Consider the following 129,484-nt stretch of genomic DNA (forward strand, 5'->3'; position numbering starts at 1 on the left):
TAGAAGGATGGATAGATGGGATACCATTCAAACCTGGGCTGCATGAGGTGAAACAAAGAAATTGTAGATTAAGTGCAAGATGTGAGACTTTAACATGGCACGGTTTGTTGTGAATTAGCCAAAGGTAACACTTCAAGGGAAGATGCTGGCAGACAGCAAAAGTGGAGTGGTCCCGAGTTAGTGATTCCCCATTATGTGAAACTCAATTTTCCCTCCTGCTTCTCTTTTATCTGCTCCCATTATGGAGAACATGTTTGTCTGGTGGCAGGGAAATAGGCCTGCTTTGTTTAGACTAGTGTCAGCTATAATGAAAAAGCACCATCAACTCCGAATAGGGGCTCCGGTATCTATCGCAACACTCAGTAGATAATAACTATTGATTGCTTTCCAGACACGAGAAAAAAAAGACTGATTGGGGGGAGAAAAAAAAAGACCAAAGGAAGATAGACGGGGAAGCATAAGAACGGGGATCGAATATCAACCTCCTCCCCCTCCCCCACCCCTCCTCCTCCTCCCCCTCCCCCCGCCACCAATTACTATATATCTTCGTAGTGAAATAAAATTGCCCTGACAAAGAAACCACGCAAGAAATAATGTAGATTTTAGATAAGCATCATTAACACCCGTAAATCAAATAAACGTAATCTTGCCACTTTTGATATAATTCATTTCAAACCAAAATGAGCAGCAGGGAGCTGACTCCAATCTCTCAAGGCAGGAAATTTATCTCCGTCAGCTTTAACCCAACATTACTTTATTTTCTGCCTCGCCGTATATCTGTGCTCTAACTCCTGCCCTTTCTTTTAGGAGCTGTCAGAATATCGTTTAATATTTCATACCTGGGATAAGAGAGGCACTGTAGGTAGTATTTGTACCCCCTACCGCCTTTGACTTGGCACTGGAAACCACATAAATGTCTCAGCAGAGTAGATAAAGGGGACATTCCGATAACTCATTGCCGTGCGCATCAGAGGTCGACTCTGACTCTTCATTTCATTGACATGACCTCCAGGCAATGACGGCACACCCCCCTGGTACTTGTTCTTCCCCATAATGAATGTTTGCAACCATTGATTTACCGGTCTGACAAAGCTTAGAGCTGCTGTATTGATCTCAGCGCTTTTCATATGCAGATAAACTGGGTGAAGGTGTGTAGTGTTAAACAGGTATGACAGTTGATCTCTGTTGTTGTGATATTTGTAAGCCACCCACGTTGCTTCAACATTACACCTCTTGAAATCAACGGTGTAAGTGTAATCAAGCCATTTTGTGCGACGGTCCAGCTAACTGCAAGCGGTAGGCTTTCAGTGATTGATTAACAGGGTTTGCAGAAGTGACTTTTTCACCCGAATTTTTATTTTTCATTACAGTGTCTTTTATTACAAAGAGTGTAGGTGGTTAACAAGGCATTACCTCAAATAGTTTCAAAAAATCATTTCTTCATTTCAATAGAGCTGTTGTGCTTGTGCTTATTTTGTATTCACAAATATTTGAGCTTAGCTACACCAAAGCTCTAGGTGTTGTTGTGCGTGCATCTGCATTTATTTCACACAGTTCTACGTGGTCTCTCAATCCAGACACCAAATCCTGGAGATTACATGTCACTGCATATACAGCATGATCCTACTTAAACGAGCAGGTTTTGCCTCCCGACATGTCCACTGTGAAATGCATTATCCTCCCCCTGATGAAGATTAAGATAAAGAGGAAGTCCAATTTTGACAAATGCAATAGAGAAGGACACCATTTTCATTAGAGCGGCACTCATTGTGCATACATCTGCCAAGGCCCAACAGTCGTCCAATTATACCTCCATCGCTCAACGATGTCATTTCACAGGTTATTGCCTCGAACATGATTACCCCCATCTATGTGATCAATACTTTATGAGCTTTTGGAGAGAATGGGGTAGTTTCAGAATTTAGTCGCATTGATCGATCCAAAAGAGAAAAAAAAAAAGATTTTTCACAATTCTGAATATGGACTTTAGCTTACCTTATTACCTGGGTGATTGCAATCTGACTTCACACTGGGCCTACATTGCTCACTCATGCATAAAGAACATAATCTCCTTCATACATCCATAACGATTGAAGGTGTGTCAAACCTGTTTGCACCAGCATCATCTTGGCTACATAATGGTGGAGGTTATGTTTCTGTTCCTATGTATGGATATGGATAAAGACTCTTATTCACGATCTGCATGCAGATCACCATGGCCACCGAAATTACTATAGATGTCTTCATTTAATTGTATTTGTAATTTTCATAGAACTGAACATTTATGTATATTTGTATTTTTTACTAAAGGTATTTTTACCGTTCACTGGACTTCACATATACAGTATGGCACAACAGATATGTCCAATACATTCAGAAGTTCTGAACAATCAAGACCAGCTTTCCTTCGCTGCTGACCAGCCGTCCGCTCCGTCCCGATCTGGCAAAGTGCGGTCAGATTATTCACTGTTGACTGAAAGTGGACTGCAGCCACCTTCCACTGTGTCTACGCCATCATGTATTCCTTAATGGGGGTTTCGCACACTGCCAACTGCCATTAGCTCATTGGTTTTTCTACAACGGTGCAGCACTATTGGTCAAATCTGAGCCCTATGAAGTGAAGATAATGGCGTCAAAGTATCCGTATTATAATTACTCAGCAATTCAGATGGGTTTTAACATTTTCCAGTGAATTTGAGCTGTAGACAAATTGCTTCAAATGGATATACAGCATTTTGGATAGAAGCATTTGAAATGTTCCATTATCACAGAGGTTGTCAATGAACTGAATCTGCCTCGTCTGATTCAGTGCGTTTTTTCCCACAGCTGTGTCATCAGCAGTAGCTCGTCCCAGTGGCGTTCTCCTCTGTCCCCTCCTGCCCAGGTGTCTGGCCTGGGGCCAACGTCACGCCAACAGGCTGCCCGCCCTTCTGTTTGGAAACTGCGAATCAGCACAGGGTTCAACAGGGTTAGACCACTTGTTAAGGTGCCATCTGTGCAAAGAAAACTCTTTCCCCTCAATGCAGAATCTGTACCCTTGCCTCTCCTTTGGGCAGTGATGTTAACATGAAGGGAATGCCTGGTGTAGAAAAACTGCTCAGGACGTTTTGTACGGTCACGTCCGTGGCTAAAACATCTTTCAATGGGTGCAGTTCTGCCCCGAGAGTATACCAGGGGATGCTTTCCTGCTTACAGAGCCTCGACCTGACGCAAAGACAAGAGATGTTCCCAATTTTTAAAGACAGCTTGTTATTATCTGGAATCTTCCTGTTCTACTGTCTATGGGTGTACCGTGACCTTAGTATTATGAGGCTCTATCTGCCCCAAGACCTGTTTTGAGATACAGTGCCTTTGCAGTTTTACTGGTCCTTCTCGCTGACTTTTTAAAATATTAAACCCATAAATTTGAAAAATACAAAAACAAGCCCATGAGAACATAAAGCATCCTTCACTGACTGAGTTTATGTGCTTAACTCATTTTCGACCAAAATGCCACACAGAACCTCGTAAAACTAATACTGTTGCATATTTCACCTTTTCATTTATCTGAATCTCTTTCACACACTGTTCTTGGCTATGTCGCAAATCACTATCATGTCTACGTTTACACACATAACAACCCAACTGATGTAGACAAACATTAATGCTGCCCAAATATCAGATTTTCCTAGGACATGCATAATGTTGTGTTTCTGTTCAGCCTCTGAAACTCATTTTTGCAAATTAGGCCACTGTTCCAGATACATAATGAGGATCAAGCCAGAGCAGAGCTACTTGGCCAGAGTGAAAAGTGTGAGCAGTGTGTGTTTGGGTACTTAGAGAGTTTTTGAGCCCTGTGGTTACTTATTGGGCTCCATTTTCATGAATTAATGGCATATGGTCCAAATCCCAGTCAGTGGAGCAAGGCACGGGCACAGGCGGCATGTCAACTGACTCAGTTAATCTTGTGACCAGAGGCATGTTGTGCAGTTGTGGTGTAATTGCAAATTTGGTGTGACCATTGTGCTGTGACCATTTTGTAATGATGAGAACAGCAGGCCTGACACAAAAGCTTTCACAAAACCGATATTCATGTGCGAGTAGTACAAAATTGACATGAATGAATACAAGTCTGTAAAGTGTAGTGTAAGGTTTCAGCCCAGGAGGAGGTAACATGCTGTTTTTTCCTAGGAGATCCATAACACAGTATTAGAAAAGCTTCAGTGATATCAGATGAATAGCTAAAAAGAGACTATGTTAGTGCACAGAACACTGAAGATAGCATCCCTGTGAGGATTCTAAGGTCGGAGAGATAAGCAGACAAGGAAGATTGTATCTTTATTTATTGAAAGTTTATAGGAAAATTGACATTTTCCTCCTGCTCTCTATTGTCTTTCTCTAACTCAAGAGTGTTGCTCAAACAGACTGGGGCCCATTTAGAACTCAATGTACTGAGCTAGATGTTGTAATTTAGTCAAGATAGCTAACAGTGTCAGCAAAATCAATACCAGTCAATATCTACAAAGGGAGTGTATGACACAGAATAAAGTAGCTCGAATGCAAAAATAAAAACCACAGACACATTATCATCATCATCATCTCCTACCCTGCCTGCCTTTCCTTCTGTTCCTCCTTGGCACATATTGCCTTACAGGTAGATAAAAAGCGGAAGTGAGATTGGGTGATGCATGCAATTTTGATGAAAATCAGCGGGGTGCAGGCAACAGTGTTTAGCTGTCACACAGCACACCAGCAGGAGAGAGGGGAGGAAGATAGAAAGGACATGGCAGGAGGGAAGATAATGTTCCATTCAGAATGGTGTGGAAGGAAATGGGTTCCTGACACTTTTAAAGACCATCCATGTATACTGTTGACATAAGGTACTGCTGTTTACGCTCTCATTCCAGGTAAAATACTGAAAATAATACAAGACAAGTATTATACTATATTTATGATTAAATTGCAAGTAAACGCATCACAAATGTTCTACTTCTAATTACCAAACAAGTCAAAATATTAAACTGAACTTGGTCATGATTATACTTGATATTATTGATCGATTGATTGCATGGTGAATTACTGAGGGGGAAAGGAGACAATCAAGCACAGAGACATGAACCTATTTGGTAGAACTGTAAAGAGTACACAAGGTCCGCCATTCTAAAAGAAGAGGATAGAAAAGAAAGGAGGCCAAAAAGAAAGAGACAGAGTGAGTGTGTGACCAGAGTCTCTGCCACAGCCAAAGACACCTTCAAGGCAGTAGAGATGCACCTCTATGCAGCAGTGGAGCACCCCAGAGGCTGCCGAGTGTCTTCAGCACTCTCTTATCATCAAACAATGCCACACTACAATGTGACAGGTTAGAGACCCATGTTGCTGCTTCCTGACAGGGCGCATTGCCAGCAGTGGAGTGAAGCAGTATTCACTCAGCTGGAGCACACAGTCGCCCTGCCATTACTACTGGGGTGAAATGAAATAAAGCAACGTTATGCTCAGAAGATTTGGAGGAAATTAGGTGTTTTCATGTTGTTTTGGAGAGCACTCTTTTTCCACACGTGATTTTTCTCAAACCGTCTCCGTAATCTCAGACGATGCTGATGTTACAGCCTCTCCAAAAGCTACTTAATCAGCAGGGAGTGTGCAGCAGGTCACCAAGTCAGGCAAGAGAAGGCACCTGCTCATGCATGTGTATAATGAGGATACACACACACAACCATACGCACATACAGCATGCAGTAGTTTCCTGCCCGTGCCTGACCAAAAAAACAACTATATCAGTACCAGTACTACCTTTATTTATATATAAATCTATAAATGATAGAGGTAGTACTGGTGCTGGTTTTAAAATACAAGTAGATGTGCAGCGACTATTACTATGATCTACTTCCAAAATACTTACAACTTGTACTAGATGAAGCAGGAGGAATTGTGTGAGTTCTCCTGCTTGAAGTATTGACAATTACGTTCCAGCTGGAAAATTGAAGCCAGGTTGTGTTCAGACCTGTGGAAAGGTTAAAACAGAAAGTGTTGACTGGAGCGCTGTGTTGATGGCGAGAGAGGACTGTTCAGGGTGAGTGAGAGTCAGATTGTCGTTGGAGTAATTGGCTCGTCACCTTCCTGCATTGATTTGCAGCGTTAATGTGAACACCACAGTGATTCCCACACCGTCTGGAAATAACAAGTTTTTTCATTTCAAATTGGAGAAATTTGAGTTTGAGCCTGTACTGCAAACAGCACTTTGGGAAATAAAAACAAGCTTTCTGCAAGGATTCTTCCTAAGAGTGTGTGTGCTTTTTAGCAGCTGTTGTTCCACATATATCTGTATGTGTCATATTCCATCTGAACTAAATGTGACGGTGACATATTGGCTCTATGTCCTTAAATTACATTTTTTTGACTGAAAGTGTTCCTTGTCATTTTCTTCCTTTATTTTGTTATTATTTAGTTTGTAAGTTTGTTTGTTGTTTGTGCCACACTGAGACCGCGGACACTCGGTTATTATGAAGATGCAGCGACAGAATCAGACATGCTTATCGACAGGGTTCATTACTAGTCTTTGAACACCACAAAAATACGAGAGGCTTTTACCCTGAATAAAATATGTCCTCCGTGTTACATTTTTATTATTTCATAGACAACTGAGCGAGTATGGCGGCGTACACTGTCAGCATGCATTTGACTTTCCAATTTCCTCTCCTTTCTCATCGTGGCAATTTCAGCCTCAGGAGAGTTATTTTGAGAAATGGCTAAGCCAAGAACAAATTCTCTCTCATTGTTGTTGTTGACTTATTCAGTTATTCGGCCATGTGGCAAATGGACACAATCTCCACAAATGGAACCTTCAACTCTGAATGATTAATTGACAAAAACCTGGTGGAGAGTTTTTCCTTTTTTAGCTCCGAGGCTTCTTAGCTCTACCTTTGTCACCCACCGAACTGTGTCCAACTGCTAGGATAAATTTGTAAAGCGACGGGAAAAGATGTGCTTTGACTGAATATAATATTACCTTTTAAACAGCATTGATTTAAAAAGAAATAAATAAAGACATAGCACAAAGCCAATCTGCAGTAACAAACAACTTGGCTAAGCGTGGCATTGGCCCTGATTGGAGAAAGAATGTGACTTACATCATAGCTGGCGGCATAATTCTCACAGAACCTTGTTGACTGTGCAGGATATTTATGTATGAATAAAGATAAATCTGAGTAATCCATACAGCCTCACGATCACACACTGTGCTTGCAGTCAAATGTATCTTTAATAATCCAACGTGTTTATGAAGGCCTGAATTAATGAGTTTATTTTTGCTGCTGAATGTGCAGCATCAACAGCACTGCACCATACAAATATTGACCTCCAGTAATGATACACAAATTCAGTATACTGTAGATCCAAATGCATACAAACTGTGCATATCCAACTCCTCTTGCTCATAGATAATCAGCTCTAAAATTCCACCTCAGTAAGAGGTTTGTGATTGCTCCATATACTGCCTATACCCTTGACGCTCTGCATCTCGCAAGGAGCATAGAGAAGATGCCAACACAAAGAGCAACATGTAACATCAAGCACGCCCTCAGCTTTAGATTTAGCCATGAAGATTTTTCAAATTCGAGCAACGTCTGTATTCCAGTTTCCCTGCAGTGCCTCTGCAGCTCTGTCTGACAGCAGTGAATTCGCACTATGGTAAGCGATTTGCACTTTGCTCCCCTCGCTGCCTACATGTGCGCCGCTCTGCGGCGAGTTCAGTGCAAAGACTAGAGCGCCGATGCCAAACCGAGGCCATCCCACTGTAACCTTTAGCTACAAATGTCATCTTCGTGCCTGGAGTAACATTTTAATTACTTCTACTTCTGTCACATACAGCTTGGTTGCTCTGTTTGAAAGCTCACAGGACAGGTCAAATCTGAATGGTTGAACTGTGAAGGTCCAAGTGGCGAGCGTCACTCACCCCTACACTGAATTTAGCACTGGCCATGTGTAGGTAGAGCACATACTGTATGTGGCATTCACTGTCACTCTTGCCTATACTTCATGCCACTGTGTGTGTGTGTGTGTGTGTGTGTGTGTGTGTGTGTGTGTGTGTGTGTGGGTGTGTGTGTGTGTGTGTGTGTGTGCTTTTGTATGTGTTGACCCCTCCACAACAATCCTCAAAGATGTGTGGTGAAATCAGGCTCACGTTGTTGTGACGGGGCTTTAACTTGCTCCGCTGCCATCCACAGTGCTGGGCTGCAGAATTTCCAGCGCCTCAGTCAGTGAGTGGAACCAATGCTGTTGTGATTAGTCTGGCTGGGGGGTAAATGGAAACCATTATCAAGGTTTTCTCTTGGATGCATCCTAATGCAAAGCAGAGGACAGAGGTGATTTGAATTGCTAAAGCTGCAGCAGTGGCGCTTACTTGGTGCTGGACAATCTCGATTGAAGGCTGGCTTACTGCATGCCGATTTCAGAGCAAGCAATTCTGTTTGGTTTGGTTTTGTCATGTGCCTTGGAATGAGCATCATTACCAACTGTGACACTCTCAGTGAGTTGATGTTCCACTGGTTGGGTCCCATTGGGCAACTGAATTTAGGTTAAAGAAAAATACTATAATTTACCATTACCAACAAAAATGTTGGTAATGTGAAAATGCTCTATAGATATTTTTAACATTTAAATTCAGATCAATTCTGTTGCATCTTACTCAGGGCATTTCAGAGGTAAAAATTGGGACGAATGTTCATAAATATCTACTATCGGCAGCACAAGGTCTAGTTTCCAGATTAATTTGGACATTATCTCCAAAAGGTAAAATTTACAGCCCACAATATTACTTTTGCATCCTGGTCTTAATTGGACAATTAATGTCAATTCAATACAACTGGGGTTGCTTGACTCGTTTGTGCTTAAGCCATTGAGGTTTCCAGGGACATTTTCATTATGCACTTATGCGGGTAGCCGTCCCAGTTTGTCACCCTACACTGACCTGTCTGCACCTAAGTGGTGCAGCTGCATGTAGAAGTGCGAAATCGACAATTTGTTTGGGGCAACATAAAAGGAGATCCATCATTAGTCGCACCCATTACAACTCATCTTTTGAGGCAAATGTATTGATCGAGAAATGTGATGCAGACATAAATGGATCCATCTGTGAGACAATTAGGGTTTGTACTCAACCACAAGGTCATACACTGTCCATATTCATGTTTGTGTCTGTTTTGTGCACATTGCCCTTTACAATGTTTGTTTTTTAAGAATGTTGAGACCCTTTGTTTCATTTGAATGTTCATGTTGACTGCTAAAATCTTTTCAGCAGTAAGAGCAGATAGCACAAGCTCCAACAAATAGACTAACCCTATCTCGGATTGCAATCTTAGGCGCGCACACACACACACACACACACACACACACACACACACACACACACAAACACTATCCCTAACTAGATTGCAGCAATTTGACAAGCAACAGTAGGAAAGTGTCTAAGGGCTCAGGAAATGTTAGTCTTTTCCAAATGATATTCTGGCTAATATGTATGGTATGCTCTTTTAATGAGCAGTGAAGCACAGTGTGCAGAGGAAAGGCGTAACAGTGCGAAAGGGAACCATTTAGAATGATTAAAGGATTAATCCTGAAGATGACACATTTCCAAAAGAGAACAAAAGCATGTGCAGGAAGAAGCCCCCTTTGGCATAAATGTTAAGCTATGGTTTGGACTTTGTGCTAAACAGCTTATTGTTAGCAGAAGGGCAAAATGACAAAACTGTAACAATGTCCTGTGAACGATGCAAAATAGGAGAAAAAACTCAACCTTCCAGCTTCAAGCAAATTCCTTGTTTATTTCCCCCTTACGTCTAGCTATACACCTGTTCACCATTTAGTTGTCTTGAAGAGATGTCTTCCTCATATTTTGTTCCCCTCTTATTTCCCTTGCTGTCCTCTAGTCCCGATTTCATGGCAGGGCATCCTCCCATGTATAATTCATAAGTGACATGCTTGTGTAACACACCACGTACCTCCAGCCATGTTGTGCTGTCCTGAAGGGGCCTCCCCTATGCCAGCCTATAATCTGCTTACATACAGAGCAGCCGCCTCACATCCTTCTTCACCAATTACAGCCTATTCTTGGAATGGGTATCGTGCTGACACCAGGTTGTGATCATCATGTCCTTCAAAGAGCAATAGACACAGAGCAGAAACACGGCATACATGTTTGTATCTGACAGGAAGGTAATTGGTTAGAGTACTCAATGTGCAAGGTAGATAAAAGCAGTTCTCTAGATCTGACAGTTTCTCCACTCAAGGTTGGTAGGCCTAAGTAGCAACACACGGACTGAGGTGCTCATACACCAAATTAGAAACTGCTTTTCACCTAAGCGTGCTCACAGTAGACAAACATAATCTTCATAAGCTGTTTGGACGAGAAATATAAATTGGCAAATAGACGCCCACGTGAGCAAACCGTGTAAGGGGGAGAATGCAGAGCTGTGTAGTGGGAAATGAGTGCTGATTGTTTGTGACGGGACTGTAGTAAGGCTGATTTCCCAGCTGAGGAATGGGCGCTTTGAGCACATCACAGGATTGTCAGCAAAAGACAAAAAAATGGGCCCATGGCTTCACAGCTCTTCTGACACAGACAAGCACAACCACTTCACTATGTAACTTTAGATGGCTGGTACAGCTTGAGTGATGATCTGAGTAGTTCAAGTAAATATAAGTAGTAGTAAACATTTTGTCATTTAACACAAGCCTATTTGCATGGAAATTGCATTATTTAAGCCGTAGAAGAAAAAAAACATGGCTGGCATTAACGGGCAGAGTCAATTACTAATGTTCAGACAGTGATTATGCTGGAAACTGCCCGACCCTGAGGCTGAGATATAGTATATATATATATATATAAATACTTCTTTCATTGTGTCTGGGACAAACTTATCAACCTAAAGAGCAAATATTCATTTCTCCTCTGTAAACACCACATGAGGGCTATGTGAGTCTAATTTAGAGCATATTTACACAGAATACGTCAGTAATTTTCAAGGAAAATGCACAGTGCTGAAGTGAAATCAGCTGAATAGTGCACCATTAAGATGTTTCCCTTGTTTTCAATTTTGTTGTTCACTACTTGAATTAATTTCTTTGTGGGGTAATAATTCCCTTGATTTGAGGTTGTATAAAGTTAATGGATTTTGGTTTCTTATATTGCATTACAGCCGAGATTGATATCACGTTTTCATTAGCGGTTTCCTTACTTGATGACACGTAGTCAATAATTCATTGATCCCACCGTGTTTTATTCATAAGTCTTAGAGAGCAGAGGAATCATTAAGGAGACTTTTGTGAGCTTTCGACTTGCACTCAATGGAGGAAAATGATTCCTTCTGAATATGTGATGAGAGCAGCAGTCTGTTGTAGTTAAAATATACATATTGAAATATGACCTGCAAGAAGCCATCGGCCCAAATAGAGTTAGAGACTAATCTAGTCACCGCAAGTCAACACCAATAAAACAATAAATCTCACTTTGTTTGCTTAGTTTATCCAATGAATCTCAAGGACAATGCAAGCTCAACCATGTGTGTGCGTGTGGCCAAGACAAATGCAAAGACAAGGAAGAACCTAATTACAGTGCATCGAGCGCAATCCCATTGACAAAGTGTGTCTTGTTCTAATAATATGCAAGATTAAAGACAAAACCAAAGCTACCAAACTGCATCTCTGATAGTCTGTAGTGGGAAAAATCTCCCTGATTTAAATTTGTTTTTCATCGAGAGTGCTGTATTACTGTAGAGCAGTGGTTCCCAAACTTTTACTGCAGGGGCCCTATATTGTAGATAAGAACTAAAGTTGTATACTGTGTAACTTTTACTGTGTAACAGCATTTCTGCTTTCAACAAATATTCTCTCTTGACCCCTGAACATTCAAATGAACATCCTGTCAACTCCACATGCTAAGATATCAGACGGATAAACACAATTTGAGTTTTCACAATAAATATACAAATTGAAATACTGTTGCAATATGCATCTCCGGTCATGTTCAGCAACTGTTCATTACATTCGTTAAGATGAACTTATGAAGGACAAATAGCTTTCTGCTCCTCTGGAAATCCATCGACAACAAACATCCACATCCTTGTGTACCACACAAAGCTGAATCAGGCAATAAACGACATCACAACGAAGCACTTGCACTTTCATTCATTTGACAGTGTTTAGGGACTTTCCATTTTCCTAGGTGCTACCTGGTGCATCTATAATTTATCCTAACATAGAGAAGAAAAGAAATCAGCGTATGACCAACACTTGAAAGCATAAAGCAGAGGCAACTAAACTGTGCTTTTAAGGCATCGATCACGTTTCAACCATTGTTTAAAACATTATTGCTGTAGAGGCTCATGTGCAAACACCTCATGCTTTCATTTTGTTGCTGTCTGCATCAGCGTTAACAGCCTCAGACGTCATGCCTTGTGTCAGTGTTGCCTGAAGAAGTTTGTTAAACTTCAGGTGTTTTAATCTTGCCACATCCTGTCATGTTGTGCTTTAATTTGAGTGCCTAGAGAGGCCCAGACTCAACTTGGCATTCAGCTTATTGATTTGTCTGAACTATTTAATATCCACCCAGAGGTACAACGTCTGCTTGGTCGGGCTCTGGGAGATCTACACTCTACACTTTAGTGAAGGATCATCACTGGCTCATTCCACAGTGTAAACCATGATGATATGTGTAGAGCCACTACAAGTATCCAAATGACAAATATATTTATGAATCACTGCATGGTAAGTGCCAGGCGGTGATTCAGGGGCCACTGGAAGAGTGTTTTGATGTGTCTTGATGAAGCTCCAGATGCAGATTTGAAATTTTAACGTGCCCTCTTGTTAAAATAAATTTAGAAATTTGTGCAGCCACAAAGCATTAAGCATAATCACTTGACTCACTGACAAGGCAAGTACATGTGAGTTACATTATTCATATGATGGGCTGAATGGGATTGGTTTTCTCTGCAATAAACTGAAGAAATATATAACAGCGAGATGCAATTTATATGGAGAAGCCACTTTATGACTCTGGCATTAAAAACACACAACAGGATGTTGCAGTCCTACCTGCTCTGGTTTTATATTGAGTTTGTTTCTTGGCCAAGCACCTTCCTCTGACCTACAATCATCTGGTTGGTCAGTGACCTTGGCTCCATGCCTGTCTACACTGTCTAATCATCCTTTACCAATGGACTGGCTCCACTCTCCTTTCGTGCTCTCCCCATTGATTTTAGTCATTTTATACCTGAACACATTCATTAATCTGATTATGCCCATGTCTGGGTCCAGTTCATTAGTCTGGCCCAGCTGTAATACAGGCAGATGCCTGTTGGGTCATAAGGATTTATCATAGAACCATTGAGGCCTGAAGAACACGCCATATAGGGCAACACAACACAAACAATGGCTACAGAAAGCGACAGGCAGACAGGGACAATCTGTGCGAGGCTGTTCACAACTCTATGATGGGATGTCGTCAAATCTATCTGTTTGGGAGAGTGTTTTCTAAATTACATAGTTTTGACAGTTGAAAACACTAGATTATTAAAAAAAGAGAAGAAAAAAACAGGGGTTTACCCCTGTGGACAAAGTCTGAGATCCATCCTTCAGCAAAAGTCTGCTTCCCAGCGCCTGAGCCTGGGCAATGTGGTGGCTATACGGAAAAGATAAGGAATATCATCCTTGTCAACCCAGCCTGGTTCACTGTTTCCAATATTGCTGTCTGTAAACTTAACTCCCCAAAAAAACACATCTTCCTTACATCGAGAATAAATCTGCCAGTGAGAGGGACCCGGAATTATCCATCAGTGCCCTAGTTGGGGTTAAAATGTTCCCTCCATCTTCCAACAATAGCTTCTACAAATGTGATTAGTTTTGCAGGACAACAGAGGTAATATAATTTAGTGCACTGCACATCAGTGATTTTAGTGAACGATCTAGACAGCAAGTTCAGTATGTATTGCATTGCTGCTCCTATAAATTATTGAGGGGTTATATTGTCCCTGTCGGGTTTAATAATCAGTTTTTTGTGCTAAGGAATCATTTTAACATTGATCTGGATGGCACAATTGTGAAAAGTACCCCCCTTTGTCCTTGCCCCTGCCCCCTATTGCTCTCAGCCTTTTAGTCAGAGTGGGGAAGGCTTTGTGATTTTTCTGTAGAAATATAATCCTTCTAAATCCCAAGTGTTTTGTATTAAGACTGCTTTCACAGTCATGGTTTACAATTGTTAGTGTTTGGCTCGAATCATTCTTTTAACTAAATTAATTAATTTGATTCATTGAACATTAGTGAATCGATTTCCACTGCATTCATTTGATTTGCCTTTAGATTGCACACTGCACCAACAGGCAATGTTTTTCCCACGTCCCCACATGTTAGGAGGACAAAGGAGCATGATGAGTGAAACACAGGCTCAACACGTTATACTCACATACAATTATTCTGTATCAGTGACATTGTTCAGGTAATATATATTGAAGTGAAATGTATGTGTAAAAGTCAGGTAAGAGAGTGGTCATTATTTGTGCTTGTCTATAGTCTATTTGTTCTGGTCTGAATCAATGTCGTTTTGACATAACTACTTTTATTGTATGTCACCAGAATGCTGAATGTGAACACATTTCAATGCAGCAATGCCAATGCACTTTGTCTACAGTCAATGTGCCACTAAGAGAACTCTGTCAGTTTGTATTGCTGTTGTGACAAGATTGGAGATATTGTAAAATCATATGAAACTCTTCCAGCAGTAATAATGATATTTTTCTTCCTTTGTACAAGACAAATGTATTTTGACACATTTTGGATGGAAAAAGGATGGTCAAAGCTAATAATGCAAACTGGTTTTGACAAGACATTTTCTGTTATATATATATACGACTGTTTCAAGTTATATATATAAATATAACTATATTCATAGTTATATATTTATCTTATACATGGCTACTTACCAAAGAATAGGAGATACTTTCACATGTTGTGAATTACCAGAAGGGAGCAAAGGGGGAGGATTCAAGCGCAGGCCCAACAGGAATGAGGTAAATAGAAAGCTGTCCTTAATAAATTGACATCGTACAAAGCAACAATTCATAAATGTCTGTAAATAAAAATGTCCAAGCAAATAATCATCCATAGAAGAGGAGAATTAAAAAAAAAAATGATGTCAGTGGAATGCTGCAATCTCACCAGTCAGAATTACATATTACATGGAGCAGCGTAATAGCTAGCTTGGGGTATCTCACAGACATGTTGTCAATATGCTGTGCTGTATATGCACATCATGCATCTATATATTAGTGCTCAGAAATCAAACGAAAGGAGAAAGCCTCTGGGGTTCATGGGGCTAAAAAGAAAAGACAGGTATGTATGGAATGGTGAAGACAGAGAGGAGAGTATGAGAGGAGGGACAGGGATGATGAGGGAAGCGTGTTGGGGAAAAGGAATGTGGGATGATGGGAAGGATGGTCGGTTGATGGGTTGACAGAGGCCACCTCAGGAACAGTAAGGCTTGGCTAGATCAGTCAGAAAGGTTCTCCTGGGCTAGGCACCGCAGAAGGAGGCATATTAATCCTGTTTGAATTCACACTCCTGTAATCTTCAAAGGATACAGGTTCATATGAAACAGAAGCACCTCTCCCTCCCTGTCTCTAGATCTCCATCTCTCTGTCTCTATTGCTCTCTTTCTCTCTCTCTGTATCTCTGGTTGCCTCTGGGTTTCTTTTTATTCTTCTTGCCACTCCGTTTCTGTCTTTGTTATTCTCTTTCCGCCCTGGTATCGTTACTGCTCCTGTCAGTCTAGACATTACATATTTTCACCAGTCATTTTGATAGTTGATGGAGGTCATTGCCGGGATTTGTGCATTGTGTTTAGCATCTGTTATCTTTCACAGGTCTTTCCACTGTTTTCACAAATTGTATAACCCAAAAGTGTTATTTTAGATTTCTTAACTGCTTTTCATTCCGTTAATGGGCAGCTTTAAAGATTTTGTGTGTTTTTCTGCAATCTCTTAAATAGCCCTCGGTCTTGCTCCACCTCTTTGTATCCAAGATGGCGGAGTCCATAAATTGGGCATAGTGGTCAAATGATGAGCCCATTTTGAATCAATAGAACACTGCACCCTTGCAACAGCTTTTTCATTTGACATTTTAAAAGGACGTGTTTTCTGGGTGGGCAATAGAATGGTGGCTATTGTTCCTTTGTGGTGCACAGATTGTTTATCGACTAGGTGAGCGCACACCCATAGCCTTCTGTCTGCGTTCGGGTCCTCTGGAGACAACTGCAAACTCCTGTTCATCCGTACATCAATACAAGTGTTGCATCAGAAACCCAAGGGTCAGACAACTTTTTTTCCGGAAATACAAACAAATACATGTACATGGTCTATGCCGGTACAGCACAGAAAACAAACTCTCTCTCTCTCTCTCTCTCTCTCACACACACAGAGACTTATCAGACCTCCAAGGATGGAACAGTCCTCATTTTATGCAGTCAGGTTGTTAACCTGATGCAAGCATAGAGCAAAACATTGCAACTTCTCCGAATACAATTCATATGTGAGTGAACCAAAAAATTATGTTGCATTCAAAAACACACTGAGTATTCTTACACATTCCATTGTCTGTGTTCTAACACCTGAATCCAAATGGAGCTTGATAATGATGTATTATTGGAGGGCTGAAACGTTGGACATACTGTATTTGATTTCGCCTCATTGGTAGTATTGGAACATCTCAGCCAATCACTGAAGTACTGCACTCTCTACTTCTACCTCATACCATCCATAGCTATAGATGGGTGCTGTTCGTTTTATACTGGGGGGAGATGATTAAAATAGATTCCAGACATGAACCCGCTCAGATAATTACATATGAGCTTATATATGCATAAATAAAGCAGTGCATCGATTATTAAATCATACCTCCTACCATGCCTATTCCTCATGCATGTCTTGTGAATTGTTTTCATTTTGTATTCAGTGCCGCATTAGGCAACTTTAAATTAATGCCTGTTAGTTCCCAACTCTAATCCCCAATATCTTGATTAAAATTCCCATGGCTTTTATTCGCCTTATCTCGGTTGCTCCGCGTTCAGATAATATGTGTCTTTACAAATCTGACAAAGTTGCCGTTTGCCATTTGCGGCGTCTCCTCTGATATTTGACGGTTGACATTCAAATGTGGTCGTTTGTACCTGGTCACGGCTGCTTGCCGTTATCTGTTTCAGCAGGGTTGAGCGAGAAAGGTTCATAGGTTGGATGCTGCAGGCGGAGACAGATCTTCGAAACATAATGAGGGTTTGTCAGGGTGCCAGTGTGCGTGGGCCCTTTTTAGAACAAGAGGAGAAAATGCTTTTATTCCTCCTGTCAGGGTACAGAGACCCTTCCTTGGGCTAATGCTCTGTTGTTTGAATATATGCATATCACTTAGTAATTAGAATTTCAAAGGTGTCATTTTGTCACTGTTTTTCACTGGACGTTTCTCTAATGGATTCCTGATGTAGATGCTGTTGTCTAACAGATTTCCAAGTCCTGTCAGATGAGAATAGTTATGGACTGCAAGCGGCATGTTTAAGGTTATACGCCAGGCTACACTCTGGACTTTGGGTGAGAGCGTTTTTGCTGGGAGCTCAGAGTCCTTATCTCTCTCCCTCTCTCCCTCTGCCTCTCCGCCTGTTGGCTCCTATGTTTTAAATTCTTTTTCTCTCAGTGTGGTGGCAGTATGTCTCAGCTAAGGTGAAAAAAGCTGTGATTTCTATAGCTCTGTTGGAGACCAGCACCTCATCACACCTGGTCTCGGCTGGTTGGGCGAGCGAATCAAATCCTGGATAGCAGGACCGAAACGATTTCAGTTTGAGACTGGAGAGACCCTGCCTCAAATCTCAGTCATTCAATTGGATGCATTCGATTCAATTCAGCTCATATATGTGAAGGAAAAGGGAGTGGTAGAAGACAGGCAAGCTTATGAAACAAAACCTTGAGGGTTATGGAATCGTGTGGAATGTAACCTATGGCATCCTCTTTCTGTCTGGTCAAGATGGTTTTGCACATTCAGACACATAATAAAAGGCATCTGCTAAAGTTCTAAACTTGCAACATCTGCTTCATTTGCTCAACAGAATTCTTTGAAAATGTAAAATGCAGAAACAAAGCATCTGCTTACATCATCACAACACATAGCACACATTGAAATTATGATGTAATTCTACAAGTTATGCTGCCGTTATTTACATTTTTTCCCCTCAAAATCTTACTTAAACGGGAACCATTTATGTTTGGTTTTATTTTCTGAGCAGAAGGATTCATCATATGGGTCTTAGAAATGCAGAAATTCCTTGGTGTATGACATCACCTCAGGCTCTTCATATGCATTAGTTTATGCATAATTAATTCAGAGGCTTCTCTCCTCTGAGTGGTTGTGTCGTGAGTTTGGCTTCTGGCCTCTTTGCTTTTTCTTTCAGTATCAATTTAGACTTGGAGGGCTGATGTCATTGCTCTTACATCACTGCTGCATCACTTAACAGCGTCAGCACAGAGAAAACGTCACTACACTTTTACTTTTAAATGACCTTATTCATTCATGCAACTAACATTCTTTAATTTGGAATTTGTTGGACCTCAGATAGACAGTTATAGACATTATCAGCTCAAAATCGTAGTTGATGTTGTCCATGGCAAGTCCATAGAGCTACACAGAGCACAGAGCAATAGCCAATGAGAGCATGAGGGGAGGTAAAAGCTCTCTTTTTGTTTTTCTGTTCTGCAAAAACTTGAAAAGCAACCAACAAATCATCCCTGTGTCTTTTCATGTCTTGCTTTTACTTCTGCTGTGCGATTTAGTGAGTTTTTACTTTTTATGCCAGCGTTCAGGGAATACAATTTTAAGAATACAATTACATTTTAGTTCAGTTTTCCTGCCATGTGAGAGATTTTGTCATTTTTGCACTTTGTCTGCTTAGGGCTCAGCTGTGCAGTTTGTGCACTACAACAGTGATTGATATATGATTACAGGAAAGACTGATATACTGTAATTTGAGCAGTTCTGTGATTTCTGAAGTAGAAATCCTGCGCGTGTCTCAAGGGTATATCAAATGAAATGTAACAGCATAGAGAAAATAAATAGCTATAATGCTCGCTCTAGGTAATGATAAAGTACAGTAAATCCAAACAATAGGACTTCCTCTAAATTGTAGTGCTGAGACTGATTTGTAGTTTGGATAACAGAAAGTGGAGTCAGGCTGACATTGGCCAGTTAGTAAACTACAGTTTCTTTCTCTTCCTCTTCCACTTTCTCTGTCTGTGTGTGTGTGTGTGTGTGTGTGTGTGTGTGTGTGTGTGTGTGTGTGTGTGTGTGTGTGTGTGTGTGTGCGTGTGTGTGTGTTGACCTTTTACTGATTGTGAATTAAGTGTCGGTGGGTGCTTCAGGTCCCTGGCCTTTGAAGGTTATACAGTCTAACTCCCCGATTCTGCTCACCACTGGACCAATAAACAGCAAACACAGTGTAGAGGACAACTCGGATCTCGACCTCTCTCTCTCTCTCTCTCTCTCTCTCTCTCTCTCTCTCTCTCTCTCTCTCTCTCTCTCTCGCTCCTTCTCTTTCTCACTCTCTCTCTCTCTTTTCTGAACATATTCTCACACCCACTCTGTGGGAGAAAGAGGGATGTTGAAAATGAAAAGAAAAACAATTAGTAGCTCTGATGGGCCTGTGCGAGGTAATGAAATTGCGTGTCTCATTGTAGCGTGTAATGGGGAGCAGTTTGAAGTTAATTGAGGGGAGATAGGACACTGGGCCAGTGTCTACCTGAGGATTGTAGCCAGGCGCAGGGTTTATCAGTGGGAGAATCACTGAACCCAGAAAAAAACAATTCCATCTCAGGTTTTACAAATGTGATTTATGCAGCTTTAACAGAATAGATATCCAGATCAATTGTGATTGTAACTAAATTCATATTCTTTTGATCTGTTTCAGACTCATAGATGATTGTGCTGAGCGCCATTCATAGTGTCTCAGCCTGTCCATGTCCAAACAGTACAGTTTGTTTCCCACATACTGTACATCCATTCCACAAACACATAACGAATATTCATTTCAAACGCTTGAAATTTTTGCAGTCGCAGAAAATTAATGACTTCAGTGAGGATTATAAATTTCAGGAATCTTTGCAGTTAGACACCCAGGTGTTTTCAGAAGGAGATAGAGTGCCACCCTCTGGTGGAATGCTCTCATGGCATTGACGTTTGCTCTTTTCCTGTTATTGTCAACATGAATGTGGTTTATTGAAAGTGATAAGCTCCCTTATGGGACAAATCTTCTCAATCTTTTCTCACACTCGCACATTTAACAAATCCATTCAATCAGTCCATACCTATGCACTTTGTTTGAACATTATTGCCACAACAATTATGAGAAATATAGACAAACATTATTCTGTCACATTCTGCCTGCATAACTTAGCATTATATTGAAACAGGCCACAGGATGCACTCAAGAGGACAAAACAAACCCTGGATTGTTTGGATCAACAGAAGAATTAAAATTAAATGCAGTGTGTCCACAGTATTGATGTCTCCCAGGATAGGCAGAGCAGAACCACAGCACCTGTATTCATTTAACAACCTGTTAAGCAACTGGGCAGCGGAAGCAAAAGTCAGGCTCTGTTAATGAAATGAAGTGCCACAGGCCAGAAACACCTGAAGGATTGCAGAGAAACTTTTCAATGGAGTGTAACGGATGGAAAGGAGGACAACTTGGGACCTTGTCTAAAGAAGGAAAACATGCAGAAAGAATGAGGTGAAAGGAGGTGCAAGACCCCAAAACATAACTAAATATGAATTAGTATGTATTAATAGAAGGAACCAGGCACTTATTGCTTTATTGTAATGTTTTGCACTTTTTAGCCTTCAAAATGAAATGTTACCATGAATCACTCCGGCAAGTCAAATGATTAAGGGCTTTGAACCCTCTTTTCATAGACTTTTTTATTATTATTTCAAGGGAGATTAATTTAACCTACACGACACACATCTTTCACAGAAGGTCTTGCACCGCTGTCAACCTTCACTTTGGAAGATTTCATTCTAAAATCCTCATGGAAAATAGGTCATTTTCCTGCATAAAGGCTATAAATGGCAGCCCCTGTAAAATGTGTGCCCATAAGTAGTCAGAGGCTTGAAAATGTAATGTTCCAGACCCACTTATGCAGTTATGGTTGTCCTCAACATTCAGTGCAATTTAGTTATTTAAGTTGAATCATTTTCGTAAGCACTCAGTCGGAGGCATGTTTTGTAAGCCATATATTACAGAATGTTATGTTGATCTTCAATGGGTAGAGAAGAAATATTACATATCATTACATTTAGCTTTTTGAAATGTCTACACGCAAGCTCCAAAGCTGCAAAAGGTATTTATATTCTTTCAAGTGGAGAAATAGGACATGAAAAGAAAAGTACAAGGCTGAGTCATTGTCTGTCTCGCTTTCCCATTGGTCGCCCATCTTTGGTTACCTTGACCCACGTTGAATCTCTGGACATCCCCTCAGACGGCAAAGAGAAGAAGATCCCAGATGTCCTCATTTAATTCCCCTGTCTGAGGGGTACGGAGCGAGTATACGGAAAAAAGGGAGCACAATAAAAAAAAAGAATAAGTACTAAAGCTCTGACATGAGGGAGAGCTCAGCGTCGGCTCTGACTCGCTCAGTGTTATCTATCAACCATGACCTTGACCTGCTGCCAGAGCTCAGGACATCTCAGGAGACCACAGACTGTGAAGACAGAGGAAATGCGTAGAGAAAGGGGAAAGATATTCATATGCCACAGGTTGACCTATTCGCAGATGAAAGGCTGCACTGTGGATTGATTTTCTCTCTCTCTCTCTCTCTCTCTCTCTCTCTCTCTCTCTCTCTCTCTCTCTCTCTCTCTCTCTCTCTCTCTCTCTCTCTCTCTCTCTCTTTCTCTCTCTCTCTCTCAGAAAAGGTGACATTTGGGGTGCAAGTCTGGTATAAAGTGAACTCTGGCAAAGGGTCAAAGGGGGTGTTTTGACAAATGAACTTGGATGTGCAGGCCAGAGGAAGACAAAAAAAACAAATAGACTTAGAAAGATATGGTGAGCGTCGTGACTCAGTGAGCTGGATGCTGTGTGCAGTATGGGTAAGAGTCTGGCACATAAGCTTTTGTCAAATCTACAACCTCCTTTTAGTACTTAATTTCACACACAATGTTACACTTCTATATCTGTTTTATAGGATTTATTTGTGTCCAGCTAATAGCTTTTTATCATTTACAATAATAGTTTGGATAATCATTTTCTTTCTCCTTATTCTTCATGATCTTGAACCAAATACTTTGCTATTAAGTGATTCTTATTCTACTCTTGTATTGTTGCGCTGTAGATTTCTTAAATGTAACATTAGGTAATGCACCTGTTTTTCCATGATGACTTTCCCTTGCCCACTTGGTTGTTCTATTTCTGTCGTAACACACCAAAGCTACAAAGGAGGAGACGTAAAAGCCAAACACTGACTTATTAACTGTTAGTCATGGATCAGGGAATTCATGGTAGCCCAGTAAAAACTCTCTGTATATTGCTTTGTTCTTGGTTTCGGCCCCTTGTTGCCCTTTTCGGCTGCTTCCTGTGGTTATGGTTGATTATTAATGGCTCTTCCATTTCTCTGCAAAAGATGTGAAAGAGGTATAAGGGCAACAGCACCTTCTTGGATTTATATGGATGTGACTGAGTAGCGTTTTAACAATAACGTCATCTTCAATTTTAACATGTTTAGCATAGTTATTTTTTGTTTATCATATCATATCATATCTGTCTTGATCAATTAGTTGCAAAGAAATGGTTGACTATGACGCCTAGTTCCCCACTTTGACAAATGATTTATACCGGCCTGACCTTGTGATCTGCCTTATCAATAGACAGACAACTCCCTTGCTGTCATCATCAGGGAGGTAACTTGTGGCAACTACGTTTAGTACATTTGAGTGACGAAATAATGGAATACTGAATCGGATATTTGTTTCACAGATACAGTGTACTGTATGTGGGGATACATAAATTCTGCTTCCCGTTACAGCGAAACTTCCCTCTCCACAGATTGCCGCAGGTCAGTTTATGAGTAACTTACTTCCTCTGACATGCATCACTCATCTTATGCATACCTGAAGTTGAACCTGGGCAATCTGTTAAGAAATCAGGCAAAGATACGTAGAGATTGTGTAAGATAAGAGCAGCTTCGCCCTTCTTTATTACCAGCAGGCACAAACTCTGCCCCCTCGGCTTCTTACAAAGATCTCCTTCATGGCGTGCAGGTTCTGATATTTGTTTTGGGTCCACCCTCCCTGTTGACACACACTGGATGAGACTCATGCTTCTGAAGTGATTGTTCTCTCTTATCGCTGCTTTTCTGACGCTACCATAAGTGTGTGGGACTTATCTGTGTCCCTTGACCTTGCCTATCAACATTTGCTGCAACTCTTTTGCCCGCTGTCGTCACTTTTGTAACATTTTACACCCATGTCCTTTTCTCCACCCACTGCTCGGGTTACCTGGTCAGGTGTGGGAACTATAAACGGCCCATAACTATTTAGCTCTGAGAAAGTGATAGGAAGCGGACAGCTCTGTGGTGCTTCAACAGAGAGGCTCCACTACAGCTCCTGCTTGTCCACTCTGTAGCTATTTTAAAACAGAACAGGAGGGTGGCCGAGAGGCTTCTGTTGAGGCTTCAGACATGCCTGCAGTGGTGCACAAAGAGATTCTGGTCACATTGGCTCTACTTTTTCTATCTCAGACAGGAATTGAAAGCAGGTCAGTCTCAAGATAAGTTTGTGTTACTGCTGTCTCCAATTTAAGTTATTATTCAAATGGTGTGAATTTGGTGCATCATAAAAATTTGATTTTTGACATGTTTTAAAGTTTTCGTACCATGTATGTAAGTCAATCATAGTATTGATTAATTAGTAAATTGTGGAAAGAATTGTTGACTCTGTTGTTGTTGCTTTTCTTCAGAGCTCTCACAGCTGAAAGCAGAATTCCATCAGTTACTCTACCAGACTGGGGGGATTCAGGTATTCAAAAGTATTAGACTGTACATGCTAAGACAGCTAGTAGTATTGCTCATATAACTCTCATATAGGATATTACTCTCACTATAATAAGCATGATCCTTCTGTTTTCACCCACAGAATATGTGACACAGTGTTTCTACAGCAATGACAACACTCCGTTGTGTGACTGGACAAGGACCCAGCCATCAACAGGAGGTATAGCAGTTGTGATTTATTGTGATAATAGTAAAGTGAAACTTATTGTTTCAATTTAAAAATGGAACCTTAAGTGTTCGTTTTGTCTAGTTATCGAGCCAGTGCGGGTTTATTAAGACCTCATGTGGGAACTAAGAGATTACTTGTCGTGGGACATTTGTCCCACCCTTTTCCGGTATTTCAGCCATGGATCATCGGTCCACAGTTCTGCTGTAATCTGTCAGGCTGTGTCTCTGTCTGTTTCTTACTGCATATCACTAATTGATCTGAAGCAGGCTAATAATGTTTTATAGCCTGGTGAGCTCCCAGGGGCAATCAAAGCAGAGGACCTACACTCGAGGTTGAAATTCTGTTGAAAAACACTCCAGCTATTTTGCATCTAATTATAATTACACCAGAGTAGAATGTACTTGCAGTTTTATTAGAATAACAAAGAGGAGAGAATGGTGTCGTATGTTTGATGTCATAGAAATTATGCTACATTTCTAAGCTCTATTGTAAGAGAGAGAGAATATGTTACCATCTTTATTCTGTAATCAAAACAAACTGAAAGAAAGAGTCGAGCTAATTGAACATTTGCGCTGTAGAAACTACTACATAATCACAGTTTGTGATGTGGATAGAAGCTTCTTCATTCATTACACATTTTATGTCTACCTATCTCCTGAATCTGTCATAGTAAACACTTTGGAGAGCAGTGCACTAGGTCTCCAGGGTGAGGCCTGTCTGGAGTTTTGGTACTTGGCTCCAATTGCTGCTGAGGGATCTGAACTTCGCGTTCTGCTCAAAAGCAGCACAGGACTTATTGAAATCTGGTCCTCACCTGCCCTGGCCGGAGATGCTTGGAGACAAGTGTTTGTCCCTCTGTACCTTACAGAAGAAGGTGCCCAGGTAAAGTGCCACAAAGTGAATATACTGTATATTTAACCTCTAACCTGTAAATTAACTGCATTTGGGATTGTAGTGCTGTGTGCCATGTTGAAGAGGATGTGCTGTTTTTTTATTAGGTTGTATTGGAATTTGTCCAAGCGTCTACGGGAGGACAGGTGATTACTAAGCTGATAGGAGTGAGGAGAGGCCAGTGTGGTAAGTGTTTCCTTAGTTTTCCTTAGTCATATTGTACATGATGTACAGATAAGTATGTACAATGCACATGGCGCTACTTTTTGTAATAAACGTTATCACCACGACTTTCATTTCACCTTCAAAAGATCTTATATCACACGAGCGCATTCCAAAGCTCAAAGATGGAAAAGATAAGATTGTCATCCCATTAAATTGAATGCATTAAGGGGACACTGATCTCTTATAGTTTATATAACATTAGATGGATTGCTGGGCTTACGTTGTGTTAATTCTAAAGGTTGCATGGGGGAGATCTAAGACCATACTTAGAAGTTGAGTGTTGAATTCCCAAAACGTTCAAGAACAGCCTTTAGTTTTCACACTTGTATTCTTGCACCATCAGCGCTAAAATTGTACTTTATAAAAGCCATTAAACAAAAATATTGCCCCTCATGACCAAACTGAGTTTCGTGTGTAGAATTGGTGGATAACTGAACACAATACTTTATTAAAGCTGAACAGACAGACTCTGTTTTGAGGTGGAAAGTGATTGATTTTTTTCCTCCCTGTCACACATCCCCACAGGACAACAGTGTGAATCTGACACAGAATTCTGGACAGATGAATCCACACATTGCCTTTGTTCTGCTGGCCAGCTTTCCTGCTCTTCCTCTCAGTGCCCTGAAGGCCAAATATGTGGCCCACAAAGGAAGAGTTCCTCTGGGATCTCCACCGCAGGGACATGCACTATACACAGTCACACAGACTGCAGCAGTTTTGATGGAGCCCTGTTCCGCTTCATGGCCCCCTGCACCTACGTACTTGCCAAGACCTGCTCATCCTTTGAGGCTCTGCCAGTGTTCAGTGTGGATGTGATCAATGGGCAGAATGGGAACTCATCTGTGTCGACTGTACAACAGGTCAATGTGGGCCTTGGGAATCTCCAAGTGTCCCTGCTGGAGAGGCAGACCCACCGTGCTGTGGTGAGTCAGGAAGGAAGACACCGTACAAAATTGAAATGCACATAAAGTACTGTATGTCATAACTAATGCCTCCACCATCTGCCAGTATGAACAATTGTCCCCAAAGCTAAAATATTGTGCTTTTTACAAGCCAGAAGCCATTCCACTTAAAGGGAGACCAATTTTGATTGATTTTGCTTAACATAATGTCTGCGTCAAAACACCACAAATAAGCCTTATTTTACAGTTTGTTATTATGAAACAGCAAATGTAACCATTCCTCCAGAAACACATTTTTGGCAGCCTTGCATTTAATTTTCAGGTTGAGCTGTGTATCAGTGTGATATCACACATTTAGAGACTATAAGACTATTTTCTATTGGAGACAGTCTGCTAAGGCAGACAACGCTATTCTTATGCACAGATTTAACATATTATATTAAAAAAATGTTCCCATTACAATTTAAATGTATTCCCCTACGACTTTGGTTTAGTTTCACTATAATGAAGGTTAAGCTTTTCTGTGTATCGAGCTGTTCCCATATCTGCAGCCCCCTTCAACTGATAAGCTGAGGTGCACAGCTTAGTTGCATAATTCTAGACGTTTCACAGATCTTATCAGCCTTATTGGAACACCTCTGTTATGTAAACCATCACATACATTGATAATATATGGATGTTTACAGTTTCTAAGGAGTTTTAAATACTTTTCTCAAGGTTAATGGCGTTTGGAGGAAGCTTCCACTGAGACTCAATGGTGGTGCTATGAAGATTCAGAGTAACCGTGCTGCAATTGTACTGCAGACCAGCTTTGGCCTGTCTGTCTCCTATGACAATGCTGGTGCTGTCCATGTCACCCTGCCAAGCAGTTTTTCTGATAAAGTATGCGGCTTGTGTGGCAACTTTAACCATCTTAGGACAGATGACTATCGTACACCAGATGGTACAACTGCTTCGGATGCCACTGCTTTAGCCAAGAGCTGGCAGCTCGGTGAAAGTACCTCTTCCTGTGAAACCATTCTAATTCCTCATCACTGTGACCCACTGGATGAGGCTGCGTACGCCAGTGAGCTGAACTGTGGAGGACTTCTGTCCACAACTGGGCCTTTCTCTGGTTGCCTTTCAGTTCTGGGGTCAGAAAGCTACTTCAGGGGCTGCATGGCCGGCATGTGCTCTTCTAATGGTGATCCAGCAGTGGTGTGTGAGACATTACAGATCTACGCTGATATCTGCCAGGAAGCTGGAGTCGCTGTACCCTCGTGGAGGAACTCAAGCTTTTGCCGTATGTCACTTTATTGTTCCCTACATTGTTTTGTTGTTTAATTATTATTTTGTATTGAGTTAAAAGGGAAATAGTTGCAACTAATAGTGTGATAAAATAACAAATAAACCAATGTACTTCTGTTTTCTCTTGTGTCCCTCTCAGCCCTTCAGTGTGGTGAGAACAGCCACTATAACTCATGTGCTGAGGGCTGTCCTGAGGTGTGCTCCAGTCAGGATCTAGTTGGATCGTGTGGAAGCTGTGAGGAACGATGTGAGTGTGACTCTGGGTTTAAACTCAGTGGTGGTAGATGTGTCCCAGCAGAGCACTGCGGATGCTGGATAAATGGCAAACATTTTGAGGTAAGGGGAGTAGATTACGAACAGGATGTTTTCAGATTCAGTAATGCTAATGTTGTTATGATTACACACATTCCCTTCTGCAGTATTCATAATCTTCATATAGCCTTTTTCCCTTTCAGAGAGGAGCGAGATTCATGGAAGGAGAGTGTTTGCAGCAATGCCAGTGCATGAGTAATAATGTTGTGCATTGCACTGAAACACGCTGTGCCAAGAATGAAGTATGTAAGGTCAAAGATGGGGTCAAAGACTGCTTCCCTTTTGAACCCACCACCTGTATGGTGTATGGTGATCCTCACTATATCACCTTTGACAAGACCGCCTACGACTTTCAAGGGGGCTGCGATTACATCCTGACTACCACATCTGGAGAAGAAAGCTTAGTCCAGTTCACTGTGACCGGACACAACATGTACCCTCCACTTCAGAACTTTAGCCGCTCTAAGCTGGAGGCTGTGGCTCTTCAGGTTGAAGATCTGCACCTGACCCTGAATCAGAGTGGAATGGTCTATGTAAGCATAAAAACACTTTCAGTTGTACTAAATTCTTTGTGTTGCTGTGAAATGACCATTTAAAGGTCTTTGTCAATCTGACCTGATATTACATTTCCTGCTAATTATAGCACTTCTGGTCTGCGTTTTCTCTAATTCAATAATGAAATTGCATAATGATTGCAGTATCAGAGGACACATATCAATTGAGATCCTAAACCGTGTCAGGTCAAAGATAGTCAGCTATGTTTAATCTTTGACTTCAGTAATATACAAGCTAATAATAACTGACCCATTTGACTTTGCACAGACACCATTTTCACTGCCTGATACTATTTATAGCTCAACAGACTTACTGTTGCAGTATTAATAGCAGGAATATGAAAAATAATGCTCATATCTCATTGTCCTCTCTTTAGGTCCATAACAGCCATGTCAATCTTCCCTATTCCACCAATGGCACATATGGCTCACTGTGGGTGTACAAGAGGAATCAGTACATTATCTTAGAGGCGACCTTTGGCCTTAGGATGATAATAGACACGCAGAACAGACTCTTCCTGCAGGTGGATGAGCACTACCTGTATGAGCTGTGGGGGCTGTGTGGCACCTTCTCTGCTTGGCAGGGCGATGACTTCTTATCACCAGATGGGACAAATGCCACAAATGCCTTTGACTTTGGTGACAGCTGGAAGGTTCCAGGGAACAACGAGTGAGTCCTTTCACAACACGTGGAAAGGAGTACAAGAACAAAAATGTCATTTGCATATAAATAGTCTCCTTATGAGTTTGATTACTTGAACAGTAATACCACATATTTTCCATTTTAAAAACATCAAGTCATAATTTTCTTTTGAAGGCATATTGCATCTCGTACTTTAAGACTTTGACTTCAGGTCAGACATTCTTCTTTATATGGCTCACAATTATACAAGGATAACTACCTCCAACTTCGATAGACAAGTGATTACTGGGCACTGATAGATGATTGATTAGTCAATAATGAAGTCAGCAAGTATTCTATCCCTTTTTTCTAGGTGTGTTTCCCGTCCAAATGATCCTAGAACCTGTGACACCTATGAGGAGGAGACTGAAGCCTATGATAAGTGTTCTGCAATCCTGCGGGATGCTTTCAAGCCTTGTCATGCAACCATTCACCCAAGCACCTATATAAATAGTTGTGTGTATGACTATTGTGACACGTTTGGTGACCAGCACACCTTGTGTGAATCTTTGGAGTCATACGTGGCAGCATGTGAAGTTGCAGGGGTGGAGCTCTCCTATTGGCAGAATGACACAGCCTGTGGTGAGTGTCTGATAACAACACAGTGAAGATGATTGAGAATTCTGTGTAAGAGGATCTGTAGACTTGCTACTTATCTAAATTAACTAGTAGATTCATTATTTGCTTTTATTTACATAAGTAAAAATAGAGTGTTTTCTTTTTGCGCCATATTTTTCTATTCGCTTCTATTTGCTGTTTTCAAACATCTCTTCTCTGTTCCAATAATAGTTGACATTTTACTCAACCCTCCTTTCTTTGATTACAGTGAAGTAACGTCTTTTCATGACGTCTGTTTCCGTTTTCTTCTATATTTTGTCTATTCCAGCTGAACCTCCTACCTTTCCAACTCTTCCTCCAACTACAACTTCTAGCTCTTCAACGCCAGATCAGACTTGTAAGAAGAAGTTTTCTGCAAAAATGTTTGCTTTTTCCACAATCAGCGACACCATCCAATAAATAATTCTTAAAGGAAAAATTAACTATCAAATGAGCTTGCTTCTAAATGCTATAGATTGTATACTGTATATTTCAACTAACATTACTGTAATGACCTACAGCAAGTAAGGTCACATTCATTTCCAGATAAGGTCTAAATAGATTTTTTCGTGGATAGTTAAATCTAATTAATTGCAATTCATGAGTTTATATTACTCATTGTGTTTTTTGTGTTCATTTACCTAGTGTGTCCTTTCAATTGCAACTTCGACAAAAATCTGTGTGGATGGGAGCAGCTCATACAGGACAGTTTTGATTGGACAAGACATTCAGGCCCCACCCCGTCAAAACAAACTGGGCCAAACCAAGACCACACTACTGGAGGTAACATGCAATTCTCATCTAAATGAAACACTTACCATGGCATTCGATAATAAGTTGTAAATTGCTTGAGATTGATGATGATTTATATCCTCAATTCTTTTTTTCTCCAGAGGGGTCCTACATGTACATCGAGGGGGACAGTGTTATCCATGGCGACTCAGCCCGTCTGATTAGCTCAAAGTGCCATTACACTGGCCCTCTCTGTCTCCACTTTTGGTATCATATGTATGGTTCAGCAACCGCCATGGGCCTCAATATCTACCTGCTCCAAGAGAATAGAGCCACCAAAGTCTGGTCCAAGAAGAGCAGTCAGGGACCAGAATGGCTTCCAGGATATATTGATGTCACTGGACCATTCCAAGTAAAATTAAAATTGTGTACCGGACCTTAAATATTCTGGTTAAATATTACACACCTTTTCACACTCACATGTACCCTCTTTCAGATCATAGTGGAAGGAGTACGAGGCTCTAACGCTGAATCAGATGTGGCCATTGATGATATTTCCATCCACTTTGGCAAATGCTCAGGTAACACTGAACTCTAACAAAGAAATTTGATTGATTTAAATTTGATTAGAATATAGTTTAAATAATGTCATGGTCTAATAAACAGTCAATAATCACTTCCCATAGGTATTTTCCCTGGACTTGTTAGTGTAACTACTCTTCCTCCCACAACTGCAGAATTCCTCCCTACACAACCCAGTAAGTACAAAGGAAGATTTTATGGGTTAGTTGTTTAATCATAAATGGCCAACCTTTGTCATTAACTGGTTACAAATGAACAAGTATTCCCTATTAAATACTCAATCTGCTAACTTCTAACAGGAAACAAAAGTTATGACCTGAAATTTTTGCAGGCTGTATCATGGCCATAATATTTACTTCATGTTAGAGGTTTTTCTTAATTTGCAAATGTGTCTCTTCTAGTCTGTAATTTCGACTGCAGCTTTGCCAGCAACCTTTGCAGCTGGAATCAGATGGTGACGGATGCTTTCGACTGGACTTGGCAGAGTGGCTCCACCCCCACCCTGATGACAGGGCCCTCTGCTGACCACACTGGAGGTGATAGTAATCTGTGTCTGTGTACTTGTATAAGTTTGCAAAAAAGAAGACACAAATAACTTTTTTGTTTCCCACTTGACCAGATGGCCACTATCTCTACATCGAGGCCAATACTGCGACACATGGAGATACAGCTCGTCTCATCAGCTCTGAGTGTTCTGACCCTGGCCCGCAATGTCTGCAGTTCTGGTACCATATGTACGGCTCAGCCGATACAATGGGCCTGCATGTTTACTTGCTCCAGGGCAGACTAGCTGATGCTGTGTGGTGGAAGAGGAACGATCAAGGAAATGTGTGGCATCTTGCTCAGGTGGACTTCACAACAACTGGAGCTTTCCAGGTGAATTCGCTACAGCAGGAACTAAATTAGTTTTATTTTATTGCAACTATGACCAATCTTTCCAGTATTAATTATTTATTTTTTATTCTTACTCAGATCATCATTGAAGGGCGCATAGGTTCTAATGATCAATCTGATGTGGCCATTGATGATGTAAAGCTTTATCGTGGTCGATGCTCTGGTAGGGACAGTGCGCACATCATCCATGCACAAATACATACTATTAGGTGTTTTGATTGTTTTAATGCTACGTGATAACTTTCAGTGAATATTTTTGCATTCTTGCAGGTCTGGGTGAGGTGACAACCATTCCTCCTCATCCTGATTTAAACTCAACCATTCCTCCTAATCCTGATTTAAACTCAACGGATCCTCCAAGTCCTCCTCTGCCAATGAGTATGCCCAGTGTTACATCTCAACCCCCGATAGTGAATGTCACCTTACCTCCAATAGAGGAAGCAACAACAGATATCATTAGTAATGACAATGTTACTCATGCTGCAGATGGGACTTCCCAAACACCTCCTCACTCAGGTACTGCAGTGGCACTTAAGACTAACAGTTGGTTTACTTAGTCTTCAGAGTTTTTATTTTCGGCACATTTTGCACAATTTCCAGAATTTCTTGGTCAGTCGACTAAGGATGTGTTTCTTTTTCTTGCCAGTTTGCCAACTGCACTGTGATTTTGAACAAGATCTATGTGCGTGGAATCAGATGCCTACTGATGTGTTTGACTGGACATGGCATAGCGGCTCTACTCCTACTATGATGACAGGGCCTTCCTCAGATCACACTACTGGAGGTAATGAACCTTCAGACACAAAGAACCTTCAGACACAATGCCAGGAAAAACCTGTTAACCAACATGCTATAACTGTGTAAAACTGTCTTAAAAAATTTATAGCACGCCCTTTGGTTGATGATTGATTGATTTTGTTCAGCTGTCCAGAATTTAGCATTTAGAATTTAAAAAGTGATTTGTCTGTGTAATTGTATAAGTTTGCAAAAAAGAAGACACAAATAACTTTTTTTTCCTCCCACTTGACCAGATGGCCACTATGTCTACATCGAGGCCAACACTGCGACACATGGAGACACCTCTCGTCTCATCAGCTCTGAGTGTTCTGACCCTGGCCCACAATGTCTGCAGTTCTGGTACCATATGTACGGCTCAGCCGATACAATGGGCCTGCATGTTTACTTGCTCCAGGGCAGACTAGCTGATGCTGTTTGGTGGAAGAGGAACGATCAAGGAAATGTGTGGCATCTTGCTCAGGTGGACTTCACAACAACTGGAGCTTTCCAGGTGAATTCGCTACAGCAGGAACTAAATTAGTTTTATTTTATTGCAACTATGACCAATCTTTCCAGTATTAACTATTTATTTTTTATTCTTACTCAGATCATCATTGAAGGGCGCATAGGTTCTAATGATCAATCTGATGTGGCCATTGATGATGTAAAGCTTTATCGTGGTCGATGCTCTGGTAGGGACAGTGCGCACATCATCCATGCACAAATACATACTATTAGGTGTTTTGATTGTTTTAATGCTACTTAGCGTGATAACTTTCAGTGAATATTTTTGCATTCTTGCAGGTCTGGGTGAGGTGACAACCATTCCTCCTCATCCTGATTTAAACTCAACCATTCCTCCTAATCCTGATTTAAACTCAACCATTCCCCCTAATCCTGATTTAAACTCAACCATTCCCCCTAATCCTGATTTAAACTCAACGGATCCTCCAAGTCCTCCTCTGCCAACGGCTATGCCCAGTGTTACATCTCAACCCCCGATAGTGAATGTCACCTTACCTCCAATAGAGGAAGCAACAACAGATATCATTAGTAATGACAATGTTACTCATGCTCCAGATGGGACACAAACTTCTCAAACACCTCCTCACTCAGGTACTGCAGTGGCACTTAGGACTAACAGTTGGTTTACTTAGTCTTCAGAGTTTAAATTTTTTTGCACATTTTGCACAATTTCCAGAATTTCTTGGTCAGTCGACTAAGGATGTGTTTCTTTTTCTTGCCAGTGTGTCAACTGCACTGTGATTTTGAACAAGATCTATGTGCGTGGAATCAGATGCCTACTGATGTCTTTGACTGGACATTGCATAGTGGCTCTACTCCTACTATGATGACAGGGCCTTCCTCAGATCACACTACTGGAGGTAATGAACCTTCAGACACAATGAACCTTCAGACACAATGAACCTTCAGACACAATGAACCTTCAGACACAATGCCAAGAAAAACCTGTTAACCAACATGCTATAACTGTGTAAAACTGTCTTAAAAAATTTATAGCACGCCCTTTGGTTGATGATTGATTGATTTTATTCAGCTGTCCAGAATTTAAAAAATGATTTTTTATTCTATGCCATACATATCACACTGTCTGTTACTTGAACCCAATCAACATTTATTTCCTTATCCAGATGGCCACTATCTTTACATAGAAGGCAACAGTGCGACACATGGAGATACAGCTCGTCTCATCAGCTCTGAGTGTTCTGACCCTGGCCCGCAGTGTCTGCAGTTCTGGTACCATATGTACGGCTCAGCCGATACAATGGGCCTGCATGTTTACTTGCTCCAGGGCAGACTAGCTGATGCTGTGTGGTGGAAGAGGAACGATCAAGGAAATGTGTGGCATCTTGCTCAGGTGGACTTCACAACAACTGGAGCTTTCCAGGTGAATTCGCTACAGCAGGAACTAAATTAGTTTTATTTTATTGCAACTATGACCAATCTTTCCAGTATTAATTATTTATTTTTTATTCTTACTCAGATCATCATTGAAGGGCGCATAGGTTCTAATGATCAATCTGATGTGGCCATTGATGATGTAAAGCTTCATCGTGGTCGATGCTCTGGTAGGGACAGTGCGCACATCATCCATGCACAAATACATACTATTAGGTGTTTTGATTGTTTTAATGCTACTTAGCGTGATAACTTTCAGTGAATATTTTTGCATTCTTGCAGGTCTGGGTGAGGTGACAACCATTCCTCCTCATCCTGATTTAAACTCAACCATTCCTCCTAATCCTGATTTAAACTCAACCATTCCCCCTAATCCTGATTTAAACTCAACCATTCCCCCTAATCCTGATTTAAACTCAACGGATCCTCCAAGTCCTCCTCTGCCAACGGCTATGCCCAGTGTTACATCTCAACCCCCGATAGTGAATGTCACCTTACCTCCAATAGAGGAAGCAACAACAGATATCATTAGTAATGACAATGTTACTCATGCTCCAGATGGGACACAAACTTCTCAAACACCTCCTCACTCAGGTACTGCAGTGGCACTTAGGACTAACAGTTGGTTTACTTAGTCTTCAGAGTTTAAATTTTTTTGCACATTTTGCACAATTTCCAGAATTTCTTGGTCAGTCGACTAAGGATGTGTTTCTTTTTCTTGCCAGTGTGTCAACTGCACTGTGATTTTGAACAAGATCTATGTGCGTGGAATCAGATGCCTACTGATGTCTTTGACTGGACATTGCATAGTGGCTCTACTCCTACTATGATGACAGGGCCTTCCTCAGATCACACTACTGGAGGTAATGAACCTTCAGACACAATGAACCTTCAGACACAATGAACCTTCAGACACAATGCCAAGAAAAACCTGTTAACCAACATGCTATAACTGTGTAAAACTGTCTTAAAAAATTTATAGCACGCCCTTTGGTTGATGATTGATTGATTTTATTCAGCTGTCCAGAATTTAAAAAATGATTTTTTATTCTATGCCATACATATCACACTGTCTGTTACTTGAACCCAATCAACATTTATTTCCTTATCCAGATGGCCACTATCTTTACATAGAAGGCAACAGTGCGACACATGGAGATACAGCTCGTCTCATCAGCTCTGAGTGTTCTGACCCTGGTCCTCAGTGTCTGCAGTTCTGGTACCATATGTACGGCTCCGCCGATACAATGGGCCTGCATGTTTACTTGCTCCAAGACAGACTAGCTGATGCGGTTTGGTGGAAGAGGAACGATCAAGGAAATGTGTGGCATCTTGCTCAGGTGGACTTCACAACAACTGGAGCTTTTCATGTAAGTCACTTATAAAATCAGAGGTACACTTGCAGGGTAACACTAGTGTTTGCAGCTACAAAGGTCTGTTTAAGCCAAGGGTGGGGAACCTCAGGCCTGCGGGCCGTATATGGTCCATTTGGTCCGGCCCGCGAGCAGATCTGGCAAGCGGAACCGGTGATCCGGCCCGCCCGGCCGCAATGCTGCCCGCCCGATTCGACCCGCCGGGCCGCTCGGCCCCCATTTTGCTGATAGTGTTTGCTGGAACAGGGAAGAAGCTTATGTTTGTGTAAAGGGATGTGACGTGGGCGGCAGTAGCTCAGTCTGCTGGGTCGACAGCTGGGAACTGGAGGGTCGCCAGTTCGAGTACCCTGTGTGGACCAAGCAAGCAGACTGGTAGCTGTTGAGTTGCCAGTTTGCCTCCAGAGCACTGCCGAGGTGCACATGAGCAAGGCACCAAACCCCCACCTGCTCCATGGGCGCAGAAAAATGGCTGCCCTGCACCCCCTCTGAAATCCATGTGTTTGTGTGTGTGGTATGTAAGAGGGGGTGCAAGATAAATTTCAATTGCATGTAATTTGTGTGTGAATTGCATGCAACATGATGAATAAACTTAATCTTAAAAAAAATCTTAAAACGTACAAGCTAAGAATCCTACACTTAGAAATAAATGCTGTACGAGTATTTTCTACATCTGTGTAATCTCTATCCTAAAAAATCTTTATTTTAGGTCATTTTTGAGGGACGCAGAGGTTCAAATGATAAGTCAGATATTGCCATTGATGATATATCACTTCATCGTGGGCGATGTGCAGGTAAGCCTTTGTTTCTATTCACATACATTCATACAATGAAACCTACAATTGATGTAGCTGATTTGACTGTTCAATGTTATAGATCTGGTTAAGCCAACAACTCCTGGACCAGTTACAACAACCAACCCTGATGTTCCTGTAGCAAACACTACAACTACTGCACAACCACTAACATCAACTGCTCCACAGCCGCAATCAACAACAATGCTGACAACAATAGGCACCACAACAACAGAAGCTACAACTGATTGTGACACACAAACAACTGCAACACCATCAACAACCATACTTACAACAACTACAAATCCGGATGTCTCGGGGACCATAGAGCCGGTTACCCCAACAAATCCTAATTCCTCAACACAAAACACAGAGGGGCCATTATCAACAACAACTGGTAGACCACAGCCAACAACAACAAATGGGCCCCAGCCAACAATTACAGGTAGACCACTACCTTCAACCACTGGCAGACCACAGCATACAACCACTGGCAGACCACAGTATACCACCACTGGCAGACCACAGCATACAACAACTGGCAGACCACAGCATACAACCACAGGCAGACCACAGTATACAACCACTGGCAGACCACAGTATACAACCACTGGCAGACCACAGCATACAACCACAGGTGGACCACAGCATACCACCACTGGCAGACCACAGTATACAACCACTGGCAGACCCCAGCATACCACCACTGGCAGACCACAGTATACAACCACTGGCAGACCACAATATACAACCACTGGCAGACCACAGCATACAACCACAGGTGGACCACAGCATACCACCACTGGCAGACCACAGTATACAACCACTGGCAGACCCCAGCATACCACCACTGGCAGACCACAGTATACAACCACTGGCAGACCACAGTATACAACCACTGGCAGACCACAGTATACAACCACTGGCAGACCACAGCATACAACCACAGGTGGACCACAGCATACCACCACTGGCAGACCACAGTATACAACCACTGGCAGACCCCAGCATACCACCACTGGCAGACCACAGTATACAACCACTGGCAGACCCCAGCATACCACCACTGGCAGACCACAGTATTCAACCACTGGCAGACCCCAGTATACAACCACTGGCAGACCACTACCTTCAACCACAGGTAGACCACAACCTACATCCACAGCTGAACCACAACCTACAACCACAGCTGGACCACAACCTACAACCACTAGGCCACAGCCACCCAGTACACCTGTGCCAAGTAAGATAAACATTTTCCTTTTTGAAATATTGTAAGCATGGACATTCATTTGCAGTAATGCAGTGATAAACACAGATAACGTTGAATTGCCTCAGTTCTTACTATATCTATCTTACTATTTCAGTTCTCTATTAAATGCTTGTACAGTATATGCACATAAGTACATTTCCTCTCTTTCCCTGTGTAGCTCCCTCTTGTCCAAGGAACAGTCACTACAGCACTTGTATCTCTGCCTGCACACCAACTTGTAAACACTTGTATGGTCCACCTGGCTGCAATGAAGATGAACCTTGTATCCAGGGATGTAAATGTAATGAAGGCTTTGTGCTAAGACAGAGGGTTTGTGTGCCTATCCAGCAGTGTGGATGTGTGGACAGGAATGGCAACAAATACAATGTAAGTGACATAGTTACAAATATAGAAATGTTTGAGAGCAATTCGAACAGATCAACAAGATAATATGCATTAATGACTTTTATGCTGGAAAGCGCATTATGGTGACTCTACTTCTCTCTACAGTTTAATGAGGTGTGGTACACCAGTCACTGTAGTAAGAAATGTGAATGTGAGAAAGACGATGGCGTGGGAAAGATCGACTGTGATGATGAAGATGAGTGTGATGGAAATTCTGTCTGCCTTCCAAATATGGAGGGCCAGTATTACTGCAAGCCTGCAGGTAAATGTCACAGAATCACTGTCATGTGTCATATCCATGCAACGTGTCCTATTCACTGAACCATTGTGTCTGCTGCTCAACAGATTTCACAGAGTGCACCATTGAAAGAGACCCCGAGTACAGAACCTTTGATAACATGAAGCATGACTTTGAGGGTGAACACTCATATGTGCTTGTTCAGACCACCAACTTGCTCAATAACCTTCCAGAACTGTACATAGAAGGCATCAACACACATATTAAAGATGAAGAAGATGACAGCCATCATGATAAAAGCAGTGAAGAAGATGACAGCCACCAAAACAGCAGAGAACGGCGTGATGATGATGATGATGATGATGATGATGATAGTGATGAGAGTGAATCACACGAGAAACACCACAGATTAAGAGAGCTTAAGATCAGAGTGTACAATCAAACAGTGGAGTTCAAGGAGAATCGAAGACTTTTTGTAAGTATGAGATACTTTATAATATATTGCCTTCCTCACATTCTTTCAGCAGCAAAAACAGCTCACAAACATTTGCTGTTGCACCAAGGGACCTAACCAATGATCCTTCATATTATGTTTGTGTGTGTGTAAGAGAGAGGGAGCGAGAGATAGCACCTTCTACAAAAAGGAAGCAGATGGCTCGTAACCAGATTAAAATATATAACCTTTCATATATTATCCACATTCTGAAGATAACTCGCCATGTGCATAGAGTTCAGTCAAATCAAATAACATTCCAATAACATTATTGTGTAACGCTGTGGGGAGCCAAAGGGTCTTTATAATATAATACACTTCTCCTTTGAAAACCAATATTAATGCATGTACTGGTGTCACTCTTGCCCTTTAGCGGCATGTCCAACTGCCCCTTTTTTGGAAGCTTTTCTCAACCAATTTCACAATTTACTAGGAGAAACTAGAGAGAGAAAGGTTGAGGACTCAGATGCAGGGCACAAAATTAAGTTCAAGAAGCAGTCTCTATTAACTAGTTCAATGGGAGCAACAAAAAAAGGGGGGAAAGCAAATACAAGCAGCTAAAAGTCAAAGCGCATAAATAGTCCAGAACTAAAAATAACCAAGCATACAATAATCAAAAAATCAGGCAGGCAAAAGCAATCCTTACAAAAAGGTAAAACACGAATGAATAGACTTGCATGGCAGAAATACAGAAGTTACACAGCACAAAAGAAGAAAACAGATCAAGGAACAAATGAGGAATAGAGGAACACAATGGGGAATCCAGCAAGGAGACAAGGAGCAAAATGAGAAATGGGATGAATCTCAGGAGCAAAAATGACAAGGAACACCACAGGAAGATAAGAGAACAAGAACGACAACAGACTTGCTACAATACAGAGACATAATACTTCAAGATACGCTGGCAAAGGACATTGGAAAATGGATGCATATACTGTATACTTGAACCAAAGGAAACTAATCAAGGACGGGTGAAACCAATAAGGGAGGGGCAAAGAATCAGGAGATACACAAGGGCAGGAAGTTTACAGAAATGAGAGCACACAGGAGAACAAAATAAAACAGGAAACCAGACGATACCGCAGCATGACAACCAAGATATATCGGTGCCTTAATTAAACACTTTGTATGTTATACATATATTGTGCCCTCATGTCAATTTAGTGGGACATTTGATTGTCATATCTGGTTATTCCAACTCCATTTTTAGTCAGGCCAAATGCCCTGCTTGTTACTGGCTGAGCCATCATGTGCCCTCTACCCAGTGTCTTGTTCTACGTTAATTATTAACTATTAATGTAGAACGCACAAAAGAGTAAATAGAGGCTCTGTATGTTTGACATAATTAATATTTAAACAATATAAATTTCCTCTCTCTCCTTCAAGCTTAATGGGAGAAAAACTAATACTCCTGTCTCACCGACTGGTGGGTTGACCATCCGAGAGCGTTCCTCTCGTATCTACCTGAAGACAGACTTTGGACTCTCAGTGAAGTTTGATGGACGTAGTACAGCAGGTAACTCATTTTTACATTCACACTATAAAGTGTACTTTCAATATTAACAGTAGTCCCAGGACAGGTGAACACGTAGGATTCATGACTTATCATGAAATCTGAATTTTTTTCATTCATTGATGCTGATGAATGAGTTCTAAATGGATGAAGTGACTTTTTTTATGTTTTTCCTGCAGAGATCATTCTACCACACATATATAGAGACAAGGTCAGGGGTCTGTGTGGAAACTTTGACGGTAAACGAAAGAATGACATGATGAAGCCAGATGGTACCCAGGCCAGGAATGTTCAAGAGTTTGGAGATAGCTGGAGAGTGAAAAAGAACCTCTGATCATCGAATGGATGTAAGGATGGAAAACAGATCCATCACCACTTGTTTTAAGTACAGTAGAGAGACTTTAATCACGCTATTTGTTGGGTTTAAATACTGTACAAACAGTAATTGTTAAATTTCTATCTTAGAAGTAGAAATCCTATGCAGTTGTTCTTGCTCCAGTTTATCAGCAGAAAAAATAAAATGTATTAACTTGTGTTTGCTCCTGCATACCGCAGTAAAAGCATTTATTGCAACTACACTATTCCAGGATTTGTTTTTCCTTCAAAAATATGATGTCCACTGTGCATCTGAAACAGCAACTTGACAGTTTTTTGTCTCTGTGTTTTTGAAATCTCTCTATTTTTGTCATGAAATGATTCAACTGTCTATCAATTGTAAAACACAGCACTTATCATACTTCTTCTTTTGTGTCACTGCCATACTACTGCTTTACTATTTATTCATACTCTTGCACACATGATTAGTCACTGTCTATTTTCTAATGACTGCTCTGTAACAACACATAATTTGAATAAATACATACAATTTGGTTGGCAGGTTTTGGAATGGGTCTTCTTTGTACTGATGAATAATTTCCGTTTACTCATTCGACGTTCAGTTTTTTAGGAGTGACGACACATGAGAACACAAGCTAGTATCTTGTCAGAAGAGCAACAGGAGTAAGTGCCATGAAGCTATGTTCTAGTCAGGCAGGACACAGGTGCCAAGAGGTAGTGAATGGAGACAGGTAGAGAATGGAGACAGAGAGATTCTTTAACATATTTTTGTTAAAGATATGTTAAAGTTTGTAGATAGATAATTGTTACACCTGTCAATAGATGTGAAAGTGTTCACAAAAGAGTTGGATCTAACCGGGTTTTTTAAGGACTGAGAGTGACTTAGCAGATCAAAATGGAGTGTGGTGAATCATACCACTACCTATGGATGACAAAGGAGTAGTGTCTGGCCAGACAGCGTTATTGCAGTGGCGGCACCAGGTGTCATTCCAGGTGTCGGCATCAGTGTGTGTTTAAACATTATCTCGTCAATGGAATCCCCAGTGGAGCCACGACAACATAACTTTGTCTATCAGCAATTATCTACCAGAGACAGCAAGCATGACAAATCAGTAATAGGAAGATGTACTGTATAAGAACAAGGAAGCTGACTGTATTTGACAGACAAGGGAGTTGTTCATACCTTGAGTGTGCTTCCGTGGGCATGTGTGTGTCTTTGTGTCTATGATGCTGATGCTTATCTATAAATATGCCTGAGTTAGACTTAGCACTCACATAGAAGCATGGGTTGGTTTATGGAGCATTACTTTGTCCTGATGTGTTTACTACCTGCCTGCAATGGTAAGTGAAGCATCAACACACTTTATATTCAGGTGGCTTTAAACCACAATGTCTTTGGTAATCAATTGAAAAAAACAACTCAACCAAAACAGTGAATAATTAGAGTAGAAGAAACACTTCGAAATTATATCATATTCTGTAACAATAACAAGTTATTTGTTATTGTTCTAGGGACAGCTTACGAAATCAATTTAATTGCCAAGTACTCATATATAAATACTCAAATATTACTATTTTTAATTGTGTAACATTAACACCATTTCCACAGTTACGTAACATTATTATGTAGGATGACCAGGCCTTTCAGAAACAGATTGAGTTATGTTGTCTAAGTGCTAAATTAATTCATTTCAAACTGCGTTATGTTTATTTATTAAGCACATGTACATATCAATTCACATTTTAAAATCGCACAACCTGCATTGATGGATGGGCAGTGTACAATCATTCTTCATCATTTCAAAATAACACTTATACGCAGACAGAAAATAGAAAATAAAGAAGGTGGTTTCACAAAGCCTACATCTAATAAATGCCTAGTCCATCAGACAATTTGGGAGCTAACAAAGTCTTACAACGCAAACCAATTATTGCTCATACCCCATCAAACCAATTATTCCTCTTCGGCGCTCACTATTATCAATCGATTACCAATCAGACATTTATTTCGTACCTTGAACATTAATAGATAGATATTTATATAGAAATATAGAAAGATATTTAGAGCGCTAACACTGACAGAGAATAACATTTTGGCTTGGCATGGATTTAATTTTGGAAAGGTAGACTGAACCAGTATTGAGTTTCAGAACAAGCATTTGTTTTCTTTACTGTGAAATGTCAAACCTGAAATTTTACCATTGTGTGTGTGGAGAGGGTCAACTTTTCTGACATCTATTTGTGTTACATTTGAAAGAAAACATTTTAATTTGATTTACTTTCATTGTTTTTCCTGAACTCATATGAAATTGTATCTCTTCCAGGAGATACCCTTAACACTTCATCTAACATCACCACCACTCCCATTCCATCCAAGGAAGTGCCTTCAAACTTCACCACCACTCCAATTCCATCCACGGAAGTGCCTTCAAACATCACCACCACTCCAATTCCATCCACGGCAATGCCTTCAAACATCACCACCACTCCAATTCCACCCATGGAAATGCCTTCAAACATCACCACCACTTCAATTCCGTCCAGGGAAGTGTCTTCGAACATCACCACCCCTCCCATTCGATCCAGGCCAGAACCTTCAAACATCACCACCACTTCAATTCCATCATTGGCAGTACCTGTTACTACTGTCGGCATTTCACGGAGTAAGTTGCTTGTCATTGATTTTTAAGAAATATTGTGCAATACACAGTGGTGCAGTGGTTAGCAAGAAGGTTGTGGGCAAGAGACCAGGGCCATGTTCTCCTTGTGTCTCCGTGGGCTCTCTCCTGCCTTGGTCCGTAGGTGTGAATGTGAGAGTGAGTGTTGTTTGTGTCTATGTGTGCCCTGCAATGGACTGGCGACCTGTCCAGGGTGTACCCTGCCCTCGCTGTCAGGGTACCCCACGACCACGACCCACTAGTGGATAAGCACTGATACATAATGGATGGATGGATTGTGCAGTACAGTATTGATCTTATAGTTTGAGTCCTACCTCTGCTATGTGTTTTCAAGGCTGTCTGGGTCCGCCATTAGTATGCTGCACTGGTCAAAACAGCAGTTGTTACCGAGGATGTTTCTGTGACATTTCTTGTAACAAGTTCAATGACTGCTGCCCAGACTACATGTCTACTTGCCATCCCAGTAAGTAATGTAATGATGTAAATTTGGGACACACAGTCACAAGCATTCTAAGCAAAGATAATTGTTGTTTTAACCTTTCTTCTTAATGGCAGATATCACCACTGCACCAACATCCAATCCAACAAACAGCAGTAATATACCGGTTGTAAACAACACAACCTCAGAAACAACAGTCTCTGCTTCAGTGACCAATATAACAAGCACAAGGAATACATCTGCACTATTAGATGACAGTGCAACCTCAGCATCCACTATCTCTGCTACAATGCTCTATACGACGAGAGGCAGTAATTCCTCCATGTCAGGAGATAACAGTACAAGCACAGCCCCAACAGTCTCTGTTTCAGTACTCAGTCCTACAACAGCGTACAATACAACAAGCCACAAAACTACAATAATTACAGTAGTTGACAATACAATTTCAAACTCCACAGTTTCTATAACAGCGCTCAATACAACAAGTAGCAGTACTACATCAATGCCAGCAGTTGACAATACAATTACAACAATGCCAGCAGTTGACAATATAACTACATCAATGCCAGGAGTTGACAATATAACTACATCAATGCCAGGAGTTGACAATACAACTTCACCATCCACAATTTCTGCAACAGCGCTCAACACAACATTCAACTGTACTACATCAATCCCAGTGCTTGACAATACAACTTCAACATCTACAGCTCCTACAACAGCTCTCAATACAACAAGCAGCAGTACTACATCAATGCCAGCAGTTGACAAGACAATTACAACAATGCCAGCAGTTGACAATATAACTACATCAATGCCAGGAGTTGACAATATAACTACATCAATGCCAGGAGTTGACAATACAACTTCACCATCCACAATTTCTGCAACAGCGCTCAACACAACGTTCAACTGTACTACATCAATCCCAGTGCTTGACAATACAACTTCAACATCTACAGCTCCTACAACAGCTCTCAATACAACAAGCAGCAGTACTACATCAATGCCAGCAGTTGACAAGACAATTACAACAATGCCAGCAGTTGACAATATAACTACATCAATGCCAGGAGTTGACAATATAACTACATCAATGCCAGGAGTTGACAATACAACTTCACCATCCACAATTTCTGCAACAGCGCTCAACACAACGTTCAACTGTACTACATCAATCCCAGTGCTTGACAATACAACTTCAACATCTACAGCTCCTACAACAGCTCTCAATACAACAAGCAGCAGTACTACATCAATGCCAGCAGTTGACAAGACAACTACATCAATGCTAGCAGTTGACAATACAACTTCACCATCCTCAGTTACTACAACAGCTTTCAATTCAACAATCAACTGTACTACATCTATGCCAGTAGGTGGCAATACAACTACATCAATGCCAGTACTTGAGAATACAACTACAACATTCACAGTTTCTACAACAGCTCTCAACACAACAAGCGATAGTAATACGACAATATCAGTGGTTGACAACACAACTTCAGCCTTCACATTTTCTACAACAGCCATCAATACAACAATCAACAGTGCTACATCAATGGGAGTAGTTGACAATACAACTTCAACATCCACAGTTTCTACAACAGCACTCAACACAACAAGCGGCAGTACTGTATCAATGCCAGTAGTTGACAATACAACTTCAATATCTACGGTTACTACAACAGCACTCAACACAACAATCAACAGTACTTCATCAGCGCCAGTAGTTGACAATACAACTTCAATGTCTGCAGTTTCTACAACAGCGCTAAATACAACAATCAATTGTACTACATCGACTCCAGTGGTTGACAATACAACTTTAAAATCTACAACAGATAACTTCACAACTACTGCATCCACAATCTCTGCCACATATCTCAATGCAACCATCAGCAGTGCCCCAACAAACGTTTATACCAGTACAACATCCACATCCACAGTGTCTGACACCGAGACAACAAGCGACGGTACTACATCTATACCAGCAGATGGCAGCAGAACCCCTGCATCCACTTTTAATACTACTTCTAGTGTTAAAGGCAGCAATAATACATCAATGCCAATAGATGGTAGTACATCTCCAGTATCTACTGCAGTACCCAACACAATAAGCAGTAATACATCTACAATCTCTAATTCAGCTCTCAATACAACCATCGGCAGTACCTCGACACACGTAGATGTTACTTCAACCTCAGTACACGCAGTCTCGGCCTCAGTGCTCAATACCACAAGCAACCATACGACATCTCTGCCAGTAGATGACTCAGCATCCACAGATTCTGTGCTTGACACCACAATCAGCAGCCACACATCTTCCCCTGCAGATGATAGCACAACTTCAGGATCAACGCCTTCTACTACAGTTTACAACACAGCAAGCACCAGTACTATATCTATGCCAGTACTGGACAGTACATCGTCAGCATCTGCAGTCTCCACTTCTATCGGTAATAGTAAAAAAAAATGTGTATTTTAATTACATTTGCCATCATTAAAAAACATGTTGTTACATAATTCATGTATCAGAACTGGGGTCAACAATGGCCTTATTGCTAAGTATGAGCAATAACACATGTTGGTCCTTTTTTCCTTCTTTAACCGCAGTTGATGGCCTCATATTTGTGGACATTTCTTTGTCTTCGGCAGGGACAACTTGGACAGAAACCATTCCAACTTTGGATGGTAGTAGTACCACATCTTCACCAGCAGATAGTAGCATATTCACAGTTTCTGAACAAATGACAGATTCCACCACAGGCATCGGCCCAGATGAAGGTAAAATAAAGTCAATGATATTGGTGAAACACATGACATATATATACAAGTAGTATATATATGTAGTATTCTGTACTTTATTTGTTTATTTTTTTAATGTGTCCAAACAGTGATAGTCCATTTCAAAGTATCTGTTTCATCCAGTCCAGAGGAAAATGAGGAAGCTATTTTGCAGGCTTTATCTAATGTAAGTACAATCTGCAAATATACTTAACAATCTGTCCCACAGAGCCCACAGTGTAACTAAAAACAGCTCACTGTGTGTGCATGTCACATGAAGTCACAGTGTCACAAGAAACCATGATGCATTATACACACATATTTCCATGCCTATTCAGTGAGTGTTTTCTCTCTGTCTTCATAGTTTGTGTCTCAGAATGGAGCCCTCCTCCAACAGGAGCAATGTGACGGCTGCACCCTGAGGATCAGAAGCATCACACGCACATGAGATGTGGTCTGTTTTCCAGCGAGTACACACATAAAATACATTTAGCTGTGACTGTACAGCTATAATATGGGAGACATGATGAATTTAAGATAAAAAATCTTTTTCTGTGCATATGAGCAGTTCATATTCCAGCATTCCATATAAAAATGACTTGAAGCATAAGTTTTGTCAGCAAAAAGCAAGCAGGCATCCCTTCTTGATGTCACAGCAAAGGTGGAAAGAAAAGTACTCTATTAGATACATTTCACAGGTACTTCTACTCTATATTAAAATACTTGTTCAATAGCACAATGCACTTTGAACATTATCAAAAGAGTTTCATTAAAGAAAAGAATTTGGGGAGAATTTTTTTTATTATCTATTTCAAGATCTTTTTTCTAATGGAAAACTACCATGGAGACATAAATTTGGTTACATCCTTGGGCAGAAAACCTTTTATTGCATTCTAATACTAATACTAATAATACTCTGACAAGGATCATTCCACTTTGACTTAAGGAGAATTTATCAAGGTGAAAGAAGAAAACAAAAGGATATCGACTGTGCTCAAATAAGAAATGTTTGTAAAAATGTACCTCGTTACTTTTCCTTGAGATTGGGACTTTGACCAGTTGAGCCCCTGGTGGCCTCTTTTTCATAACTTTTCATAATTACTGAAGCTATTTTACTTGTAATAGAGAATTGATATGGCATGTTTACTTAGTACTTAGGTATAGGATGTTTGCTACTGCCTAGACTAGCATATTGTGTGTTTAGAGCAGGCAGGCAAGGAGCAGCTGAAAAATGGATCAAGGTGGAGTTGTTTGGCCATTGATGTGGTCTACTTCTGGTGACCCCGGCACTTCAAGGCAAGAGGATGAGACAATAATTTAATTATGAGGGAAGAAGAGGAAACAGGTCCAGTGGCCTCAGGGACCGGCACAACCTCTAGGAGCACGGACACTTCAAATTAGACAAGCATTGTCAGTCCTGACCTTTGACCTTAGGGATTAAACTGGGAAGAGGACCTTAATGCAGAATTGTAAATGTGTCACATAAGTCATCTTTGCTTTAATGCATTTTATTTTTACTTTTCTTTCTTTCTTTCTTTCTTTCTTTCTTTCTTTCTTTCTTTCTTTTCTCCTTCTTCCATTCTTGCTTCCTTCCTTCCTACCTTGCTTCCTTCCTTCCTTCCTACCTTCCTTCCTTCCTTCCTTTCTCATTCATGTGGTGGATCCTACCTGTTCACTTGCCAGCCTGCTAATCTGAAGGGTCGTCTCCCTCTCCTTAAGGTAATGTTAGTGCTGCGTGGTGCAAATCAGAAGCGTGTGTTCTGTTTAAGCTCCTCTCCACAATCCTGCTGCTCAATTGAAGTTAATTCTACACACTGAGTCTCGAGTTCACGTTTCACCACAGCTTTGTAAACTCAGATCATTACAGGGTCACCAAGAGGTTGAAGCAGCCCCGTAGCTCCACACTGAGTCTCCAAAGATCAGTTACAATGTAATGTCAAAGGAATGTCGCTCAGTCCTCAACACTGACCAAATGGCTATTGCATGAGGCTTTGGCTCATTATAACCAATTTGAGTTACATTTCAAAATGCATTTTGTTCAAATGTGCTGTTTGCGTGCGTGTTTATTCTGTAATCATATATTGTGGCAACTGTTAAAAATGTCCTGAATGAAGAATCAAGTTACACTGCTACAAAAGCTGTTAAAGATATGACCAGATTCTCACAAAAATAATATTCCAAGTCTAATATAACATCTTGTGAGTTATTTCAGCTTGAATAAAGAAAAGTAATTTAAAAGAATCTCATTGAATTAGATCAGATCAAATTGAACGCAATGGCTGGTCACTACACACACTCTCTCCCCCTCTCTGTCTCACACACACGCACACACGCACACACGCACACACAGTGTCCATGTTGTCTACACCCTCAGTCTGTTGCGGTATCCCTGCTTCCCTGTGGTGTGTGCGATGTCGAAGGCCCCAGTGTTATTGATCCTGATTGGGCCTCACAGGAGGAGATTCCGGCCTGCCATTGACCCACACTTCTTCATGTTTCCACCCTTCTCTCAGATCATCAGAGGCAGCCGTCTCCTCCTGCCTGCATGCCTGCTTGCGTGAGATTTCTGATTGTCAGATGGAAGGGGAAGAGGGGAAAAATGAACTTAGTACAGGTTTTGCAAAATCACTAGCAGGTCTTGCCTGAGCAGTCCGCATTGACGTTTTTCTGGCTTGGTGACTGTCAAAACATCCCCCAGCGTTCAAACCCTCCCTCCTTCCCTGTAGCTCACAGGCTGTACTCCTCTTCAAAGTAAAACGTCTCTGCCATGTGGCCTGTGTTGAATTTTTGTGTCGACGGCAGCTTCGGACTTATGAACTCCTCGTATGGGTCCTTTTTCTCTTCCTTGTTGCGAAGGAAGCAATTGAAAAGTCCCAATGCCAGGAAAGAGTAGAAGACCATGACAAAGAGGATATAGAAGTAAGCATTGTCGTAAGTCTTCCTGGCATCAGAGATGGTGGACACCAGAGTGGCACTGGAGAGAGGGCTCACTGTGGTGTTGTCGTTTTGGTGCCTACTGCTGTTGGTATTAGTGTCCTCCAAAATCATCTGCTGGCATCTGGACAGTAGAGAAAGTAGGAAGGTCTTGTTCATCCCTTCCATATCTAAATCGAAAGACAGAAGAGCTGCAGATGTGGAGAATCTTGACGGAAATAAGAAGCAAACTAAATCCAACGACAACAGAAGAGGGATAAACGTTGCTGAGGAAGGATAGCAGATGGAAAGAGTGAGGGGCAGCCACTAGACCAGTTTAGGAAAGGCACGCTGTAAACCAGCCAGCCACTCGTCATGAGTCTTGATAAGACAGTATTTCTGAGATAAAGGCTCTAAATGCCTTTCCTTTCCTATTGGAACCGAACCAAATGATATCATTGAAGCATTCCATGACATAACAATACAGCATGACCTTCTTTTGAGATTTGTCGTAAAGAATTGTAAGATATTTTGATACATTCTATGAAACAAATTCTCACAAGTGATTTTCTATCAATCATCCAAAATGGAAATCCTCCACAGACATACAGCTCAAACTAAAAGTCACATTTAGCTCTTTCTCTTCTCTAAAAGTATATTTTTCACCCCTCCTCCTCCCTTCGCTTTCTGTCTGGGGGCTTGGAAGCTGCAGAGAAGCTTGGATTGTTGTCAGCTCCAGTCAAGTAGTCTACTCATTTCAAAGAGTGTTGGGGTCAGAGGTTAAGTTGTCTCCAGTGTGTTGCTGCTTGACTGACACTCCATTCTAAAGCAACCCTTGCGTCTTTTCCACTCATTGTATCTTACAAGTCGAGCACTTGTTAAAAAAAAAGGTTTGTGAGGAGCAAAGAAAATAGTGAAAACATAAGATAAACTTTGTAGTGTAAATATAGAAACCCAAATGTTATTATAAATACAAACAATTACACAGAATATAATGAAAACAACGAGTACTTTCACATTTTCATTTTGTACTACTTTCTAATTGTACTTCATAGCACAGTGCATTTTAGTCATCTACATTTTTATTAAAAAGAGGTCTTTTATTGAAGTACTTGTAAATCTACTCCACACATTTTATGATATCATCTAGTCAAATCTCCATAGGTCTATTTCTCATTTTGTGGATTTATTTTCAAAGCTAATAGATATAATTTCATGCCAATGTATTGTGTTTCTTTCCAGCCTCTTCAAAAAATGTTTTGTGATGTCAGTAGCTGCATTAATATACACCAAAATATGTTAATGCATGAAAAATAACAGTTCAGGGATCATTCTGAAGATTAACACCAGTTCATTGCATTGGATTACCTTTTCTTCTCTCTACTTGCTTTTAAATTGGTTTAAATGTTTTTTTTAATTATACCTGAACAGGATTTTATGTCCTTTTTCCACCTGGTTGAACATGAATGACACAGACAGCTGAGCATGTGTACCTGATCCCTCCATCCTCCAAGAAAGGAAAGGAAAAAAGAGAGGGAGTGATAAAAACACACCGCTGATATCTGGAACTTGTGAGCCTACTGGGCGAACAGTGTTTTCATTTCTGTTTGGCACTGAGAGCGAAAGGCCTGTGAACTCTGCACAGCCATGTCAGTGACTGATGTCCCAGTGTGTCTGTGGGCTGCTGTGCTTATATAATTTACAGCAGCTCTGCTTTAGTCATTAAGCAGTGTGAAGGAGACCCCAGGGAGAAGGAATTTGTCCAAACGGGTGTTTATGAAAGGGGATATATTTATGATTTAGGGCCCCTGAGTGTGCATGAGACACATAGCTTAAGGAGAAGTAGGCACTGTCACTGTCCTGCTCATCTGGATTTAGAACCAAGGGTCACCAAAAAAAACTGAGATGGTTCAAAGAAAAAGAATGAAAAGATAAGTATTTTTAATATAGTTTATTATAAATAGTAAATAGTGCTGATTTTACACAAACCTTATTACAACAAAATCATTTTATGCAGATGTAAGTGATAAAATGATTACAAAAAGTCAGATAATGAATATTGAACAAACATTGTGTAAGACTTACTTAAGCACTTAGAACAGACATCCAGAAAAGACAGAACAACACATAAACAAGACTAAATAAATAAGAAATGGAATTAATGTTTGCAAGTTTCCAATAAAATCTAATTAACACATGCAAAAAAAATACAACAACAGAAAAAACGTAATAACTTCATCACTGGCAGAGAATTTTTTTTTTGGCTTCATGACATCACGACTATGTTTTCCGATGCTTGAGGATTTCCCCTGAACACAACCCAAAATTAATGACATTAATTATTTTTTTTTTTTAAAGAAGAAGCAAGGATACTTTTGAGGCTATAATCAGTTATATTTGATCCATGTTCATTTACATCACTTGAGGTATGAATGTATTGCACGTTCTTTGGGTTGAAGGGATTGCGCAATGACGACATGGTTCCTGCTGGTTTCCTGGACGCCAACAATGTCTTACACGGGAATCAAATCAATGTACAGTAAATATTTTCCACCTTAGACATTGTGATGAAGGCTTCCTTACAAACAAGACCAATGTGGCGTGAAAACCATCATAACTCTTGATAAACATCAGCCGTCGGGTCCCTCCCCTTATCAAGGTGGGGCCCCAGGAGCATGGGGCTTACAGAGTCCACTTTAACCCGCATCTCTGCCACTTATTACAAGAATGAAACACAGAATCTTGAATGTATTTACTCCCCCACCCCCTACTTTTCCTCTTCAAGCATGGACACCCAACCATGCGCGATCCTTCTAGCATGACGCGCAGCAAAGACAGCGGCAGGTAACTGGAGAGGCTGCGCCTTTGGTCCTAATTATTCCAGTCAACCCCCAATCCCCTTGTGTTTCCGTCACTTTTCAATTTCTGAAGGAGAACACCTCAACCCCTCCACCCACCCTCACCCGCCTGTGCTGTGCCCAGGACTGGGAAGGTTGGCAGCAGCAGGAGCAGCAGCAACGGGCGGGGTCGTTCTCTGGAGATGAATGTCAGACTGGATGGGGGAATCCTCTTAGTCGGGCCATGTTGGGGCTTCATATAATGAAAGGCACCTGTGAGAGAGAGGAAAAGACAGATGCAGGGTTAAAGCAAATTCAATAAGCTCATGTCTATCCGTATTCCACTACAACAGCTTAAACTCTCCGATGACTGACGGAGCAATGTGTTTGAAATGGGACGATAAAGGAGTCGTGTGGTATTGAGGAGGTGAAAGCAGGTGAAAATAGAGGATCAGCTCCCAGGATTTAGCATAAAACTCAAGAAACAGGTGAGAAAGTTTGTGAATGTCTTGTAACCGCGTGCTGCTGATTAACGTAGCCTGAGCCTGAGCCTGGACCTCTGGCTCTGCTCCACTGATCAATAACAAATCTAGATCTGACCTCCACTGGGACACATGGTTCTAATCCTGGCCTGCCAAGGGCCATAATCGGCCCATGTTAAAAAGTCCCTTACCCCCACTTTACACACACACATATACACACACCTACACACACACACACACGTTACACCAAACCCCCAAAAGCTACATGCGGGTCTCTCCCAGGACTGGCCAAATTAATGATATCAAGATGTTGCCACTGATGGGCCAGTCAACATGTGGTAGTCTACCCCAGATCAGCCCCAACAACACACGGCCCCGACCCACACACACACCCCCGCCCCCCTCCTGTCAAACATGCTTTGGGAAGTGGTTCCTTTCATTTGACCGGCTATCTTTGTTACACAGGGGTCATTACATGGCTAGGTGAGCCGCACCGAGGGTTTGATGGGCAGGCTCATCATGTGGGGTCATGAAAGGACAGTGAGTGAAAGTGTGTGTGTGTGTGTGTGTGTGTGTGTGTGTGTGTGTGTGTGTGCGTGTGTGCGTGAGTGTGTGTGTGTGTGTGTGCATGTGTGTGTGCGCGTGTGTGTGTGTGTGCATGTGTGTGTGTGCCTCTGCATCAGGCCACGTGGATAGTCCAGTGATGGTAATGTAAACTGAGGTAGCTCGGCCACAAGTGCTGCCTAACATATGTATAGTCTTTGCACAGCATGGTGCGATTTGAGAAGGGAGCTCATCAGCGTGGTCTTTGCAATTAACATGGAAAATCTCAACTAGAAAGCACAGCTAGAGGAGTTATAGAGGGACATAACCACCAATCATCAGCAATTACTATCACTACGGGGTCACAGTTAAGATAATCAGCACGTTTTCCAAACCTACCTTGCTCTGACTGTACTGTCCATACTGGTAGGACGGGTGGTGGTCCATAGTGTACGCCGGCGAGGTGTATGTGGGCGGGCAGTAAGACTGGGTGCTGGGCAGGGTGGGCATACTGGTCAGGCCTGGCAGGGCCTCCAGACGCTGGGAGCCGTGACAGCTGGCAGCCATGCTCCCATTGGGCTCCAGACCTCCAGTCAGAGGGGAGAGGGCAAAGTCACTCTGGGGCTGATGCGGCACGCCACCTGGGTTGAGCAAGCCCATCACCTGCAGGTACACACAGAGGAACGCGGGGTTAACAACATAGAACACAACAGCATTACTCCACCTTTTCTTCTCCCCTCAGGTGAGCGAAAACACACTCAGAAATACTTCATTACTGGTTTTGCCAAGACATGTGGTTCTCTTTACTCTGCTTACTAGCGTCACCAAATGGGGAGCTGATGTTGGCGGAGCAGCTCGGTCCCTTGGCCCACTAGCGGTTTCTGCTAGAGTTTCCTTGTCAGATTTATGGAAAAGGAATAAAGGTATTTTTTTCTATTTTAATTTTTCCCCTGTCGCGACAGTTGCGGGATTCTAGCGTTTAGTCACAAATGGAGTAGATGGAAAAGAAATAAATACTCCAAATCTTTCACCGATGTTATTAGGAAATTAATGAGGAAAATGTCTCACTACTTCTCTATGCTCAGTCTCTCCGTTTCTTCTTCTCTCTCTGTGCCAAGAAATCACTGTGTCCTGGCGGGAGCAGCGTGAAGAGGCCAAAGGGTACGTGGGAACAAGACCGGTGTGTGTTTGTATGTCAAAGCTACCTTGCACGTGTGTGAGAGATGTGTGTGTAACAGTAGGTGTGTGTGTGTGTGCATTTTCTTTTTTTTTCCCCTTTATGTCGGGGGGTTTAGGGGTCTCGTTGGTGATACATCGTGAACAGCTGCGCTATGGTTTGCGTGAGAAGCGAAGTCATGAAAATGTCCAACCCAGCAAAAAAAAATGGATGGAGTGAAAGAAAGAGCAAGATGTGGGGAGAGAAAGATTAGAATCCACGAAAGAGGGAAGAGGAAAAGAGAAACACAAAATAAAAGACACACAATGGAAAACAAAGTGTGTTTGAGTCATTCACCCTGATACTGTCAAACATAAAGAACATGATTCCCCATAGTTTTGATGCTAAACGTTGAGCGTTTAAGGAACACACATAGAGGGCTCTGTTGTGTTTGTGTGAGGTATATTACACATCCACAGGCGTCCATAGAATCCATCCCTGTCATCTAAGTCAATACTAAATAAGTTTTATGTTGCTTTTGTGCTTCATTCATTTATCCACATACTGTTTAATTCCGCATGTACAGTGTGTGACTATACACACACACGCACACACACACACACGCAGTAGTCGGTTTAATGCGCCTGTGTGTTTGTGCGAGAGCCCGTGCGACTGAAACAGCAGCAGTTCCCGAGGGTGTGTCTGTTTCGAAGTTGTTCCGGGGATTAGGTCTCAGGGGGGTGCAAATCCCGACCGCTCGCTTCTTTGGTGAGAAAGGATTGCGTTGGTATGCACCAGATCAGCAGTGAGACGCCAGAGACCCCAGCACCTCGGGGAGACCACAGTCCACCGACCAGACTGCTGCTCCCACTGCATGACAAACTATCCCTTATTTAAAATAAACCTTATCCGTATCATAACTTCGCAAAGCTCTAATGTGACCACATGTGGAATTCACCTTGTGTCTCCATTTACGGACACGGGGTTGTATATTGTTTTAATATCTTATGTAGCTTTGTGTAAAAGAAACTAACTGTAAAGTTTTCTAAGGAGAGGTCTTCTTGTATTAGCTACCAATGTCACAGAATTTAATCAATGCTCATTCCCTTCTTCTTATTAAGTTAAAATCAGGAAATTAATTCTATCCTTGTCTCAAATAGAGATAACTATTGCAATATACATTCTTACAGCTGCAGTGGATACATGAATTAAAACAAATTAGCCAACAAAGTGAGTCATTTGCATAAATTACACACTTTGTTACTGGGGGATAGATTACTTCATTCCAATCAATTAAGACACTGGAACATTCTGTGATTGCAATTCCAGACGGAGAAAACATTCCAGGCGGTACGCAAGATGAGCTGTGGGTTCAGTGAGGAGCAGCACACTGAGGTTAATGCTGAAACCAGCCACCAGGCCTCTGCACCTTTGGCCTCTTTATTAGAGTTAAAGACACTCTGTGACCCTGTGGGTATGTGAACTCACACCGCAGATACGCACTCGGTAGCAGAACGGCAGCGACTGGCCAGTTTGAGTCACCACTAGTTAAGATTCACTATTATTGACTTAATTATAAAGACTCAGTCTACACTCATCTTTTCTAGTCTCTTTCTCTCTTTCTGTGCTTTTACCGTTCCATTAAAAGTAAACATTCATACATAGGAAACATGTCCATAAGGTAGCAAATTCTACTCCCTAACTACAGCGCAAATATCAAAACAGTTAATTATACTTCCAGCCAGTGTGGAGCCACCAACACGTCCTGACTGTCCACCATGGCAGATAGAACAAAGATCTCAAAAAACATAGATCCTGAGGCACTTGCATGGAGACAAACCTGCCTCAGGCTGTTTTTTATCTATGCCTGACAGGAGTCTGAGATTCTCTCTCATGGGAATTAGTACCCAGCATGCATTGCATGTGGGCAGACCACCCTTTGTGGCAGTTAAAAGCTCGTTTTCTGCCTGTTAGCCCATCTTCTGGACTGGTAGGGAGCCACTGATGGACACTGATGACTGTGTAATCGACCATAATTGTCTTTTCAGTTTTGATTTGTGTCACCGTCCGACTTCCATATATCCTCCCTCATGTCTGCTCCTTCCTCTCCCCCACACGACTGACACTTGCCACATTTTAAATTCATCAAACAACCCATCAGCATAAACAAAAATTAAATGCTACCGTGTTTTTGAGCCTAACAAGGTTTTCATCAATGTCACTGCAATGTCGCCACATGGGTCACGCAGAGGTGTGTGCGTGTGTGTGTGTCGTTATCCCTCCATCTTATGCATTTTGTGAAGACTATTAAGTCTCCCGTTTCATGGTGTGATTTAAGCATAGGGTGTATGTGTATATGGGTGTGTGGATGTGTCTTTGAAACAGAATCTAGACGTGGTGGGAGGACGTGTGTCTGACCTGAGGGGAGAGGCTGTTGCTTATGGTGGCGTTGACGGCGTTGGAGTGTCCTGTGGGAGCCCCAAAGCTGTCAGAGTAGCCAGAAAAGCCGTGACGTCCGGAGGACAGGCAGTACGCTGAGCCTCCATCCTGGGATGCCGATGATGAGCTGAGCCCACTCTGGTGCACGCTGGTGGGGGGCAGCGGCTGTGGTCTGTGGACTGTCCCGGGCTGCTCAGATACTGCAGAGATAAACACGATGTACTCGTAAAAAAACTGTCGAGGATCATTTTGCTGCTATTGTTGTATTACTCAACTTTGACAAATCATTTGATGTGAGTGTGCGTGTGGTTCTGCCCACCTTGAGCTATGGAGCTGGGAGGGTAGGGGCTGTCGGACAGCTGATAGGGCTGCAGGCCTGACATAGCCGACGGAGGGAAACCGCCGGGGATCAGATGGTTAAACGCCATCAGCTGATTGGCTCCTGCTTGTTTCCTCCACCGGGCTCTCCTGTTGCTGAACCACACCTGAGCGAGGATCAGAGGCCAGCGAGTGAGTGAGTGAGTGTGTGTGAGTGTGTTTTATTTTGCGATTTTACCAAACTACACTGAATTATCTGCTAAACCAACACAGTAAGGAAGACTGAGATGTGTGCAGGCCGTCTGCGGAGTGGAGTGACACCACAGACATTACATCTTTGTGTGCGACATCAATGGGTTAACAGAGGCCAGAAGGCCGTTCCAGCTGTTAGAGGCTGTATTAGTACGCTATCTAAATCAGAGGTCTATTTAAGGATCTTTACATAGCACTTTACAGAGGGTCTGACAAAAATACGCAACTATCCTCGTATGCACACAGTGGGTTCAGTGTATCTGTGTGCTGGTCTTTGTGTGTGTGAGGGCAGCTCGCAGGGTGAAGGGTTGGGGGGTTACATGTCTAATTACTTTAAAGAATGTGTGGCAACATCTTAGGGCAATTTTGCACACCCATCTGAAATGTATCCATGACAGACGGCATATCGCTTCGCTGTAAATGTTATGGTCACTGTTGCTGTAATGTTTCTCTGCGTGTGTCTGTGTGTGTCTGTGTGTGTGTCTGTTTGTGTGTGTGTGTGTGTGTGTGTGTGTGTGTGTGTGTGTGCGTGTTCGTGCGTGTCTAATCCAAGTCCGATGACATTCCTATTCTATTCTATCTTCTATTTAAAGTGCAGCGTCTGGTCACGTCTGAATAATGTGTCCCTTGTGTCTGCGTCTTCATCTCTAACCTGTACTCGGGCCTCTGTGAGTTTGGCGCGCTGGGCCAGCTCCTCTCGCGTGTAGATGTCGGGGTAGTGCGTGCGCTCGAAGGCCCTCTCCAGCTCCTCCAACTGCTCCGCCGTAAAGGTAGTCCGGCTGCGGCGCTGCTTCCTCTTCAGGGGCAGACCCGGTTCCGAGTCCACGTCGGAGGCCTCGTCCGAGTGGCTCGCTGCAAAAGGGCCAAAACCATCAGACTGTGTTACTTTGTGTCTAACAGTGGTCAGACTGTGGAGGTGAATTCCATGAGAACAAAGATGCGATACAATAGTCGGAGCAGAGACAATAGCTGCTGCTGAGTACAACACATGGTACAGAGCCACTTTAGATTGTGTCCTCCTGGTGCTTTAAACTCTTCAGTGATCCCTGTGGGGATCAAAAGCCAGAGGCTGCTTGAACATGGATTAGAGGGGACTAGATCCCTCCAGGGTTTCTATTTCTTGGGCCAGTGTGTCTCTCTTGGTTTTAGCCATGCTGTGCAATATGGAGATATGACCCCATAGCGAGGGGCAGGCGCCCACCCCTTTGCAGGTGCTTCTTAATCTGTTTGTTCAGTTGAGGGACTGGCAAACTGGGAGACATCTATTGGGATCTAATTCAGCAGAAGAAGAGAATCAATGAAGCTCTGGGTGCAGAGATGGAGAACTGCTGCTGCATATGGGGGAAGGTTACCCATCTATTAAATAATGATTAGGCCTCGCAAACTAGCGTGACAGCCTGCCTTTGTCCACCATTACGTGTCCACAATCCCCAATCTCTTTCTCGGTCATACACACTCACAAACATGCATCTGCCGCGTCGGGCCCATGGGCGCTTTCAGACGGCGCTCTCAGCCTGTGACAATGTGTCAAACACAGATGGACACAAAACGGCAAAAGTTGGAATCCACTCCCAAATCCACCCCTGGGTGACCTCTTAAACCTCACCCACCCCTGGGTGAGGTTGGTGGTGGCAGGGTGGGGTGGGGGAGTTCACTGCACCTTTTTGGAACGCTGCGATTATGCAACACACACACACACCTACGCCGTGAGAGAAAAAAGAAGAGAAAGAAAGAAGAGGAGAAGAGACGAAGGCTTTGGCTACAGACTGCTCCTTCTCCCTCTGTCCTCGAGATTTAAAGCTTTAATTAAAAAGTGCCAACTCAGACATGGAGTGGGGGGGGGGCAGGAAGGGGGAGGGCGGGGATCTCCACTTGCCTCTAGAGCCAAGCAGGAAATGTTTGTACCGGTTGCCAGTGTGTGTTTGACCAGGCATTACACACGGATTTGGACCTCGGGAATGCCGCTGTGCTCAGGACCGCCAGCGCAGGAGATTCTGACGCTGAGGAGAGTAGAGCTCTTTATTACGTTTGAACCCAGGCGCCACACTGCCACACAGGCTCAAACTCTCTGAGGTCTCTTAGAGCAGCATTAGATTAAACTCAATATCTTTCAAAGTAATAACTTTTTTTTTACTTTTTTCACAACAACTTTCCTCTCCCTGGACGACTTAAGGAGTAAAGCGCAACTTAATCAGCCCATAAACAAAAGCCACTAAACAAACTGTGGTGCTAAGAAATAAGCGACATCATTACCATTTTAATGACAGAGCAAGAGAGAAAGAAAGAAAAGGAGGAGACTCAATGACGGAGCTGAAACCAAAAGATTCCTCGGGGAAGGAAGGGGAGCTCATAAAACTCCTCGGAGGAGAAAGCTCCCCATTGGCACTGTATCATGTTAACTGCAGGGTGGGGGTGGATCTCTCCTCCTTCGCTCCCTTTCTTTCTCTCTCTCCCTCTCTCTTCCCTCCCTGTTTTTATTATTAGTAACTACAGAGAGAATACCCCGTCACAGGCTCGGCCGTAATGGCAAATGACAGTGTTGCTTTTGTCATCCTCTGGCTTGCTCTTTCTCTTTTCCTCGGTCTCTCTTCCTCTCTCGCCCTCTTTCTTTCTGTCTGTCTTTCTTTCTTTCTTTTTTGGAAGTGATGTGGCCGGGGCCTTTTGTATCTTAGCAGGGAAAAGCCTGTGGCAGGGCTCTATTGGACCGATTACCACGCTCCATCTGTAGGAGCCATCAGGGACGCCCGGGCCCGCATTCAGGGGCCTGTCACCTGCCCAGCAGGGGAGTGCGGGGGGGTGGAAGGGCTGTAGGGTGAGTTGGGGGGGGGCCGCAGGGCCAGGGGCTGAGTTGGGGAATGAAGAGTAGGAGGGGGTGGGGGGGTGGGGGGGTGGGGGGTGGTACAAAGAGGTCCAGAGAAGGGCTACTGGGGGCTGCGGAGGGGCACAGCAGGGGAGCACCCGGTCACCTCCTCCCTCCAGGGCCTGAGGGGCACAGCGGTGGGGGATGGGGTAGCTGACAGGGCTGACATGCAGAGGAGATGGGAAGCTGAGGGCACCTGAAGAAGATGCTGAGGGATGTTGAGGTGCAGAGCGGAGCAGAATGGGCCATTCTTAAAAACACGCCCGTCCCCTCATGTCCATCCCCTTCACTTCACTTCACTTCTCTGTCTCTCTGTCTCTCTGTCTCTCTGTCTCTGTCTGTCTCTCTCTCTCGCTCTCTCTCTCTCTCTCTCTCTCTCTCGCCCCCTTGCTGCATCCACATCTTTACATCTGCGATTTTCAAACAAGCGTCTTAAGGCTGTTGCGGCTGGAGTTTGAGGCACGCCGATGCCTTGGCAGACTTGAAGCGGGCTGTTCCCACACATTCCCCTCATCGAACAGCAGAGGAGGATACCAAACACACAAAGGGAGGCCTCGACCTCCTTACTTAAACACCCAAATCAAATTTTACGCTGCAGCTAAAGCTCTGGGGAGCTGAAAATACTCCATAGCTGCTCACAGTTTGTCTGTGACAAGAATCTTAATAGAAAGATAGATTATCATCCCTGAAGCGGAAATTAGGGCTGTCGCAGAAGTAGCCATAAAATACACATTTGAAAGTAAAGTTAAATGCAGGTTGATAAATGAATAATTAGCTAGTTTAGATAATAGAGTGTTGCTGGTAAGTGGTTAATATATTTTTTGCTTTCTAGATTCAATAGTGTTTTCAACAGGTTGTTTACTGATCTGAGACACTTTATAGACGTTAAAGACATTTCTACACAACAATGTATGTACGCAAAAACACACATAAGTGTCATCGACAGACGGACGGCAAGTGAACAGAACCATTTATCGATCAGGAGAGGAGACTGACAAGCAGGGAAGATAAACTCCAGAGGGTCACAGATGTGAACTTGGGGAACGTCCAGTTGCATTAACTTCACCTGCAGCAGCGTTGCCTCGAACAGAGCAAGAGAGCTCGCGAAGATTCCAACTGCGAGAATAAAGACTGCTCTTGTTTACTGGTAGACTGCATTGGCCAAGACCCGCCTAGCCAAGCATTCCCCCCCCCCCCCACCCACCCACCCACCCCCCTCCCACCCGCTCCATAGACGTTAATGTGAAGAGACATGCACAGACACACACATCCCTGTGTGCGCACACAGCATGTGCACATGTTTATGTATTTTGTAATGGCAAAAAAACTGAATGAAAATGGAAAGAAGTGGTCAAAGAGGGCGAGAAAGAATTAAAAGAGAATATGCGGAATGAGCAAGATATCGGGAGAGGAGAGTCAGATGGAGATTAAAGAAAGAGAGGGAGAGACGATACAACGGGAAGAGCGGCGGTGAGAAAGAGAGGGAGAGAAGTGGAGCATATGGGGCAGTTTATAGCCCTGTTTTGGTAGGGGCTGGCTGGCCCTTCCTCCAGGGACTGTTAATAGAGAAGGTAATTGAGCTGGTGACATGTGTTCACCACACAAAACAAAGGGCAGAAGAGACAAATGAACTAGTTATTTGCCCAGGGAAGTAGATCTGAGCCCTTTCAGGCCGCAGCACACAGTGCGAGCGGGGCCTTGAATAAAATAGTGGCGTGGCACGTCGGGCCGGAGCGAGCAGATGCACGGGAGGAAAAGAATAGTTAAGTGACAGCGTACGGGCTCAGCTGGGGTTAACAGTGAGGGGAGAAATGGGAGTGAGTGGGCTGCTCACTTGACTTGCTAAGGAGCCCCCAGGAACCTGCAGCTGCCTGGGAAAAAAGAGGGGGGGCAGAAAGCGGGCAAGAGCGAGAGAGAAAGTAAGGGGACAGCGAGCCAGAGATGATAATGCGTTGCACATAACACAGAGTGAATAAGCGCAGGAGGTCGACCACGCCGCGGACAAAGAAATAGCCTGCAATATGACTTTGAAAGATGTATCTCTGGGTAATATTGCTGCAGCCACAAATGGGCCTGCGTGGCTATTATGTGCTCCCAGTGTGTGGTGGTTATTATTTAGTTCCACCGCGGTGCAGTTAGGTGACAGTTTCACGGTGGCATTTTCACCCCCACAGACGGGACAAAGCAACTGCCGAGCGCCCACGCAGAGCCGCCAGCAACAGGCCGCTCTGCCTGCACGTTCCAGCCCAGCTGAGACCCCAGGCCGCAGTCTAGACCAGGCTAGAATCTCCCAACCGCTTCCAGAAACAAGGGGTTGAAACAGGAAAACATAATCTGAGTTTTAAACTGGATTTAAATCGATGTAGCTGCTCAGACATTTTGAGGCTTTGTGGAACTCAAAATGCACCACATGGCCGTTATGTGGAAGAATTCTGTGGAATCAAGTATCATTTTCTCATTCTCTTTCAATTACAGACAATAGTTTGGAAAAATGTCTCATGTATGGTCATCATTTGTTGTACTTATTGTATGAAAAACCAATATTTGACAAATAACTTGTTAGGAACTCTCAAAATAAGCGAAACCATTTGAGTCGACTTGAGCTGAAAATATCTTCTAAAGACAAATTCAGGACTAATTATGATGAATAGAGACTAATATTTCTATACTAAACTAGATCAGATTGTGCTTCATATCGCTATTTTCCACAGATAGAAAAATCTGATTGAATCATTTTAAAACAACAAATTGAGATTTTCTTGTTTCTGCTTTGGTATCGGATTTCCATGATAGCTGGAAGTCTGCACAACTCAAGATCAATCACCATGACTACCACTGCAACTACAGTCATGTCATCATTAGAGTGAGATGATGATATTATAAGAAGTCCATATAGCTGTCATCTATAGCCAAACATTATGGTAACCTTCCTCTCCTGGTGCTTGATAGTTTTAACAGTCCAGTGACCCCAAGTTGGCCTTTGACCTTTTCACAGCTCCTCCCTGCTCCGCACGCCACTGAAGGCTCACCGCTGACCCGCGACAAAACTTCACAGATGCTGAGCTGCTCGAGAGGAGCCGTCGTTGCATTCCATCCCGTCTCTCCCTCGCTCGGCAAAACACTCACTGTCATTATCAGTGTCTTACTTTTGGTTTAACGGTCTCTCGCCTATTTTCGTTTGGACTTTGGAGGAAACAGATGCTGTGACTTGGAACAAATACATCCTAAAATACAACGAAAAAGGGAATCTTACAAGCCAAACTTTTTTCTTTTTTCTATTGGTTTTCTTTGTCTGGAGATGCAAAAAAGACATTAATCAAAACAGCAGCAGAGTTGTGCTGGCGTGTCCATAATGTGCAATGTGCCGGACGAAACAGCGCCACAAAAACTGAGGCTAAACAAAGTTAAGTGATTGACAACGCTGTCTGGCTTTACTCAATTAACTATCCCATTGTGCCCCTTTTTGCCCCCGACCCTTTTCTCCTCGCGCTCCTTTATCCTCCCCATCACAGAGTTTTGCTTGGCTAATACTTCCAAGGAAATAGAGAGCTCTTTTTCTACTGGGGCTCCTCTCCTTGACCTTCCATTGCTCATTGCCTCTCTTTCAGTCACTTCACAGTGTCTCTGGGGTTAGTGGGGAGAATGAGGAGAGTACATCAGCGTCGAGGGGCCGGCTCAGGGCAGGACCCTTGCCTATTACTTCAAAGTTGGCCTGCATTCATTAATTGTCCTTTGAATTAATATTGGTGGATCACAATGCGGGTGCCAACAGAGAAAGAGGCTTTAATGAAGCATAGAGTCTGTATTCAGTTGCAGATCAGCCGGTGTGGATTTTTTCTTTCTTTTTTTTGTGGCGAAAGTGAGAACCTTGAAAATTATACCAACAAGGACGGAGTATGTCTATCTCATAAACTGGCCTTGTGAGCTCTGATAATCCAGGAAAACAGTCCAGAGACACAAAGCCAGACACACATATGCAGTATACTGGATGTATATTTCTCCATTTCCAAGACCCGGAGAGGAAAAAATGGAAATGTGGCTGGAGCAGACATTCCTGCAGTGGCGTTGAGGCCTTCCGTCTGTTGTGACTACAGACGGTCTCCTCCGACTCACAATCCCTGGCTCATTCACCGTGGAAATGCACGGAACCCCGACAAATACACAACTTAAAAGAAATTCAACGTCTGCTTGCAGCCGCCCCCTGTCTCACTGGGTTATTACCCGCTTACTCTGTGCCTATCGGAGAGAAATGTATATGTTTATATTCTTAAATGTCTCAAGGGGGTATAAGTTATGAAACGTTATAACTGGATTAGATGGCCAGGATGTGGCTGTTACACGTGGAAGTTCATTGCCATCGTCGTTTCCCCCGCTTTCGGCCTTTGCCACACTTGGTACAGTCCGACTGCTTTAACGCAAAACATGGATACTTTCTAATGCAAATACTCCTTCTTTCCTTTCCATGTGTGTTTTTTTCCCTGGCGCTGAATCCATGCCAGAGTCGCAGGGAGCCAGTAGCCCAGTTTATTTACACAAACAAAGTCCTACTCAGCTCCTTCGACAAAAGCAGCTAAATCTTTCATGTTTTGTCAGCACTTGATTCCTCCTGTCCCTCTGGCTATTTGCCTGCCACTGGACAATGGAGGCAGGAGAATGGCAGCAGATTGTTGGAATGCACCTCAATGAAACCAATTATTACATGTTGACTGCGTTCACCATGGCAGATTTGAAAGAACTGGCCTCATTCAATTTGGCACCCCAGGATCCCCTTTAAAGAGAAGTTATCCCTTTGACTGTTTGTATTTCTGGGCTTTCTTCTGCTCCTTCTTCTTTCTCCCTTTCACCCCCGCCGCCATAAATGGACCCTGCAAGAGTAGCTGCTCCTCTTTCATGACTTTGGTTACTTTAATTAGTTAAATGAGGCTAAAGTACTACAATAATAAAGCCGGGCGAGGATGCTATCAATTAAGAATTATTTACCCAGAGATATATTGACACACATGCCTGATACACATAACTGCCGCTGCCACTGATCCGAATCCTGCATCCGTGTAATAGCAGGTTATAGGATGCAGTTCAAACATGAAATTTCAACCCTTCAATGTAAACAATTCGGCGTTGGATTCATCCCAGCGAGCTTTTAAAAATCAACTCAGGGCAGCGTTTTCCCACAGCAGTCCATGCAGGCACTGGCTCTAATGCCATGCAGACCCGGGGCTACCCAGCGTACTTTATCCCACAAACCTTTGCTACAACACTGCTTTTCCCAGACAAATAAATCTAAATGAGTCAGCTTTGATCTTCGCACTTAAGGAAAGCCAACAATGGTGATAGAAGAGAAAGGGGCAGAGAGCAACAGGCCTCTCCTCGCCATGACAATAGCCTCTGCAAACACCTACTTAATCAATATTTGGCCAGAAGACACTCTCTCAGTGGCCAAACTAGCCCTTTCACATTCTAATGAAGAGCTGTAAAAGAGAAAAACAACAACTACTTCCACAAAGAGACAGAAGAATGAAATACTGCTGTTCTGTATATCAATGGAGGAGAAAGTGTCCCTGTTGTTTTCCTGTAAGTTATCACAGATGATTTGATGTAAAAACTGTCCCTTGATTAAAGTGTCTTGTTATTTTTTACATTTCTAAAAGTTGGATCAAACTTTTGGGGGGAATTTATTCAATGCATACATTTATTTAATAGCATTTTCCTGCATATTCTCAATTTACATCAACATTTTGTTAGGATGTTTTGCAGGAAAAGGGAGCAAAAGCAACGTGGCCTGATCTGTATTGAAGATGAGTCTCAAGGAGGGAAGTGGCCACAAGATAGTTCATGAATGCGTGTGTGTGCGTGTGCGTGTGTTTCTGTGTGTGTGTGCCCCTAGGGCGGAAAGGAAAGGGGCGGACTTTGTCTGAGATGAAAGTGGAAAGAAGAAATAAAAGGTTTCGGGTTTAATCTAGCGAAGTGAAGGGTTTCCCCCAATGCGCTCCGGCTGCGCGTCATGCTCGCCGCGCCGCAAAAACACCGCTTCAGAAGCTCCAAGCGTCAAAAACGTAACAAACTGCGCCGCTCAATTGAATTATGCTAAGGCCTGGCGTGAATTTAACACATTTTCAGGCCAAATCAGCAACTTACTTCCAGCTGCATTTTTCGATTTTTTTCTATATCTTTTATTTAACACAGAAAAATAGCATATATCTTTTTAAAATAAACGTAAGATTAAGCAATAACGCGTGTTTCCAAAGGCGTATTCACTAATAATTAACCAACGCCATAAACTTTCCTTTTGCAATAACATTCCTTACATCCCAACAGGTCGTAAATCAACAGGTGTTCCTCTGATAGTCTACGATTTTTTTTTTTCCTCCCCTGGGATCTTTTTTGGGGGGAATTATTAATATTCAAAAAGACAAACTGTAAACAGATTTGGAGCAGTCAGTCTATAAACCAGGTTGTCCAGAGTCTATTGGTGTCCCTGAATAATTCATCACTCATTGCGGGTTCATAATGTGCTCTGCCGGCCTTTTGTCAGCGCACTTTTTTTCCTCCCTTTCTCTTATTTTGAAAGGCCCTGGCGTCTTTTTGTATACACACTGAGCCGCTCACTGGAGTTTGGCTTTTGTGCGCCGTCAAACCGAGGTGCGAGTCTCAATGGACTCAGGCCGCTTTGTCCCCCTGAAGTTCATCCTCAAGTGTCTGATTGTGCGTAAAAAAAACTTTTAAAAAAACTTTCTCAGGCTATATGAAGTGGGACAAATGTTTGATTATCCACTTTATAACAATTGTCCTCCGCTTATTTGTTAAATCTCAGAGGTGTAAAAGCTGAAACTTTCTTTTACTTCGTTCACATCTTAATAACCGAAACACACACATTTAACCTGTTTATTCCTGAGGATGAATTTAATTTGTAGAAAATGTATTACGTCATAGATAACAGATCTATTATTATTATTAGTATTATTATTATTATTATTATTATTATTATTATTATTATTATTATCATTATTAACCAAAACACCACCTGTACCCTCAATAAACCCAGAAATACTTACAAAATATTTCTGAACCAATCAGATCGCCGCACTCTCCTTAATATACATTTTAATGCACTAAAGGGCACTTTGGAGTGTGTGTGGGTGTGTGTGTGTGTGTGTGCGTGTGTGTGTGTGTGTGTGTGTGTGTTCGTTCCTATTATCGCCACTCTGTAAATACATTATACAACATAATAAATGACTTACATCTGTCTCCCAGGATGCCATCGATGCTGTGTTTTGTTCGAGGCTCGTTCTCCTCCATCTCTCTCTTCACCGCTTCCTCGTCGTCCTCCTCATCCTCACCCACTCCGCCGAATTTAGAGCGCATGATGCGACTGATCGCGCTCACTTTGGGATAAATAGAATGACGTTATTACGATCATGACCCAACAACATTAAACTATATAAATGTTGAGCTGTTGTTGGTTGTGTTCTCGTCCCGGGCATTCATTCCCTGCAGCTCAGGTGTGGAATCTGCGCTCCTACCTGAGGGGACGTTGTTCCTGTCACAGATTCCATCTTTCAGTAATTTGTCCCTGATTTCCCAGCTGAACATTCCCGGATTTTCCCTCTTGTACTCCTCGATTTTCTTGTCGACCTCTGGAGACGCGGATTGCTTCAACGGGGAACGAGAAGGAAGACTTCATCACTCAAAAATTCGCTTATTTAGCTGAATTTCCCCTTTTTTTCGTTTAATTTTTTAATATTTTATTGTATCGTTAAATCAAAATGGAATCCCCACAACTTTATTTAGTTTATTTGACAGCCAAATGAGAAAGGAACTTAAATTGAAGCAGCATCATTAAACGCCATCATTTTACGCCTCTTTCAGCCTTTAATGAGTGTGTTTGCTGACTTTTAAATCACGTTTCTGCGTCACAACAACACACTTTACGCTTCCACGTGTTGCCTCCTCTCACCTTTGGCTTGCTGCCCCCGATGGCCCCCGGCCTGATGGAGCCCGTCTCCTGGTACCGGCACAGGATTTTGGAGACGCAGCCGTGGGAGACACGCAGCTGCCGGGAAATGACGCACGGCCGGATCCCGTGGTGAGCCATTTCCACGATCTTATGGCGAATATGGTTGGGAAGAGGCCTGCCGTTGATGAAGACGCCACCGAGCTGGTTGACCCGACCCTGGCCTAGCGGAGTGGACACTGCACAGAGAAGTCAATACGATGAATTCTCTTATAGAAAAATGTAAGATATCGCGACGATTGAGTCGCAGCGAGGAGATAAAACTCGTCAACAATCGCCCTATAAATCTTTGCTGGATCTTTTAATAAGCATTAGAATATGAAGCATGAAGATCCAGGCTTTACTTATACTGAAAAATCAAAAACCTTCATATAAGATGAAGAAAAAGTCTGCAAATGGGATGAAAAGCACATTTGTGAAGACAGATTTAAGGAAGGAAGCAAAGATAAGCACAACTTTAATTAAAATGACGTGTAGGACTCAAGAAATGTAAATGATTTTGAGTTTTGAAATAATATATCTTGCATTTTGTCAACTTTCCTTTCCAGATTGTGAACTTTACGGGTCTTACCTTCCAGCGAGTAGCCTCCCCGCGGGTAGTTCTGGTGAGGAGTTGGGCGCATCATTCTCGGTAATCCGCCTGCAAGTGCCGTCATGACTCCTGACCTTCCGCCAGGTAGACAGCTCGGCCTCAAACCTCCTCGCTAGTCGCTTTTTAATCCTCAAAACAAATCTAATAGCAAATATATCTGCTCGGTCGCTTTTTTTTGTGTGCAAAGACGCGTTAAATGGGTTGGAGAAGTCCTGGAGGAGCAAGAGAAAAGCTGGATCCCTCAGAAAAGCAGACAGTTATCCAGTGGCGCGTGTGTGTGTGTATGTGTGTTTGAGCTCAGGTGTGTGTTTGCATCAGAAGTGCACGCAGGCTCGCACTCATACAAGTTGCTTACAGTCCCGAGAGTCATTTGGCAGTCAATCTTTATCTGCGCTCCCTGTCCCCTCTGACTCGGCGCTGGGCCCTGTGATTGGTCGAGCACCCGGACGTCCAGAGGCTGGGGGAGTTCCGTGATTGGACAGCAGCACCTCTAATCTGTCTGCTGTGACATCACGAGGTCAGTTCGTCGTGTCACAAGCTTGTGCACGGAACTTTTGAAAAAGTGTTCAATCGAAAAGGCAGTGAGGTGGCTGCTCAGGTGAGGGTGTGTGTGTGTGTGTGTGTGTGTGTGTGTGTGTGTGTGTGTGTGTGTGTGTGTGTGTGTGTGTGTGTGTGTGTCTGTCCTCACCTATTAAGGCCTCTAGTCATGTTCTCGAGAATTTGAATTGATCAGGACATAAAAGTATAATAAGATTCAATTAGACTGAGAAAATAATGCCCAAATAAATGATATGCATATTTATCTATTATTTATTATTATATTTCTATCTCTATATTAATATCTCATTGCCTTCTACTGCAGATCAATTCATTAAACGTGTAAAATCATCATCATCCTCATCATCATCATTATTATTATTATTATTATTATTATTATTATTATTATTATTATTATTATTATTATTATTATTGGTTATCTTACACAGTGCTCTTGTCAAGATAGTACATGAAAAACCTAGACATTATTGTATTATCATACATTTTAAGAGCAGATTTAAAAAGTCTGAATTAAATGTGCCAGTATGGAGACTAGAAAAACACTTATTGAAGTAAATAAGTATTTAGCAGCGTCACAGTGTTTACCTCTCTCATCACTACTGCACATCACCGTGAAAAAAAAAGATATTTTTTTATTTCAACTTTCAATTCCAATGAATTTTTCATTACGCGTGACTATGACAACAAGCACTGGCACTTCAGGTTGCAACAGGTGTGAAACACGATCACGGCTTACAAAATGCTCCAATGCATTCAAATTAATAATAATAAATATGCATAGTATAATTGTAGAATAATAATTATTCTAATTATTCTAATAATTATAATTATAATTATTATTATTACCATTATTATTATTATTATTATTATTATTATTATTATTATTATTATTATTATTATTATTATTATTATTATGCTGGCTCATCAAATGTTTTAATTATCAGTTCTATGACCCTGGCTGCATTTTAATGGTTTTAGTTATTAGTTAGTTATTTACAAGGCTGTGTGCATTAATCACACAAAGTTGGAATGAATTAGGAGACAAACTTCTTATCTAATGTGTCACTTTACATGCAGATAAACAGATTTTAACACATCTTAAAAGGTCTATGAGCTGTTTAATCGAGCGTCACTTTACGCGCAGATTTCTGGAAGGTTCTCTGCCCACCGGGCCGCAATAACAATGGGGGAGATGTGCTGGGGATGTGGGGGATCCTCAGAATGGAGAGGAGGATTTTTTTTGTTCTTTTCTTTTTTACCACGAGTTCCACCAGCACACCCCACGCAGAAGCTTCACACTCATCTAATAGTCGCAATAATTTAACAATGGACTCTGCGAGGACCCGTGGTTCACCCACACGCTAGTGTAACATATCCGTGCAAATGGTCGATTATTGACACTCAGAACCACATGAGGGATCACTTGACTTTTCTGAAGCCTTGTAGATTTGTGATAATTATGCTAATGAGGCGTGTTTAATGGGCCGACATGTTTCCTCACGAATCAGACTTTACAGGGTGATCCAGCATACTGGCAAACTCATGCACATCAAGTAATTGAAAAGCCTATTATGTCACCACCTCATGGGTTAAAAACAAAATATAAATAAGTGCAGTCCTATCCTGAAAGAAAGAGGACCAGACTTTATTTTCTTCATTTTCTTGTCTTACAAAGGTAAATAATGCTTTTAAAAAGTTGTTGCATTCATAATTTATCAAATTTTGTGAGTGTTTTTATTGTTGCATGCATCTGAGTTTTGCAGCCAAAAGCCAACATTTCTGTTTCTTCTTCATTGGCCTGAACCGCAGCATGTGGCCTGATCGTTTTATAAGGTGAGATCTTTTCCATGTAAAGTTAAAAAAAAATGATGCAGTGGACAGAGAACATGTGGAAACTTTATATGTCCATAAAAGAAGGAATGGGGGAGAAAGAAAGTTATCATACTAAGTTTGACCATCATGAAAAGGATATTGGATCTACCATGTCAAATCAATTAGAGGAGGAAGCCAAGTCAGAAATGTGCTGTGGTGGTAGACAAAATGCATCAAAAATAAAGAGCAGGATGGCTTTTAAATGAAATAGTGAGTCATATTTACCACTCATACACAAAGAATAAGCCTGGGGATTTGATTTCTGAAACCTTACACACTGAAAAAAAACAACACAACAATTTGCTTTGCTTTCCCACAGATAAAGCCAGTCTAACTGCCTGATAAGCCATAGGCAGTTCTCATCAGAGCTGTATGCCACCGGCCATATGCAGGACGTAAGTTGTATTAGACTATAAGGCCTATTTAGACTACTGGAAAAAATTAATTTTCCGTAAGGAGGAGCAGGCTGTGTGGACTTACAGTACATTTGCATGACATTCTTTGCATTTGGCAGACACGCTTCTCCAAAGCAACTTAACATGCTGCACTGTACTCCTGATTAAGATCAAATTAAGATAGACATTTGGAGGCAATCAGATCATCCTAGATTTTATCTAATCAGGAGTGTGAGAGGTGCTACAAGGAGTAAACGTATGTGCTGGACTAACAAGCTTCAGCTCAGCTACGAATTAAAATGTTAACAAGAGCCAATCGTTCATTCCTTACTGAGAAATAGATATCAGTTGACTAAAGACTACAGAGCCCTTGGTATTGAATAATGACACATTGGTACATTTTGTACTGGTTTTAAATAAAGTGTTTGTCAAACAACATTTGACCAGAGCATAGAAACTTTATTTTTCTGCGGAAAATCATTCAACTAAGAACTATATGCACCACTAATGTCAGTCACTTCTGCTGTAATGCGCTGCAGTCACCCAAATACGTTTACCAGCACCTATTGACACATAATATGATTACTACTGGCAAGCCTCTCTTTGTAATATTCCAAACAGAGCTTTGGCTATAACATTTCTCTGGCACGTGTTGTGCAGCTGCTAAATAGAGCTGAGAGCAGTGCACAGTCTTAAGCATTTACTGCTGAAATTACATCTTCATGTGTTCACATTCAACAGGTTCCCCAATGTTTCCCCTGCATTTTATCCCCACAGTAGATTCAGGCTCTGTGTTTGTTTGATCTTTGCACAATAAATTCAAATGTGACCGTCTTTTAGTTTCAGGACACATCTGGATGGTGGATAAGAATAACCAGCGAAACCATGTGAAAATAACTTGATTGCATCTGATCTGTTGATGTGGTATTGTTGGCTATATGTCATCTGTCTCCATTAACCTGACGTAGTTTAGCAACAAACTGTAGAGCAGATGTTGTTTGATAAAGGGGAATCAGATAAGAAGATTGCTCCGGCCTTTGTTTTTAGATAAGCTTCAAATAAACATCACATCTTAAGCATGAGGATATCCACTGTCTAATTAGTAGCCTTGGGTTGTTACTGCTACATTGTGCTCGCAAAAGATGCTGTGTTTTGTTAAGTGTTTGATGTGGTTAATACATGCGACTCAAAACACTTTCAGTGGGAATTTAAAATGAGGGCAGTTATCATCACAAAGGCTCATAGAGGTGCACCCAGGTGAGCAAGAATGAAGGGAACAACAAGTGGGGCATTTGTTAGACATAGAGCCTGAGGACATGCAGGGTTTCTTTCACCTGTCAATATCTGAGGACTGACAACAGTGAGTTTATGGTCTCATGTGAACATACAATATTACCTCCTGTAAGATGTATATCTCTCCTCCAATACATCACTCATTTATTTCAGGTGAAACACTGTGTGTAGGGAGTGGTAGTGCATGTTGCCTAACACCTGGAATTGATATGATAACCACAGGATTTGTAACCATTCTGATACACTACAAGCAATATAGTATAACGTAAAGAGCATCCATTGTTGTAACAACACTATTAAATCTCCCAGTGTGACATGCACCTTCTTTTTTTTTTGCAATTTGTTTTTATTGAAGCAGACATAGTACATGACATTGTGCATACAGGTGTAGGATATTTTGGAGATCATTTTTTTATATAGAAAGAGGGGAAAGAGGAGAGAGAGAGATAGGGAGAAGGGAGGAAGGTTGTGTTATCCCTACTATTGTTGTTGAACTTTCTACATAGATAGTGTACAAGTGGACTGGAGTTGCAATGATGTCATAAGGTACATACAGAACTTACAGGATGATGTCAAACAGCAATGTAGGCTATTACAAATCGCATCATAGATTGTGATAGAGAGAGGGAGAGAGATAGGGGAGAAACAGAGAGGGAAAAAAAGGAAGAAAAGACATGGACCTTCTCTGATACATGTCTTTAATTTCACCTGCTACAAGATTTTCATATACTGTATATTCCATAGTATGCCAAATATCCTGTTAGAGGTTAAAATGTTGGCATTGAACATCTTTTGCTTTGTGGATGTTATTGATGTGTGCTTTGATCCAAGTAGTTTTTATATATGCTCTTGTGTTCGCAATTACTGCTTACTGGATCATTCTTACAATGCTGTGATCATATTGTTGGAATGTGTAATTCTAATTTGCACTCCTTAACCCTGCATACATACAGTAAGTGGAGTGTTTAGCATCCTGTGCACAGGCATGCATGTATAACTTCAGCCACAAGAGGGCAGATGGTCTTTCAATATGCCAGACAGAGAGAGACGGGAAATAGGAAAACAGCAAAAAAATAGAAAATGGATTCACATGTGAAAATCAAAAAGCACAGTGAGCAAGTCCTGAATGAGGTTGTTATAGTCAAGTCAGTTACATGTCATGTGGTTATAGACTGGTGATTCTGACACACTGACAAATAGGTGGGCTGTTGTGTAGGTGACAATGCATCTGGTGGTGATGCTACAGGGCAGCCTGTAAAAAGGGATAATTTCCAATTAGTGACAGCAGATACCATCAGAGGCAGTTGTATGCCTCCATACTGATTGTCCTTCCCAAACGCTGGGTGATTTGAAAGAGGCATTTAAAAAAAGATCTAGATCTACAAGTATAGATTGAGTGGTAGAAATCCGTGACCAACTGATTTTTCTCTCACACTACAACTGCAACATCGCACCTCTGTTGAATACAACATACAAAACATTCTTGTCAGGCATGTGATGTTATGCATGTCAAAACGTCTGTATTGTCCACTTGTCATACTCCGCTCTTTGCCTTCTGCTCTTGTACTCTTGCCAGACTTATTTTGCAATATGCTCAGATAAGTTAATGTAACTGTTAATTGCCTCTGTGAGCTTGATAGGCCTATGTTATACCTTGTGACGCCATTAAAGTTAGTTTCTCTAACTTTGCACATCTCTCTTTACAGCCGCAAACGCTTTGATAATGCGATTACACCCGGCACCCCATGACTTGTACACTGAAAACTGTCTGTAACAATTGCGGAGTGTCCCTTTAACGCAGACCTGCTGCTCAGCTGAAGGTGTCGGTGCTTGATTGGCCTCTTTGGCGCTGTCCAGTGTCTGTGGTGCTGAAAAGCAAAACAAACCCCGTCTTCTTCATTGTCTCTGCAGGCGATAAGGAGCATTATACGGTTATATACGCCTATTGAATTTATCTTACACACATGACACACACGAATCATGCTGACGATAAGGGAATTGAGAGAATTCATCAAGTCTACGGACTACGTTACTGCTGTAAACGTGGTTTAGGCAATGATCGCGATGAAGCCCAATCTGACCCAATCTGACCCTTTCGATAGAAACCGAGATTGTGAATCATCAAACAAAGTGAGGTGAATCGGTGAGTTCCGTCGCCCGATCAGGCGTAACATGGCGGAGGAGGTCAAAACAGGAGGCGATTGTGTCACTGACTTATGCGTGTCGTTTCCCGGTGAGGAATACGAGTGCAAAATATGCTTCAACTACTTCGACATGGAAAGTCACGTTCCGAAAATGCTGCAATGCTCGCACACGTTCTGCCAGGAGTGCCTCGACAGTTTGCACGTCCGAGAGGGTCGAGGGTGGAGGATCGGTTGTCCCCTCTGCCGCCATCGGACGCCGGTGCCGGAGTATCGTGTTTACAACTTGCCGGACAACACCGCGGTGACGGAGGCGATGACGGAGAAGCGGATCCGCCTGCGGGTCGCAGACACAGGCGGCCAGGCTACTCCGGGTCCGGGAGGCTCTGCCGTGACACCGCAGGAGAGTCATGACAGCTTACAAACATGCAAACAATTCGCCTTTACCACCGGCTGCGTGTGCGCCATCTTCTCTTTCATTTCAATGCTCGTGTTGTTATTTCTGGGCCTGATCTTTGTTCATAACTTCAACACTACACACTCAGCCGTCGGCCCGCTCTGTTTGTTCGGTGCGAGTGTTCTCGCTCTGTGTTCACTCATCCTGACTTGGTTAATGTGCTTGGTGAAGTACCGACCCGAAACTGAAGCGGGTCAAGGACAAGTACATTCACATGATGCTATATTGCTTTAAAAACATAATTCTATCTACCAGCTGATATTATTGGATACTATCTGCTTATGAAAACATATGGTATGTGATATGCAAAAGAACATTTTCAGAACACAGTTTCTGCAAGCCTATAGCAGAGTCCTAGTACAGATTGAGACTGAACTGATACAGGCAGAATTACTGTTCACTGTGAAGACAGGTTGTTGTCAAGTATCACTTCACTTTATATTTTTTATATCATGCATCTTTGGGACAAAGCTATGATCCACTGTGTGCTCAAGGTAAATGCCTGTTCTGTAGTTCAAGTATTGCCTGTGTATATTGTTTGTATAAACAAACAGCAATCGAATAACTTTTGAATGGCAAGAAATGTAAGAAGTAAACACCTGTGCTGTACAGTGTTGTTTAGCTGTACACACAATATATTTATTATAAGGTTTTTCCTCGGGGAAATTATTTTTGTTGCAAATCCTATATAAAATTATTTTTTGTTAGCCACTAGCCAACAGAAATCTCCCCCAGCACTTGTCCAAGCAATGATATCATTGTCTAATGATATGGCAAATGATTGAAACACTTTAAAGGCTTATTTCAATCATGGACTTGTTAATATCCTGGTATGGTGTGGTTATGACCATATGGCTATCAGGTCAACCAGTCTATAGACCAGATCGAGACTCATGGTGGGGCGTGATGTTGAACAGGCCTTACAAAAGCAGAATCTACAGTACATTAAGCCTCATTTTTAAACTGTTCTTGTAAACATGTTTTTCTGTTGTTGAGATAAACTGAACAGCAGAGTCATCTGACAAAATGATAAACCATGAAGCTGCTCCACAGACTGCTAGAAATTCCAGAAGCACGAGTTTTGATTATGCTGGGTTATTTTTACATCTTATGGTCAACAACAATATGCCCTACATTCAGATGAAACATGTGTGGATCAAATATTTCCAAATACAAGTACTGATGCCTTGATTTCTAGTTTGTCTCGACATGTTTAGAGATAATAATTCAAGCATCTATTTTTTAATTTGCTTATAGGGCAGTGGATCATTTAAATCTTACATGGTCTAATCTACCACAATTTCCAATCAATCAATCAATCAATCAATCACATTCAATAGTCCCAGTGGCAAAACTTGCCCCACCCAGGACCATCTCAGTGTTCCAACCCTGACTCCCCATGGTGCAACGGTCAGCAGGGGATCCCTGGCCAATGACCCTGAGGGGACATGAGTCTTCACAAGATGAGACTAATAACTTTTGGGTACAGGGCCTAAAATATTCAGAGTTGTAAAGTAGTGAGACAATGGAGACGCATCAGACCTCCTGGAGGCTTGAAAGCAACTCTTTGAAAGCAACCTGGGCTTAGTTTACTTTACTTGTCAGAAAAACTGCAAGAAAGTACAAACTCCACTAATGACTCGCTCCACTCCCCAATCACACTCAATGGTTTCATGTTAAACGCACAATTAAAATTGAAGGTGATTCATTTCATACGGATTAGTCTCCAAATTCACATCCTCTCTGAAAACCCCTCACTGTCAATACACAGTGTTTGGTTTATTAGATCACATGTGATATTTCAAAGCGATGTCTCCATTCGGTTTAGGTATCTGTGAAAAAATCTCAATAACACAGTGGGCATTATCTCTGTACTTAGTGTTGTTTTAAGGGGCGACACTGGTCTCAGGACTTAAATCCATCTCTTTCAGGTCTCTCAAAGGGAAGCCTTCATTGGGTCATCCAGTCGGTGAGTAATGCCAATTAAATGCCACCGTGACAAAAGCTTGAGAAGAAAGAAGGGGTGGCAGGCATCCACTGGGAGCCATAGGCAACACTGTGTCTGGGACGGAGGGCTTCATTTCAGAAGGACTGCAGGGCTTAAATTTAAAGATTACTTTGAAATCTGCTCTCATCCTTCTTCCCCACCACCAGCTTCTCCTGCTACATCCCATCCTTCCCTCCAGCCGTCACTCCCTCTCTCAAAAACAAAAAAATAAAAACCTGTTGCCACAGAGCAGGGGATGAGTTGGGAGCAGATCCTCTTTGATGACAGAGAAGGATCCTTTTGTTCCCTAATCCTCTCTCATCCCCCCCACCCCCACCCCCTCTCCCCCCCTGCCTTTCGCACCACCACCATTGCCACATCCCACCCCCTTCAGTTCCTCTCTCTCCTGTCGCCTGGCATGTTTGAAGTCCAGCTGGACATCAGGAAATGTCATGATCAACCAGGGGGTCAAACGTTATATTAGTTTACCTGTTTCCCTCTGGAAACATCAGAATGCACTTCCAGTTATCATGGAATCAAATGGACCAGGAGGCTGTTTCAGATTTGGAAAAAAGGGAAAAATAAATACACAAAAAAAAAAGAATGCTTCATCATTGTGTATTTAGCAAGATATAGCAAGCCAGATGATGCAGATTGTTATAGGTGAATCCCAGGGGTGGACCTATTAGTGCACGCTGTCATAGGGGAAAGGGGAACCTCAGAACCAGTTAGCACTAGGATATAGTTCCCCGTTTCCTGAGTCCTACTTTAATATTTTCCTTAAGTGCATGCAAAGTGTGTCTTTGTGTCATTATCAGATTGGACACAGCCATTTCACAGAGAAGATGAAAGTGTTCCTTTTGCTTGTAACATCTGTCCTCTGATGAGTCGCATCCCGTGAAGATGACCTCAGAGACATATAGCCCGAGGAGAGCCATTATCACCACCCTGTAAGGCACACTGGCTCCTCATGTGATCATGCGCTCGTGTGTCCAATTGTTTGTGTATGCGGAGAAGAAGACATGAACTTGTCTGCGTGTGTTCGTGCATTTGATTGAATATCTCCATACATACTTTTACAGCTTAAAACATGTGCAAACACCCAAAAAGACCAGTAAGTGCTGGATCATCACTCAGGGGGTCATAGTGTCAAACACAGCTTACCTGCCCATTTTGCTTTCATCATTTCCTTCTTCAGATGTCAGAAAGAGACAGAGAGAATGAAAGAGAGAGAGGTTTCTCTATTGCATGTTCAAACAAGCAGTGCATGTCAGAGCTCAACAAACCCTGTTCCATCACTCCCCCTGGTGTATACAAGCAAGAATGCAGCAAAATGATGAGCCACGCCACTGATCATTGACCACAGATGTAGGTAAACACAATTTAGGTTTTGTTGTGACGGTCAGTTTCCTCTGCAGTATCACTTCACAAATTCGTTCATTTACTGGTGCAACTATAAAGACATAAAGTAACAGAAGTAAAGCATTATGTCAATTGCCCGTCCAAGGTACCCACCCTCCAGCCAACATAGCTTATTGATAACACCCCCTTCTATGTGTCAGCAAACATACCAACAAAGAATCCATGCAGCAATTGCTCAAGTTTGCCCCTAATCACATCTGAACAGTATTGTGTATGAACCCTGGCCTGCATTAATCACTCATCAAAAGTAATCTGATCTTCATCTACAGTATGACAAACAGACAACACACACATAGATTTTGTTTAAACTAACAACACACTAGCAATTATTCTTTTGATGTCTTTATTGAACCTTTTATTTTATGATACAAAGCTGAACTGGCAGTGGCTGGTGCATCAATATCTTTATATGAACACATCTTTCTTGAGTTTAAAACTGGCAGAAAATACACATTTTCTTGTATTAATAGCAAAGGGCACCTCTGCAGCTTACACCTCATACTAATGTCAAACTCATCAGATTCAAATGATCTCTTAGAAAAGTTGTTACACTAGAGGTTCATTCATTTTCAAAATGCAGTTTTAATGCTATCTGTAAGACCATACATCTACATTTGTGCTCAATCATTATTGTAAGCAGTGTTGTCTGTTATTGTGACTTGCATTCAAATCAGGGCACATCAATCAATGCAAATGTGCAGGAAATAGCAAGGATTTACTTTTTCTTGGCACTGCTTTAATACAAGCAGGTACGAGAGCGGAATTCTTCTATTGTTTTCATTATCAATTTCATGATGGAATCCTGTTATTTGGATGTATTGCATTAGGATATGTAATTGATTTGGTCTATTCAAAGTCAGCACTGTGGAATTTTGTGAATATCATCAAAAAGATAACCTACTTAAAAACGAACTGCGACACAAAGCTCAAATTCAATTTCTGTTTGGTCATTTTCCGCGCTCAATGTTTTATTCGTAGTTGTGTCCGACAGTAACCCCCGTGACGTCGCAGCCCCCCGAGCACGCGCCACCTCCAGCGGTCCAATCGCGTGCCGAGAGGTGTCCCGACGTCACACACCCGCTTCCGGGCTGGCAGCGTTGGCCCGGTAATGTTCATAGATTTACTATTTTACTCTATTTTCAATTTATTTTCTAGCCATTTTACATGAGTGGGTTATAACTTGATATATATATCGCTAATATAATATAACACTACGATGTCTGGGGTGTGCTTACGAGGCTAACTATACGTGATTCAACCCCGCCACGGCTCAGACGTAGCGGCGGAGGAAAGAGGTGAGGATGCGTTGCTGTGTCTGAATGCTTTGCAGATGTTGAGGCGAGAGTTTGCGTGTTAATAACCAGCGCGGAGCCTCAATTGTGACGTTATTCTTACCCGTATCAACGTCGTAACAACGTGGAATAGTAGCACCTAGTATAACGAGGCGTCTCTGTACGGATGACTGTTCATTTTTTATCACAAAAGCAGCGGCTCAACAACAGCTGCAGATTAGCTTCGACTCTTAGCTCGCAGCTAGTGTAACCTTGATGCTGCTGCGCGAGCGTTGCTTGTTAGCATCATGACTGTCTGCGTGGAGAACAAAAATGGCCTCCTCTTCTTCTTATCCCACTGCGATGGAAAGTGACGCTACGTGAATGAATGAATGGCTGGATGGACAGATGGAAAGGAGTTGGGAGGTTGCACCGCTTTGTTACGGAGGCCATGATGTCTCGAGACGCGGAATGAGACTATTAACTGATACCACCAACACTACAGGAACCGTATAATATAGCAAACAATGCAGCGAAGTCACCAGAATAAACTACAACCACATTCCTTATATGAAAATGAAGTGTATGGTTAGTTTTCTGCAGATATAGTGATAAAACCCCTATGAAAATACACCTATCTGTGTATGTCGTATTTGTGTATATACTTGTATGCGTCGGATACATACGGATTGTTGAGGAAGTCATGATGTAAAAATGATAATGTAAACAATCACAGAGTCCCATGTGATGTATGCATTAGCCAGTACACTACAATATATCACAATGCTTTTGTGATCTAATTGTGATAATTAACATAATCACATTTTAATTCTAATATAACCTTATTGTTGTGTGTTTCACATTAGACACAATATAGAGAAAAGAAGAGAAAATACAAGCAATGACAGAACAAACACCATACAAATCTCTTGGCCTTTATGTAGAAGCAGATGGTTGTGATATTCTGACAACGTAAAGTGGTGGCAATATAATAAGATTACAATAAATTGATTAAAATGTAGTGTACAAAAAAGGAAAGGATTGCTTTAAGTCTCTCTAATCTCACACCCGTTGTTAATAACCTTGAAATGAAGTGTCTTAAATGTATATTAAGGGGGAGAAGATAGTCAATCAATGCAGGGGATGGACTCACACTGCAACATACTTTGCAAAACTTGGGGTTTTAAAGCACCGAAATGATTGATTGTACAATTCTTCCTGTTTAGAGTGTTCAGCATGTACAAATAACTGAAACACAGAACAGTTTCTCCATTGGTGGCCTATTGGATAATTAGGCCAGCATGCCAAAACGGTTGATGCCAAAACAGCACTATGGCAACAAGTATGTGTCTCAGCAGCTGTCAGCTTTATGGCACAACAACCCTGCGTAGTTTCTTCCAGCAACAAGGCTTTTATTATAAGGGTCCTAACACTGCAGTTCCAACATCATTTTCAACATGGAGAGTGTTCCAGTAGCTTTTGAATGAGTTTGCACTTGTGTGTGTGTGTGTGTGTGTGTGTGTGTGTGTGTGTGTGTGTGTGTGTGTGTGTGTGTGTGTGTGTGTGCATTGGAGCTTGTGTTATTGATGTACAGAGGTACAATAACTTAACTAGTATTACAGGTGTCACAAATTAATAGAATGAGACTGACTTTATGACATATGACTCTTATTGTGATCACACACACTTGCACACTGATTTACTAGTTTACCCGGTACAACTGTATGTCTTGATGTTACAGCACCACAATTTCAGCCTTTGTGAAGCTTATAGCGTTCAGTTTCAGTTTGGATCGGGTCGGAGAGGCGTTGGCGTTACAACTGAAGCAATAGTTTCACTACTGCTGTCCGGCAACACCATCACTATCTAGTAACTTCCTAAAAAATCGCAATAGAGTAAAACCAAAACCTCTCCGACAATGTCAGAAACAGAAAGTTATAAGATGAGTAGGATTCATAGCAGAACTGTACCGGTGCCGGTGTATCTGGCAGAGGATGGAGTCTGTATGTTTTTATGCTTACAAACAGAAACTTAAATAAAACACATCAGCATAAATCCATAGGTGTGTAGTTTGAGTAACACACCCTAAGGCCTCTCAAACGCCTCATCTACTGTATATTTGTATAATGTGTGCAAGTACAGCAGCTGGTGCTCCTTCACCTGCACAGTTTAATCTTATTTCCAATCTATTTTCACTGATGGAAAATCAATTTCAGATGCTGCTCACTGTTTTTAACTTGCTGAGCTGTATTAAACTTAAAGCGGAAAAGGAAACCTGGCCTGTTTGAAATGAGAATAAAAGGCAGTTGTAGTAATATCCAGTGCACTCGGTTTGATAATGGGTTTCTCATTTTTGAAGTCGAGTGTTTTTCATTTCAAGTCTCCATACAAGGAAACAGCTCAACCACAGAAATTACAATTTATATCTGTATTATCAGCAGGGATTGATCTCCAAGACTTTCAGCCGGGCTGTATTACACCCACATCACAACAGCACCTGGCCTGGATCAGGAGCAGCTCGGCTCAGCTCTGGACAGTGTTAGATTCCTCTCAGCACTGTCACATTAGCAGGGTTAGACTAACCGCACACGTGACCCCCTGGTTCTCACCAGATTCCCCTGTTTAGTCAACACAGTCGGGTCCAGTAGCTACAAGCTGCAGCGCCGGTTACACTATGAAAATATAACCAAGCTGACCGAGACGTGGTCAGAGTTGATCTAAATATGGAGAGTAGCATCTCTTAGCTGCTATAATGTGTATACCGCACATGCTATAGTGCTAAACAAAGAAGATTTGAAACAAGTTTTATCTTCTAGAAAATGTTTTTTGTTTATATTAGCATTTGAATAAGAGTTTTGAGTTGTGTTAGACCTGGCACATCTATGTTATCATAGTGTTATGCTTCTTCTGGCTGGCCACTGTACAGAGAGGACAGGAAAACTGACAAATAATGCTGACTGAGTAAGCAGCTAAGAATAGTCCCCACGCAAGCAGCTATTGATTGACCAAGAAGCAGGCAGGTTTGTGTGCATACTGATATTGCTCACATTGGCTGCCATTATACCCCTGTTGATGCAGCTTTGATGGAGACTGTGTTGTTCTAAATCTGTCCATGATGTCTCTGTGTTGCAGGTGTGGTTGACTTGTTGTACAGAATACCCAACAATTCACACAATTCAATCTACCTCCCGTCCGTCCTCTTCGTCTCCTCCCCCTCTCCGGGTGTCTCGGCTCAACACCCCTGAGCTGTGACTTCATCCTCCAAGATGAAGTTGAAGGAGGACATGAACCCTCTGCTGCTGCAGGTTTTCCGGTCTGTGGTCTGGGTCTACTCTGTCATCACCTTCATACCCTGGTACTTCTTCTCCGGAGCTGGCACCAACTTGGAGCGGTCGCGGCGTATCAAGGCGCACTCGATCAGCGGACACCCAGCAGGGCCTTACAGAGCCACCAACAGCCTAGAGAAGCTGGTGGCAGGGTTGCACCCCGCGGTGGATACACTGGACAAAATGTTTGAATACGCTGCTAAGAAATTTCCAAAGAGAGACTGTCTGGGCACCCGGGTATTGCTCAGTGAGGAGGATGAGCTCCAACCTAACGGCAAGGTCTTCAAGAAGGTGAGAGAGACTCTAACGGGTCACATGTCCTTTTGACAAATCTTTTCAATATTAGGTGAAATGTTGGGAACAAAGATTGAGCCTGTTTGTAGTCTTCAGGATGTGCCTGCTGTGCAGTCTGTCACTGGGGTTAATGTGAGGAATGTGGGTGGAAGAGCTCGCCAGCCCTGCAACATGGCAAACGCTCCCTAGAGGGCGCTTATGGGCTGCTTATGAATAGTGTTATTGCCTGAACAGCAGTGACACCAGACCTTCATCGAACTCAACAGCGTCAGCATTGCAGCCCAGATTAATGCCTGCGGTGTGTGTAGCACTCAGGCCTGAGCTCAGTCTGTGTCAGGCATCATTTCATCTTACTGTTCTCATATTGTGTTTTAGAAGAGGGCACATATGCTAAGGCTGGTTGTCCATGTTCATATTAGCATGTTAGCAGTTCAGGGCGATGTCATTAATAACGGGTAAAACAAATACATCCAAGTCTATCAGCCGTCATTCAGTCAAACTAGGTTGTCAAAGAGGCTGGTGAGGTTTATTTTACAGGTCTTTATTGTTAAGGATGGCAGTAGCAGTGTAAGTAAATGATGCATATTATTTATGCTGATATATCTGTGATAAATCTGATTAGTCGCGCTCGAATCCCATCGACTCAAGTTGTCCCCGAAGTGCGTCTGAATGTGTCTGAATGCTTCTATCCTAATGTGGCCCGACCCATAAAGGCCATGCAGTAGTTTTTGGCTGGTTCAGCTTATATGCACGTTGTGTGTAGGTCATCTTGGGAGAGTATAACTGGCTGTCGTATGAGGAGGCCTACCAGGCAGCTAAGTGCTTTGGCAGCGGCCTGGCAGCTCTCGGCCAGAAGCCTCAGCGCAACATCGCCATCGTCTGTGAGACCAGAGCCGAGTGGGTCGTGGCGGCACAGGCCTGCTTCATGTACAACTTCCCACGTGAGTCAACATGCATCCAGATATTGATAGATGTATTGAGTACTTGCCACGATTGACCCGGCGACTGTGTTTTGATTTCAGTGGTGACCCTGTACGCCACACTTGGACCCATGGCCATCGCACACGGTCTGAACGAGACAGAGGTCACACACATCATCACGAGCAAAGACTTCCTCCAGAGCCGTCTCAAGGTACCTGCTTTGCTATGCTGGACGCAACCGCCTTGTCTCCATTTTGTCAGCTTCACTGAGCTAATCTCTGCGCCTCGCCTCCAATTGAAATAACTGAATTTGACTAACATGACTCTGATTTACCGGCTGCTTGTTTGCGTTGGCTCGTGAAGGCAGGAGATCTGTTCTGTTTGCATATTGTCATTACTCTTTCTTTCCCTTTCGCTCTCCCTCCCAACATGTGAAACAAGGCCATAGTGTGTGAAGTACCGAGGCTCCAGCATATCATCGTAGTCGATACCAAGCCCACAAGTTGGCCAGACATGCCCAGAGGTATCATGGTCTACAGCATGGACGCTGTGACGGAGATGGGATCCAAACCACACAATTGTGAGTGTGTCTGTGGTTTATGATGTTGGCAGGGAAATGGGGACACGCCGACATTGGCTGCCTTTGGAGGAAACGGCTAAAAGTCAGAGGATAACCGATTAATGCGGTGACAGATGAGAGCAGCAACGTCATCGCAGCAAACATTAGATGAAATGGACAGTAGTTGTATTTTTTTCCTTTTTGATAAAGATTAAAAGCAAATACATCATTTCAAAAACAAAAATCATCCAGGCCTGGTTATACTAGAGTTGTTTGAAACATTTAATTTGACTAATTAGGCCAGAGATACTTGAGATGGTTGATCAAGTATGTTGTTCTATATTTCAGTAAAGATACATTACAGTATACTGTATTATCACACATAATAATGCTAGTACTTGTGTGTGTGATCCATTAATCCCTCTCCACTCTTTCGTCTGCAGTGGCGGTGGATCGCAGACAGCCGGAGTCTTCAGACATCGCCGTCATCATGTACACCAGCGGCTCCACAGGCATCCCCAAGGGTGTCATGATCTCCCACGGCAACATCATCGCCGGCGTCACGGGCATGGCTGAGCGAATCCCTAATCTCAAGTAAGCGAGGAGCAGATTGGCTGCTACGCCTCTTGTCACCTCCACTCGCGCGGGGAATCACTCCCTCGCATCAACTGTTCTCGCCAACTTATAAGCTGTCACGCTTTTCAGGCGCAGCCTTGTTTGCGTTATACCTGTCGCCGTTATGTCAACAGTGGCATAAAAGCTGTTTGTTCTGTGCCCGGCAGTGAAACTGACACCTACATCGGCTACCTGCCTTTGGCCCACGTCCTGGAGCTCAGCGCTGAACTGGTGTGCGTCTCTCACGGCTGTCGAATTGGCTTCTCCTCCCCTCAGACGCTCGCCGACCAGGTCAGTGCAGAAACCAAATGTACTCATGTCTTAAATGCCTCTATAGCTGCTGCCCAAGCTGACGCGTCCTTCTGCTGATGTTTCCCCAGTCTACCAAGATCAAAAAGGGCAGTAAAGGAGATGCCAGCATGTTGAGACCCACCCTCATGGCAGCTGTACCGGTAAGTCACCACATGATCCTGTATCTCCAGTCCCCAGTGTAAATTCTTACATTTGCCGTTTCATGTTGTCTTGTTTTATATGCTACTTTAATTTCTTTGACTTACGTTGCATTTGCAGGAGATCATGGATCGCATTTATAAGAACGTGATGACCAAAGTGGAGGAGATGAGCAAATTCCAGAAGTCGCTGTTCGTGCTGGCCTACAACTACAAGATGGAGCAGATCTCCAAAGGCTACAGCACACCTCTCTGTGACAGGTGGACATTTGCCGCTTTTGATACACCAGCAAACACCAAACTCAGCACAGTAATTGACTGAGGAGGACATTGCCTTCTGGCGTGTGCGAGTCATGGATTGCGACTTTGTCTTCATCTTTCTCTCTTGTTCCTTTCCCTTCCCCTCAGTCTGGTTTTCAAGCGGGTGCGTACGCTTTTGGGAGGGAACACGCGGGTGTTGCTCTCAGGCGGCGCTCCCCTCTCAGCCGCCACTCAGCGCTTCATGAACATCTGCCTGTGCTGCCCCGTGGGGCAGGGCTACGGCCTGACCGAGACCTGCGGCGCCGGCGCCATCAGTGAACGTAAGAGGCCGTGAAGTTGATTTTGCTGCCTTTTGGAAAAATGACAAAAGACAGCTGACATGCAAATCTCTTATCTGATGTGTTGCAGTTTGGGACTACAGCACTGGACGGGTAGGCGCTCCGCTGGTGTGTTCAGAGATTTCGCTTAAAGACTGGGAAGAAGGTACGTGGGATGGAGAACACAACGTTAGAGAAAGCAACACCGGCGTCTGTAGTTTCTTCCTAAACAATTTGTTCTGCGCCCTTCTAGGTGGTTACTTCAGTACAGACAAGCCCAACCCGCGGGGGGAAATCGTGATCGGCGGCCCCAACGTAACCATGGGTTACTACAAAAACGAAGCAAAGAACCGCGAGGACTTCTTCGTGGATCAGAACGGCCAGCGATGGTTTTGCACCGGAGACATCGGCGAGTTCCACTCTGACGGATGCCTCAAAATCATCGGTAAGAAATTCACAAGCTCTAGTCTCTGTGTCTGTGTCTGTGTGTGTGTGTTGTATAAGTGTGCAGCTCTGATTGTAATGAGTGTGTTCTCCTCTAATAGACCGGAAGAAGGACCTGGTGAAGTTGCAAGCGGGCGAATACGTCTCTCTGGGCAAAGTGGAGGCTGTTCTGAAAAACTGCTCACTCATAGACAACATCTGCGCCTATGCCAACAGGTACAAAGCTGCACACACACACACACACACACACAAATGAAGGTTTATCTCCCTTCTTAAGATTTGTATTCCCTTTTGCAGTCCAGGCTTAACCTTCACTGCTGAATAGACACGTTCCTTTTGTCATAACACATTCCTTTGTGGCGTTTTCAAATCCCACTGATAAACACACAATCCAACTCAAGTGTAAAGTGTAACAGTCTCAGTTCCACTCCAGCTACGTGCCATAATCCACACAGCCTCAAATGGAATGAAAGAGACGTAAGGATAATGAGACCAAAACACCAAAATGTTTACAGTTGAATTGATTCTAGTACGGTCATGCTCTCTCCTCCCCACCTTCAGAAGGACATTTTGCTGCTCTCTGGACATTTCCTCCCAGACTCTGATCATTCAGAGCAGAGCAGCTTGAGGTCTGGGCTCCAATCCACTTAGATGTGACACTTATTGACACGCAGCAGAGTTGAGACACGCAGCGTCGGTGCACGACTTTGCTCAGATTGTAAAAAAAACAAACAAGCCGCCAACTTGATCAGTCTTCATTTGTTGTGCTGTTCTGTTCCGTGTTTTCTAGCGATCAGTCGTACGTGATCAGCTTTGTGGTGCCCAACCACAGACAGCTCACGGTCCTGGCGGAGCAGATGGAGGTGAGGGGCACATGGGAGGAGATCTGCAACAACTCCAAGATGGAGAAGGAGGTTCTCCGCATCATCACAGAAGCCGCCATCTCAGGTCAGGACCAAACCTCCGTCACTTTGATGGACTTTTCCACTCGCAGGGTTGCTTTCTAATCAGAATATCAGATTGATATTGGGTCTGACATGTGACTTTCTCCTCCTCCATCCAGCAAAACTGGAGCGATTTGAGATCCCGAAGAAGATCCGACTGAGCGCCGAGGCCTGGACGCCAGAAACGGGCTTGGTCACTGACGCTTTCAAACTGAAACGGAAGGAACTCAAATCACACTACCAAGAGGACATTGAGAGGTTGTATGGTGGAAAATAACACATCCACACTCCAGAACAAGTACACACACACACCTACAACACACACACATATAGAGGATACTTACACGTGTATACAAGGAAGTCGGAAACCATAATCAGGACCACTTGGAGAGAAGTCAATCATGATACAGGTAACACACACACACACATTGATACAGGTATATTAACACACACACGTAGGCAAACACACGCCTCTGCCTCCTCCTCTGCTTTCCTGCACTCAACTTCGATCAAAGGAAGGGAAAGAAACTCTGAAAAACAGCTTGATGTTGTTTCGTCAAAGGCAGAAGGACCCTTACAGAACCAGACGGGGTGCATCCCAATTTTCTTTTTCAGCAGTCTCGACACATTCCTCGCTCGCGTCCTTCACTCGCTCTTCGGCCTCCTCCCGAGTAAGAAACGCAAAGTAGCGACTGCAGGAAGTGACGAGTTGGGGAAGTGAGGAACCGATGCGCCTGCGGCCTCTGCGTTTGTGTACATATAAGGGCACACACACACACACACACACACACTGTGCCCTCCCACATGACTGAAAAATGATTATTAAATCAATCATTAAATCCTACACAACAATGGTAAATGTGTAAAATCATGGGAGAAACTAGAGATTCATTCAAACACACACACTCGTCACTCACTCGGCATCCTCACACACGCTCTCCCGCCTATTAGTCAGCCGCTCATTAAAGATTGATTTTTGATCACTTCAAAGCTGCGATCCACTTCAAATCTCCCCGGTTGATCCGTCCGATCGATGCAGCGTGGGTATGAGTCCGTCCGCGCCTCGCAGTTCTGACATAACTGCAGTATTCCGGTGATGAATCAGAGCAGCTGCAGGATTGAGTCTGCGATATTCTCCGACGAGTGATTGTTTCCGCCTGATGTATGGCTTCCATCTCTTTCTCTCTCTCTCTCTCGCCCCTCCTGCTCCTGTCGGGCCGAATGAAGAGAATCTGAACCTTTAATGAAGTCGCACCGATCGATTTCTGTCCCTCGCAGCGACGGAGGCCGATATGAAGTAAGAGAAATGGGATGCACCCCCCAGACCCCCCGCGGTGCAACACGCTCACCCTTCTCATTTGATGGCTTTTCCTTTTTTGTTTCTTTGTCTTTTGCCCTATTGAGTTGTTGACAACCACACGAAGTCGGACCGTGACAATTTGAAATGAAAGGTGTCGGACTAAAGGCGTCTGGATCAATGTCAACACGGCCTCTCCTTGGCTTCGCTCCCTTGCTCCCCCGCTCCCCCGCTGCTCTCCGGAGCCTTCTGCCGGCCCAGCGCGGTCCCGGTGGTGCAGATACCTTGGCAGGGTGCGGAGGTAAGCAGGTCCGGGGGGGGGGGGCCTGACGGAGGGATCCCTCCCGCTCTCCACGTAGCACTCAGAAGGGATCTCCGTTACCTCCTCTCTGCTTTGTGGTTTTGGTTTCGCGTTCATCAAACCCGCTTTGAGTGTCTTTGTGCGTGACGTAAACAATGTCGTCAAGCCACGAGAGATTGAACATTGTGATGTCGTCAAGTATTTTTTTTTTGTACTTTGTATTGTATAGGCTTTGTATTTCTTTACCTTTATCTATCTTTTTATGGTCATTATGTCATGCCGTCTGTACTTTTGTTGACACGCCTTTGTCTCTTTCGCTCCCTCGTTTGTCGACGCCCTAAAGTTTGAATCTTAGCGGGAACATGATGCCAAGCTCAGACTTACACCGCCCCGCCCAGTCCCATACTAACGGCCCTCATCCGGCACCCAAAAAAAACCTAAACTGAACTCAAACTAGCCGTGTTTTTCTTCACTACCTTCAGCCTCTGGCAACAAAAAAAACAAACTTCGGTGACTCCGCTCGCTTCTTCTGGAGCCGTCGCCTTGTAGTATTACACCGCAAAATATAACTTCTGACGGCACATTTGCGGTTTTGTTTACAGCACTTACACTTACATCATCACCAGCATCAACCAGCTCCGCCCCCTTTACTCTGCAAATCATGTGGCAATGTCGCCAAAAGCAGTGAATAGGATCGATAAATACAAAATATCCGGGGTTTGTCGTAGCTTTGACTCAACATAACGGCACTTTGTCCTCTCTAATATCACCGTTATGTTGTTGATGAGATTCAGAACAATTTAGATTTCCTCCTCTGCCTGTTTTCCTATATGTTTACATGCTACAGCTACCTCCAATGTGGAAACAGTCGGGACAAATGACTTCACTCTAGTCGCACAGCCCTCTTTACTAATAAGGAGCATTGATCAACCCAAAGTGAGCTTACAGTGGGATAGGAAGGGGACACTGACACTCGTCTCTGAGCAAGTCCAGTCCTGAACGGTGAACGGTAACGGGTCGGTTTCAGTTGGGGCGGTAGTCTTAGCTTGGCAGCCATGGAAGCGATCCGGACTTCAGTCCAATCAGCTTTCGGGCCTTCTGAGCAGAGGCGAGCTTTTCCTCTCCATTGTTTAAGTGACCGCTGCCTGGACGGCCTGTGTCTTATTGATTATTCGCTCACACAACTGCCACACATTCCTTCAGTCAAAACCAATACACCCGTACAGATGTCTCCAAGGGAACGTAGCCCCTCCCCCCCGAAATGTAGTTCCATTACCTTCCCTCCGTAATCACTGTGCGTTTAGCCTCCATTAGTCGCTCTTGCCGTCCTTTGTGGTGCAGCTGTACTCGTTTTTACTCTTTTTTTCCTTTCTTTTTTTTGTACGAGAGGTCCAGTTTCTGTTACTTTTGTCTTCGAATAAGAAATCCAAAATGAATGTGCAATATTTATACACGGAACGCAACATTAACACGCATGTACAGCCCCTCCACAGTGTTTGACTGAATGTTCGGATCCACATGGACGTTGTAGTAGCGGGGATGGAGTGCGGGGGCGTAGGAAGCACAGGTAGGAGCGAAGGCAGCGAGAGCGCGGCAGAGCAACACAGATGAAGCCCCGCCGCCGCCGCCGCCGCCGTGGCATTAAATGTTCTTTGAAGAGTGTAAAAGTGGTAACACTGATATTTGGCATTGTACAGGAAACCATTTTTTCTTTTGCATGATGAAAGAGGTGCAACTGTATCAAAGTACTTGAATATACATTAGAGAAAGAGAGAGGGAGAGGGAGAGAGATGTTGAAGAAGTTCTCCGGACGGAACTTAGCTGGAAAAGAATTCTTCACACTTTCTCTCCTTTATACAGTATATGAGTGTGTAAGTGTAACGGTGTGAACCCGCTGAGGTGAGGATGAGGATGAATCCCCCGCCCCCAGAATAGTGCGTAACATTTCTGTACCTTCATATGGTTTAGTGTGTATGATACTGTACTGTATGTGCAATGAATATACTGTAAGGATCTACAGTACTTAGACGTCTTCAACTGCCCTGGACAACGTGGGCTTTCTTTCTCTTAACGACATCACTGCAGGTGTCTTTATTTCCAAGTGTTTTGGGTCAGTGTGTGTGTGTGTGTGCGCGCGTGTTTTGTTTTTGTTTTTGTTTCTCCAAAGTGGCAGTTCACTCCACAACTGCCGCGACGCCAAATCCTGCTTCGCTCGCACCGATGACGTAGGGCGTTATTAAAGGTACACAGAAGGATCATGCTCACAATACTAACAATGAGGTTGATGCTCACTCTTCCCCCCCGCCCCCGAAAATCAATGAAAAGTCCACATTTTTTGCTACTTCCCCTCTGCCTCGTTTAAAGTGGCCTTCTGAGACACACACAGACACACACACACACGAGCCATCTTAAGAATGTGAAGCACTCCTCGCGTTTTGTTGACAAGGCAAAAAGATGGCGGCCCGTTGTAAAGATGAATTCCTCCGATGAAGTTGTGGCTTGTAAATAAGCGGGGGAGGGGGAGGGAATCAATGATCAAAGTTCATTCAAATGTTACAAAGTACCTGTACAGGTGTAAAGCCTCCTCCTAACCTATTTAATAATCTTTGTTACTGACCTATTTTTGGGGTCATTTCTGGTTTTCTGTGGTTGAGTGGCCCGGCCAGTTGGGTTACTGCAAAGTGTCTCTGTTTCCTTATTTATTTGTGATTTGGCCTTGAAATGTATGGACTGAAATAAAAGCTTGTGTTGTATATATTGGCGTTTGTGCGTTTGTGTTGTTCACCTTTTTTTTTTTTTTATCAGGGACAACGTGACTACTGCGATCAGCCACTCGATTATGATCTCAAACCAGAGTTTCCATGGCAACGAAGGCCTGTGTGTGTGTGTGTGTGTGTGTGTCTCTGTCTGTGTGTGTGGTTTGTGAAGGACTGCGCAGAACACGCAGTTCTGGGAGTTGACCTCAGAGTGAGTAAATAAAAGGTTTGATTCCTTTCAGCAATGTGTTGGAACGTCTTTCGGAAGATGTTGAATTAGAGATCAATGAAGTTTTTCCATTCATTTCCGGAGCATTCTATTCTTCACACACTACTCTCCCATTCACACCTGCCAGCTCGGTGTGTGTGTGCGTGTGCGCTTTGCAGCAGCTTGGCAGAGTGACAAAGATCATTCAGTCTTCACTGTTCTGTGTGAGCTCTACGTCGGCAGCTGTCAGGATTCTAAAGGTATTTTATATTGGCAAAGGTTTGGATTTAATCTCACTAATCACACTGATATTCAACTAAAACTGATAAAAAATGCCTGGATTATAATCTGAAAATTATGTTTTGACTGAGTTTGTTCTGTAATATGCTGATATAAAGAAAGAAAGACTGCAGCATTTTACTTAAGTAATGTATTGCATGTGTATGTAAAAGCACTTTTGGTTTATTACACATAATACACATTCTAAATAATTACAATTATAATAAATACAGTCTTGGTGCAGGTAAGTTAACAATTTCTTACAACTTTTCTTGACTGGTAAACTATTATTATTATTATTACTAACTAATATACGTAAAACATTCCAACATAAGGTGTGGCAAATTTATAAAACCTTTGTTTGTCATAGAGAAATCTAACTGAATGAATGCAGCATTTCATTCACTGAGCAACTAGAATTAAAGTCAGAGTATTGCTCGTTTAGACGTCACAAAGAAGTCGGCACTCCGTCTGTTTCTCTGATTAATGAAACATCTATTTCAGAGAAGACGTGTTTAAAACGCATTTCTTTTGCACATCAGTTCAAATGAAACAGTAGATGATGAAGGCCGCCCTCCCCTCTTCCTCTCCTCCACCCTGCCCTGTGGGACCAGTGGGTGAGTCAGAGGCATAATGCTGCCTTCATTAGCCCACTGATTCTGACGCACACACACAGCAGAGTGGCTCTACCACAGAGACAACAACAACAACAGCATCCAGATCCACATCTTCCATTTTATATGAATGTGGTTTGGTGTCTTTATGGTGATGGTGAAGCTGTATCTGTGTGTGTGTGTTTGTGTGTGTGTGTGTGGCTCTTTTCTCTTTGTTCTCAAACATCTCAGTCCTCAACTTTATCCTCTCTCTCTCTCTCTCTCTCTCCATCCTTTCTCCTTATTCCGACATGTGCAGAAACCCTTATTTGTGTGTTTGCTTTGTGTACACACCGGCGTGAGCCAATAAGCCATATTGGCGTTTACTCAAGGATGCTGAAGCAGAGCAGCCTCATAAGTCTGGAGGGGTGAGAGGTGAGGGGTGGGTGGAGACTGACAATAATTACATCTGAGTGGGGGGCTCATATCCACTCAGCTGAGTATAACACAACCCCCACACGGCTTCATCTGTGTGAAAACCTCATTAGATCTAAAAATACAAAATACAGTATGATGAACTGTGATGTGTTGTGATCTCTCTGTTTCCCTTTTGGTGGAGAAAAATAATCTATTTCAAGTGAAAGCCAATTCAAATTACATTCAAACTTTTTCAAGCTAAAGCAACAAAAGAGTAAGACTTAGTTGTCGAGTAGTAGTTCACTTTGGGATTGATATGTAACCTTTGGAATAATACAATATTTATATTATATGTTATTGTATTTCAATGTATCATTAAGTATCACAAATAATGTATAATGTATACACACTATGTTTGATCATATTTCAATATTTTCCTTCATTTTCATGTCATTTTGATGTGATAACATGGATGTAAGGTTCAACATATCACTGACTGAGTACTTTCCCTGGTGATTAGCTCCTTATAAGACATGATAGAGTGTAAACATGCAGACAAACAGCCTGATCAGAGTGTTGGAGTGTTAAACTTGTGTGAGCTAAAACAAAAACCTGTGCTATGGAGTTAGTCGGTTGCTTTAATATGTGTGCCTCATTTGGTGTGGCCCCCCGCTGATTTTGTTATTCATCTGTTTGCAGTGGTGTCAAACTGACCTTTGGCTGCTCTCGGTAACGCCTCCGCTCGCCAGGCACCGGCCAGCTGGGTCATCGTGATGCGAGGGCCAAAGTGGGGGTGGGGAGGGCTGGGGCACAAGCAAACGTGTGAGGTCTGGTATGAGCATGAGCAGAGGAGCCAGGGATTGGAGGTGTGTGTGTGGGGTGGGGTGGGGGGAGATGGAAGATGGAGGGCTGGAACAGCAACCGATATGTCTAGGCGATGACTCACCGATGCCGGGTATTTATAGCATCGGGGTGGATAGGGAGGGGGGGGGGTTGGCGGGAGCTGTAGGAGTGGAGGTTTTGGGAGGCAGCCAGGACAGCATCACTGTAACGCCGGCCAGGGAGTGGCGGGAGGAAGAGAGAGAGAGAGACCGCACAGATTAGGCACCAGTGGGGGGAAGGGGAAGGGGAGGGACAAAGCAGAGGAGGACAGGTAGAAGAATGATGAGACCGAGGATGATGGGAAGATGAGAGAGGATGAAGAAAGGGAGGGGAAGTCAAAAAGAGTGCGTTTCAGATGTGTGGACGTCACCGTTCAGCCGTATTGATTCCAGGTTAGAATGATGCAGCTCTCTGTGCGCCGGAGCGTCTCCGTCACTGACATCCTCTCACATTGACTAACCCACAATTCCCTGCAGCCTCACAGTCAGACAGCAGCTGTCCAGATGGAGCAATGTGGAGGAGGAGGAGGAGGAGGACAGAGGAAGGTGACAGACTTTAATCAACAGTTCTACCCAGACAATGTATGTCCCAATTCATTCGAAAAAGACACAACAAATGTACAAGAATGACAATCAGGTTTTGTTTTAATACACAAAAACTTACTTCTCTTGATTTGGCTTCAGGTATTCTTCATCAAAACGCATCCTGCCTCTGCCTCTGGTGACGTCAGTGAATGCGTCACGCTGCGGCCCTTTACCATAGACACTCACATAATGACTGCTCACACACACACACACGAAGATCAGAAGAAAAGCACACACATACACACACACACACACACACACACACACACAAGCGCATAGACAATATGAAAAGGATGAATCAGGCAGCCAAGGTGAACACACACACACACACACACACACACACACACACACACACACAGAGCTATTAATATGCACTGAATGAAATAAAAGCCAAACAGGGGAATGGAGGATTATAATGAAGAGGGATAGAAGTGGTAACCGGGAGGCGCATAGAAACGGAAACGCAATGAGGTTAAAGCTGAGGCGCCGGAGCAAAATGTGAAACCAAACGGCAGCAAACAATGCAGAGAGAAAGCGAGAGAAATGGGCGACAATGTGAGAACGAGCCCATGGGAGAGGAGCGGGGACACAAACGGAGTTCATTTATGTGAGAGGTGACAGAAGAGAAGCAAAAATTATGATGATGGGGAGGAGTAGGAGGAGGAAGAAGAAGAAGGTTTGAGCTGGCAAAGTCTGCCTCATTAAGGTGAACGGAGATATTAACTCTCCGCTCCCACAGCTCTTCTGCTGGATTCCTCTGGCATTCTGTGGACGTTTGCCCTTTTCAAACAGTCTGGTAAAGAATCCGCCATCCACCCACTCCTCTCCTCTCCTCTCCTCTCCTCTCCTCTCCTCTCCTCTCCTAGCGACGCCCCAGACAACACACCTCTCCTCTGTCCTAATGGCTCACACGGCCCTCATCACCTCCACACAGTATATGTTCTTCACCTAACACCACCTCCATCTTGAAGACAAGGGCCGAGCTTCACCGAGTGGTAATTGGCTCCAAAAGGGGGAAATGAGCCAAATGGACAGAAGAGAAAATGGAAGGAATGTGATAATAATGATAGAAGAATGACATCTAATGGAGGAGGGGTGGATACCAACATGGAGGAGAAGAGGAGACGCTATGAAGTGGCGTCACCATGGAGACGTTAGTTTGAGGGAAGGTGAGCCGCGGCGGTGGTGGGCGTGATGGGTGATGTGGGTGAAGAGGTGAGGCGAGAGGAAGGATGGAGACAAAAGGAAAATGTGGAGGAGAGCGAGTGAGCGCACGTCGTCGCACCTTCCTCTCTTTGTCTCTGTGTTTGACGCAAGCTGCACACACACACACACACAGGCTCAGAGGGTTTGAAGACGATGGAGAAGCAATCCAAGGTTGAGATGTGGAATTAGATGAATGGAGTGAAAAAGGAAAAAGAATGTGTGTGTGTGTGTGTGTGTGTGTGTGTGTGTGTGTGTGTACGCTTTTGTGCCATTATGACTCATACAAGCTGCTGTCAAGCTGATGTCACACCCACACCCCCCCAGCCCCATCCCCCCCCTCCCTTCACACCGCTGATTGACATGATGGCAAACACCAGCAGTCTCCTCATTTACTGCTATGGCTACAGAGAATAAAAGGAATAAAAGGAGGAGGGGATAAGAGAGGGGGGGGGATAGAGAGAGAGAGATGTGATTCAGGAAACAAAGAAACTGATGTGACATGACGGTGTGAGATTGAAGTGAAAACAGAGTGAGATAGATAGATAGATAGATAGATAGATAGATAGTGCAGCACGTCATCACAGATTCAGTCAGTGAACTTCTACCACCGGCAACCCGCTAAGAATTGAGTTTAAAACCCTGTGATCCATCACAGACAATCATCATTTGGCTCTGGGCTCTGGCACAACATGAAGTTAACAGCAGATACACAGACAAATAGACAACAACACACACAAGCTGGAAGATATCAAGAGAAGCAAAAAGCCATGAAATATTTGTTTATGCTGTTGGTATTAGAAGGGTGAAGTTTAATTGCCAGTTGTCTGCTTTAATACGTGAAAAGAGGATGATTGAATGGGAACGTGTGAGTCTGCATATTCTCCCCTGTGACACACACACACACGCACACATACACGCTGTCCGTAATTAATCCAGTGTCTACAAACCTAAACTCCCACTGATGCTGATGACATTTCAGCTTATTTGTTGTGATGCATGGCCCCTCTCACACACACACACACACACACACACACACACACACACAGAAACACACCCTAGCAACAATATGAAGTTATTTTTAGCAAAGGAAAAGCACTGCAGTTCAGCCCAGCCTATACGGATACACACACACACACACACACACACACACGCAGTACACAGGTTTATGAATGTTTCTGCGTTAGTTGAGGATGTTAATAAGAAACAAAAAGCTCAATCTGTCGGCTCATGTTGACACAGTAACTCCAGTCACAGCTCAGCTCACATTTGATTTAGATTCATCTCCATATCTCCTGCATGTGTCAGGTCACCCGTCACACACCATGATGCTAATGTAGATACAGCAGAGGCATTTCTACCACAGCAAAACGACTGCTTACGACCCCATGATTTACAGCTGTCCCTGTGTGTGTGTGTGTGTGTGTGTGTGTGTGTGTGTGTGTGTGTGTGTGTGTGTGTGTGTGTGTGTGTGTGTGTGTGTGTGTGTGTGTCGGGAGGAGAGGGGTGCTTTTATGAATGGAGAGGTGTGATGTCAGAGGAGTGATGCTGTGGGATTATACAACACAGCTTCCAAACATCAATTCCTCTCTCTTGCTTCCCTCTTTCTCCCTCCTCCCCACACACACACACACACACACACACACCCAGAGGACTGCAGATGAATGTGTCCTGTAACGTCAGGAGGCTCTCTGCTGTGCCTCAGCAGCCCTATATAGAGAGCAGGCAGCTGATACCGTGTATTCAAGCACATAAAAGCACCTGCAGGTCCTTACGTCAGGCTCTTGTTGTCTTAATAGATGTGGAAAAACGACAACATAACGTTTAATATAGGAAGCATGTGATGGGATGCAGCTAGATGTGGAAGAGCACTTATGGTTATGGATTGTGAGAGGTCACCGAGGGAGAGAAGCTAACACAAATATAAACACAACACTTTTATTTTTTGCAGCAATGATACAATAATAATTTAAATAATACCTTGAAGATTTGTTCAATACTCATATATTGTATTTCTCTCCCATTTTGCCCACATATTGGTTTATATCACCGTTTGCTTGCTTGCATTTCATCTTTGTAAAGATGATCTGCTGCACAGGTGTGGCTCATTAAGACGTTGATTAAGCCCTGATCACCACTAAGGTGTTCCTTATCATGAGGTCATTACAATTTCGGTTGCCGGATTTACTTTTATTACCTTTAAACTCAGTAATATCTTCGAAATTGACAAATATTGCTTTCATATTGTTGTTCAGTATAGTAAGAATCACTTTAAAGGGTTTAATGGTGATTTGTCGTTGTCTCTTTACTCTTTGTCTAAAGATGATTCACCTCCTAATGTGACAAACCCTTTGATCTCCGCTACTTCGTCTCCACCCAACAGCGACCTTTTCCGGGCGTGCAGGTCCCGGTGTGCCCCCACCTTTATCTGGCCGAGTGCCGGAGCTTTGGCTCCCGGTGGACCGGGGCGTTTATCACCGTCACTGTCAGCGGAGAGGGAGCGCTGCTGAACTGCGACAGCAACTCCGCGGTGGTTTCAGCCTGTGAGTCATCGCTGGCGGGTTTAACTCCTCATCCGCCACGACTGGAGATGATCTATGATGCTGCGACTATTATATGCGCTTTGGTTAACGGCAATCTGACTGTATTTCGACGCGAAAAGGGACGTGAAAGACATATTTCCTTATTAACAATCTAGTGTTTACATGAAAGGAGAGGATAGTGAATGATGATAGTGATGTTATTAAACGATAAATACAACAAGATTACTTTACAGGAATATAATCTGCAGCTCAATGCGTCTTCTTCCAGATTTTAACACATATTTCCAGTCAATAGCTTTTGCAGACGCGCTGCTGCAACAGACAGAGTTGAGATCTATTTATAATACACCGAGCTCTTTGGTATGCCATATCATAAACCTGAATCATTGATATGGATTTTTTAGGCTCGGCTCTTGCGTGTGTCCTGTGATGACGCGGTGGTCAGGTGTTGCCTCATATAACCGGAGGAGCTGTCCAAGTGCTGAAAACACAACAGCGCCGCTCCAGAGGAGATGACAGACACCTTCACTGCTGTTTGAGCTTTATTGCCAAAGGTAAGGAACAGATTTATGAGCTGTTATTGCCTTTCGATAACCAAATATGTTGAGATTTAGATCGATCTTTTTTTTATCATAGCTTCAGGGCAGGATTCCCTGTTTAAATTTGAAGTGGCCGTTATCGTTGTTTGCGTCAACACTTAGCGACTGACACAGATATTTGTGTTAGGCGGTGATCGAACCTGTAAACGTCGTGTTGTTGTTGTTTTGTCTTCGATAAATTATGCTGGTCATGTGAAATCGGATGCTGAGGTTGCCCGTAACAACGCGGGGAGGAGTGACTCATCCAGCGATGTATCACTTCACGGGCATCATCCGAGCATTTACACTTTGCAAAGCGGAACTTGATTACATTCAAACCAAACACCCGCTTTTTCACGTACTTGTTGCTATAATTGAGGTATTTAACAGTCTTCTTTTACCCTCCTGTGATGTTTGTTTTGTTTTTCATAATCACAACGACGTCATCATTTTTTTAAATGATCTTTTAATCCGCAGGTTATAGCCTAAAATGCTGCATTTCCACCACAAGTTGCCCGTGGGGGGAGCCGTCATCCTGCTCGCCTTCCTCCTCCATAGATGCGCCGTGCAGGCTGCGTCTCTCCCCCGCCACTACAGGCTCCGAGGCGGGGAAAGTGAGGGGCAGCCGGCTGCCTACCCGCCCAGCTCCGACATGATCAAAGCCCTGGAGTACATTGAAAACCTGAAGCAGCGGAACGGGGGTCGACAGGAGCCCGCGGATTACGACGAAGTGGACAAATTCAGGGTCCTGCTCCAGCTCGCCTCACGCCAGGATGAGGGCGCCGGGGACCGCCAGCCTGCCCCCGCTGCTCAGAGACAGGACATTTCCGCCGAGCAGCTGATGAAAGCTCTGCTCAAGTCTCTCCAGGACCAGAGCGGCAGGCTCAGCCCCGCAACTGCGCCCCGGAGCGACCGCCGCACTCACCGGCACCGCACCAAAGAAACCGACGGCCCCGACGGCGCACAGGTAGAGTACGGTAACTTCCCCAGACCCCATAAAAAATACCCGCTGATGTTCGAGGACGAGGAGAACACCGACGCTGCTAAACGGGCCACCGAGGACCTGGACGAGCAGTACACACCCCAGAGCCTCGCTAATTTACGCTCCATCTTCGACGAGCTCGGGAGGATGCCCATCGCCGCCGGACAAAAGAGAGACGTGTTCGGGGACGACGACAACGACGACGAAGACATGTTCAGCCTCAGGAGCCAGGCCTACGAGGACGTGGCCGGGGGAGAGGACTGGGTCCCCGTGGAGGAGAGGGAGGAGACCGAGGAGATGGTAAACGGGAGTCACGAAGAGCTACAAAGAGCGGCGGGTGACGCGCCTGATCAGGAGGAAGCAGAGCAAGAGGAGATGCAACGCAGGAGCCCCAACCAAGAGGAGGCTGATGACGACACCAAACTGGTCGATTACTACCTGCTGAAGGTGTTGGAGATGAGCGACCAGACCGGGGAGCAGAGGAAGAGACTGATCCGGCCCTCCATCATGGATCCCCGGACAGTGAAGGAGCTGCTTGAACTCTCCCTGAAGCTCCACGTCCCTCCCCAGGATCTTATTGACATGCTGATCACAAACGAGCTCCGGAAACTTCACCGCAACCCCCAAACCCCAGCTCGCTACACGGCCGGCCAGACGCCCAAAATTAGGTACTACAGCCGGAGACTGCCGGTGAAGCCCAAGCCGGCCCCGGAGGACATGGACAGGGAGGACTTTTTAGACATCATCGGCGTGGAGACAATCAGTAACGAGTACCCGGTGATGCAGAGACCCTTGAAGACAGCTCCATCTTCGGACAGACGCCCACTTCTTCAGACCGCAGCAGCAGCAGCCGCGAATTCCGGCCCGAGTCCCGTTAAAATCCCTTCCCCGGCCGGCCGCAGGGAGAACCTGTTTCTATCCGAGCTCAACAAAATGCCCCTGAAACGCCAGAGCGACGACGCCGACGAGGGCGACGACGTGGAAGATGAGGTGACGACCTATCTGGCGGCCAAGATCCTCACAGAGTATCCAAACACCATCACCAAGCGGGACACCCAGGCGCAGATGAAGGGACAGTTCCCGTACGAGCTGTACGAGCGCGCCATGAAGGACTACCTGGGACAGATGGACAGTGACAGAAGGCCCGCGGCCAAGAGGGAGACCGAGGTGGCCGAGGAGGAGGACGCAAAGCCCACGGAGGTACAGGAGAGGGAGAGGGAGGAGATAGCGGCCAAGACCTCGGCCCCACAGACCGCCAATGAGGAAGAGGAGGAGAAGGAGCACCGCGGGAAAACAGTGGCCGGGATGTAGCCTGACCCTTCCCCCCTCCCCTCCCTGCAAGACGCACATTATGATATAATATTTATACTGTCTCAAAATACAAGTTTGGTGGACGTGATCTAGTTTACATTACAAATTTCTATTATATAAAGTATAGCTGGTATCACTGTCACCCTGACGAAAAACTTGGTAACCATGGTAATCCTATAGGTCCGATATATTTTTATGATCTCAGTCCCTCATACAAGCGTATTGCAAAGGCACAAACAGGAATATTGTCACTCCCAAATTGATGATATATGATATATGATGACCACGATGATAATAAAATTAAAAGTTTTCTGATGCTGTGATGTTTGTAAACACAGGTGCACATTTCTGATTGTTGATGTTAACGATGAACTGAAATACACAGTAATGTCAGCCGTTTCCACTGCTTATTGTGACTATGTGTAATGAAATGTGGTAAAACTGTTGAAAAGGTATAATAATTGCTGTAAAATTCACAATAAAGTCCCTATAGGAGTGCTATGGATCTATTATAGGGGTTTTCATTAGGGGGAAGTGTGCCGGCCAGAGAACGAGTGTTGTTGTGACTCGCGATATATTCAGGGTTAGTGGATTTAATGTTATAATTATGGATAATTATTTCCAAGTCTAAGTATTAGACCGTCGCCTGCCTTCCAACCCTTTCATACTGCAAAGCTCTGTATTGTTGGCCTACCAGTTGTTGTGCTACGTATGCTCATTTTTAACTCATTTTGTACATGTTCAATGATGTGTGATGAACCAGAGATGAATAAAGCATCAGCTGTATTATTTTTCTTCTTGCCGAGTTGTGTTGCCTTATTAAACTCGCGTGCGCTGCAGAGGAAGAGGAGGAGGAGGAGGAGATGGCTTTATATGTCACGAATGCTCATTGAAACCCACTTGGCTTTCTGTTCGAATGAATCCAAAACAAAACAAATCTCTCAAAGGCGGATAGATTGTTTATCAAAATACACGTTTTAATCATAAGCTTCGACATAATACATTGCACAGTAGAAAAACAAAAAAAACTAAGATATTCACACCCACACTTGTAACTGTTTCTTTTAAAGATGAACGATCCCACACGGATGCAAGAGGCTGTCTAGGATACAGATTAAAGCCTGGGAGAAATCCACCTGCTCCAAAATCAGATATCATATTTCCTGGTGAGCTAGAGGGTAGAACACGTGATATAAATAAACATCCAAAAGCACTTCATGGTTATGACTTGTGTTTCCTTGATCTTCAGGTACTATTTCATTGAATATGACTGAAGGGAATGAAAGCAAACATCTCTTCATCCCTCTTTCATTTGAGTGGGAATAACAGTTGGATTGGAAGTATAGGCACAAGGTGAGCAGACATTCATTGCCCCCCTCTTTCTCTTCTTCTTCTTCTTCTTCTTCCTCACATACATTACATTCAGTTTGTGTTTTCCCCGCGGGTGTCATGTCCTTTCCCGCCGGTTTAAAAAGCAGGTTTGCTCATATACTCTTCCAGCGTCTGGCAAAAGGGAACAAAGAAGGGACGTGAGGTGCGTTTAGGTCTCCTGACAAAAAACCTGATTTCACTGAAATTTAGATCCACTCACACATCTACTCATCCCCTGTTATTAAGAGCAGAGAACACTAACACACGGTCACTAACACAAGCAGAGCCTCTAACCTTTCTGTCCATATTCAAGGTCATCCAAACAGCTCCACCTCATACCAATCACTGTTGTCATCCTGAAGCGATAATGATCAAAATGAATAGTAGGCTACGCTGCACATATCCAACTCTAGATCAGAGTGTTAGTCAAACCCTGCTCACAAGCACAAACAACACACACCCCGTTAACTAGTGTACCACACCTACAGGGAGAGAGGGGGGAAGCGTCAGCCACAGACTAAACCTATGACACATTGCAGGGAAATCTGTCTCTCACTGGCAATAACACTGGCAGAGAGAGAGAGAGAGATATGCAAAGAGGAAGAGACAGAGAGACTACAACACACAACGACACAAATCTGTCACAAAAAAGGAGCTCCGGCTAATGTGAGCGTCCGCAGAAGCCTACATGGGGGAGAAAGGGACACACCAGGGACTCAGCAGCAGCACCACTGTTAATTGGTCTCATTGATACTGAACACTAGATATGGTTGCTATGTTCACACACACACACACACACACACACACACAAATAAATTGAAACGAGTCTCAATGTTATTGTGTAAAGACGCATCTTTAACCCCCAGCCATAGTTGAACAAAAAGACAATGTAATGCAAAATTGGATGTCACAGCTGTCACTGTTTTCATTCACCACACAGATGTTACACACCCAAGATGCACGTGGGCGCGCGTGTGTGTATCGGTGCGTTTTACCTCCTGCAGCATGTCGGAAGCTTCGATGGCACGACTCACAATCAGTTTGGAGGTTTCTTGTATTTCCCCACCCAAGAGAAACTCATCCAGGATAAAATAGGCCTTCTCAAAGTTAAAGATGATGTCCAGCTCACACACCTGAGGAGGCACAATGGTATACATGCGTCAGAATGCATGCAAGCCTGTAAGAATACTGTTTTACATTGCTTTGTTTATGCACACAGGCTTAATCTGCCATCAGATTGCAGTTATGCTTCATTAATTGCAGGTTGTTATGAAATAAAAGGAGGTGAAACGTGATGAAATACATTGCCAAAGTATTTGTCCAGTAGCTCCACGTAACGATGAATAACCTCCAGGGCCAACAGCTCGTTCTCCTGACTGTCCACAGCCAAGCAGAAATACAAACTGGCATACCTGAGAAGAGGATCAATCGGTGTCATTCAGTGGAAATGAGCCTAGCGGTTCTAAATCTAATACATTTCTCCAAAACAGTACCCACCGCTTGTAAACCACCTTCATGTCTTTCCAGTGGACGAAGTTACAGGAGCGCGGTTGCCGGGTCAACACCAAGGTGGTCATGTCCCTGATGATCTTCTTCTTCTCACGCTCCGATATGGGCGTGAACCACTTCTGGAGTCGCAGTCTCCCCTGGCGACTGAACAGCAGCAGGAAATGCATCTAATAATGAAACAGATGAGATGAAACGTGCTTGAACATAGAGAACATGATCTCACAGACACAAACACACACACACACACACTCGCGCCCACCAAGAGTCAGAGGAGTAGGTCACTGTTTGAGTTGGTTAAAGTTTAACTAGTCTGGAAAAAAGAGAGGAAGGCTGACAGGACGAAATGCTGAGGTGTGTGTGAATGACTGAGGAAGAACTTGTTTGGAGTTTTCTTTCCCCATTTTCAAGAAAAGCTCTGAAGTTGTGCTTCGGATGTTTGGAGAATGTGTTTCCTTGTGTGGGACATGTTTGGCTACATATCAAAATGGTACTTTCGTTTGTCCACCGCTCAACAGGAAACGCTCTGTTTCAATGCTTCTTCCTTTAATTGTTGCTTTGAGAGGGAAAATATCGACCACTATAGACTCTCTGGTGCTTTCATTCATTATTTATTGTTCAATGTTGACTTAACGTCACATGACACAATGTTAACACTAACCAAGATGATCAAATATATCTTATCTAGGTTAAAATTTACCTCAAACACAGACTGTGTTCTTGATGAAAACATCTGTACTTTTCCTATTTGTACATTCACACATCACAATGTTTCCTTACTGTAAAACAAACATACACACAATAGATTTGCACAGGGTGGCAACAACATTTACATGAACATTTGAGATCAGTAGTAGAAAATTTGTTTCGTTCTTGACTTTACAAAAATTGTACACAACACTTATTTCCCAGGATTAAACTAAAACCTACAGTAGAAACACATCTGAGTGTAACTTTGGTACTTCCACTCTGGACCCTCTGTAGAAGCCTGGCAGGCAAATGATTATGGAAAGCGAGACTCTCTGCCACCAGGGCGGAAAGTGACGAAACCTGTTTGACTGAGGGGGCAGGTTAGGGAAGCGCACACCTGACTTCCGACTCAACACAAAATGGACATTTTAGAACGAATAAAAGTGAGGAGTTTGTGGAGAGGACAACTAAACAACACAGTATTGTCTAAGATATCGAAATATAGGAATATATCAACAATAAAGAGGGATAGTATTAACTCAGACGTTCATCTTTTCATCGAAAACAGGTGCAACAGGTGAACAGCCGTGACACACAGGCCATACTAGCGCGATTTAAAGCGCACAAAAGAGTGTAGAAACCCTACTTACCATTTTGAGGCAATTCCAAATGAAGGGAAATTATTTAAAAGCTCATTAACCCTCACAGAGGGTCTATAAATCCGCCTGGAGACATAGCTTCGGCGTCCACTCCACTCTGCTGGGTAAGTTACCAAACTCCTCCCACTGACGTCACCTATCGCCCAAAGCTAATCTTATTGGTTCTGGTTGATTTCATGTGACGTGTGCAAAAAAAAACCCCAACCGTTTACTCCGCCCACTCCAAACCTTACACCGCTCCCAAGAGACCCGCCGACGGAACGGATGAGCTGATAAAAGTTCAAATCATGTTACTTTGGGAGGGTTTTAATGTAGGAGGTCACGCCATTCCCATGCAGTGCCGATAGGGGGCAGTCGCTTCAGTGATTGAAAGGAGTGCGTGGGCAGCTGCTGCAGTTTGGAGATACTTCACTTACAATGAGGAGATGTCTCTGTATCGAAATGTCATCTGGTTTTTGAAAGGAATCCACGAATATACAAGGTCAGTCAGTTCACTGTCTATCTATGCGTCAATCTTTTTTTAATTTTCTTTTTACATAATCCTTTCAAAATTCTGCTTTGGGGATATAGGCTCTTTCACACAGCACATTTTCACTAGGATTCATTAAATGTGGACATAACTCACTGCATTTGTTTATTTAAACTGATTTTTTGAAGTCTACAGCCTTTTAGAGTGAGACATAAAGGTCTTATCACTGTATGGTACTAGCAGCACCACACACGTAAGTCTTTATACTACAGTTACAATAGTTCCATTGACAGCTTAAGTGTCTTGTGGATGACACTCACATTCACAGGAAACAGATAAACAAACACATTTCAGTTTGTCTTACCAAAGTCTTATCCAATGTCCAATGTGGAATTTGTGTCTTATAATGCCAAACACTTACAGGCATAGAGGAATCTGCTTTATCGCTGACCTGGTTGATTACAGATACACATATATCAGTATGGGCGTGTCTGTTTGCAGCCTTTTCAAAGTTTATTTCACCCTAATGTACTTTTTATGTATTTATTTTTGTCATATGTTTTTGTTTACTAGCTGGCATTAACTTTCACTTACTCTCAGTATCAATACTGGTATTTTCATCAACAATCCTGATTAGTTTGGGCGTTGACGCATTTCCATTTTCTGTTTCCCTTTTCCACCAGGACTGGATATGAAGAAGCATCTAAACACTTTGTGGCCAAGGACCTGGATGTATCTGTTGTGGGGAGAACCTTCATGGTCACTGGAGCCAACAGTGGCATTGGCAAAGCTACTGCCATGGCTATAGCAAAGAAAGGTACATGCACTAATAAAGACAAACACTGGGAGGTCTTTTCTACACTGAATTGTGTTGATTTGTGGATATAAAGAACACTTGTGTATTGTTTCCAGGTGGCATGGTCCACATGGTGTGCAGGAACAAAGATAAGGCTGAAGATGCCAGGACAGAGATCGTCAGGGAGTCTGGGAATACGGTGGGTGCTTGACACTAAATGTGAAAAATTGATTGCTGATGAAATGATTTGAGAGCAAAAGAAGGGAGAGGGATTGAATGGACTGGATTGTGCTTTTGTTTTGTTTTTTAGGAGGTATACATCCATATAGTTGACATGTCAGAGACACAAAAGGTTTGGGAATTTGCTGAAGCCTTCAAGAAACAGCATCCTTCTTTAAATGTTTTGGTATGTATCCGTTTCTTTGACTCTTCATCATAAATTAGATTTCAAAGCACAATTTAAATATCTGTGGTGATTTACAAAATGTAGCCTAGTTCTGGTTGACTTAAGTCTTGCATCACATTCTCCACAAATGGAATCTGAACAAACAAATGCGTATATTCAGACCAATCTTACTGATTTGTGTTTTTTGTTTAACCTTTGTTCATCTGTGGTTTTCTGGTCAAACAATTGCCATGTAACCCACATTGGAATTTTATTTTCCAGACAAAATGTTATACCCATTTATGGCTCAAAACATTTATGACCTTTCTCGCGGCTGTGATATATTAAGTCTCTTTGGGATCCAGATCACCTTTGATTCTGTGTTTGCACAATGAGATCATGATACTGGTGATAAGTGCAAATCAATGGACATAAATCCTATAAAAACATCAGACAAAACACCTGTTAATAGATTTTTAAATAGATATAATGGTTTGCTCAGGAACCCAAGGATTTATTTTCTATTTCTGTTTGTCAGATAAACAATGCGGGCTGCATGGTACACAAGAGAGAGGTCAATGCTGAGGGACTGGAGAAGAACTTTGCCACCAACACCATGGGTAAGACCTCATCCTGGTGATTAAAAGCCAACTAACATCTTTCCATATGATGTTTTGTAATTTGGAGTAGTCTGACGCGTGATGTGTTTCCCTATAGGTGTGTATATCCTCACCCAGAGCCTTATACCACTTCTACAGAACAGCCGGGATCCAAGGGTGGTATGTTCGCATACTTGGCTCATCTGTATCATGAAGACGGCATAATAGTCACTTCTGTCCAAGCTGTAATGGTTGTTATGCAAGTAGAATGCTTCTTTTCTTCCTGCCCGCGTCAGATCGCTGTGTCCTCAGGAGGCATGCTAGTGCAGAAACTCAGAGATGGAGATGTGCAGTCGAAGAAAGGCTACTTTGATGGTACCATGATCTACGCTCAGAACAAGGTAGGTGATTCAGGATCCCCCGGCATCAGAGGATCTATCTATCTTTGTGGGTTTACATCCCAGACTCCCATCTAGGACAGGCTTGTGATGCGCCTTATCAGGATATCAGAGGATACGAGTGAACATTTTTGGCTCTGGGCCTGCATCAGGAATTCAGCCGGCTTAGCAACCTCCTCTGTCTAATTGGGTTTAATTTTCTGACATTCCAGTGAATAGACAGAGGTTTAAATAGAAATAATGGTGTTCATTACTTTTAATTTAACAGAGTAATAGAGGAAATAGAGCTCATTTTACAAGTTGGGGTGACAAGGTGTTGTTTCCCGTCAGAGACAGCAGGTGGTGCTGACGGAGCAGTGGGCCAAAGCTAACCCACTCATTCACTTCTCTGTGATGCATCCAGGATGGGTTAACACACCAGGTACGGTATCTTTAAGCAGAAGGCCCAGTAGTTTAATTACACAAAAATTACACATAAAAAGTGTGATTGATCATTTCTGAGCCAGCACAGCTTACTCTGTATGTGTTGCAATTGTTTTGTTTGTTTCCAACATCTCCTTCTAATGTGACACATTTGATACTGATGTGTTACAACAAACCTCATACATGACGATACTCCTTTTCGCAGCTGTTTCTACATCACTGCCACAGTTCCACCAGATGATGGGGGAGAGGCTGCGGACAGTAGAGCAGGGGGCCGACACCGTGTTGTGGTTGGCTATGTCCAGGGTCGCAGTCAGAACACCAAGTGGGCAGTTCTTTCAAGGTGAGTAGCAAGAAATTTCGACACAGTTCTCTTTATTGTTACTCAAAGCTCACCTCTCTTCGCTGGCAGCTGCATTTTTGACAGCATTTGCATCTGTATTGCAGATCGTGAACCTGTTCCAGCTCACCTGCCTCTGGCTTGGACTCACAGCTCTACTGAAGAGATTCAAAACTTCATGACCAAGCTGGAGACTCTTGCCAAAGCAACTCAGTGTCTCGTAGTTTAAAGTTTCTAAAGTCTTGATATAAATGCTACCTCATGTAGCTTTAAACTATTCAGTGTTAATAATCATCTGAAACGTGTGACACAGTTGTCTTGTTTAATCTTGCTTGACAGATGTGTATCTTAATTCTGCTCATTAATGTAGTGTTTCTGACTGAAAGTATCATGAAGCACTGATTCACTGACTAAATGATTCATTCGTCTTTTAAGTCTTCTATTTAGATCTTGTGCTCGTTATCTAAAACTTTAAACAGGATTTTATCTGTTGGATGTGGCTGTAATGTCTGACTCATTGTTCTCTTGGGAAAAACTGCTATCAGACAGTGTTTGTGTGGGAGAGAGCAATCCTGAAGTCTTATATTAGATTTAGATATTGCTCCCATGGGTGTCAGCTGACTATAAAGACAATTATGTGATTTCTTAACACTTGAGCAACACAGGCAGCCCACTGTTAGCACATATAAAACTGCAGGACATCTTTACCTAATGTCATTGTAATGGAAAATAAAAAAACACTCAGACCGATGTAATGAGACATTTCAAATGAATATAAATGTGGAAACTTGATCGCTGAGCATCAATACTCAATATTTTTATTTTCATTTTGTAACAATCCACATTTGCTGCTTTTAATAATTTTATCATTTCATCATTTTTACAGTATTGAAACAAAAAAATAATGTGGTGCATTCACATTTTTCCCAAGGGATTCTTTGCAAGTTTGATCTCTACAAGGGTAAAACAGTGAACAGCGTGAAGCTGGATCCATCCGTGTTAAAACTCACAGAGAATAGGAAGACTGGGCCAGATTTAAAAATAATCTATTATCTGATGGATTTTTTCTAATGCAGATAACCCCCCCCTTCCCAAATTTGATTTTTATTGTATTTTTGTAAGGGACAATCAGTCAGGTTCCCAGTATTTTGTCTTAAGAGAAACTTCCAGTCCATGCGAAACAGTCCAAAGGAAAAAAAAACAAATCCCACTGATCTCCCCTCCAGCATCTTCCTCTTCCTCTTCTAATCCTTACCGTTCTCTCTATGCAACGTAGGTGTACACCTTACGATCCTCGGGTGTTCTTGCCAAGTACTCTCTTTCTATTAGTCCTTCTATACGCTTCTTGATGACCACAGGGCTGGGAAGAAAACGTGCACGGAGTTGCTGGGTCACCTGAAGAAAGACACAAAATGCGAAACTTCACAACACTGACAACCTTTTCCAAATAACTGAATGAAAACTGTTGAAGACGGACACTTGCTGAAGATGAGCGACTGTGCGTGTGCGCTTCCTACCTCTGCTACCAGAATATTATGCTGCATCTTCTTCCTCGACTTCATAATTCTAACAATGGCAGCCTCAATCTCGTGCTTTCTGTCGTCATCCACCTTCTGCCGCGTCTCTTTCCTTTCAGGGTCCGACTCTCCCTGTTTAGCAGCAACTGGTAAAAGAGGACACAAGGCTTAGAGTTTATGTAGAAAAGCAGTCAGCAGTCACAGTCAGAAAGCAAGATGAAAGACCATTCGGTGCTCTGTCATGACTGAGCGTCCAGACTGTCTCTGGAAACACACCTGTCTGGATTTTGACTCTGTGCAGTTTGGAAGTAAACTGATCATTGACTGTAAACACATGGCCGTTTTCAATCTCCTTGGATTTGGGTTCCTTGGTGAGAACTCTCTGTGTGGGCTTCCCGCAAGCCAGCGACTGCAACGCTCGCACCAGCTCCCGCTCGGGAATATCCGTCTCCTGCTGGATCTCCTGTAGGGAAGGAAGAAAACGGGGGACACTGATTATCAAGTGTATCCACACCTGAGAGAGATGCATGTAACTCATACAGTAAGCAAAAATAACCTTCTCTACAAAGGAGAATTATGAGAGCTGAAGACAAAAACATCTGAGAAGATGAAGAGGTGCTTCTTTGTGTCCCCACCTCAAAAGTGCACTTTTCTCTGTTATTGAAGAGCATGAGGATGGTCATCTGGAAGGTGGAGACCTGCAGTATGTGCTTACGAGTGTTGGAGCCCGTGACCTGGGCGCCTCCCACTCCCACTTCTGAACCATCCTCCTGCAGATAACATAGAGGGAAAGGTGTAGAATCATGACTTTGGTTCTGCTTGAATATATTGTCCAATCCTTCCACAAGCCAAACAAACGATGGCAACTTGAACTTTGCACTATGCTACGAAGGCTTTAAAATCTCTCACTAGCAAATAATGACATTTCTGTTTACCTTTTTAACCGCTCCGTAGAAGGTTGCGTTCAGGTCTGCGCCACCCATGTGGTGCTGCAGTGTGAGCTGCCTACCACTGTGTTTGGCGAGGTAAAACCTGCAAAAAGCACGAGGACACATCTCCAGCCCCACTATACAGAATACAGCAATAACAATAACATCAACGAGTAAATCCAAGACTGTTACCTTCTAAAGACCTCAAAGGCATGTCTGGGAGAGGGCGGGATGGTGCATTTAGGTGTGGCAGACTGTGTAGGCCAGTAGCCAGTAGTGAGGACTCTTACTATAAGGTCCACACCACCTAGAGATGCCTGTGACAGATGCACAGAAGAGGTTTTTGAGAACCACTTTCAATTCCAACCCATGCTGAATGATTCAGTCTACACATTTTTGTTTCTCATAGGATGTTTGTGGGATTTACCCCTGTGGTCTGTATATGCTGTCTGAACTCATCCATGGTGGTGTTGGAGATGCTCATGTCTCTGAACATCCCTTCCAGTTTCGAGGTGAACTGACAGCCGCATTCTGTCTGCAAAAACAAAAAGGCGGAAAAAACATTGAGCCGGAACTGCTTATGGCAGGTACCAGCACCCTTAGGAGAGAGGGAGGAATAAACGATGGGACACCCTTTCAAAATGTCTCATCCTTTTACCTTGAGCTTAGAGATCATGTTCTTCTCCGAGTCATCAGACACGCTCTTGTTGCTGAGCAGCCTGCGCCCCAGATGCTGCTTGTAGTACCTTTCGAACACGTCCTTCTCCTGCATGAACCTGAACAACACCATGGCTTTGTCGAGGATCGACTCCACCTCCTGCTCTGTCAACTTTATTGTATGAGGCAGAGAAGAAAGAATAAAAAGAATCAGGCAATTTATAGACACTCCCACACACGTGTATTTTTGAGCTGATAAAGGGTCGAAGGAAACATAAATCTACTTTCTGCTACGTTTATGAGCTGGTCAAGCAATATTTCTGATTGAATAACTACACACCCCTTTGACTCCTTTCTTTAGCTTGTCGTCGATGAAGAGCGATAGGTACTCGGGCGAGCGGGAGTTGAGGTTGAGAAAATATTCAAAATCTCCAGCTATGGTTTGTTTGAAGAGTCTGTCATTGTTGAAGGACTCGAGGAGGAAACGGTCGAAGCGTGTCTTCAGGTCTAGCAGGCCCTGAGCAGGAGACGAGAGAACGCACGTCACTCAACACGACAACATTTTCTGAAGGTACTGATACAAATGTTAATAAAATCTTTTTACTTGAATGTAGTCGACAGGGTTTTTGCCTTCTCCTTCTTCGGACACCAGCGCCTTGCCCTGCTCCCTCAGGTAAGAGCTCATACACTCACACATGGTCTTAAGGCCATTTGGCACACGACTGAAGAGCTTATACATACACGCAAGGTCTGAGAGGGAGACATGACAGGAAAAGGAAGCTTACAAATGCTGTATCCATCAACCAGATTTTCGGAATTTGCAAGGCAATGAAAATACGATACATCATTTATTAAACTTGGCTTGTTATACGGTACAAAGCTTGTCTACCAATAAAGACATTTTTCTGTTACCGCAGCAAGCCACAGCTTCTCCAGATTATTACAAGATTAAAATGGCAAACTGCACAAGGTTTATTGACAAAAAGTCATCAAAATAATATGAAAGCTAGTGAGAATCAGCAGCACAAATGCCACAATGTACCACAGTTGCTACTGGTGCATTTAATCTTTGATCTAGAACATTTTGTTATGGGCTAATGCAATAAAACTTTTACGCAGGGAAACTGAGGCGATGCATTTACCTTCTGTCTTGCCATTCTTGAGCATATGGACCAGACCGGAGTTCTCCATCTCCACAATGGTTTTCATGTGTTTGGATATGAGCTCCCTCTCCACAACTTTGACGATGGGCTCCTCTGTGGACTTGTCCAGGCAGTGCATCACTCGCTCAATTTCCTCATTGATTCGGGCCTCTACTTTCTTTATGTAGACACTGGCACTGTTCTCTGCTAGGAACTTTTGGCTTTCCATCTGAAGGATGAAAGAGATTGTGTGTGTGTGTGTGTGTGTGTGTGTGTGTGTGTGTATGTGTGTTTTTTCAGACTTTCAATAGGTACACAAACATGAAGCACAAAGAACCTGCCACATTCAGTTATTCGGCTCACTCACCTGGAAGAATTCAGCTGACATGTCTAAGAAAGGGCCCTCAAAGTCCTCCTCATACACTGACCTGCCATCCAGGCCAAGAATCATCAGCATCTGGCAGGCGTTTCTGATCGCCCCCCTGCAACCAACGCAAAAGATATTTATATTTGGAAAATGTTCACTCTCCTGACACGTCTCTCTTTCCACCATATTAACAGGACCTGGTGAAATGGACTTTGTCAACAGAAAGGCTTTGAATTGGCAGGTGTTGTAAATGTGTTCACGGCTTGTGTGCTTTAAAAAAAAAAAGATGAAACCAACAAGTTTAATAATAAGCTTGACTCTGATTCTTAGTCTAATATGCTTGACGAAATCTAATTTAATTATGGAAATTACATATGGTAAACACAGTATGATGCCGACTCATACAGTTCACACATTTTAAGTCTCTAGAACAGATTCTAGGTGTCTAGGATAAGAGAAAACATAGACCATTCACATTATCTACTGAATATACTATTATCAAGCTTGACCTTGACTTCAAATTGCAGACAAAACACAATCTGTGGAATGATCATGAACTGACTGATCTACTGGCCCAACTCAAGGTCTAACTGCTCCAGGCCCTCCTTCGACACTGAAGCGATACTTATGCATACCTGTCTACGACCTCTCCCTTCCTCTCACGTGCGATCATGTCCAACAGGGTCTGACGTAGGTGGTCTCGAATGCAGCCGTAGCGGACCACCTGGTCCCTGAATATGATGAGGCCCAGGTTGTACACGTTCTCCACGTTATTTTGCTGAACATAGACCCGGTCCTGGGTTCAAAGAGGAGAGAAGAGGGTGGAAAAGACTTCAGATATGTATGGAAGAGAGTATCATTGCTAAAATACATGTTGTGCACAATGTTTAGAGCTTGCTAGTACATTGGAGGTACAGGTAACAGATGAGCCACATTCAGATGGCGTTAGAATTACAGGGGGATGATGACTTAATGGCCATGCTACTTCGTGACCAAATTTGACCAACCAGTGCCAGGAGGTAATAGGACACACAGCTGTGCCCTGATCTGGATTATTACTGAATAGCACATAAGATATTAAAAATCCACCCTAGAGAAATAAACACACAGTTTGTTTACATGCAAACACAAGATCAGTATAATGAGAACCTGTCAAAGCAGAAACCTGGCTACTGAAAGTTAAGTGTATACATGGCCAGATAACCAGGTTACTCCAGCAGAAATCTGTTACCCAGGTTTCTCATAGGCACTTTGTTATTTATATATGGCAATTAAGAAACCAGGATATTGCCAAAACTGTGGAATGACCAGTTTATAAAGGCGCATGTAAGCAAACCGACAGTCTGAAAGGGAGAGATACTGCCTTCCAACAGTGAGAACAGCAAAGTCACACTTCTGCCCGTCTGCGCCTCCTCAAGAGGCCAGTATGCAGTTACCTACAGCAGGAGCATGCTCTCCTTACAAAGACGCAGAGCGTCTCCTGCACTTAAGCAACAGAAAGCCAACTGTCTGGGGTGTAGGCGGGACCGAAAAACAAAAGAACCCTAGGAGAGCTCTGTAGTTGCGGTACTGGCTGTGCCTTTGTTCAGCCTATAAAGGGCTTTCTCCCTCTCCTGCACAACCCAACAAACACTTTGGACTTAATGCTGGCTAAAGTAAATCAACTAGTCTTGCCTTTAACAAAAACAAAAATGAATAAACAAAGCAGCGTAGTGCTTTGATTTCAAAGTACAGGATAGAATGGAGGTGAGCAAGAGTGGAATACAAGAAGACAGAAGACTTTCTTCAAAGCCAAAGTAAAAAATGAATTATGATAGCGTAAGAGCACCATAATCCACTTTCACGGGCAATTGTGCTCAAAGAAACTTATAATTTACAGCTTTTCACACCGGAAAACAAAACAACAACCAAACCTAATCCACAACCTCCTGTCAATTGTATATAAAGAGTGAAAACAGGAGCATATCATCCACCCACCATGTACATGAGAATGTCTCGGATCATGACCATGGCTGTCTGATGGTCATTCCAGGCCTGATTTAAGGTTTGTAGAAAATTATTATTTAGAGAGTTTAGAACATCTTCCCGCACCTGAAATAAGAAACAGATTGACACGTTATTGAAAATGAATGAAAATGTTATCAGGCTCAATGATTTATGGTCGGGGACGGACAACCAAAGCTTTACTGGGGCGTAAATGTTCAATATTCAGACAGCTGCATTACATGGAGATACGGCTCCTTACTTTGTTTATGAGGTGCTCGGTGACGACCTCCCGCAGACCTGTGTAGAGCTTCTCCCCGTGCTTGTGGAGGACCATGGTGTAGGCGTTCCTGTACAGCTCCTCAAAGCTGAGGCCGCTGTTGTTCTTCCTCTGGATCTCCTGGATGGCATTCTTGAGGAGGTCCCAGATGTTGTTCACATACTTCTCATCCATCGTCATCTAAGGAGGGACAGAAGGCGGCGTGTGATGAATACAGGGCAGTAAAAACAGAGTGACATTTATTCAATTACTCCACCTGGCTCTTTTTGTTCGTATTTCTCCACAGCAAATTATAAGGCTACTATTCAAGTCATTTTCATGAATACTGGCCAGAATGTTTAGAACGATCCAAGGTCCATCTGAGTTCATCTGAATGAAGATGCATCCATTACTACATCATCAGTGTGTGAATTATGTCAGGGTGATCATGCAAGCAAGTTTCCAGAAGGTTTAAGTAAGTTCATTTATAGGATCCTGCAGTTCCATTTATTTTCAGGGGAGATTAAGAATCAAATGACTGAAGCCTAATACATGCATGTGTATTCAAAATTAGAAGACATACCAATAAGCATATGACATTTAAATCAGGAAGAATAATCAAATGACAATAATGTATTGCCTCTAAATATATAGTCAGAACAGTGCCTGACAATCATGCCTGCTGTGCAAAATGATTCTGAAAGAACCAATTGAACCAAATTGCAGTGTATTACAACACAAAAGCACAGTATGTCATCTCATCCACTTGAGGAGGAACCTGATCAGACCGTGATTACAGGCTTGGGACACAGGCCTCAATAGAAAATATTCTCACATTACAGTAAGAAGATCGAGCAGCATTTATTCCAGAACAGACAGAAACATGCAAGCTAAACATTTGAGTGAGGATGGATTTTCTTTACTACCTCATCCACACACCGCCTCACCCACCCACTCATAAACATGGAGGATCAACAGATAAGAGTTTGTCTGGCTTTCAGTCAATCCCATTTGTTAGTAGCGAGGGGACAGCGATGATACCGACACGAGTCATATCACAAACCTTAACAAATGAGGGTGAAACTGAGTGTTTGGTGATGTCGATACTAATTCAGGGCCGATGCAATTACCACTGCATCACAGTAGGCGCAACAAAGTGATGCCACAGAGGTGCAACAGAAAAACGTCACATGAGATTATTCACAATGATCAACACACTGCATAAACGCTGTCCTCTACCATGAGGAGTTTGTACATCTTTTCAGGGCTGGACTAACAATGACCTCCTGACTATCAGCATCAGTGTGTGCAAATATTTGAGTCATCATCATTGTGTCTCTTTAGTATAGTAAACATTCAGTGTCACTCCACTTCTGCACCTCCACTTTAACATGGTACCTGCTTATGCTTAACTGACATTACAAATGGAATCATCTGCACTTCCTACTCCTATCGACTCAATTAAAGCAGTTTAATCCAAGCTACAAGTTTATATTCAGCAGTAAAGTGACTCTTTTGTGTGCATATTCCTTGACGAACTGGACACAACAATGCACTTTTATCTTGCGTGGTTATTAAATTCATAATATTACCCAAATTAAGTTTATGCATGTTTATTGTGAGGGGTGATGTGAGGCTAAAGTTGCATTAGAATTATAGTAATATCGCGTATCTGTTGGCCAAATGTGCTAATCTACGTTGCTAAAATTGTTTACAACATAACACAGTGTCAGCTAACCGTAACCGGCCTGCTACTCGGGGGAGCTAATAGCTGTTTTGTAGCCTGTCACTGCAGAACTTTCCTTACAAATGCTAACATTCGCTACCACAAAACAACGTCATTGTCAAGCTACATAGTGAGCATAAGATAACCGAGACGAACAGATAATTCAGCTGGAGAACTTATCTAATGTGGGGCGGGTGAGAGACATTTTACTTTACAATGACAAGGTTTTCCTCGTATGAGCAGCTAGCTAGCGGACCGCTGCTAGAAGACCTGTCATCCCCGGTGCTCGCGTCTCACAGTGAGCGTCTTTAGAGCTCACGGAGCCGGTGTGTATACTTACGGGAAAGGCTCGTATCCTCATCTTGGCGTCTTTCTTCGTGCCGCCTTTGAGGTTGGACATGATTAGTTGGCCCACTGTCGTTTCTAAGTTAACTTAAAGACTACATGAAAGGTGGCTGCTAGTTTGTTTTTTTTCGAGCCAGGGGAAAGTGGCAGGGAAACTCTGTGACCTCCCCTCTGAGAGTGAGGTCGGCCTGGGTCTGTTATGTTGCTGTCACTCGCCTTCTCCTCAGTGATTTTTTGGCTAACGCTAGCTAGTAGTATGCAGTGATGGCGGACGGCTCGCCACTGCGCAACGCCGAACTCTCGCGATAGGATAGGCACAAACGTGACAGGTTCATTCCACAGGTTGGTCTATTTTGGCCAGAAATGTGTGGACATGTGGATTAATTCGTTGGTGTTTCACTTCAGAAATCAGGCGTGTTGAGTGTACTTTACTTTTGAAGGCAAATGTTTATGCTGCAACATATAAATATGTATTATGAAATCATTGGAAGAAATAGGAGGCTCTGTAGGATAACATCAGGTGTAGGTGAAGGTAAACAGGGTTATAGGACAAGCATGTTGGTTTGTTTGTTTCTTTTGCCAAGGCAGAAGAAGCTGCAGGAGCTTGTTTTGTTTTTTGTTTGCTTGATAATGGTTTGCCATGTTTAGTGTGAAGGGATTTGACTGACCTGCACACAGCCCTGACCTCAATCCCATTAAACCATCAAATGCCAACTGTGGGCCAAGGCCTTATCACCCTTCATGAGTACACTACCTCCCGAAGCCCCTTATGGCTGAATGGAAGCAAGTTCCTGCAGCCATGTTCCCAAATGAAAATAATTTCTGGATACATCCAGGTTGGGGTGGGATGAATTAAACAGATAACACAATTTCTTTTATAAAATATTAGAATCATATTTTTATTCTGGATTCCAGGTCATATCAATCAAACGTTATGTTACTTCTTATTTATCAGTAAGTGCCTCAACTAAAGCTTGAAGATTACGATTAAATACTATTTTGCATACATAGTATACAACTATACTATTTGCTGAAAAATGTTATTATATCTTTTATTAATTAACCATTTTGGTCCATGTGCCAATGAATCTGTGAGTTTCAATTCGAAAACATATCCACACACACACACACACGTCAGATATGCCTATGCAAACTATCATGTTTGCTGTCGTCCAGTTCCGCCGTGTTGTTTTTAGAGGAGATTCTCTCTTTATTCCATCGCTGACTCTTGTCCAACTGCACATTCTGATCTCTAACCCAAGGCTGGAACACTGAATATCTTCTCACTGTCATGATGATGCTCTCTAAACCAGCCAGAAAGGAGGAAGATATAAGAGCAAAGAAGGAGAGAATATTTCTATGAATATTATACCAAATAAAGTTACAGTCAAAATCGATTATCAAAGGCATTTATGTATTTATACATAAGAAAATGATAAAAGCCTACTTGTGCATTTGGGTGCCAAGGTTGGGACCGTTGCATTCTTTCGTAGATTAGCTCCAGCTCTCCTCCTCAGGCCCATATTCTCCAGCTCCAGTTTCCTGATTTCCGAACACATCACTCTGATCAACTGGATAAGCTTCTGTTCACTGTCCATGGAGCTGACTGCATATACTTATATATACCACCTTGTCCTCGTCTGTCTCATAGGAACCCAACCTCTGACAAGACCCCGTCTGACCAGCTAACAGTCCCAAGCCGCACAGATGTCTTGTTTTGGCTTCACAGCTCACCACTCTGTCTGAACAAATTAAAGAATACGAGCAAAGAAGAAGGGAACCAATCGAAAGTTAACAGTAAAGTCTGTCACCACACTATTGATAGTCAAGTCACGTGAAGGGGAGTGTTATTTTCTTTTCCACGTGATATGATGCCTACCACTTTCTCTTCTCCTGTTAAATATTCATCTGCTCTGTCAACATAAAGCAACAATAGGCACTTGGAGAGGCGTAGCCAGTGACATTGCCTGCGTCAAGGTAATAGGATGAGCTGCTTCTCAAATGAACTCACACCAATTCTCAATGGGATTAAGATGCACAAACCTTTATTTATAAGTTGTTTACAATGGCCAAACGTAATTATAATATAACCTGTCTCCCTCCTCCACTCCCCACCTCCAACACTCAAAACTAGTAACTCAGTGAAGATGAATCCAGTTGATGAATGTGTATGCATGTAATGTTTACTACATGGCAGTAACAGTAGGAATGTACTAACTTGCAGAAGAGTACAGCTGGAGCCCATGAGTGTCTGTTAGTGCTGCTCTGCTGCTCTCTAGTGTACACTGTGCAGTAGTGTGATAAATGCCAATCTGCCAACTTCTGTCCTTCCTTGGCTCCCTCTAAGACCCCGTCCTGCTTGAAACCCATGCATTCTACACCTATTAATGTCATTTGTCATACTTATATTACTATTAGCGTTAAGTCTCTCGTAACGTCTCTTTCTCTCCCCTACTCACTCTCTCCTCTTTTTCCTTGTTGGAGTTGAAGTTGCATTGAATTGAATTGAATTGAATTGAATTGAATTGAATTGAATTGAATTGAATTGAATTGAATTGAATTGAATTATAATTTGTTATTATTATTGTTATTAATAATTACAAATCTGGAGCAAAAATCAATTACTTCAACCAGAAATGAACAGATAATTATATTACATGTTTTTATAATCAGCATATTACTATTTATGTGTAAACTCCAAATAGTTTTGCCCCATTTATTGTATAAGTGAGACACATGTCTGAGCCAACCAAAGGAAGTCTAGTATGACTCTTTCAGTTCTGTGTTTTGACACTCCACTACATACTCTGAGTCTCACCCCACCCCCACCCCAATTCTATACTGTTGTGTGTAAGCTGTAAATCTGCTGATAACAGCCACCCAGCAAGCGAGGAAGATAAAGTCCTACAGAAATGTTAGTGACAGCTAAGTTGGAGCATTGACAGACTACAGGACAAACAATATCTGGTGACTGAGAAAAAAGGAAACGTCTTGTTGAGTGTGTGTGTGTGTGTGTGTGTGTGTGCGTGCGTGTGCGTGCGTGTGCGTGTGCGTGTGCTGATGTGAAACTGACCAAGAAATGTGGTAGCATGAGAATCAATGACAACCATGATGACAGTAGCTAATCAAAAGGAAGTTCATACTGAAGTGATAGAGTGAAAAAAGTATGGGCAAATGCACTTTATTTTCAACGTCATACCGAAGACGGCCAGTAGATGGCGCATTCTGTACACTGTGTCAGTCGGCCAAACGTGCTGTAGCGTCAAGGAGGAACCAGCAAGCAAGTCTAAACCACGTGACGTACCCCAGTCAGCAACAAGGTAAACCCAAAGGACAGCACATTAAGCGGAGGACAGGTAATTCATTTTGCATACAGAAGCAGAATTTAACGCATTTCATTTTGTTTTAAGCTCTTATCGTCGTATCGTGTTGCTTTGCAAATATGACACCAAGAGGGTAAGGACACAATGCTGAGCTCCCTTCAAAATCTCGCACTCATCTTTTTTTTGTTTCGTTTTTTTTTTTACTTTTGACCCGACGCCAACACCACAAAACAGGACAAGTAATTTAATTTGCCTCCGCTGCCGACCTTGAAGCAAGGAATGTAGGCTACCAGAATCCCAATAGACGTGCTTGAAGAAAATGTCCTGGGAGCCGAGAGAGGGTCAGTCTGTTCTGTCTCTAGCATCACTGAGACACTCCTCACATCATCAGGCCTCAGTTAATCCTTCACTTTTACGAGCAGAGATGAAAGACATGTTTCAGTTCGTGTTTGTAGGTTATCCTGAGCAATTATCTATGAGATAATGATAGCACCAGTCAATAATTTATTTTTAAGTCCACCAACTGTAATTATCGTCACAGAAGATCCAAAATGCAACATTATAACTTATAATCACCAGTGCTGAATCATAGCTGAGACAAAGGCTGAAAGAGTGAGGATTATGTTGCTGTTAAATACGTGCCAATCTTGGTATTTTCATGACAAAAAAATCATAAAAATGACAAGTATGCAATACTTGTGCTTCCAACAAAGGCGAGGGACTTCAATCATTTTACCACAAAGCATGACATGACTGGCTGATGTATTCGCGTAAAGGTCAACAATAGAAATTCTTGGTATAAAACGAGCCCCTATGAAAATGTTATACCAGACAAGACAGGGACAGAATTGTGACTCATTAGGCACATCTCACTGATGTCTCAAAAGTGTCCTCTCCCCTCTATGAGAGGTGCTAAATAATAGGAATAGCCTGGGAAGCCAAGAAAAATACAGCTTAGCTCACATTGGCTTCAATTATGAGATACTTGCCAAAGGTGTCTAATGGCGCTTCCATCAATACTGTTTACATCGAAGAAAAAAACCCACAGTTTTTGTCAGACGAAGCTTACAGAAAGAAATTAGCATCAGTCTTTTATATCTGCTTGGTCATTGTGTGATAAAAGTCCATTGTGACTTGTCACCGCAAAAACTGAGACAATGTGATGTTAACAGCTTGGATAGATTCCCAAATCCCTTAAGTGAAAGAAGTGTTACTTTGTACCATGGTAGTAATGTTCAAAGCGGAGGTGCGTTTCAAATCTCATCACTCATCACCCGGAGGGAACTTGTGTACGTACCTCTTTGCGACATGTGATGTGATCAGATCGTAATTGCGGTCATAAGTTTGCTGCCCCATCGGAGTGACACCTTAAATCACCCTCATGAAAATATCTCGGGTTGGAATTCAATATTGCTCATAAAATCTAAATATAAGGCCCTTGAGACTAAGCTGTTTTACAGAGTGCTGTGGTAGCAGCCTGGCAAAAACACTCAAGAGGTAATTAAGATAGAAGGTGGAGCCCTCGTCTTTAAAAGAGGGGAAGGAGAACCATATTTTTATCACTAGTATTTGTGTAGTATTCACTGAAAAGGGAAAAAGCAATATGTAAGAACTTTCCCAGTCCAATGTGTGTGTCATACAGCATGCCAGTGTTTCAAATAGAGACCTGTAGGGTTTCCAACCACTCGGCAGCGTCTTTAATGACATAGTTCATACCCACAATCCCATCCAGCAGCCTCCATTATGACTCAGTAATCATAGGCTACATTAGTTTTTCTTCTCCACCTCCTCCTCCTCTCGCTCGCTTACTCTTTATCATCCACTGTGCCTTCATCTGTCTCTCGCCCGCTCTGTTTGTCTTCCTAGGAGCAAGACAAATCCAATAGTGAGCAAGAGCTGCTACTGGAGAAAGTGTTTGTTGACTTTTCAGCACAGACTGGTGCTCTGTAGGGGAGCAGTCTGTTATTTATGGCTCAGGGCCTTCTGTGATTGGCTGACGAGAGATATAATTATGTCTGGTGCTCAGCTTAGCTAGTTTAAGCATTGCACTAGGTGGCATGTTGAGTATAGTGGTTGCTAGGTTACTAAGTGGAGGGTCTTTGCTATAGAAAATGGTTTTGGTGAAGAGCAATGTTCGTTACTTGTACCCATTTCCATCACTCCTTCACTTACAGTCCCAGTACCTATGTAACAACCAAAATAACTCCCAAGCCCAACTAAATCCTTGACTTGATTTTTAAATATGTTTTTTCTTCATCTTAAAATGGACACTTGGATAAGGCCGACACAAAGTAGACTGAAATGACCCATCACCTCATCTGTTGTTAGATTGTGACCATCATACAATTCACTAAATGGTCGCTAAACTATGTTTTAGATAGATAAGCTGTAGTCTGAAGGACCTGACAAGGCCTGTTCAACTTCAGCACAGTCATAGGACTGTAATTTCATATTTTATTGATGTTATATGATACATAAATCATTGCAGGATGGGTTGTTGACAGTTTGTGAGCTCATTGTTCCCATTAAGGATGGGTGGTGAAACCCCCCTCACCATTACAGATAAATCAAACATTTCCAATGGATTGCATCATACTTTGTAGATGTGAGGCTCTAAATGCTTTGAGCTTTGACACGAGTTTGAAAATGGAAATCATCATAATTGCTGGTAAAGGGGGTTGATTAAAAAGCAGAGATAGCACTGGAAAGAGTGTCAGTGGAAGTTGTAATTTGCACAGCCTGAAAGAAGGGTAACGGAATAAAAACTGTATGTTACTGTTCATATTAAGAATTCTCTTTTTGAAAGCTGTTACTAATGGATATTACCCTAGTGGCCTTTATCGCTTCATTATGCCGGGTGGTCCTACAACGACCATGAATAGACTAATGGGATTATACCAGTATGAGTATGCCCTTGCACTTTCAGTAAAATGGCAGGCCTGGTTTGTCTGTTCCCTTTGGGGGGTGGAGATGAGAGCAAAAGATGGGACTTTAGAACCCCACCATGGATAATCCTATTGTATATTCCATACCATGGCTTATGTGATCAGTGTCTTATATATTACACGTATAGTCATCATCATCTCTAGTTTGGGATGTACTGGGATGGGAAGCAGCGGCCCAATGACTAATCTTCACCTAATCCATTTATTGTAAATACATGGGCTGCCATGGTTAATGAATGGGGACAGGCATGGTTGCGGGGCTGTCTTGCCTTGATGAAATAACTTTAATCTGTATGTGTAAGTGTTTTAAGAGGGCAGACATCAGGACTGTAGACAGTGTAAGTTAATTTTCCAGCAATGCAAACCCTCCTATTTCATTTGATTAGCTTTTAAAAAATGACTATTTCAGTAAATAATAGAAAGTAATGTTTGACCTCCACGTAGACAACATCAGAGAAAAGTAACAATCATACTGACTCCCCCCTCCCCTCCCCTCTCTCTTTCTCTTTCTCTCTCTCTTTCTCTTTCATGAAAAGCAGCCAGATAACGATGGCGTGGCGATACAGGCAGACCACGTCTAGCTTCAGTACAGGCCAGGGTTATTAAAGATAACATGACACAGTGTCGGCCTGGCTGAGTGGATAGCGTGAGTTAACCCTCCCTGATTAGGCTTCTCTTCACAGCTAATTAATGGTGTGATATTATGGCAAGCTGTTGTGACAGTGAGCACTGAACAGCCATGCCTGACTCATTTACTGCACCAAGCTGTCTGTGTATCTGCTGAAAGTGTTTATCAGTGGTATAAAGATATCTTGGTTGGAAACCTGTACAACCTGCCAGGTTAACTCAGCTTACTGTGTGAGTCAAATCCAGAAGTAAGTCTTTGGTAAACTAGAATACCTGGACCTAATTATGACCTTTTGACCTAGATTATAATTGAAATGATGCGTCCATTTAACACTTGTGCTTTCAAGACTCTCTCTCTGTCCGTCTCTGTCCCTCTTTTCCCAGCTTCTTAGTGTAACCAGGAATGCAGTAGTGCCACTTGCAGACTGCGGAGATCGTGGAGCCCTAAAAAGGGAAGGAGTCTCACTCTGGTTCCTGGCAGCGAGTGAAGGCGAGGAGGCTAAATTAGGCCTGTTTTGATTCCCCCATGAGCCCCAGCAACCCAGAGGAGGGGAGGCCGTCTGGTGTCCAGGCCCTGTGATGTCTCCTCAAAGCTTGCCCCAAACACCGTACGGGTAAGTGTCAGATGGACGGACAGAAGGACCGACGACGGTCGTAGACCAGAGGCCGCATCTACTGATAATGTTCGTGATGTTATAGGTGATGTGACGTGAGGCAATTTGACGACGAGTAGATCAGTTCCTCATTAGTTTTCGGATTCAGTCACTACATTATATCTGATCAAAATGTGCAGCAGAAAATAGAAACTGTGCAATCAATACCATTTATTCATGGTCACCAACACAGTAGAACTATATTGATGTCCTCCTGCTTTTTCATATTGTACACCATTTACACTTACATTTCGAAGTTCATGTCCCTATTAAATGGGGTATTGTAAGTATAGTTGAGAGAAGAGTGCCTTAACTGCAGCAAAAATCATATTTTGATGATGTAATTCAATGTTAAAATCAATTTTTATGCAATGCAGGTTTAAATTTGAAAAACACTATCGCAATACAAAACTAGAACAAGCTTTGGTTTCTGTTTATGGCAAATACATCAATGCATCGCACGTTCTACATAGTAAAAATAAAGAATGATGGTTGACAGATATCCCGACCCAGGAGCAATTACATGTAACGTGTGATGTGATTCGCCACATAACTGCAATCCACTCGGTAAGTTTCTATCTGATGAGATAATGCTTGTTGTCTGCTGCCCTCTCTTTTTTGATCTTTAGCCTTTGCTGTCCTGTCCTGTGTGATTGACCATGTCTCTCTCCCAGCTGGCAGGCAGAGACAGGTGCTGAGTGCTGCTGAGTGTTGCTGTGTGTGTGGGCTCCAGGGACCTGTCTTGTCATTCCTCCGATACTCCGGAGTGCAGAGGAAAAGGAGGAGGCCCAAGACTACTGCCCTCGCCGGAGAACAACTGATGAGGTAAGTGAAAACCAGCGACCATCTACCTGGCAGCCGTGTTTTGATAACCTCATTGACCTTCCTTTTTAGTCACTAAACGGCAGCCTCCCTCACACGCGCACACGCGCACACACACACTACTTCCTGTTTAACAAGCTGTTGCGCTGCTTATCTCTGAGGCTGCAAACTGGTCATATGTCATGGCGACTTCCTCTTTGTACACATTCATAGCCGCGCACACACACACACACACACACACACACACACACACACACACACACACACACACACACAGTTGCGACAATGGAGGGAAAGAGGAAGTTACAAACAGAGATGTAGAAAGGGGCGGGGAACATATTGAGGTGACCATATTTGGCGTACAGGGATAATGCAAGCAGAAGATGCAAATGAGATAAGGAGTGGTTGTCATGGTGATTTGATGTTGCGCAGTGATGGTTCGCTGTAAACCTGACCGCATTTGTGGTATGGCCGTTGCCAAGCAGAAGGTGCTATTATGAGAGAGATAGAGAGAGACAGAGTGAGAGAGAGAGAGAGGGAGGGGGGGGAGAGAAGTAGACGAAGACAAACATCAAGGTTTTAGTTCCCAAAATGCATTGCGTCAGCGTGACCTGTGTTGAAGTTGCCTGCCGTTGTATCTCAGTGGCACGTCAGCGCTAGACAGACAAACAGGTAAGGTCTATAAGATGACATTTTCTCTATTTCCTCTTATTAACTCATTTATGTTTCATATTCATGTTTATGTTTTTACTTATTTGTTGACTTCGATTTCATGGTATTACACTACTACTTATACTAAACTACTTATACTACTAATTTTCTAAAAACTGGTTATATGCTTGACTTGAACAATAATGTTTTTCTACTAAAGCAAAGTCACAGTGTGGAATATGGCTGCATGAGTGTGTGAGTATTGGCCATGTGCAGTGTTGAATATTGGCAGCGGCCAAACAGAAACTCTGCCGAAAGCTGAAGTGAAAGGCCTCTTTGCAAAGGGTGTTTCCAGTCGTTTTCAGTTTATCTGAAAGATAAGCTTCAAGCTTGGATAATGCCCGCATGCTCACACACACACACACGCACACACACACACGCACACACACGCACACACGCACACACACACACACACACGCACACTCGTGTCAAATGGGGACAAGACAGTGTGCTATTTCCTCTCTCAGTATCTCAAACCTGACAGCTTGAATTGCACCTGCTTCCCCTCACTGCGTCAAAGTCAAAGTTAAGAGAAATCACACAGTATGGAGCAAAGAATCATGGCTGCAAATTCATAATAGAAAAAAGAAATAAATTACCAAACATACACACACACATTTGTCCAACATCGTTTTTAGTGAGACGTGCATTCACACATAACATATTTCTCTAGAAAGTTTGCTGTTGTTTTTTCTTAAAGTTCCTTTTCCAGTTTCCTTTATACTTTATTAATTGGGGGACTCCTGACACAAAGCTAAAATAAGAAACTTGAAATACAACCAGAGGCCATTTATGTGGATACATTACCCTCAGGCACCATTCTGCTGTCTCACTGTGTAACCTCCAAAGTAAACTCCCGTGAATTTGCAATATTAAATGCAGCTCTTTTATGCTTTGCTTTTCTGCAAGATTATTGCAGTTGCCGCTGTGATGGTCTGTAATGGGAGTGTAATGTGTATTTGTGGCCGTAGTGATAGATGGGCCGTCACAGCTTGGCACACAAAGGCTCTGGGATATTTCCTCGGCGGAGTGAGAGTTCACATCAGCCAGCC

The 129,484-nt window shown here is 42.9% G+C and overlaps 10 protein-coding genes across 14 annotated transcripts in view; 7 read left to right on the forward strand and 3 right to left on the reverse strand.

Moving 5' to 3' along the window:
• The first annotated feature begins 23,602 nt into the window (after positions 1-23,602).
• LOC142994303 (uncharacterized) lies at positions 23,603-41,555 on the forward strand. The gene is made up of 37 exons (XM_076145069.1): positions 23,603-23,803; positions 24,005-24,063; positions 24,181-24,258; positions 24,938-25,149; positions 25,266-25,344; positions 25,909-26,306; positions 27,003-27,567; positions 27,712-27,908; positions 28,028-28,417; positions 28,816-29,108; positions 29,434-29,702; positions 30,007-30,075; positions 30,363-30,500; positions 30,611-30,861; positions 30,946-31,030; positions 31,136-31,207; positions 31,433-31,567; positions 31,651-31,907; positions 32,004-32,088; positions 32,196-32,441; positions 32,572-32,709; positions 32,957-33,213; positions 33,310-33,394; positions 33,507-33,818; positions 33,950-34,087; positions 34,355-34,611; positions 34,708-34,792; positions 34,905-35,216; positions 35,348-35,485; positions 35,736-35,992; positions 36,702-36,786; positions 36,869-38,029; positions 38,217-38,425; positions 38,549-38,705; positions 38,789-39,156; positions 40,561-40,690; positions 40,867-41,555. Exons 1-37 carry the CDS (start codon positions 23,727-23,729, stop codon positions 41,019-41,021), a joined length of 8,199 nt encoding a protein of 2,732 aa, XP_076001184.1. The 5' UTR covers positions 23,603-23,726; the 3' UTR covers positions 41,022-41,555.
• A 3,600-nt stretch (positions 41,556-45,155) lies between these two features.
• Positions 45,156-49,100, forward strand: LOC142994239 (uncharacterized). Its single transcript, XM_076144985.1, has 4 exons — positions 45,156-46,599; positions 46,799-46,927; positions 47,038-47,114; positions 47,292-49,100. Exons 1-4 carry the CDS (start codon positions 45,177-45,179, stop codon positions 47,373-47,375), a joined length of 1,713 nt encoding a protein of 570 aa, XP_076001100.1. The 5' UTR covers positions 45,156-45,176; the 3' UTR covers positions 47,376-49,100.
• A 3,832-nt stretch (positions 49,101-52,932) lies between these two features.
• pax3a (paired box 3a) lies at positions 52,933-69,394 on the reverse strand. Of its 2 annotated transcripts, none has more exons than XM_076144842.1 (9): positions 69,310-69,394; positions 68,682-68,917; positions 68,248-68,377; positions 67,966-68,109; positions 58,520-58,719; positions 57,617-57,782; positions 57,277-57,497; positions 54,102-54,365; positions 52,933-52,950 (listed from the first exon to the last, which is right to left on the reverse strand). In XM_076144842.1, exons 1-9 carry the CDS (start codon positions 69,392-69,394, stop codon positions 52,933-52,935), a joined length of 1,464 nt encoding a protein of 487 aa, XP_076000957.1. The 2 variants fall into 2 exon arrangements, with proteins under 2 accessions (XP_076000957.1, XP_076000958.1); XM_076144843.1 differs by lacking the exon at positions 54,102-54,365 and adding an exon at positions 59,370-59,375 and having other exon boundaries at positions 58,520-58,715; positions 67,962-68,109.
• Positions 69,395-75,620: 6,226 nt separating this feature from the next.
• On the forward strand, positions 75,621-76,953 carry LOC142994099 (RING finger protein 228-like). Its single transcript, XM_076144773.1, has 2 exons — positions 75,621-76,250; positions 76,909-76,953. Exons 1-2 carry the CDS (start codon positions 75,621-75,623, stop codon positions 76,951-76,953), a joined length of 675 nt encoding a protein of 224 aa, XP_076000888.1.
• A 3,556-nt stretch (positions 76,954-80,509) lies between these two features.
• acsl3b (acyl-CoA synthetase long chain family member 3b) lies at positions 80,510-93,209 on the forward strand. 2 transcript variants are annotated; one of them, XM_076144657.1, is made up of 15 exons: positions 80,510-80,560; positions 83,859-84,343; positions 85,110-85,287; positions 85,369-85,478; positions 85,709-85,847; positions 86,270-86,420; positions 86,609-86,732; positions 86,822-86,893; positions 87,012-87,151; positions 87,299-87,471; positions 87,560-87,634; positions 87,722-87,913; positions 88,014-88,128; positions 88,703-88,860; positions 88,976-93,209. In XM_076144657.1, exons 2-15 carry the CDS (start codon positions 83,993-83,995, stop codon positions 89,131-89,133), a joined length of 2,136 nt encoding a protein of 711 aa, XP_076000772.1. In that variant the 5' UTR covers positions 80,510-80,560; positions 83,859-83,992; the 3' UTR covers positions 89,134-93,209. The 2 variants fall into 2 exon arrangements, with proteins under 2 accessions (XP_076000772.1, XP_076000770.1); XM_076144655.1 differs by having other exon boundaries at positions 80,526-80,750.
• Positions 93,210-100,987: 7,778 nt separating this feature from the next.
• scg2b (secretogranin II b) lies at positions 100,988-103,518 on the forward strand. Its single transcript, XM_076145022.1, has one exon. It carries the CDS (start codon positions 100,988-100,990, stop codon positions 102,788-102,790), a length of 1,803 nt encoding a protein of 600 aa, XP_076001137.1. The 3' UTR covers positions 102,791-103,518.
• A 226-nt stretch (positions 103,519-103,744) lies between these two features.
• On the reverse strand, positions 103,745-107,156 carry ap1s3b (adaptor related protein complex 1 subunit sigma 3b). Of its 2 annotated transcripts, XM_076144639.1 has the most exons (6): positions 107,008-107,156; positions 105,659-105,837; positions 105,465-105,573; positions 105,157-105,294; positions 104,456-104,517; positions 103,745-104,293 (listed from the first exon to the last, which is right to left on the reverse strand). In XM_076144639.1, exons 1-5 carry the CDS (start codon positions 107,008-107,010, stop codon positions 104,476-104,478), a joined length of 471 nt encoding a protein of 156 aa, XP_076000754.1. In that variant the 5' UTR covers positions 107,011-107,156; the 3' UTR covers positions 103,745-104,293; positions 104,456-104,475. The 2 variants fall into 2 exon arrangements, with proteins under 2 accessions (XP_076000754.1, XP_076000755.1); XM_076144640.1 differs by lacking the exon at positions 104,456-104,517.
• Positions 107,157-107,261: 105 nt separating this feature from the next.
• dhrs12lb (dehydrogenase/reductase (SDR family) member 12-like b) lies at positions 107,262-111,217 on the forward strand. The gene is made up of 10 exons (XM_076144638.1): positions 107,262-107,497; positions 108,169-108,302; positions 108,398-108,480; positions 108,592-108,687; positions 109,205-109,286; positions 109,384-109,445; positions 109,562-109,666; positions 109,994-110,084; positions 110,292-110,429; positions 110,534-111,217. The coding sequence occupies exons 1-10, from the start codon at positions 107,442-107,444 to the stop codon at positions 110,653-110,655; spliced, it is 969 nt and encodes a 322-aa protein (XP_076000753.1). The 5' UTR covers positions 107,262-107,441; the 3' UTR covers positions 110,656-111,217.
• Position 111,218: 1 nt separating this feature from the next.
• Positions 111,219-119,639, reverse strand: LOC142993997 (cullin-3). Its single transcript, XM_076144637.1, has 16 exons — positions 119,347-119,639; positions 117,284-117,481; positions 117,016-117,129; positions 115,674-115,834; positions 115,039-115,153; positions 114,672-114,900; positions 114,134-114,279; positions 113,870-114,046; positions 113,531-113,701; positions 113,300-113,407; positions 113,065-113,189; positions 112,879-112,975; positions 112,579-112,713; positions 112,220-112,406; positions 111,944-112,089; positions 111,219-111,821 (listed from the first exon to the last, which is right to left on the reverse strand). Exons 1-16 carry the CDS (start codon positions 119,404-119,406, stop codon positions 111,690-111,692), a joined length of 2,301 nt encoding a protein of 766 aa, XP_076000752.1. The 5' UTR covers positions 119,407-119,639; the 3' UTR covers positions 111,219-111,689.
• Positions 119,640-127,701: 8,062 nt separating this feature from the next.
• mbnl1 (muscleblind-like splicing regulator 1) overlaps positions 127,702-129,484 on the forward strand; it is a 41,320-nt gene continuing 39,537 nt past the window's right edge. The window contains exon 1 of one of the 2 annotated variants that reach the window (XM_076144503.1): positions 127,702-127,724. The gene's annotated coding sequence lies outside the window, so the exon portion shown is untranslated. Of the gene's footprint in view, positions 127,725-128,207; positions 128,394-129,484 lie in introns of those variants that run through there. The other variant, XM_076144501.1, reaches the window with a different exon arrangement.

The sequence above is a fragment of the Genypterus blacodes genome, unplaced genomic scaffold (assembly GCF_046128005.1).
Source record: "Genypterus blacodes isolate CSIRO-AG114 ecotype Tasmania unplaced genomic scaffold, CSIRO-AGI_Gbla_v1 ptg000029l_1, whole genome shotgun sequence".
NCBI lineage: Eukaryota > Metazoa > Chordata > Actinopteri > Ophidiiformes > Ophidiidae > Genypterus > Genypterus blacodes.

Coding starts and splice junctions, on each gene's coding strand:
- LOC142994303 (XM_076145069.1), top strand. CDS start 23,727: ATGCCTGCAGTGGTGCACAAAGAGATTCTGGTCACATTGGCTCTACTT. Junction 24,259..24,937: donor GACCCAGCCATCAACAGGAG/GTATAGCAGTTG, acceptor AATCTGTCATAG/TAAACACTTTGGAGAGCAGT. Junction 34,793..34,904: donor TCATCGTGGTCGATGCTCTG/GTAGGGACAGTG, acceptor GCATTCTTGCAG/GTCTGGGTGAGGTGACAACC.
- LOC142994239 (XM_076144985.1), top strand. CDS start 45,177: ATGCCAGCAGTTGACAATATAACTACATCAATGCCAGGAGTTGACAAT. Junction 46,600..46,798: donor TGCAGTCTCCACTTCTATCG/GTAATAGTAAAA, acceptor TGTCTTCGGCAG/GGACAACTTGGACAGAAACC. Junction 46,928..47,037: donor AGGCATCGGCCCAGATGAAG/GTAAAATAAAGT, acceptor GTGTCCAAACAG/TGATAGTCCATTTCAAAGTA.
- pax3a (XM_076144842.1), bottom strand. CDS start 69,394: ATGACGGCACTTGCAGGCGGATTACCGAGAATGATGCGCCCAACTCCT. Junction 68,918..69,309: donor GGGAGGCTACTCGCTGGAAG/GTAAGACCCGTA, acceptor TTCTCTGTGCAG/TGTCCACTCCGCTAGGCCAG. Junction 68,378..68,681: donor TCGGGGGCAGCAAGCCAAAG/GTGAGAGGAGGC, acceptor TCCCCGTTGAAG/CAATCCGCGTCTCCAGAGGT.
- LOC142994099 (XM_076144773.1), top strand. CDS start 75,621: ATGGCGGAGGAGGTCAAAACAGGAGGCGATTGTGTCACTGACTTATGC. Junction 76,251..76,908: donor CTGAAGCGGGTCAAGGACAA/GTACATTCACAT, acceptor TATGGCTATCAG/GTCAACCAGTCTATAGACCA.
- acsl3b (XM_076144657.1), top strand. CDS start 83,993: ATGAAGTTGAAGGAGGACATGAACCCTCTGCTGCTGCAGGTTTTCCGG. Junction 85,848..86,269: donor GGGATCCAAACCACACAATT/GTGAGTGTGTCT, acceptor TTTCGTCTGCAG/TGGCGGTGGATCGCAGACAG. Junction 87,472..87,559: donor CGCCGGCGCCATCAGTGAAC/GTAAGAGGCCGT, acceptor GATGTGTTGCAG/TTTGGGACTACAGCACTGGA.
- scg2b (XM_076145022.1), top strand. CDS start 100,988: ATGCTGCATTTCCACCACAAGTTGCCCGTGGGGGGAGCCGTCATCCTG.
- ap1s3b (XM_076144639.1), bottom strand. Junction 105,574..105,658: donor ATGAAGGTGGTTTACAAGCG/GTGGGTACTGTT, acceptor TCCTCTTCTCAG/GTATGCCAGTTTGTATTTCT. Junction 105,295..105,464: donor TGGACAAATACTTTGGCAAT/GTATTTCATCAC, acceptor GTGCCTCCTCAG/GTGTGTGAGCTGGACATCAT.
- dhrs12lb (XM_076144638.1), top strand. CDS start 107,442: ATGTCTCTGTATCGAAATGTCATCTGGTTTTTGAAAGGAATCCACGAA. Junction 109,287..109,383: donor CTTTGCCACCAACACCATGG/GTAAGACCTCAT, acceptor GTTTCCCTATAG/GTGTGTATATCCTCACCCAG. Junction 109,446..109,561: donor ACAGCCGGGATCCAAGGGTG/GTATGTTCGCAT, acceptor TGCCCGCGTCAG/ATCGCTGTGTCCTCAGGAGG.
- LOC142993997 (XM_076144637.1), bottom strand. CDS start 119,406: ATGTCCAACCTCAAAGGCGGCACGAAGAAAGACGCCAAGATGAGGATA. Junction 113,190..113,299: donor AGCATATACAGACCACAGGG/GTAAATCCCACA, acceptor CATCTGTCACAG/GCATCTCTAGGTGGTGTGGA. Junction 111,822..111,943: donor ATAATATTCTGGTAGCAGAG/GTAGGAAGCGCA, acceptor GTCTTTCTTCAG/GTGACCCAGCAACTCCGTGC.